The following is a 144,179-nucleotide window of genomic DNA, read 5'->3' on the forward strand; positions in this document are numbered from 1 at the left end:
ATTTATTATCAAAGAACTGAGATCAGTGAATGGTTCATATGGTTTCTGGTACACAGATACAGCAAACTTGGTACAACACAGCATATAAGGAGAAGGTGAAAGACAGGATGTGGTCAGGGGGTACACTGACTTTTAATACACTCTAGTAATATTTCCAGTGGCAAATTTAAGATCATATATATCTATTCTTTTCTTTCCTCTGAAGAATGTTATTGCTTGTTCATGTGGATTCATTCTTTGTGTCCTTAGCAAGAATGTGGAGATTTCCTGGAGACCAGTAATGGGACTGTAGTCCCTCTCGTTAGCACTGCATGTAGCAAGAGGTATTCGGCATTTTGTGGGAAGAAGCTGTGTGCTACTCACCCATTTTACTTCATTAATAGAGTCGTTGTGCCATCTCTTGAGCCTGAGAAGAATATTTAGAGAAGAAATCCAGCCATGTTCTCTCCCAGCACCTGTAGCTCTATAAAATGTTTCACCTTCACTTTCCCTGGTGCAATTCCCCAATTCTCTTCCCTGGCCACCCTTGTAGCATTATTATAAGCCATGCTGTTCAGTAACTATGACTGGTTGTGTCACAAAAAGACATTGATTTGTGCTTTGGTTTTTGTCACTATGTTTGGTGTCATTCTATTATTTTGGAGAAGGGAGTTTTTATAGCTAGTTATTTTCACTTCCCTTTCCCCCCCTCTCCTTACTCCTTCCTTCTCTGTCTCTCCATGACTCTTTAAAACTGTCCTGTGTGAGATTTGAGTCTTACTATCTATCTGAGAGGGATAGACATTGATATTGTCTCTAAAATACATATTAATAAGCAAGTGTCAATCTTATTCAGTTGCAAGTCAGGTGAGTGTAGGCTGTTGATTGCTTGACTACAAATTAATTTATTTCTTGGGATGTCCTACCAAATGAGTGCCTAATATAATTACTGACAGTGTTAACTAGAGTGAAAATCCCTACCCTGAAATTTGCTGGTACCAGAGAAAATCACAATGTGAATGTAACACTGCTCCCCTCCAACACTTGCATTTGTTGGTTACAGCATTCATGCAGAACTTTCACTTGGCTTCAACAGCATAAGCCTAACTCATTTAGTAGGACTAGGAGGGGAGTTGTTAGAATAACACAAGAGCAGTGTGAGCATGTGAAATTCTATTTGTACATGACACAGCCCAAGGGACCCTGAGCTGCCTATTTAGAATCCATTCCCTTCCAGTTTCCACTATGAAGAGAGAGAGACCCCTGAAGAAATGTTCATCAATGGCAACTCAACTTCGATGGCCAAGTACTGTATCATTAATTATATAATTGCATTTGATTAAAAATCCCTACAATAGCAGGTTGCACTTGATCTGGTCTTTTTGATGACACTAGAAAGGGAATAATAGAAAAAAATCACCATGAATTAGTAATCACAAAATTACATAAAGAATGAAGTACTGCAACTTGAAGTAACCAACTCTTGTTCTGTTATAGTGCTATAAAATGTCACTGTTTCAAAGGCCTTAAGTTTAGCTTTTTGACCATTTAGGGGAGTGAGCTGCAGCTGTCTGAGGAAAAATTTAAACAGCTTTTTATCAAGGCCACAATGTCTTTAAATAATGCAGGCATGATTTAAAAGGCATGAAAATTTGCATGTGATATTCTCTTAGCACCCTTTAATATGATTCTGATCTCTGAACCTGTTGTTCAGTTCAAGGTCCCAGGAAGGTTTCCAATGTGGACAAACCCAGCCAGGCAGGATGGAAAGGATGCTGAGCCTGTGGAGATGTCCTGAATTATACTTCCACCCTCCCAGCCACAGAATAGCTTCTGAACCATTTTTAATTACTGAAACAGAAATACCCTTGAAAGCTGTGCTAGGAATTGGGATAGGCCTAGGGTCTCCTATATATTCTTCAATTATTTCTACAGCAAACAATCTTCTGTTCAAGGGGAGGCAACTGGTGGAAAGGAAGAGGATTCTTACCATGACAAAAGGTGTTATTTAGTGTTACTTTAGCAAGATGCAAAGCCAAAGAAAGGCCAAGAACCTTACTCAGTGGGTAAAGCTATTCTGGGTGTTTGGGGTTATGTTCAGGACAAGCAGGGCCGCTGTGCCAAGCCAGGTCTGAAAGTTCTCTTCCCTTGATAGAGGCAGCCTTTGGCTGCATTGCTACTACTAAAAATAAAGATAAACTATCTCTTCTGGTTCTGAGGGCAAATAGTAGAGCTCATATTTGAGAAGTTGAACTCACTTCTTTGAGATGCAGAGGGGTGACGGGTGACTATACTTAAACCACTGCAAGGGAATTGTCCTCTGGTCCTTGCACTTAGAACAGGTACTGGCATGAGCATGTTCACTGTTTGGGGCAGTAAGATGACCCACAGTAGGGTCGTCAGGACTGTCCTGGTGGGATGATTATGTAGATGATCATGTGTTTGGGGCCCTGGTCACGTGTAGGCTACTAATATAGATATATGCTTTTCAGTTACGTATAGAGATGGAAGCCAATGCATGAGTGCAAGGTGATTACTATCCACAACACTCTAATTAGGAAAATATGTTTGAGATCATCCCTGTGCCCTGTAAAGTTAGGGGAAGCATTCTGCCTCTTGCCTCTTGAAAATAAAATGTCTTTTAATGGTCTTATGCTAATTGCATCTTTATATGAATAACATTTGTTAGCAGTAATATATTGGAGTCATAACAGTCAAAAAAAAGAAAGACTACTTCAGTAGTAGTAGTAGTAGTTAGTTGCTACTAACTTGCAGAGTGTTTCTTCCCAAAATTTGTATTTTGAGTTAGATACAGGGAAAGATGAAGGATGAAGAAATCAGGGATAATTGATTCTCTGAAGATTACTGCTGTCTCCCAGGGTGACTGATTTTAATAAAGTTAACATTTCAAGAAAAGACACAAAAAATGTGGTCTCTTGATTAGCAATCTACCAGCCTCCATTCATTTGGCCAGAGCCAAAGAAAAGAAGAAAATCAGTGTTGCTCTTGAATTCTATTTCATGCTTTATGTTAGAGATTTGTGAAACTGTCTCTTGCTGACTTGGAGATAAGCAAAATAACAATGAATTCAGCTTAAGGCAAGCTGCTTTTCAGAAGACCTGTCAGGAGACAGAAAGAGAGTTCAGAGTAATTCATTCTTCTGCTGTGTCTCAAGTGACTAGGAAAGGAATCTGACATATCTGAAAAGCAAATACTATTAACGTACTGCACAGAAAAAAAACATGCACAAAAACCACCAAAGCCCCAGATCCAAAACACACATCACATTTCTCATTTATAGAGAAATACAAACTATAGAATAAACATAGGAACCAGACTGCAGGAGCTAAGTGACAGGAAAAAAGGGCTCCGTGCATATAAAGTGATTTTTAAGAGAATATACAATCTAGAGTAGAGTGAAGAACTGGGGCTAATCCATTCTCTGTACTTGTACAAAATGCCTGCTCAAGAAAACAGTTTCTGGGGGAACAAGTGCAAATAAGCTGTGAACCTAGAAATGAAAATAGAAACCACCAGTTGGAAAATAATGTGGATAGGAACAACTAGATATATGCAGAATCAGCTTGCAGCAACGTATCGACAACTAAGCAATTCAGCTACCAAATAATTTTCCCCCTGTGAAGAAAAAGCCTTTAACCAGTATACAGACTGGATCTAAACCTTGCAATGGAGCAAGGACTTTTACCTTATTAAGACAGTAGGACCAGTGTCATAGATGAAATCGCAGACATAGTTACAGGTAGCAACATGGACTTTTTCTGCTACAGAAAAACATAATAATATGGTGTTTCTTCTGGTTTTGGAAGAAATGTGAAAGATTTATGGCAGCAAGGTGTAAAGTGTATAGCAAAAACCAAGAGGATACTGATAACTTTTTTTTTTTCTGATATTATTATGGATTGTGAGTGTCTATGAAATACTAATAAATAATGAGAGGAAAATACAAAATGAACTCAATGAATGCAATTCACTTCACAAAGAAAGATAATTTCTCTAATAATTCCTGTGGAGATGAATCACCTACAGTGTTACACTACTTGGAGCCATTTCCCATTTGGGTTTTATTTAACAGAAGAAAAAAAAGCTGAGGCATTTTAAAGCACGGTTTTCTACTTCTGCTTGCTCTCAGTAGAACAGAAAACAACAGGGTGGGGAAAAACTTGCCCTTGTGTCTGATGAATCACCCTCTCTCCTTCTCACGGTTTAGGAATGCTAGTTTGCCTTTTTAAAAGGGACCGATATTTAAAGCTTTCTCTGCTAGCAGCACATTAATTTTTGCAACTGAATGCCTGCTCCAGCTGAATGACCTGAGCATTTGCAGGAGCAAGGTCCTTCTGGTCAGAGAAGCCCTTTGGTAAAGAGTTAATGATACACCATTGAGCATCCTGGGTGAATCTTAAAGTAACTGCGCTGCTGGCTACTATAATTCTCTTTCCTCTAGAATGTAAGTAGTAGGTGGCATGAAAGGGCAAACCCCAAACAAACAAATAAAAAAGTTAAAATACAAGCTAAAGTCAAAGGAAGTTGAAGTGAACAGAGGAGTATTCACATGGATACACACAGAACTGGTTACTAATAATTGCAAGTCTTTGCTGTGTTTTTAATACGGAGGAGGAACTGGGACATGTGACAGTGTGAGACTGGTTATGGAATCAATGTTACCAGAAGGGTAACATGGATCTTCTCTTGACCTGGCCTGAGATTTTTCTGGCTCTGTTATTGGTTTTTGTATAACATAGATACAAATAATTAATTTCCTTGATCCACATCTTCCCTGTGGTTCATTAAATCATCTTGTGCCACTCTGCCCAGTTGCAAACACTAAAAAGGAGAATGTCCATGGAAAATGCCTGGGAGGCTTTTCTGCCATGATGAAAAGGAGCTATATTTTTTTCTGCAATTTCAGTCTAATGTCCCAGACTCAGTAATTGCATTCAGTAAAAAGGAGTCAAAGGCTCTAGAAATAATTGCAAATGTTCAAAGTGTTAGAAAGGAAGAAGAAAGAGATTCCAGAAACTATTAGAATATGAAAATTTGGGAAGCAAATTACCTAGGAGAGTGCCAACACCCAACAGACAAAAAACCCAAACCCATTGATTCGAACAATTATAAGCTCTCAGATGTCAAAAGCATCAATTTTTGTCAACAAATTTCTGATTTTGGAGTTATTAATGGCTGGGTTCTAAATAATTAAGATGCTCCCAAATTTCTTGGAACCTCGTAACTTGTCAAGCATAAGAGTAAGGAAGGGGAAAAGAAGGGGAAGAAATAAAATCTTCTTAAGCACCAAAAATGTAAGAAATAATTTACTTCTAATCCTTTTAAAGATGATTTCTAACATACAAGAGAAATAAATTTATGAAAAAAAATTTTTTTTTTCCTCACTGTGATAAGCAGATAAGTTTCTTAGTGTCTTACAAGATAGAAAGAAAACTATCAATACCCAAAGGTCTTTTAGGGAGTATGCAACATCAAGCTTCTGAATTCCACAGCACTGAATGTCACTCTTCAGTACTTCTGTTGAAGACCCACTGTAAGGTACAAATGAGATCAGGGAATATCTTCTCCCCAGAACTGTAAATGTCCATAAAAAGTGTTCTCTTATGAAGATGTTTGAAGGGGTGTTGTATTTGATGTGATCTGATTTTCAGCAGGTGTAACTGTTGATTTCTTGCCATTATAGGATGACTATAAAAAGAGGAGAGCATTTTCTTTTTAGTGACAATGCCTTTTGTAAAGCAGAATCACAGAAATACTGCAGTCAATTCATATGTTGGGTTATTTTGCACTCACACACCTGAGTAAATTACTTCCTTATCTCACAGGGTGTAATGTTCTAGTTTCTAGTCTCTCTTACATTGTTAAATATATTGTTAAAAGCAAAAAAACACTTTGCATTTTTATACAAAAGACTAACTCTGGAGTAAAAGCAATTCAATCCATTCCTACCTTTGTGGAAGCCCACAGTAACAAACTCAAACTTCAAGTGTGGTTCTAATTATAATTAATGATATTTTTCTGAATAACTTATTTTATCAGTAGCAAAAAGCAGAGGAAAAAAGTTATTCTCAAGATTATATGAACATATTCTGATAATAATGTGAATTTTTGGTCATATATTTATTTTGATCATTGTATGAAAAGGCAAATTTAATTATTATTTTAAAAATGTCCTTACATGTGCTAAAACAAGGTCTTGTTTGATTTTATTTTTAAAAGCCAAACCATTGTAAACACAATCCAACCCCCACCAACTTAATATAATATACTAAAACATTACTCTCCTGTGCAAGGAAAAGACAGCAGCAGCAAAATTGAATTCAGATATGCCCAGTGCTTACCCTTTTGACCTTTGGCTTCAAGCCTGTTTCCTTGTATGAATCAAGAGGGAAAGGAGGATAGAGAAAAGGTTGGGAGAGAGGGACGAAGGGAAAAGTGGGAATGACATGCTTTCAGTTAAAAGAAATTTTAGACTGAAAAATGGAAATAATTTCAAAATTATCTGATGAATGGAATTAGATCCTTAATTTTTTTTCCTGGATAGTACTAGACACCACACCATCTTAGTGGCTTTGGTTATAGGAGCAGATTCTCTGGGTTAAGAGTATGGTGAATAATATTTGTTCTAGGGTTACCTAAACAGGAAATACTGTAACTTGAGAGATCTCAGTAAGAGACAAATATTTTTTGTGATCTCTATGTGTCCATTCTTGTGGAAGAGTGTGCTGGGGAGGTCAAAGGGAAGGAGTGGCTGGTACAGAGAGTGCCTTCTCCAGCCCTGCTGCCTTTGGAGTGCTGCAGCCAAGCAAAAGCTTTTAGGAGGAACACTGCTCCTACCCATGGAAGTGATAAACAGTGCGCTCTGATCCAAAAACCTTATTTCCCTTTAACTGACAAAAGAACAACCAAAAAACCCCCCCAAAAGCCCACATAGATGATTCTTCCAGTGGGTGTGGTGTATGTGCACAGAATATGAATGCAACTATAAATACAAAAAGGTTCCAGCCTTTAAAATGGAAAATAAAAGAAATTTTAAAAACTAACCCAAACTAGAAAAATGTAAGAAATCATTTATGTGTGTTGTGCTGTGCATGTATTAGAAAAAAAACAGTAAAACACTGAAGTTCTTATATGAGAGGAAATGTATATGGAATAAGACCAAGTTAATGCTGTACTAAAGAGAACAGTGATTTATTTCCTCGCCTTCACATGCTTTGCATTCCACCTCTTGATTTCGCACTTAGACCAGTTTTGTTCTTAGTTTCTTTGCATTTCATTGTCTTGGTGCTTTTAAGGAGGCATGAAAGGTGAAATAGCTGTAATAATTTACTACAGTAGAAACATCGCATTTATTTTTTGCCAATGAAATTCATCCATCAGACACTGAAGAAGACAACTATTCTGTCCTGTTCTGTGAACACCTAGTGGTAAAAAACATCCAGAGTATAATAAAAAATATAACAGATGAAGTCTTGGCGATTCTTGTTAAACTAAATCAAAATCTGCTATAAAAATAAAATAGGCATCTTTCATTTTCAGTTTTCATCAAGTTTGTACAACAGGTTGTATTAAGCAAATCCTTTGTGTCATTAAATATATGTGGTTTTTTTCTGTGCATAGGGTCTGAAGTATTCATAACTTATCTAAGCACTCAGCTTTTTTCATAATATAAGACTGTTTTACATCTCACCTGAGATTTAAGACCAAAATAAATGTGCAGTCTAGAAATTCATAGTTTTCAGTAAGCCCAAACATTTCAATAGAAGAGTCTAAAAACACTAAATGTATTAATAACATTTAAGGAAATTGAAAAGCACTGTATGGATGCCACACTTGGACATTTCTATTCAAAACGGAGAGGGTGATTAGGCTATGGAATGGACTGCCCGGTGAGGTGGTAGATTCTCCGTCCCTGGAGACATTTAAAAAAAGACTGGATGTGGCACTCAGTGCCATGGTCTAGCAACTGCTCCGGTGGGTCAAGGGTTGGACTAGATGATCTCTGAGGTCCCTTCCAACCCAGCTAATTCTATGATTCTATGATTCTATGAAAACATACAGGTGAACTTATGACCCAGCTGATGCTGGGGAGAAAAGTAGAGGTAAAATCATAACAGCGGCAATTAAAGTTGGGTGAAATCTCACAAATTTCAAAAGAAACATTAAAAAAGAGATGAAACAGCAACTTTCAACAATCATTTTCTGTATTTTGATGCCACCTTCCAAACCTGCACAGCTACATTTCATGTAATGTTTGAAATCCCAAATGGTGGCTATAGGGCTTGGATTATATATTTCTATTACCATACATTTTGTACCGTCACATTATTGGCAAGAGATAAAGTAAGTAAAAGCTATGTACAGGTTTTGAAACATATGGCAATACACTTTTTCTCCTTTCGGCTTTGTTTCCCCAGAATTTTTAGGAAGTTATTTTAGGAATTTACTAAATTTAGATTATAGCAACTATGATGCTAAGCCCAATGCATTACAGACACATTAACCATGCTGATAACAGATACTGAGTTAATGAAAGCAGATAGCTAAGCAGAGTAAAGAAATTTTATAAAGAAAATATTTTTGTGAACTCAGTCATTGTTAAGTACTAAAGATTTTATTATAAATTTCACCATAAGTGAATAAGATATCATGCTTCACTTAATGCTAAGAGATTTTTTAATTATGTTCATTGCAAAATTTTGGTGAATTAATTTTTTTAAAAAATTTTTAAAATGTGAACACATGTGTAATACATGCACTCTTTCCTTTCCTGAAAAGCCATTGTGCATTTCTCCCCTGGAATGTTGATGTCCAATATCTTATGAATTTATTATAATTGCATACAGTGGGAATGTTTTCTACATTAAGCCACATACCCCATGATAATGTGTAAATTTATTTACAAGACATTTCTCATTGTGGGCTAAGTAGATATGCTGAAATCACCAGAATTTAATGCAGCTCAGGTAGAGAAATGAATGCAGTACATCCGTTATCATTGGAGTGTGTTTATAATAAGAATCCCATTTTTTTATTAATAGATCAGCCAAAACTTTAAGGAGTTTTGTGGCCTTTGTACACTAATTCTGCAGTTTGTGGAAAGAAGAAACCAGTGTCATTGGCATAGTGTTGAAAAGGAGCAGCTCAGCATTTAATGTACAGTTAATTCAGTCTTTAAAAAATATTTTCTCTCATTACAATATATCAGTTTTAGTATACCATGGCACAGCAAACAGGAAGGAACATGTAAGAAAAACAGGAAGTAATTTTGTAAATTCTCTAGCAACTTACAGCAATATAAAAATCTTTTCAACCTCTGAAAAAGTGAAAAAAAAACCCCACCCTAAAACCAAAATACAAATCACTCCTTACACAATCACCAATACTTCCTTCCTAAATTTGTTTCCTAGGTAACCACTAGATCACTGCAGGACTAACTTACAGTGTAAAAGGAAACAACAACCTGCAGCATCTTCATGTTAAAATTTATGACAAAGATTTCTGCACCAAGGGTAGGTCACCACATGCATTATGCACAGATCAGTGGCACTTAATGTGTGTCTTGAGGCCTAAGATTTCTTTTTCTTATTTTTATTAATTTTTATTTTTGTTTGTTTTTTTTTGCTCCAAATATTTTTTTTTCTGATTGCTATGCAGTATGAGATACCCATACTGAAACTGTCCTATATAGAGAGTACAGTACCACATAGTTTCATATTTAGGGACTGCGCCTTACTTGTTGGTTTTAAAATCTGAAGTCACAATAGACAGAAAAGGTGGAGAAAGTTCTGGGTTTAATGAATGGGAATCATCATAAGATTCCTCTCATCTAACTTGAACTGAATAAAATTCATCCTGTGACTTCCTCACAGGTTTAAAAATAAACAAACAAATAAATAAATGGAAACTGAAGCAATCTCCACAATGTTTTGTTTTTTTTTACTACAGATGCATGAAAAGCAGCAAACCAGTACTGTATGCATACATTCATGTACAGTCAGTGTAAGAAAGAAGCCTAGGTATCAAAATCCCCTGAAAAGCTGCTTCTTACAGAGTCAAAATATATATATTTAGGACAGCTCACTGCTTAAAAAAGGGTTTTTTGAAAGATAGGAGATAGTTAATTCTCACAGGCTACTTGACATCTCCATGCCTAAGCTCCTCATCTAAGTTCAGGATTCTTACTTCAGTGAATCATCTGGAATTTATAAAAAAACCCACTTAACTGCAGGGGTTTTTCATTTTAGTAATATGAAGTGAATCCTGTATTGTTGCTGGTCAATGGGTTTCTGATTGCAATGCTAGGAAATAGGGCCACCTGACTGTGTAACATAAATGATAGGTGAGTCTGGTTCAATCTGAGACTAAGGCAATTTGGAGCAATTCTGCCCTCAGTTGTTTGGGTTCAGTTTCTCCTGATTCTATTAGGAGTAGTATCTTGAACCTGGTTTAAAAGCATAGATGCTATCAGAAATGCATGAATATAGTCACATGTATAAAAAGCAGACAGAAAAAAATATTGTTTGTTCTTCTAAGACAATGTCAGAAATAGTTTTATCAAGATTTAATACTGATAGACTATCCTGAAACATGCTGAGCTATGAACTGGAAGAACATTTTATCCAATTTAAAAGTGTTGAGGAGAAAATGGGAGTTGAATACGGGTGATTGGCTGAAATGCTCAGCACTCACAAATTGGCCTAACTGTACCTGTCAAAGCTGGGGCAGATAGACACTTTGCAGGACTGAGCTGTGGTGAGAAAAGCTCAGATATAATCCCAGTGAGAAATAGTAAACCCATGCACAGTGAAAAGAACAGTTTTTTGCTTTCTAGTATTTGCTAGGGAAACTAGACAGAATCATGGCATTTCTGCAACTGGATAATGTCTTTGCTCTCTTGAGTATGGCTTTATCTTCTGTCACATTATGAAAAGAGCTGTGTGATAATATTTGCATTTATAGCAAAGTTGCCACATTTTTTTTGCATTCCTCCAGTTCCACTTAAGCACAAGCAGTTCTGAAATGTTGCCAGACATATTTTATGTTCATTCGCAGTTATTGAAATAAATTTTCGCAGTCTCTGTTTTTCTTGAAGTCTTTTGTCCCAGGCCTAGAAGAGATTTATACAATGGATAGTTGGTCTGAAAATTAGGGTTTTAGTGCAGAAAATCAAGGCTTCTACCCCTCTTCAATCTGACTTGTAACAGCAATGTTAATCTGGATCCTCCATTCCAGTAGTTGCCTGATTGTCAGTTTGCTTGTTGTGGTTTAACCCTGGAGGCATCTTGCCCCACCCAGCCACTGGCTCACTCTTTCCCCATGGGATGAGGGAGAGAACTGGTAAGATAAAAGTAAGAAAACTCATGGATGAAATAAAGACAACTAAATAGATAATGCAAAAGCTGCATGCACAGGCAAAGGAAAACAAAGAATTTATTAATTGTTTCCCATCAGCAGGCAGCTGTTCAGCCATCCTCAGGGAAATGGGGACCCATCACATGTAAGAGTCACTTGGGAAGACAAATGCCGTGACTCCAAACATCCACCCCTTCCTTATTCTGCCCCAGCTTTATGTGCTGAGCATGATGTCATACAGTATGGGATGTCCCTTTGGTCAGTGGGGTCCGCTGTCCCAGCCTCCTGTGCACCCGCAGCATATTCACTGGCAGGGCAGTTTGAGAAGCAGCCAAGGCCTTGACTCTGTAAGCACTGCTCAGCTAAAACATCCCTCACTTATCAGCACTGTTCTCAGCACAAATCAAAAACATAGCCCCATAGCAGAAAATTAACTCTTTCCCAGCCAAAACAAGCACAATGTTATTTCTTTCCTTAGGTGACATCACAGTAAATTTTCAAACAAAACTAGGGAATCAAAAGCTCACGAAACATCAAATCTGCTGCATAATTTAAACAAAAATTTTATGTTCTATCTTGTTTTAGTTCACAACACTACAAAATTCACACATTAGTTTATACTAAATTGATCCAATCTCATTTTATGTCTGACTGACTGCAAGTCCTTCCACATTTATGAAAACTGCAATTATAAACAACCCCCCCTGTACATTCGTATTTATTTCAGTAGAAACATGGAGGTACATAGAACCATAGTCTATAAATATTTAAATCTTGAGGTAAGAAAGCAATTTTTTAGGATGGCTGTAATAAGCTAAAGGAGGAGTAATAAAGAAAACTATGAAAGAAACTGTGGGCTAAAAATCAAATCACCAATTTGGTGATAAATGCCTATGGAATACTCCTCCCTAAGAAATGTAATATTTTAACAGAAGAGGAATGATTATGTGCAGACACGAGATGTTGTACATGTCATAGAATATGTCATATGGTGGGAAAAGTGGGAAATTACTTGTTTAATTCATAATATGTTTTTGTGGGGGGTTTTCTGTTTGTTGTTTTTTGCTTTGTGTTTTTTGTTTAGTTGGTTTTTGTTTTTTAAATACAGGCTGGACTTTAAAAAAATACTAGAAATAATTCTATTTTAATAGAATTTAATGATTCTCTGTGGCTGATTATAATATTTTTTTCTATTTCTATGGTACATGTATTCAACAGATCAAATAATGTTTTATGAAATTACTTATGTACAGGACAACAAAATATTAAAAAGAACACAAAGATGCCAGTTTGCAACAACAGCACTTTATTCACATTGTCTCTCTGTATTTTGAACATCACATGCTTCAAGTGTACCACACATATGATGAACAAGTTTCACCAGATTAAATTGCATTTAGAGTGTCATGACTTAATATTGCTGGAAACTTGTGTTAACTTGAACTAAGACTTCAAGAATGCCTTAGTTGATATCTCACTATACAATGTATTTTAAAATTAAGAAAAAACACTCTCTGCTTTTCAGATTTGTCAGAAAATGGAATTTTTGAAAAAAAATGTTGCTATTTTTTTATTCAAAATGTATGTATTTGTGAAATTCTCTTATATATATACCTTACAGCATTTTAACTCTAACTCCATTCACAATTTTCCAATAATTTTGGAGCTGAAATGGACCATCTGCAGATTGATCAGGCAGTTTCCACAGCCTGAAGTTGCTTTGATTCAATCCAGTGACGCTGGACAATACGAACCAGAAATGTGCTCAGAAAATTATCCTATCTTTCCAAGTCTTTTATTTCATTTGTTTTCCTATAGCAATATTGCATTCTAGCTCTAAATATGATTGATTAACAGTATTCCTTTGTGATTACCAGGTTGAAAATGTGACCTGAAGAATTTTGCAATTACTTTCCACTTTCCTTGCCCCCAGCCAGGTGCAGCGAACTGCATGCTTTGCAAGAAGAGTGGGTCAGTTTGATCCTCATTAATTTTCAAATAGTTTTCAACATTGTATGCATTGAGAAGATAGGAAAAATGTGCTATATATCAAATTAGTCAGTAGATGCCAAATCATGCCCCTCTCACCCCCAGCCCATATGCTTGCTACCTTGCTATGCAGATTGTGATTAAATAAAGAACAGAGTCCTGCTGTAAATAGGCAAAGCTGTGACTTCAGTTTTGTTGAATCATCACATCCTTTGTTCTCCTGATTTTTCATATCTTCTCCCTCTGTTTCTAATAAATGATGAATTTCCCAATTGGCCATGTTACTATTCTCAGTGGGCTGTTGTAATAGCAGAAGTTTAAGTAGAGTGCAGTATCTTTCTCCCCACACATAATGATACATTGAAACTTGTCAGGGAATTAGGCAATTATTTAATGTTTTCCTCTTTCCTTTTCTTTTGCACACTTTCTTGATACTGAGTTTAACAGTTTTGTCCTTAAATTATATGCAGTGCACATTTTCATTTCAGGTATTAAAATTTTAAGAGCCCATTAGAGACTTTTTCTGAATACAGTGAAATCCTATCTTGCCATCCACTTACATGAAGCACATGTGGCCACTGATGATCCTGTGGCAGAATTATTATTCCACATTTCACAACTTGTATAACCTTGCATTCAAGGTAAGGCTATTTTTATATAAATCAGTATTTTACCAGAATGAGAACATTATGTAAGATTATTCTAGTAAAGCATACTAGAGAGAGAAAAATATTAAATCAGTGAAATCATCTATCTACTCTTATATTCTATTATGACAGATATTTTACAGCTGATCTCAGAAATCCTGAAAAGAAACTTTACCCTCTTTTCCTCCCTCAAGGAAGCCTAGCTAGCAGCTTTAGTAATTCATTAATATGACATGTCATATGAGTAATTTTTAAACAGTTCTCATCACCAAAACTGGCAGAAATTCCTCCTTAAAATTGACAACACGATCTAATTCAGTTGTAGAGGTATATTCCAGCTTTTAGGATGGCTTCCAAAAGACTGTATTGCCAAAAATAGTCCACAACAACTTGAAATAATTATATTTGCAATTGAAAAAAAATCAAAGTTCAGTAATAATCCTTCCTAATATGTTTGATACGATATTTCATGGAAGATTGGAACATGGAAGATGTGACTGAGCACTGTTTGGAAAAATTTATAATCTAAGAAAAAATCTGCATTAATCTGCAAAACCTTTTGGTATGTTTGTAAGAGAATTAAGGACAGGACTCTGGTCCGTCAGTGTTACTGGGAGATCTCTCACAAATGCAAGTTTCATACACAGACTTTTACTCTGCCCCTTCACACTGCCGTATTTTCAAGGCCTAAATGGATCTCCCAGTTCATATAATTTCCATCTGTTTGACAGCGAAAGGCAAATGAAAAGCTTAGCTTTTTCCACACGGACATGATCTCGGAGTCTTCTCGGTGTTTTCCTTATAGGTTCATCCTCAGTTATTCTGCCAAATACAGAAGGCAAATATATCTTTACAGAGGAAAATGCTTCATGTACAGAGTTTAGAGAAAGGAATATGTTTTGACAAATGAAGAAAAGGGATTATAGAAGAAGCAGAAATAGAAGGGACTGGGAACTATGGAGATGAGCAATAAATTAAATTATAACTTTAAATTAATAGAAAGCTTCAACGCTGATCTCCGGGATGCCTATCTCAAGGAAATTTTTCTCAAGGAAACACAGGATGAGGTTTTAAACAGCTGCTCAGCATCATCTGGAAAATAGCAGACAAATAGCAAATAGCAGACAAACAAAATAGCATCAGGAAATGCAATGTCTCCCCACAGCTATTCTCAGGGTTTTCTATGTCCCCAGGGTCTGCAACTGCCACCTGCATCTGCAGGGAACTGGATCTGCAGGCAGCTGCACAGCACCATCCTGTGCCCAGCTCCAAGGCTTTCTGCACAGGTTGGAGACAAACTCCTCACACTGCCTCACCTTGAACTGAGCATCTCCTCTGACATCTGTCTCATACCTACAATGTTTTTCTGCTCTTTATTTTAGTTACAGGATTTGATTGTTTAAACCAAGGAGATTTGAATCTAGTACCTGTTCTGGAGTATTATTTGTGTTTTATTTCTTTTCTCTCTTAGATCAGACCTGTGGGAAGGTGGAGTGGTATAAATGTGATGATAAGTTTGACTCAGAATGAAAGCATTAATGAAGCTTCTGGACTTTGCAAGATCTTCTTCCTCTTAGTCAGAAATACAGATCTCTTTAAAGTTAAACATTTGAAAGGAAAAATAAATAGGTGGAAACCTATGGGATTTGAAGAATGTCACACTAGTGTCAAGAATTGCATGAAGGTTATTGGGCCATTTGAAAAACTATTTAATGTCTCACTTCCCTTTCACTTTTACCTGTGTCAGTGTTTACTAATAGCCAAGGGCTTTCTGTCATAGTTTGAACATCACTGACTTCCATGGCATTGACTCTATAGCAAAGCTGTTACTATTTATAGGAGTTTTTGATTATATTTTAGAGAACTCAAAGCAAATGTAGCTCTTATGTAATTTAATATGGGGGTCATCTGAACTGCAGTGCCTGCTGTCTCTAAAATGAGATGTAAAGTAGAAAGTATGAGAAAACATCAGGTTCTGTTCAGATGAAAACTGAAAAGATCTTTAAGAATCTGAAAGAAATAGTTCACTTCAGGTATTCTTTACTTACTGTCATGTGTGACCAAATTAAATTTTATCCATTTATCCCTTCATGATAGTGTCACACACAATAAATGCCTAAAATAACTAAAGAAGGCAAAATTTTTAACTTCTGGTCTTCATGCCTGTGAATGCACAAAATATGAAAGTGAGCAGCTTTTATTAAAGAGTTTAAACCTTGAACCTAATCATATAAATTAGGTCAGTTAATAAATAAAATATTGATATCGATGATATTGATACCCATGATATTGATATTGTTAATGGCCCTTGTGGGCTACCAAAGTAAGTTGGTACTTTTTGAAGGATTTTGCTTGGATTTTGATGGGAACTTTTAAAAATAGTCTAAGGAGTCAATCTTCTTGTTGTAAAACAACCAAACATCCAAAAAGCTATGAGGTACCTGCTTGCATATAATTTTGTCTGTCCTTTTCTCTCTTTCGACCCATGTAGCATTCCTGACCAGAAGGATCAGGAGTAACTTCTTTACTTAAAGGGTTGTTAAATTCTGGAACAGGCTCCCCAGGAAGATGGTTGAGTCTCCATAGCTGGATGTGTTCAAAAATCCCCTGGATGTGGTGCTTGGGGACATGGTTTAGTGGTGGGTCATCGGGAATAGGGTAATAGGGTTAGGACAAGACTGGACTCGATCTTCAAGGTTTTTTTAAGCCTGAGCAATTGTATATGATTTTATATATAAAAAATAAATTAGTGAAGTTGAAAACCAACTCTTGATCTTGAATAAAGCAGCAGAGCAATACAAAAATTAATCAAGATCTGCATTACAACACTTGCAGAGCAGGATAGCTCAGCAGAACCTTGTGTGGCATAACTTTTCCAAGCCTGCTTGCAATTCATATTTTAATCTTGAGATATGAGTGCCTGCACATGTTATTAGTTGCTGAATTTCTTGTCAGCTTAGTGTATTGATGTTTTGACTTGACCATGAAATTAAGTATTTAAAATTGTTGCCCGCTGATATTATCTTCAAATGGACAGAAATCCCTGTAGTGTCTTATAAATTCCTTGATCCTGTTAGTAAGAAGTTATTGAGAGAATTGCCCATATCCCCTGCCCCTTGAGGGAATCAGTACAGTTTTTCTATGCAGGCATCTTGTGAGGCTACATTTAATTTTTTATTTCTATTACTTAACCAAGAAGGTAATCTCAGTGGTCTCAGTGTATCTACTAATGCAATCTATCAAGTTGTAGAGATTACACTGCAGGGTCTGTTTTCAGAATTGCCCTGGATCAATAACACAAGATTGTTTAAGCGCACTTGCCTTCTTCCCACCTGAAGCAAATGTTTTGATTATCTCTTCACAGAGATTATGACACAAGGTGCTGACTATGGTTTTAATTTTATTTGATTGATGGATTTGGATTTCAGCTGCAAAATATCTATCTATGGTTATCCACCCACAGTTCAGTTGCCACACTGATATGCTTTTCTCTGTGTATGTGTGTCTCATCTGTAGTGTAGAGATGATATAGTGGAATAATAACTCTCCAGTTTAATATTCTGCTGAGCATCCCTGAGCAGTTCAGTAAAGGCAATGTTGAGAAGTTTGCTCATTACATCTCTGGGAGCTGTTATCTTATTGGCCTTGGAATATGATAGGAGAAAATAGAAGCCTCAGAAACTGAATGAAGAACATAAAAAGTCAAAGCACAGAAGCTCAGTTACTAAGCTGAAAGAAGTTACTTACATATGAAAGAAGCAGGAAAAATAAGCCATTTACCCCAGGCTCCCTGATCTGTGAGGGTGTCATTACATTTCAACAGATGTAGTCTGGAGATTCTAGTATTTTTCATCTTCTATCATTTCCTAGGAAGAATCATTCTGAGAGTGTATGTATCATGTCTTGTTGTCATACTCCCCACAAATGAAATCAGCAAGCTTGCAGGGAAAAAAAATTAAAAAAAAAATAATCTGTCTCTCAGAATTACATCAATTACCAATTACAAGCAAAGAATAATTTAAAATTCCATATTCAGATGTATCCAAAGAAGCTTAAACCTGAAACCACAATATAATTGTGTACTCCAGTTATTTTATAGCCAAAAAACAGGAGGCAGCAAGAAAGGACTGTTACTTTGTTGAAATGCTAGTGTTCCCTGTCCATCCTTACACTCAGATGATGCCCATATGTGATGATGGTGGACATGGGTTAAAACAAAGTCCAGTTTTCCATCATAAACTAGTACACAGTACTTATATTTAAGCAATATTTTCAATTTCCATAATTTAAACTTTTTTCTTTAACTAGTCGTCACAGAAGGTCAAAAAGTTTTTAAATTCTCCATTATATATACACAAAGTATTGCTATTTTCTCCCTGTTCATTTGATATCTAATAGCCTGTCTGCTCAAGCTGTGAAATGAAACCCTAGGTCTCCAATTAAGAGTCAATAACCTAAATCTTGAGAAAGAGAAGAAGCACAAACACTTGCTCAGAGTTTCATTTTTACATTATGCCTTTAATTGTCATGACCTTTCACCATGCACTGCTTTAGCACTGAAATCATGGACTGGAATGAATGCTTTTTATCTTTACATTAGGTTGGCATGAGACTGCCATTTGAGTTGCTCTTTATGACAAATACCAAAAGCCAAATTCTGATCTCGTGTACAGTGAAGTAAATTTAAGGTCTCTCTATTGAATTTCATGTGATATTAAACTACTAATTAGTTCTGTCTGAATCAGTGAATGTTTTAAACGTGTATACAGTGTGAATACCAGAAAGAAGAACAGTTTTTAATGAAATACACTTTTATATAGGCAATATACCTTTAGTATTTAATTGCCTTTTAATCAAAGTAGCAAAGAAAGGCTATTATTAAAAAATACAATGTAACTTCAAAATTTATGGAAGATAGATACTTTTAAATGACCATGTTCATGAAATAAATAAGGACCATCTGATGGATTAAACACACATGAATGAAGTACCACTGAAATAAACACTGGATGAAGTAAACATAACCATAAAATAAACATAGATCATTGACCATGGAGGGGAAAGGTGTCCAAGAAAGCTGATTAATATTCAATGGTTGCCTCCTCCAAAGTCAAGAGTAGTCCATCTCAACAAGAAGGAAGCCGGGGTGGCCTGTGTAGATGAAAATTAAGTTCCTGGCAAAACAAAGCATACAGCAGCACACATTTCAGGGTTCCCCACCATCAGAAAGATACGGAGCTACTGGACAGAGGACAGTGAAGAATCAGTGAGCTGATTACAGGACTTGAGTATCTCTCATATGAGGAAAGGCTGAGAGGGGACTGCTCAGTTTGGAGAAATTTCAGGGGGAAACCAAACAATGTATATAAGCATCTGAAGGGAGCTTCTGCCTGGTATTTATTTAATAAACTGATTAAAAACCATAGAACAAGTTGTTAAGTTGTTCTGTTGAAGACTTTTCCCACCTTCATTCTGCATCTAACTTCTAAGGTCATATTTCCTTTTGAAAACTTGTGTGACAGGTCAGGGTTTGAGTTTTTAATTTGCTTCTTTCTGTCAGCATACCAGCACTTGGACTGAAGACCTTCTGCACCCACTAAGCCAAGCTTAAATTAAGCATCAAAGGCTACAGTGTTAAGATAGACACTCTATGTGGAGCTTGTGCAGAGCTGAACACTAATCAATGTGTTGCCACTAGAGTAAATGGAATGTAGAGTTCTGCTTCCAAACTTAAGGATTTTTTATGGTTGTTTGGGTTTTTTGTTTTTCTTCTGTTTCTTTGTTTGCTTGTTTTGTTTGTTTGGGTCTTTTTAAGATTGTATTATTTGGGATACTTTGAGGTACTGCAAATATTCTAAACTTAGAGTACAAAGAATTATTGGTATTTCAAAACATAATCACTTCTCTCCAAACAGTACCTTACAGACTGTCAGGGGGTACAATGAAAGATCACAGGAAAAGATTGTTGTAATAGTGCAAATGAAAAACTTTTCCAGGGAGATAAAATAAATTATGATTCTTAGACTGTGAGGTAAAAAAATAAATACAAGGAAGAGTAAAAATGGTATTAAACCATATGAAGGAAGACGCATCTTCAGTAGTCATGAACATAAACACATCTTGGAAGGAATGGGATATTTGAAAGCTGGGGCATTATTTTACTTGCATTTTTGGCACTCATAAAGGAAATAGTCTGTTTACAATGTTAAGCTGGCAGAAAACAGATGTGTGCAAAGGAATTAAAGCATTACTTGATTAGACAGAATTGAATGTCCTAATATAACAAAAATACAAACTTCATGTGAATTCCACACATTTGTATAGTAAAAAAAAAAAAAAAATACTGAAAGACAGAGGTCAGAATTAGCTTTTGTATTTGGCAATCCCTAATTCTTTTGTCTAATATCACAAGGTAAGATCAGAGGTCTCTGTCAGTGTCTCAGAGTCTTGCCAGGAGAGTGGACCTGGAACATTTTTATGGAGTGATCTTTCCTTTGAAATATCTTCCCTCTTCCAACAGATATGCGTTTTGGGGATTCCAGAATGAATGCTGTATCTGAACCACTTCTTTTCTCATACTTATGTATTTATCTAATTCCTTCTTAAACACATATTTACTTCTGGCCTGTGCAATGTTTGGTTTCTATGGATATGTTCTAACAGCTAAATAAAAAAGGGTCAGAAAGTGACACTTGAAGCCAAGTGTCATGATTTGTCTTATGTCCTCTTGACCTCATTAATAGCTTGGTCACATCCCTACTAAATAATACTCGGCCTTGTGGACCCAAGTGATCCCCCAGGACCCTTCTTGTGTTATCTTGGTTCAAAATGTCTGATGCAAAGTTTGGGCTGTGCAATACAGCTCAGTACAATAATGTTCTACAATACAAAATGGAGGGTATTCACTGCCTTCCTTCAACTGTGGTGTGACAAAAAGAGCAGGCAAAATGTTTCAAAACACAAACCCCTGATGGGATAGGGTATAGGGTACTTAGAATTCAACTGCATACACCATCACCTATATGGCTTTTTTAAGCACAGTACCTTCAGTATTTAAAAAATTCTAGTTTTTGTAGAGAACTTGCTGCAATAGTCCCACAATTAGGCTAAAGCTGAGGTATAAGCAGCATAAGAACCAATAATCAGTGTCATTGTTACCCAATGGCTGTATTTACACTGATAAATACAATAGTCCAAAGTCCTTTCTCTGACCCTGAAGATCTAGTGCCAATGCCAAAATTCTCTTCATAACCCAGCTAAGCTGTTGTAATTCATCCCACAAGTTGGATTTGGCCCATGTAAAATTGAGTATTCCTTGAATACTATGCAGGAATTGTCTGTGGGCCAGCTGGCACATCTTGAGGCTGGAGAAGATGGCCAGTCACATAGTGCAAACAGTTGCACACCAGTACCTGAGTTCATGACCTGCTCTGCTTTATTAGGCTGAGCCTAGGCATATAGAATTTCCTTTGGTCATGGAACCCACCATGAAATAGTTTTGGTGGTTTTTAGATCTATAAAGTTAGAAGTATACAGTGAATTCTCTATGCATATTGTCCTTAACATTCACAAAACCAAAAAAACTAACCTTTCCCAGCTGGTAATTTCTAAGCTGAAAAGCTTGAGCTATTTAATATTTCCTCTAATAAGCTCATCCTTTTTTTTTTTTTTTTCTGTCTGTACAGTTTTTCCTACAGCCTTTTTTTGAGATAGGATGACCTTGTGGAGACAGAGCTTAAAGTTATTTTTCTTCTATGAGATGATATTGCTTGTTGAAAGCTTTGATTTTTGAAAAGATTAAAGATTTATGGCCTAGATCAAATAAAGCATTTAACTGTATCTTTACACATCTTATTATTGTTTTAAGGTAATCTAGGCAAAGCTCTAATGAAGCTAATCATATAACTAAGGCTAAACAAATACTTCAGCTTTTTATTGCCCTGAGTCTACAAATCCAGATCAAGACCACAATAGCAGCAGCACTGGAGGGAATAAGGAAAAAAGATTACCTATTCTAAGTCATATTTAAAAAATCTTTTCTGATGTCACTATTATACATAGAGAACTGGTCATTTTTTACTTTTCCACCCCCTTTGGTAATTTTTTTGATATATGATATTTAGTTGCCATATTCATTGTTTCATATCAAGCAAACGATCTAATAATTATTAAAATTAGAGAAATACCAGTTGGTTAAAATGGAAGAAGATATCTCTTAATTTTTTAACTAAGTACAAAGAGAGGAGTCAATGAAAGATATTTTTTTTGCTTTATAAAAAAAAATTGTATGCTTAGAACCAAACAAAACCCTGAAACAGAATTCAGAATTTATCCATTCTGTGAAGCTCAATTTCATGTCACAGCCAAGATTAGGTATCACACAAGTCATTGGCTACAACAGCATCATTCATTACCCATGAGTAAGGCCACCTTGTCCATCTGAGCTGACATGTGTTAGCAGATCCACAAAACTATTTATCTGCACAGTCACCTCTGCAGTTACACTGCAGCAATATACTCATCTTCCAACTCTGCTAATAGAGCTGTTCCAACTACAATTACACCTTCTAAGGTCAAAGCTCAGACTGTGCCCAAGGGAGATGCTGAAAGAGAGGAAAGCTGCTTTAAGTCATATAAAGCACATGGTTTTTTTGACTATTTTTTTTAACTATATGTTGCCTAGAGTGGAGCCTGAGACAATCTTGAGCTTTTGTTGAAGATTTGTAGATCAGTTTAGCTGTTAGCTTAGCTGGTTTCATCTGAGAATACTAGAAACACTATTAGGACCAAAAAAGAGAATTAAAAGGGACACCAGACCTGGTGTTAGGGACAACTGAGCAAGGACATGAAGAAGACCTTGGGAGGCAGAGAAGCTGCAGTTAGACAATATGAAGAATGCTGGAAACATCAGAGACAGTGTCATACAGGAGCCTGTTCCTCCATGGTGAATCTGGAAAAGCCTATATATATCTTAGTGAAGTTATTTTTACCTTTCAGGAACATATTTTTGGGGTTTTCCCCATCCCTGGGGCATGCTAACAGTCACCATCTTATGTTTTCTTGTAGAGGTAGAGACAAAGTTGAGCACTGTTACTATTGCTTTAGCTGCTTGCCAGCTGAAACAGAAACAGGAATATTAAATTAGAATGTGAATGTGGGATAATATATGTTTCATAGGTGCTGTAAACTGTGGATTACAAAAACATGAGAGTAATCTAGATTTACTAGATTTACTAGAGATTAATATGCTACCCATATGCAACATCTGTTTAGGTACTTGTTTTCTTTATCTTGTTACAAAAAAAGTCTGTTGAGAAAAGATGACCAGAATACACAGTTATGGACATAACAACAGAAAAAGTGTAAGTACATAGTCATTTGCAAAACAAATCTGTAATGGTCTTTTTCACAGCTACTGAAGCAATCAGGAAGTGACAATATCACAATGAAAATAGAACACACTGACTAGATTTAATGCTTTCATATGTTTTCCTCACTTTTCCTTTATTTTCAGATATCTAGGGTTATACACAAAGACATGAGTTAACCACTAGTGCAAATCCTCCAATACTAGTAATTTCCACAGAATCCTTGTGATCACAGGGAAAAAAATCAAGATTTTCCAAAATGTGTCATAGTTATTGGCAGAATTTGGAGAGGGGAACTTAACTGGAAGTTAAGATCTTCCAACTTAATTGGAAGATCCCAATTTTCTCTGTTGTTGAGGCTGGAATTGGAGAAAGTCTTAGTAAATTGTCCATGAGAAAGCCAGGCTTAGCTGAGAAACTGCTCTCTCATATAGTGGGAAATTTACCTTCCCACCCTCTACTTCCTAAAGATCATGTATTCATCCATGTCAGCTCTCAAGTTTTATGAGCTATCCCATCAAGCCTCTGTGATCCCAATGGGATCATAGCACTTCAGCTGCCTTCAGACGTACAATTTCTCCTGTCTGCTCCCCATGCAGCAGTGTGCAACCACTTCAGAGGCACCCTGTCACATTGAGATATCTCCTGTCCAAACCGCCCTATATCCTTTGCTTGCTAACTCAGCCCATTAATTCCTCAATCAACTGGACCATCATCTCCTTTCCTGATTGCTCCCCACTCATGTAATCTGTAAGTCAAGGCCAGTGAAAAATTTCTAGGCTTAAGACACAATTTTTCATAGAGAAGACAGTAATGATATTATTTCAGTGATTTCCTTCAGGTCCACAATGAATGTAATTTTAATGAGTATGAATGTTGTTCAGAGATAGCTTACAGCATCTTCATAGAGGCTGTTCCCTACAAGAAGTTTTACAGGTTTCTAGGTGACCACAACCCGTTATATTTTCCTTGTTAAACATGGCTAGCACTTACGCTCTTTTCTGAAGCAATTAATGTTGTTCTTGAAGGGACTTTATGTGATAGAGATATGAATGTTAACATGGTCTTTAGCTGGATACAAGCTGGATACATCAGTGACCACAGATGTTAATGAATGAGGTTTTTCAGGGAGCGCTACATATGTATGTGAATAATGGTTTATACCCTAATGAGAATCACTGAAAAGTGGGTTCTAGAGTTCTTGTCTAGAGCTCATCTGCCACCTCCACTTCTCATGGATGTGTTGATATAAGTATAAAATCTGTGACTCTACTAGAGTATCTGAAATATTTTTGATATTTAGCAAAAAAAAAAAAAAGGATGTTGATTTAAAATTTCCTTTAAAGAGATCATATCTTCTTTATATTTAAATGTCATACGGACAGATCCACAGGAGGATAGGATGGATAATCTGGGAAAAATATACTCTACCTAGAAACTGCCTGGATGTAAATGTTAAAAGTTTCATACAATGAAATACAGAATACAATGAAAGAAAAATCTGAAGAAATACGACCTATTATTTGTTGTAAAATACCAGATAACTTTTTCTGTGTCCCTATAAAGTTATTGAGAATGCATGCAGTTGTCAAACTGCCATCATTACAGTTATTTAGCTAAATTAAGCCCTGCCAAAAAAATGCAGTATTTCCAACCTTGTCCTCTCTATAATGGAAGAGATGGTCATAAAAGCCTTTATGCTTTTATCCAAAATGTCTTTTTTAGAAAGTGTAGTCTGAAGAGGTTTCATATACCACACCAGGTGAATGCCAATTCCAAATACGCAGCTTTCACACTGGAGACAAATAGTTCATAGTGTTCATTGCTTGATCAGCATTGAAATTAGGATTCTTGACTTTCATAGGTGTTTGGCCTGAAGGTTTTTTTCTTATATTCTTGGTAAACAGACTGTATAAATAGCAGTACATATAGCACTATTGCTTGCCTTTAGCTGGGACAGTGTCAATAAGGCTGTCCATGGAAAGGAAAATTTTTGTTAGTGTTCTCAGAAGCTTAAGGAATTTGGGTAATCTCCCTGAGCAAAGCCCACTTGTCATTTTACAAGTGTTTATGAATGGACATAGAAAAGCATATTTGATAGCTGGTGACAAAGGCATCTGCAATTTGTAATCCAAGCTGCAGAAAGCACAAGCTCATAGAAAAGTTCTTATGAAAGATTTTATTTATTACTTGAAAATCCCATTCAGTTAAATGCAGGATATCATATCTTTAATGGAAAGATTAAAAATGTTCTGCTACATTTATATTCCTTTCTAGAATGCTCAGCATTTCTGCGTGATCAGCCCTTTTTAAATCCTTGTTCCACCTCTGTAGCATTAATCTTCTTGGAGTAACTGCTCACTTGCTAAACATATCCATCAGTAAAAGATAACTATAATATATGACAAATGCACCTTGAGAAGAATTCATTATAGAGACCAATCTGACATCACAGGATAGTGATGTGTTAGCAGCATCTCTTCTGCCAGAACAGGTTGTGAAATCAGACTTTAAGATAATTGCATGTCTTATCTAAAATTCTTCCACCTAAATTGATACTCTATAGATGACTACAGAACTGTTCCTCCAAAGCCACAAATCTAAATTAACCTCAAGTGCAAGAGAGGCTTAGTGGCTCTGCATCACAAGTTAATATAAATAGAGAAGTTTAAAATCTCTTTAGTACTGATTCTGTTATCTTAATTATTTTTTCTTATCAAAGTAACCATAAAGTTTGCAAACAATACACTGAAGACCCAGAAGGTGTGTCATGCTGCCACCTCAGTTTCTTGTCATTTTGCCTGAGAGAAATCAGGAAGAATTTTTTCTCGAGCTCTCTTGGTTCACAGTGTTATTATAAATCCCTCATTAAAACATTCTCTGTCACACCTATCATGGGGAAACTGAAGTCCACTTGTGCTGACTTTCAGTGATAGAAAATTCTCATCATTCTGGGCCTAACTAATCTCAAAACAGGGCAATCTTAAGTGAAGCCCATAAAAAGCTGAATTCCATTAACACTGCAAAAAATATTTTAAAAGGATGGGTAGGAGACATTTAAAAACTTTTGCTTTCTCTTTCCTTTTCTTCTTTTTAAAATCTGTTCCACATTTCAGGAGGATCTTCAAATAGAGTAACTTGTTTTTTGTTGTTGCAATAGAAAATAATTCATATGTGGGAAACCATAGAGCAGTTGAAATATTTATTTGCAGAATTCCATGCTGCAGAAATGCCAGCAGAGGTAAATCTGAGGAGGAAATTTCTTCATATCAATAGTTCCTTGTCTGTATAATATATTGTTCATCAAGGAGACTTGCTAATCTGAGATGCCACTTTATAGTCTGTCTTAATCCGCATCCAACATAATAATCAGTTGACTTAAAATGTAATGGATTAATTATTTGCTTTGAAATGCATTGATTCTAATATTAATTCAATATTGTGTTATTGTAAGGAAATTCTGCTGTGTTTTTCAGAAGGTTTTTGTTTTTTTCTTAGTCTCCTCAAAGGAGTCAGAGGAATGTTATTAAAAATCACATGAAAATTTATCCTGTTTCAGAGCTTTAAAACTTTTAATTACATCATGTACATTTTCACCAATGACAATTTTTGACTGTGCAGTTGATGTTAGCTTCATTCTCAAAGTGCAATGCAATTCTAATCAATCCTATTTTTCTCATCCCAAAATTTGAAAGGTAAAAATCAATTGTCATTTTTGAATAGCAAGCCTTTGTTTCACCCTTTCACAAGTAGTGTTTTGTACAAATCAGTTTATGTTTGTGAAAGGAAGCATACACCATATACACCTCACACCTTAGGAAGCACATCTGTTGTGAGACAATCTAATACATCGAGCCCAAAAGTGTCTCCTTACCACATTTTCCATTCCTCTTCCCACACAATTACATCACAGCTGAAGGCAAAATTAGTTCAGGAAACTTGGAAAAATTACTTTCCCTGCTCCTCAAAGTCCTTTAAGCCACCTTCTTATTTCTCTGCAAGCATTTCTACTTTGCTATTCATAGCAAGTTTGTGGAGAACAGTTTAAAGGAGTCTTGTATTCTTTCTCCTGATGGGAAATGACTGGAGAATGATGGACACCCTTGCTTGTGTAGAATATCAGTACAAGAGAAGAAATCAATCACCTGTGGGCCTCCAAGTTCAATTCTGTTTTACTCCTCATTCTAGTTCTATGGTAAAGTCACTGTCTGGTCTTTTGCCTTGAGCACAGAAATGGACAATGTTGAGGGAGGACTTTACACTTCATTCGAAAATGAACCCTGTCTGAGAACTGTTCAACAGATGTTATTTTTCTTGTAGTCCTTTCTCCATAGCCTTGTTAACACAAAAGATTGCTTTTGTACCACTGGGACTCAAACTTTATTGAAGAAATACGGGTAAAGTTCTTTCTTTTATCAAATAAAAAAGAAAATAGGCAAAAAATGACCTAACTTATAGCTGTGCAGGGCACCATCAGAAAAGACGACAGGCTTAAATTTTGGATCATCGTAAGAAAATTATGCCCATATGTGTTTGAAAGAGAGATACTAACCTCAGTTTACTGCAGATGTGTTGCTGTTAACAGATGAATAAACTTACTCAAGAAGAAGTAATAGGCAAAAAGAGGAAAAAAACCTGTAGCTATTAAATGTCTTTTTCAGAACACCAAGATTGTAGCAGCTGGGCAGTTTTCTGTGTTTAAAGAATCCTTGTGATACAACTGATATTTCAGTCAGATTCCAAATGCAGAATCTAATACTGTATTTGTGCTTGACCTAAGGAAAGAACAAAATTAAATCATTACTATTTGCAGAACATCTGTAAATTACCTTTGTGCACCACTCAAAATGACCTTCTGTTTTATATTTAAAATAAAAGACTATGACTTTTTGCAGATACTTACCACATTTACATTTCTGAGATTACAGAATTGTCCTGGTTTGGGCCAGGATAAAGGTGGTTTTCTGTTTCTGTACTTTTGCTTTTAGCTAAGTCTCTTGTAAGTAGTTGCACTTGCTAAATTAACAGTAAGTTTCTCAGGCAGTGTGTGTTCCTAGGATTGATAACACTTGATGTTTATAGTTACTGCTAGAGACTGGTATGCAGAGCCAAGGACACTGCTCAGCTCTGAGGGAAAACATTTTACCGTCCGGGAGAGGATAAAGAGGTCCCACCTGAACCCTCCTTTAGGGAGGAACAGACAAGATAGATGCCAGAATTGACCAAACAGAGTATTCCATTCCATATACGTCACACTCAGTATAAATTTGAGGCATCACGTGGGCCGAGCCAGATCTTTTCCTGCTTCCCTTCCTTCACCCGGCATCCTGGAAGGATCCTGTCTGTTCATCTGCCTGTGGTCCTGATCCGTGCCAGCCCATATCTGTGTGTTCCTGCCTCCAGTTCCCGACTGCTGCCGACTCCAGGAGTCCAGCCTGGACTTTCCCAGGGCTGCCCTACAATCTCGGTGGTGACGTGAGAGTTATTGGGAGAAAGGAGGGAGGAATGTTGTTTCCATTTTCCTGTATATTTGTATATATTTAGTAATTTTACCTATTTATCACTACTGTTTCATTAAAGTTGTGTAGTTTAGTTTCCAACCCATAAGTCTCTCTCCCTTATTCTCTCTCCTTTCTCTATCAAGGAGAGACAGATTAATAGAGAGCGTCTGTTATTCGGTTTAATTGCCGGGCCAGTGTTAAACCGTGACAAGAATTAACCACTCAACCATTTACAAACCACCAAGTACATGTTCAGCTGTTCTTTACTGCTCTGTGAAACTCCTGCCTTTTGTGAATGATGCCAGTAGGTAAGCACAGAACTAAGAATTGAAGTAGCAGAAGAATGTCCAGTTTTGACAGACTTTTATCATCAATAAGATAATCATGGTAATATTTCTTCTAAGAGGGATCAAAAGTAGAGGATAATGCATGGGATACTCATCATCAAGAGAATTCACCGAGGAAGATATTAGCAGTTGCTAAAATGAAAAATGTTATTTTGTTATTCAAAATAAGTACCTAATCCATTCTATAAAAACAGAACCATATATTTCCAATGTGCTTTACAGTCAGGAAAATGGAAATCCACTATGGCATTTGTCTTCTGCAGTAAGACTATATGTTACATGAAGATTTGTGATACATCTTTGTGTGTTAAAAAATATGGATGGGCCACACGGGTGCTTCCCATCTCATTCATCTTAAACCTGATCTTAAACCTGGAAATAACCCATTTAAAAGTACCCAGTGTTCTGTCTGCATGAAGGTAGTATCAATCTGTTTAATATTCATAGAACTTCTGTTATTACCTGTTTCGTGATTTACTTAGAATAACTAATGAGAAATAATTTGCCATTCAACATAACTCAGACTATTTTAAACATAACATCTTCTAATAATGCCTCTACAGGCGTAGATTGCAACAGAGGAAGAATTTCCTTGATCCCTTTATTTTAAGAATTGTCAGTAGCACAGACATCTCCCAGCTCTAGCTCACTCCTATTGACCAGTTCCAGCCACTGAAAAATGATCCCATCTTCAGATTTTTCAGCCAAGATAGAGACACCTTTACATATAAAAAATAATTTTGCATATATACAGCAACTTTCATCATTAAATATGATTTTTAAATATGCAGTTTTACATTTACATATTTTACAATTAGCTTCATGATAACTCTAAGGTACACGTAAGAATGATGTTATTTCATGAGAATTCATCTATGGCTTCCAGATTGCTGCTTTTTTCTGCAGGACCTCTTTATGAATAGTCCCAAACACCTGGGTAACCCAGAAAGCTCCAGAAAATTTGGTAGCAGTTTCATCCTTGCCAGTCACTCAGTTATTTTTGTATACACAACTTAGTCTAGAAAATAATTTCTCCAAATACTGACTGCACTTCAGCCATCTTGAACTCCTAAGAGGGAATTTACATAAGAGAACAAAAAAGGACATTTCCTTTATAACACAGAATGAAAGTGTTGTTTCCTAGCTGAAAAGCAAAATCTTGTTTTACTGATTCACTCTTGACTGCAGCAAGGAAACAGCTGAATAAGTTTCCCCCACAGACACACATTCAAGCAGCCACACACACATACTGGTGGTGTTCCCTGTCAGAACAAGCACATTATCATTTAGCATCTGTTTCCTTTTTTCTCATACTTGTTTACCAGATTTTCATTGAGAACCTTCCTTACAGAAGATAATTTTTTTACTATCTCATTCATTCACCATGGAGTTACACCTCCCAGCTGCAGATATATTAATAGCTCTAAGACGTAGGTATATAATTTTTCTGTGTGATTCATTTCCTATCAAATAGTGAGGCTAAAATGCAGTACAAAACTTTTGCAATCATCAAAGCTGTTTACAGTGACAGTTGTATCAAAAATATTCTTTTAAGTTTAGCTGTTTCAGATTCTTTGGCAGCAAAAGGACAATGGTAGAATTTTTTTTTCTTTTAGCATAAAAAGAAAGATATTATTTTAATAAACTATTACTAATCCACATCAATATAACTTCTATTATTCTAATTAGTTAGAATGTAAGAGTTTATTAAAGTAAAAAGGTGTAGATGAAAAAGGCTTGCAGTGGGTTTGTAAAGGTTGGAATTAAATTGCTATTTCTAGGAGTTTCCATGGAAACTACAGTCCTAAGCAAACCTCTGTACAAAAAGAAGAGATTTATTTTTGGTTGCTAAGCATTCTTGAGAAAATCCACACTAGCATCATTATAATATGTAGCCAAACCAACAAGCATAATGGTTGAATGATATATCACATATAACTATCGTCTATTGCTTGCAGAACATTTTAGAAATGAAAGTTTAGGCATCTATGTGACCTTAAGATTTGGAGCTGTGCAATTTTTAGATTCATCATTGCTACTCTGTTCATATTGAATCACAACAGTTGAAAAACAAAAGTACTCTGGGCAAACCTAACAGGCTGTCCATTTTTTACATTCAATACATACTTGATAATCCTAGTAAATAAGTAATTTATTGGGTTTTTAATTGGGTTTGATATAATCAGTTACCCTTAGTGTTATTGAGGGCTTCCTTCTATCCTCTAAGCTTTTGTTTATAGTTGAATATAGGAATTTACATTTACTATAGTCAGTTTTACTATCTTTTCATAGTGAAGGCTAAAAGTAGAGAATGCTTTTCATTTAAACCAAAGTGAAAAGTTTTTGGAGAAAAGATATGGGCTTAGGTTCCAAATTCTTTATGTTCACAGACCAGTTTTGACCCCCTTGCTGTTTCTGCAAGGCAAGCCCAGCATTCATGATTTCTGAACATTTGATAATTACACATTCAAACCCTAAATGTGGAGTGTATAACATTGACAAGGAGGTATGTAAGCCCATAAGGGGGTTTATGTGGCAAAGATGCACAAAATGAAGCAGTAGCCAAAACTGAATAATATCAGCTTATGCTAAGTTAAGAACACAATACCTATTTATTTATCAAGATTTTCTAGAGAAAATAAAATAATCAGTTTTTCCTTTACTCTCTGGTGAAGATGCAAAACTAAAATTTGGGTCCACCTATTTTCAATCAGTTTCAATGCTAATGATGTTTAGAAATTACTTACATTTCATTGGAATAGTGACAGAAATATCTGTAACTGTGAATGAGCAACACAATGTGTTTTGATACAATATTCCAAACATATTTATTACAAGACTTCTTTTCTTACCAAAGCAGTTGTATACTGCAGTGACATCTTAAATATTTAATTAAAAGCCTTGTATTAATAAAAAAAATGATTCAATAAGTCACCAAATGTAAAATTCTGCAACGATGCCTCTATAAATTATTTAGCTACCTTAGTTGGCTTTAATAAATTAAATTCAATTTAATTTGGTCAACATACTTAGAAAAACTAAAAATATAATTCTTTTTCTCAGTGCAACAGATTGGTCTTGTATATTTTACCATGAGCATCTTCAAATTTACTTGATAGTTTCCTCAGAAACACATTTTTCAGGAGGCTAAATAAATTATAAGATGAAATTATGAAACAAAACCAAAAAATAAAGAATATAGATTTATATCTATCTTCTTTTATGTTTCAAATAACAACAATATTTTTTCCCTCTTCCCAAAACTATCTAGACATTTGGTATTTTTTGGCTGCTAACAGACTCACTTAGCGAGTAATTAACTGTAGAAGACCTTGGGATCTACAATTCTGCATCCTGCCAAGTGGTTCCATTTTCCACATTACACACTTTGAACTTTTGATATGCAAAATCTTTTTAAATTAATATCTACAATCTTCCTACTTTGATATATTTTCAAACTACCCATAATCCTATACAGCTCACTAGTCTAAGTGCTTACTCATATTTATTATTTCTATTTTACTCTAGATAAATCAATGAATAAATGCATGCATATATTTAAAAAAAAGGTGAGTTGGTTTTGTTTGTTGCTTTAAAAATCCACAAAATGAGTAGCCATAATAAGTTGTTAAATGGAAATTTTGAATCTTCCTTTGAAGTCAATGAGCTGCTAGAAGCTTCCTTTGTATCTGACAGCACCCATGCCAGCCACCTCCAAAAGGGATCCACTGCTGGCCAAGGCTGAGCCCACCATAGTAGTAGTGGTTGTAGTCTGTCATGCTATTTTTTTTAATGCTTACACTAAACATAAACATACATTGGGGAACACAGTAATCACCTGGTGAGTATCAAGTGACCTTATCAGAAGGGTTTATTTTCAAAAGTAGTATTTGGAAAAAACCCATCAGGTCACAGAGTTCACTTAAATCTTAAAATGTAACCCTTTCAGGTTAGAGTTTTTACATGTAGTAGTTTATGAAATGAAACTGGGCTACCACTGGTGAATGTTTTGAACAAAATGCAACATGCTGCTGATTGCTTAAACCTAGTTCACCTTCCACCACACCTTTGTCTCATAATTGTTCAGTCACCTTTCACAATGAATACATCACATGTGCAAATGGATCATGGACAAGGGCCAAGAGAATCGGGATGAGATAAATGGCTACAGTGACAGCAACTGAGATTTACTTCATTGTTCCAAAAATAAAGAAAATTAAAAATGAAAATGCTTAATTTTTCAGAAACCTAAAACTTTAGTCTCTGAATTAAGAGCCCATATTTAAGAATTTACTATATAGGGATAGTTCCATGATCTAATCATTGCTACATGATTAAATACATGTATTCAATGAAGCAGACAACAAACATTTCCTCCCCTCAAAGCCACTGGTGAAACTATTTCATTAGGACAAGACTTTTCCATGTATTTCTGGCTGCACAAAATAAGTGAGACTTATGTCAGTCCTTCAGGTTTTAAAGTTCTTGTCAGCATTTTAACCCTCTTACCTAATTTGTCCTGCGATACGACAGGATTAAAAAGTTTGGAATTTTTTTCCTAAATATATTCCAGATTTTTGTGATTGTAATTCAGTTGTGTGCAGAGCTTTGCATTTTTGCCTCTGATGTCAAACTTTTGTGGACCAAAACATCAAATGCATCTTTTTGAATCATAGAGTATCTAGAGGCAATAAAGAGTTCTTACTAGGGGGTGGTATACTGGTTATTTTATCCTTAGTTAAGCCACTCTTAAGAACAAAAAAAGGGAATGAATCCATGCCCATATAACACAGTCTATGGCCACTTCCTTTTTTCCCTGTCTGGTGCAATGCAAGAACTTCCTTATTCAAGAACTACTCCCTCTATTAGCGAGGGAAAGTCATTTGATCTTCAATACTTTCTGGGGGCAAAAGCTAAAAAATAGATTTTAGCAAGTCTCTGGAAACTGTCAATTTACGTCTTGCCCATTGCTTTTAGGAAGAAGAAAGAGGCAGACAGGGACAAATCAGTGCTTTAAGTGCAGTTTCCAATTCTGGAAAGAGTTTTTCAAACGGGACTGCTACTAATTCTGACCAATTTGCCCATTAACTCTACTATAAGCATTAGCTTTGCTTTGCTAACAACCAGAAATGAAAAATACACTTTATCAAAATAATTGAAAAATAAATTAGATTTTCCTTTTTATCAGTTAGACTTCCATTACTTTCATTCCCTTTAACTAAAGCAGAAAGAATTACAATCAGTAAGCAGAACTTTCAGCATAGTTTACAGGCAAATTTTGAGTTAAAATTTATAGCTATTTTGCTGTAGTCTGGAATGTATAAACAGTTTTGCATTTGTCTTTGGATTCATAAAGTAGTCATAAAATATTGGGAGGGGTGATTTCATTCATTATTCTGAATCACTAAAGAAAAAACAGCTTGTGTGCACTTAATTCCAAGTCTTAGTAATGACAGAACACACCACTACTTGGGCAACCAGTGACAAAGTAACTGGCTAATTGAAAGAAAAATTTTATGCTTCCACCAAAATCAGAAAATTGGTGATTCTGACCTCAGTTTTCTACTCTGGTTCTCCAACAAGCATTCCCTTCTATGTGAAAAGTAAATGTCTCTCCTGGAAAGAAAATTGGAAATTACTGAGCAGAAGAAAGAAATAGCCTGATCCCATTGACGTATATTTAGTTAATGTTTAAATCAGCTTCAATAAAATTACTATCACACAGTATTTTTGAACTATGTGAGTGGTGTTTAGTGCTTTATACATCCATTGTATCATCAGACCACAGTCAATGAGATCTGAACATATCACACTGACACAGGCATAAGTAGACTCTCTAATTTTGGTAGATCCAAAAGCAAAAATATCGTTTTCTGTGTTTGACCTATTGCTTAAACTCGATTGTTCTAGGCATGAGGCACAAATTCAATAGAGTTCTGTGTGTTTAGATCAATTGCAACACATGCACAGAGCCCAACACTTTTGGGACAGATTTTCCTTACGTGAACAATAGGATTTGCCTGCAGACACAACAGTGATTCATGAGGAGAACCATTCAATCACGAGACAGAACAGCAGGGTAGCTCATTTTTGCAAAAGGTGGTGGCTTCCTACCAAAATCAGAAGGGCAGCAGATCTGGGTTTGTAGTTGTGGTTTTCAAAAGAATTAAGTAGGCTTTTCATAATGGAGAAAGTATGCCTGTGGAAAACAAGTCATTAACAAACAAAACAACAAAACAGCCCATTGTGTAACCTGGCTTTCTTCTCGGGTACATTATGGTAATTTCATACAATATACTTAGGATGCTGAATGGAAAACTGAGCTATGATATCCATGCACAGGGTTTAATAAGAAATTAACAGCAGCCTGACAGGACATATTGTGACAATCACAAGAGGGCAATGACATCTAAGCTAAAAGCAAGTTTGCAAATACTGCTCCAAACGTATGTTTTTAAGATGAGGATATTCAATAACACTGTTGCTATTCAAGGTGGTTCTTTAGCAAACACTTTCTATGTGCAAATTGGAGGTGGGTAAGATCTCTTTAAAGGATATGGATAAAAAGGAGGGAGCTGTTTCATTATTAAGAGGGTTACACTTTAAGAAAATTTGAAGATGAAAACAGAAATGAAAGGCTTAATCTCTTAAGTGTTGCTATCCACTGACATGTTTAACATGTTAGAAGGGTAACTGAGAAGTGCAAAGATGCTAAAAGTCTTAATTTACAACTACTGATTTTCAGAAGTTACAGTGCCTCATAGCTGAGAATATTTATACTTTTTCTAAACTTTTTTTTTTTTTAATTTGGGAACTCATCCAAAAATATTTAAGATTTAAAGAAAAACAACAACGTAATTTTCTTTATAAGTAAAAAAATAACAACAAACAAACAAACAAAAAAAGGATTCTGAGGCCTAAGGATCAAGGAGAGAATTATGAAGTGAAAATCTAATTCAGGAGGAAATCAAGATTTCCAAAATATTAATATATTCAAAAAACCTATTAGAACTTCTTCATAGAAGTAAAAGATATTTTTTTTCAAGTACATCATAAGGCTGATCTGTAACTGGCAAACAATAAGTGAAAGAAGTCAAGGTGAGCTCTGAAACTTTTGATTTTTGGCAGTGACTACTTCTGAGATTGTAGTAGCTAATAAATGTCTGCACAGAACTCACACAGGATCTGTAGTCTGCCTAAAGATTAGTAGTTATAAAATTCAGGAAAAATATAAAAAAACACTTGAATGGGGGAAAGTAGGGTAGATGATCTGTTTTAGGCAGTTCATTTGATATATATTTTAAATTGCAGTATAAACAAAATACAAAAGATGAAACAATAGCTTTCAGGTGTCATATTTGTACGAAATAATAATATTCAGAAAATTTTGTTCTCTTGCAATATGGTTCTTTAAGTGTAATTTTCCCTTAACTACACTATACAAACTTTTTAATTGCATGAATACACCCAACAGTCTATTTTGCTTGCTTATTTAAAAAGGTTAGTATTTTATACTATAATTGTTCTATTTCATGGACTTCCTTTTTATGGTTTTCCTCTGGTTTCTCTTGAGGTGATTACTGTCACATAAGATCACTTGCTTAAGAACTTGAAAATTAAAATTAAGGGAGCTGAGATTGACAGTAACTCATGCCAGTCTTTCTGGAAAACTCTAATGGCCTTGGAAGACACCATTGTTTAGTTTATCTGAGAAAGAAGTGGAAGACAAAGATAGTTAAGACTATATAGAAATGAAATATCTATTTTGAAGGCACTTATTATACATTTTAATATTGACTGGATATTTTAATTTTCCAGTTGTCAAGTCAAATAATAAACTATCTGAGGAAAGAAATTTTTTCTGGAAAAGCAATTGGTGTTTTCTGGCAAAAGAAATGTAACAGATGATCATTCACAAAAAAATCATAACAGAATGAAATGTTCTCTGCTAGTTAAAAGATTCTCTCTTTTCCTAACTTTACTCTGAATTACTATTAATTTGATTTTTAAAACTGCTGCTACTACTTTTTTAGAGTTTTAGATTTTTTTTTTTCTCTCAACATACTGGTAACTTAAAACTTTTTTCTCTTTGTTGCACATTCAAGAGGACACCTAAACTATGTTTTTAATTAACATTTAAAGAGAATATCATAATATATTCAGAAAAAAATATGACAGCTTGAGGCAAACTGCATATTAATGCCATGATTTTATATCATATTTCATTCCCTTAAGCAGTAGATATTGATGAAGTCCTATTAAAAACTACTGGGTAGCTTCTGGTGGTCATCCATTCTGGAGATTTGTATTTCAATGATTTTTTGACTTGAATTTGATTCATCAAGGACAATAAAAGCAGGAGAACATCAAGCATCCAGGATAATAGAAAGCTGTCTATGGTAAAGATGCTAACCCTGAGATTCTACTAGGTGGTTCCTCCCTGGCAGTCAAACTTGTTGACTTTCTGCATGGTGTATTTTGAGACAGTGAATTGTTGAAACACCAGACAGAGAATTATTTGAAAATAATTCAGGAGCTGTTTAGGAACAATACTGTAGTTTATCAGATCAATGCCACAGCTATTAAACGCTTACAAACATTGTCCTTTGTTCTGTCGTAGTGCCATTTGGCTTTCTTTTCATTTTCCTGCATAGTTGATGGTGGCAATGTTTGGTTTTTTTAGGGTAGAATTTATTTATCAACTTTTTCTCTATAGACTTTGTTGTGAATCTGGGCTTCTCTTGACATCTGACTGCTCAGATACTGCTGCTGCTGAAGAATTTCTGGAATTTCAAAGACTGCAGACACCATTTCCAATTCTTCATCTATCACTCCATTTCACACCATGTGCTAATGCTGCCTTTTTCAGTTTTATCTTAAATTTTCCCCAAAGAGGCCATCAGCCAAATGAAACAGAGAAGCAAATGAGCAAGTGGGTGATATGAGCATACACATAGTTTATAAACTATGAAATTCATTATGAAATTCAATCCATTACCCTTACCCTGACACCAAAAGGACAAGAGGCTTAAACCAGTGCAGAATCATAGTAATTATTGTATTTTATTCTTTATTCATTCTCAGCTCAGGGACCAATGGTCCCTCTATTCTATAAAGCTTCTGCAAATAGTTCTCCTTCTTACTTAATAAAAATAGTTTAATAAAAGCCCAGTCTCTCTTCTGCCTTGTTTTTAAGATTTCAGCCTCCTCTTTCATGTGACTTCGTAGAGAAGCAGCAAACCTCCAAAATGTCACCAGGCAAATTTAAAGTGAGACATTTTCTGGAAAAGCAACTCTCTTTCTTATATATCTAATTTTAGAGTGAGTGCATTTTCTTTTGTTGTTTGCTCTTTACAATTACTAGTTGTGACTTTTAGCTCAAATAAGAGATAAAAAGTCCCACTCTTAAAGTTTGCCATCAAACAAAACCACATGCCAAAGCTCTGGTTACAGACAATGGAAACAGAAATGGACATTTCAAAGGTTACCTCAACAGTATAAAACTAGGATGAATGCTTTATGCAAGATACTGTTCTCTCCAATTACTACAGACAAAGAGACAGCACTGTTCCATAAAATCTATTCTGGATACAGGAAAGGTTCCATTTCATTATATAATTTTTATTTTAGGAAAAATAAGAGCAACAGGAATGGTTTGGGATTTTAACCCACCCCAACCAAACAAAAAAACACAAAACAAACAAGCTAGATTTAAAAAAAAAGTGTTCTTTTTCTCTTCCAAGAAAGATAGATTAAGTAACCAGTCTTTACTAGGTGTTAGGCAGTCCCTGCAAGGGAAGGGAATGTGGACCAGCTGTTTTGCCCCAAGCAGCTAGATCTACTTTTGTGTTGTATTTCCTACTGTGGCTCCCCAAGGGGAGTGACCTAGCAGCCAGCAACAACAGTGCAGCTGATGCCTGAAGATTTAAGGAAGACTCCAGAATGGACACCGTGGAATTTTTCTGCTGCTTATCCTTACTCTCATCCCTCCATATTCCTCTCCCCCAGCTGACATGCTGAATTGCCACTGACTTGCAAAGTAGATCTACCTAGGGACAATGCATTTTGCTAGAAATGTGAATAAAGATGTGTTTGCAATACTTCACCTCTACAACACAGGGCATCCTTTATTTACATTGAAAGAAAGGATTTTAGTGGCATGGATAGAAAGAGGCAAGTACATATTAGATGAATCTGTTACCTGTTAACCATGTTACTACATGGTTACTACAGCATTTTTCTTTTAATCCAGACAGATAAAAATTTACACTGTATTTAATGGATATGTGTACTGATTCTCCCAGTGGACTGTTAGGTCTTAGATAGTACAAAGCAGCACTCCTGCTTACTTGGAGCACTATTAGCAAACACTGAGTTTAATTGGAAAACATTTGCCCAGTTCCAAGGGGTTAACTAGTTTTTTTATTTGTTTTTGATTTGGTTTTTTTTTTTAGGGGTGGTGGTGGTGAGAACGGAATTTGAATAGTGGGAGAATTTCTTCACTTTTTCTCTCTTCCTAGTCATAAACTAGGACCTGAAAAATTGTACTGCAGCACAACATATGAATTGAACTAATCCTGAAAGAATTACATGGAAATTTGTGGTGTTAAACCACAATCCACTGGACTTGGAGTATCAGTCTGAGAAATGGCAGGAGCAGAACTTCGTTCCTGGAAGTCATGCACTGTCTTCGGCAAGTCGCTAAAACTGTGTCTGTGTTGCACATTGAAGTTCTTTACTCTTTTTGCTCAGTAGAGACAGGTACTTAAGCTAGTTCAGTCACTGGAACTACTTAAACACCTTTCACCTCTTTTCAGAAATCTTCTTTACAAAACAAAACTTCTTCTGTGACAGGTGCCATAACAGCATGGTGACTCTTCCTACCTGAGAAAGTCCAGTGCTTTTGGGTCATAGATACATACAATGAATATTGCAAGGTCCTGCAATACTACTGAAGGAATAAAGAGGAAAAATGAGAAGTACAATACATTGGATACTGCCCTTTATCATCCCTCCCATTTCTTTTGCATTTATAGAACTAATTTTCTATCAGTAATTTAAAGAACAGACTAAAAGATCCAGCTGCACCATCCCTTCAGGCTGGTTGCCCCTAGCTGATCTGAGTTGTTGCAGTTGAGTTGAAGAGCTGAGTTTTGGAGCTTGTTTTTAATTTCACTCAAAACAGTGTTATTCTACCATGCTTCACAGATTTTTTCCTTATTTGCCTTACTATGATTTCAATGAGAATTTAAAGTCTTTTGTGCTCCCTTTGCTGTACTTACTGAGAATATAATTTCTAATTTGAAAAAAAAAAAAAACGGAAAAAAATAAAGGAAAAAGAAAAGAAGAAACAAAAGAATGTATTTTTAATTCATAATGGGTTTTTTGCTGATTTTTCTCTCCCTAGTTCTTTCTAATTTGTATCCTCCGTCTGGCACAGGGTGCTTACATAACTCACAGGACATATTGGAGAGATTTACAGTTTACTTAAAGATTACCATTTAAGCTGTTGCTTTCAAGTTTTATTAATAATGTATTATGATTTCCATCTTATGCACTACATTTCTTTGGTGAACCTTGCTGAAAGTACATTTGGAGGAGATAAAAAAAGCATGTTAAAAGAAAACATTTTTAAAAAAAGTCATTTGCAAGTGATGGTGTGCATGTGTAAGTAATTGTATTACTAAAAACAACTTCTCAACTTGCAAGATCTCATTTTATGTAAATCCATTTATCTTTATGTGTACCAGAGGAAAGTTTGGCCCAAATATTTCAACGACTCTAAAGCAAACATAGATTGACACAAGTGAAATTTCAGGAATTTTTCTTATCATTGACAACGTTTCTATGCTTCTCTGAACCATGAAGCAGAAGCAAGAAAATAAACATACATTTCTCACATAAAGTTAAACACAGGGTTGGGTGGAAGACAAAGAATTTACAGTATTTCAACTTCAGTTATAGTAAATAACCAACATACTTCAGCTGCTCAGTCCTCCAGAGTAAGTTCTCTATACATGAACGTGTACTAAACAGGTTCATTTTTATTTGTCCTTGGTATTTGTCCTTGGTATTAAATCACAGGGAGGGAAGTAGATAGAGTGGGAAAAAGGTCTCAAAAAATCATCTTGTCATTATAGGAAACAGCAAAGAGCTGGAAGCCAGAACAGCCCCTGCTGCATGTGACTGGGGTCAAGTCACCTGGTGCCTTTTTCATAATTCTTTGGCACTGCTCAGAAGAAGTAGATTAACAGCAGAATCTCACTGAAAATGCAAATCTATTTATGAACAAGTCTTTAATCATGAGCAAATAAAATTAAACCAACCTCCTAGAGAATTTCATTCCAGCTGCACTACCTTTACACAAAGAAGTGAAATCTCAGATAATTAGCATGTCTGTCAATTTTTTTTTTTTTTTTTTAAAAAGAAGAGAATTTGATGTGATTCTTCAGTGTAGCTGTCCTTATACAAACTAACTTCAGTTTACCTGAATTTCTAGTGGACAATTTGATTTAGTAAAAACAACAATTAAGTGCCTTTCATCTCCTATTTAGGATAAATCATCTGTTGTGCTTGTCTGATATTACCAAAGTACCATAATTATAGCTGTGAAATTATTTTTGACACTACTAAAACATGAGTCATCTTGCAGGAAGTGAATTTATTTACTTTGCTATGCGAAGCATGCTAAAGGGAAAAAATCTAACATAAAATGTATTTTTCAGCTAGGTAGCAATAGACAGTTCCAACTGGTCAATACTGAGGGGAGCTTAACTATGAAGAATAATGGTTTATTTACATATTTGCACCTGTATAGGTTGAATGATAGTTCCCTGAACCCAGTGTACACTCCAGGGTTGTGGAAATTGTGTTGCTTGGGTCAGACTGGGGTGGTGAGACTTCCAGCCTGGAGATACCAGTGTGTTAGGCACAGTCGTGCTGGGGAATGAAGAGCAGCTTGGCTTTTGCTTTCAGCTGTTTCGGACAGGCACTGCATCATGTAGTGCTGCTTCACAAAATGGGAAGACACCTGTGCTAAAATTCAAGCCTACTTTTTCTTCACCTCATTATCACCATTATTTTTTATCACCATCATTTTCCCTTTGGTGTTATTTTATTTTACCTCAGTTATGCTCAGGCCTCCATTTCACATTTCAGGATGAATTGAAAAAATATCTTTCCAAAACCAGTTAAAGTTTAGGGACAGAACAAGGAAAAAATAGATATGTAGAGCAACCCAATTCTGAGGACATTAAAAAGACTGTAGACATTTCAGGGTTGTTAACTTTGGATTAACTTTCATCTGGTCCTGTGGACTGAATAATTTTTCTCTGTGTGTCTGGAGTACATTAAGTACAATGCTTTTAATTCAAAAGGAATCCATGCACTCTGAAACTACTTCACAATGCGAATCAAAAACAGAAATAAAAAGGATAGCAGGAACATTAAAATCAAAAGGCTAAGGTGTACATTTAGGAAACAGAACAAAGAATTAAATATCTTAGCTCAATTCCACCAGAATTATGTGACCAGGATTGAAAATTAATCTAAAACAATCCAATAAAAATAAGAAGATACACATTAAAAAAACATAATTATTTAGAAGTACAGTAAATATGTAAAAAAAAAAACAACAATCCCAATGTAACAAGTTAAGGCAGGACAAAAGTTTTGCTTCACTTACAGGTAGGAGTATATGCACAATCAGTCCTGTTTTCTGCTTTGCTGAACAGAACCATAGGCTGGTGGAAAAGTAAAAAGAAGTATTTCCTAAAGTAATGATTCTAGGCTGTATGTTTTATGATTTATTAAAGAAGTGTAATTCTTATGAAAAATTCATACAATATTTCTGTTTTGATGCTATGCTCTGAAAATCTGGACAGCTAGACAGATATTTTCATTATTTTCTTTGGATACCCTGTTTAGATATTTTGCTGTGAACTGACACTGCTCCATGAAATTCAACTACACTGCACCTACTATGAATTTTGCTCCAGTATAAGGATTGAATTTCAGTAAACATTTTCTCCCCATAATGACTGATAAAGCTTAGTTTTATGGATAAGCTCAAAGTTTCAAGCAGCCAAGATTAATGAAAGTGTTGTGAACCTAGTGAGAGAGAACAAGAGTTGAGAAAAATGCACATCTCCCTGACATTAGGGAGTGTCTCCTGATTCTGCCAAATCGAGTAACAACACATCTGAAATATTTTATGAAACCTTACCCAGAGCAGAAAATAACCCCATCTGATTCCACTGACCTTGGATCTTTTTAACTTTTAATTTAAATGGAACATCAAAAGAATATAACTGTAAGATAGATGCCTTTGTTCCATCAGTGTGATGAATTCTGGCTGTACCACAAGCCTTTGGCAAAATGCTAGTCAAGAACTGAAGTATTGTGAGTTTTTGTTATCAGGCAGCATCCACTGTTCAGCTGAGGACAATGTAAGCAAATCTATTAGCAAGGAATTAAGTCCAGTTGCAGGAATAAAATCTGGATTATGGGACCTGTTAAAAAAACTGATCCTGAAATTATTTGAGTTCTATGTGTCTCAAATATATGTTGAAATATGCGTTAACAGAAAGCCTCTCATTTGATGATTTCTGGAAAGATCTCTAAAATAACTAGCTCAGTATCACCAGCACTCTCTCTTTAAACAAAAAGAGAAAAGAAGTGGAGATGCTGCTTCCTTTTAACTTTGAGCTATCTCAAAAAGGTGGATTTATTTTTTTCTAATCTAAAATGATATTGTTATACCTTTATTCTACATCAATCAAACTTCTTGTAAAGCCCGACTACAGAAAGCCTAAGGTGGGTAACAAAAGCTGTACAATATGTAGTAAATCCTCTGCTTCTTAGCTCTGTAAGCTCTGTCTATTGTAAGAATAAATGTGTAAAACAGAACGCACACACCATCTATAATACATCAAAAGTGAATGAAATGAATTCTTATCTACATTTCTAGCAACACTGTCAGATAATAATCCTTACTTCAAAAAGGAAAACAAGAATCTGGTCCATAAATCTTGGCAGTCTGGAAGGGATTGCAGGGTAACAAAACTTACAAACAAAGTGACTACCATCAAATCTTGTGTCCAGAGCCATTCGCGTCCTGCACTCTCACGATGTTAGAGCCCTCAAGGTAAGTGACCTTCCACAGTAAGTCAGTTTGTGAATTTAGACAAACAAAGACTTGGACTTAGCCTTTGCAAAAGATTGCAATATTTGTTCTGCACTCTCGTCAAAGGACTTCTGATTACTGCAGTTGTAAACCCTTTATTCTATATTAAGCCATTTCAGACAAAATTATCTTGTGTGTAATTCCACTGAAGTTAATGAGAACCAGAGAAAGAATTATCCATAATGAGAAATAGCCAATGAATTTCCAGGTAAAATCTATACCTTGAAAGAGCACAGGCTGGGACTATATATATCAACAGTCTCAAGTAAAATGGATCCCAGGGATGCTGCAATTGCAGACTGAAAATTCAGATTCCAAGGAAATCTCAGATGAAATCCAAGTATATAAGGCATGAAAATATCTAATCAGTTGCCTTCCTCTGCCAGCTTATCATATATTTATGAGTTTTGAGCGAGTTCCTTTTCTACTTTAAAAAAAGAAAAAAATTAAGCATAATGTCTATTAGAAATGAGCTATTGAATAAGCATAGAAATTATTTTTTTTCAAAATATCAGCTGATTTGACTCTCCCCTTGGAGTAGTTTTATGGTTTTGATTTCTCCCTCCCCCTAAACTATATATATTCATTGGTTCCAATGGAGTCACCCTTGATTTACAACAGTGTAAGTGGGAGGAAATCTATGCCCAATGGAGTTCTATCTTACATTTCTTCCTTGCACATGCATCATCAGCCTGGGCCAACTAATGACTGCTGGGGCTGATGATCAGTAAATTAAAAATTCTCTAATGAGACTTTGATACGGTACAGTGTAATGGCTCCAAAGGAGACAATACGGTCTACTGGGTCATTGATTTGTTAGCTACAAATTCTCTTTGTGTGCCATAACATTAATCAGCTTTAATAGCTGCAATGGAGGCATATTTATTAATTGCAGCTTCATTGCTAACTCTCTGATTATGTATTTACCTGACCTAGACTCTTCTGTGCATTTTAGAAACTTTAATTATGTTTTACACAATAGTGGCTTCAAGGGAGAATGTAAATAGTACATTGCAGGTGCTATTATTTCTAAACATTATTCCAAATATTATTGAACTGACATTAGGCTAATTCTAAGACACAGACATGAACATCTTTTAAAGTTAACTTCATGACTGTAAATTAAATCCATATGGGCAGACAACTGAGAACTGAGGATAAAATACCCACATGATATGTAGCCTGAGTTCCTGGAAGTTCTGTTTGTTTATGCAAAATGATCTGCATCCTGATACAGATGGTCCACACAACGCACCATATGAGGCCTTCAGATGATCAAAGAGATACATCTTCCATCTGTCTCTGTAAACACTAAAGGCTTTGCTAACTATAATAACCTTCAAGAAAGCACTTCACAGTGCTGACCAGTTCTTCAGAAGAGGCTGCTGAGGTCACATAGCATCAAGAGATGCAGGCATTGCACACGGAGCTACTATAAAATATATGAAAACTTTACCAGAGAAGTAAGGAACTGTTGCTGAATGACTCACAGAGGAAGCTGTCTCATTTGTTTTGTCCCTTTTTATAATCTTTAACAAAAAGAAATTCCAAGAATGTCTTGGGTCTTGAAGTGTGTTACTTTAAAGCTTATGATATTACGGAGGACTATATGGATTGATTTATTACATTTACCACCATCATTTCAACTGGGTACCTTTGTCCTTGAAAAATTCTGTGATGATTGAGAATTTATTACTTTCAGTTCACAGCTAAGTTCTTCCATTTCTGTTTCTGCAAATATTATTTCTCATTATTCTTCTCAAATTTATTATCACTGTTAACATTTCCTGCCTTTTCCCTTCATTTCTATCCTATTCTCACATGTAAATCAATTTAAAAATTAAAGTTATTTGACTGGTCAAGAAAAACTGAGATAGGATTTTTGCAATAAATTTTAATTTTGATTTTACTCTTGGAACACCATAATTTAAATTCTTATTTGTGGATTCTCTCTTACTCAGTATATGTTTTAGGAAATTAAGGGAGACAAAGTAGACTTTCAGTTAACTCCATGCCACAGTGGAGATAGAATACAAATTTCTGCATGGAATATGAATTAAACAAAACCTTGGTTTATCCAAGAATGACCTTCCTGAATATAGTAAAACTCTTTATTAAGATAATAGAGTTTATAAACAACAGGCATTCACATTTCATCTTCTGGACTTTACAAAATTTTGTTTGATGGCATATGGGAGATGAAATAGAAAAAATATGTGGAGTACATGAACATCATGGAGTGACTGTGCATTAGGAAAGATACCAAGAAAGACCAATGGGAGAGATATCAGACTGGAAGGTGATTACTTATGACATTCCAGAATCTCATTCAAAAATTACCTCATTGAATATTTTAAGTGAACATAAAGAAAAACAAAACAAAACAAAAGTGTCAGTGTCTAAGTTGAAAATACATAAATGAGGCATCATCATTATAGAAATTCTAAGAATAACATTCAGAAAGAAATAGATAAACTTGAACTGGAAACTGGAATAATAACACTTCAACGTACAGCCTTATAAAATATAAGGATGAAAATAATAAAGTTCCTTTAAATTAATAAAACATAAACACTTCCATAAACTATAAACTAGTACATGTATAAGAAATACATAAAATGAAACCTTTGCCACATGAGCAAACTGGCCTAAAAATAAAACACAAATAAATAAATTTTTAAACTAAAATTAGTAGTTTCCAACTCTCACTATAAATAAATGCATACAAAAGCTTTTATGTAGAAGCAAGTTATTTTCTAAAAACCCTTCTGGGAAAGAAGAAACAATTCAGTGCACACATTTGTTAGTGGCTTAGCTTGATAGTGCAGAAGGACGTTTTGTATCGCATGTTTCTACTGTCTCTCACTCCATGAGTTTTTGTGTGAAACAGCCACTTGTCAGTTCATTTCCCACATCCATCAGGCATTAGAATCACTGAACTACTGCTTTATTTGTTCTTCCTGAGAGAGAGACAAGGCTAGGTGTCTTCAGCATCTTGCAGTCCATATGGCACTAATAATTACCTCAGGAGCATCCTGATGCTAATTGGACTGTTGTAGAAGAAATAATTCAGCATCATCAAGTCTTCAGGCTCTTGCCTTTTTTGTTAAACAAACATGAACAATGACTGCAGAAATTAACAGATATAAGCATTTGTCAATGTGCATCTTTCAGGAACCATGGCTTTTTATGTCTCTGCAGGACAGAATTTCTGAGAAATATTCGCTATGGTGCCTTTCACTCCAGTAATCAACACAACGCATGACTTTTGGCAGGAATGTCAAATATTTTATCACAAACATTTAATTTGCCTTGTAGTTTCAGTAAAGCATATGTTGTGCTCAGGCAACAGTTTAGAGCTATTTATTGTCTGGGTTTTTTTTTCTCTAAGACCTCTTTTATTAGCAGTGGCTATTTCTCTTATTAAAAAAAGAAGAAGGATTAACAGATGAATGGATTTATACCATATTTTTATCAATGGTATGGAGATCAGTAATTTAACCTTGTTAAAACTATCTCCTTTAGTAAAGACTACCTAAATATAAATATAAAGCAAGCATTTTGCTATTCTAAAATGAAAGCTGAGGATATACTGCAGAAGAGCTTACCAAATGACCTAGTAGACTGTGAAGAATGTCCTACAGATAGGAAAAATATGAGCTTGCTCTTAATCTTGTTAAATATTTATTTATATATTTATGTAAACAGATCTTCTCTATATTTTTAATTTAAAAAAACCAAAAACAAAAACAACCAACATATATCTGATATATCAGGACAAATTTGGGCAATGATACTGGCAGACTGGATTACAGGAGAACTATAATTCTCATTCCAGGTTCAGCTCAAAGTACAGCCTCAGTAAAGCAGAATTATACAGTAATTGAAGAAGAAAGAAAAGCTTTTAACACACGGAAGGTTAAAATGAAGAGTTCTAATAAAGTAGCTAAAACTTGATCAATAGAAGAAGTCAGAAGTAGGAACACTGGAACAAGGAATCTAATAAAGTGAAAAAAAAATCTTCTGCAAGACAGAGGAATTAGTTGTTTAGAGGTCCTTTACAGAGGTATATCCTGAAAACTAAATTTACCTTGTTTGCACTCAGTAGAAAATCAGTAATAGAAACCCTTACATTTCTATTTATATCATCTTCAAAATAAAGCAGAGTCTCAGGTAACTTGAATGATCAAAAAATATGTCAATCTGGTACTGTGGTCCAGAAGTTCAAACCCCAAAGCTGATACAAACACCAAATACTTTTCATTGGATTTGGCTGTTTCATGTCAATCTTTAAAGGATTATAACAGTCTCATAGTCTCAAAAGGTAGGGTCATGGGCATCCTTAACAATTTCAAAAAAATAAGAAACTCTAGGCTCTTTAAAATCCTGAAGAGTGTTGACTCCTTACCTTGGAATAGTCCTGCTGCCATAATCTGTATTTTCAGCAGACATCATTATTTTATATTTTGATTGTCAGGAAAATTCAGTCACTACTAATAGATGACGCATGAATTTACAAAAATAACAAGCTTTATGATTTAAACAAGTTACAAAGATTTATTTTAGGATTAAGAAACAATAATGGCACTGTTAAGAGAGAATTTATACAATTAGTTACTTTGGAGAGAAGAGTCGTTAAGAAAAGAAAAGAAACGAGGGAGTAATTAAGATGTTATCACCGTCCGCAGGCCCTGGCCTCTGGCTGGAGTGGCTCCTGCTGATCTGGGTTCTCCGCTTTTTCGATCCTCCGCTGTGTCTGCCCCATCGCTGGAAACTGAAATGCTGAGAGAAGGGGGGGTCTAGAGAAAAACCTGCCTCTGCTCCTGTTCTCCTGGGTTTTTTTATACAGGAAAAAAAAGAGGGGTCTCTTTTTTGCATAAGTCACTGATACACACAGACTTCCCAGAGATGAGTCATCCTTATCTTTCAGTCTTTTTGATGTCCTGCTAATTTCATTGTCTGTCTCTACCATGCACCAGGAGACGACCTGATAAGCATTCTTGTCTTTTAGGTGTCTGTCCGGCATATGGTGAGGTAAAGATATGTTAATTGACAGCATGTTGCAAAAGAGCAGGAAGAGAAAAAAAAATTGCAAGAGACATATTTTGTATTTTTAAAGTGTTTGCATCATATGGGCTACCTTCACCTAATAGGTAACAGGAAGACAGAAGACATTTCTTGGAATTAATCAGCATCTTGAATACATACATGCTTGAATACATTCATCTAACAGAATCATAGAATGCCAAGTTGGAAAGGACCTCAACCAAATTAGGAATACAGTTTAGGTGGGATGGCCCAGAACCTTGTCAAGCTGAGCCATAAGTGTCCAATGTTGGGGAATCTACTGCTATCCTTTGGAGATTATTTCACTGTCCGTTGGTTCTCACACTGAAAAATTTTCTTCTGATGTCCAATCAGGATCTCCCCAGGAGTAAATTGACCCCTTGTCTTATTCCATGTGACCCCTTGTAAAAAGGGAGTCTTGATCTTCTTGATAGCCACCCTTTATAATAAGGTAATAAGGTCTCCTTTAAGCTTTCATTTCTGAAAACTGAAACAAAGAAACAAAGCAGTTCTCTCAGCCTTTCCTCATACAGCAGGCTTCCTAGTCCTCTGGGTAGTTTCCTGGCCTTTCTGTAGACCATCTCAAACCTGTCCACATCTATCAGGGACCACAAATGAACACCATATTATTCCAGGTGTGCCTGACAAGTGTTCAGCAGAGTGAAACAGGCTGGTGATACCCTCTTTGATGCAATCCAGAATCCTGATAGCTTTCTTTGCCACTGCATCACTCTGTTCACTGATATTGAGCTCACTGTCCACCAGGACCCCTAGTTCCCTTTCCAAAGAGCTGCTTTCTGGCCAGGTGGATCCCAGTGTGAGCTGCATGCAATCCTGGGCTGTCTTTTCCCAGGTGCAAGACCTTACACTTATCCACACTGAACTTCATAAGGTTCCTTTTAGTATCTACTTCCGAATTCAACATGGTGCTGTCTCCAAAATTTATCTGGGTATGCTTGATACCATATATAGGCTGAGGAGCCTATAATTATCTCGGTCCTCCTTTAAACCCTTCTTGTAGATGGGGGTGACACTAGCCTTTTCCCAGGCATCTGGGAGTTCCTCTGGCTTCCACAGCTTCTTGAAGATTATGGAGACTGGTCACACAATATCAGCCAGTTCTCTTAACAGCTTTGGTTGATTTGTATGGGTCAAGTTCCTGTAATAATTCACACACCAATTTTTCCTTCACTGACCATGGGTCAGTGTTTGTATAGATCCTGGATTTGTGATCACACAGCCTGGGGCCCAACAGTGCTGGTAAAGACGGAGATGAAGGAAATGCTCAGGAATGCTGCTAGTTCACTTTTCATGTTTAACAGTGGGACAACGTTCTCCTTCTGAGTCTACATATTGTTTACATATCTGAAGAACCTTTTCTTGTATTTTTGACATCTCTGTTGAATTTCAGCTCAAACTGATCTTTTGCTTTTCCAACTGCATCACTGCGTGGCCTGTAATGTCCTGGTAATTATAAATGGGTGTTATTCCACTTCTCTGTATATGGTACTTTTTCTTTTGGTTTTCCAGAATTTTGAGGTTAAGCCAAGGGGATCTCTTCCTCTTTCTACTTCCCTTGCATTTAAAGGAGAATAATTTGATTTGTATTTCCAGGAATTCAAGTGAAAAAGAAGGCAAAAACCTCCCAATAAAGCCAAAGTGGAATGATTGTGTTCTGAAAACATCAAGTGGCTGGGATTTTTAGATATAAAGACACTTGTTCCTTGCACATCACCAGTGTGGTCCCCTAAGGCTGCATGGTCAAAGAGAATCACTCCTGTAAGCTATCTGAAGTTGGGCAATAAGTTGCAGTCTCCCATGTAATCCCTAACCCTTGCACATTCCTCAGACTCAGTTTCATGCTTGTCTTTGACATCCAAAAGGATAAAATTCTCATCTCACTCACTCCTTTTAGAAGGGAGGAAAAATGAAGGAATGAGGAGGGAAAACAGTGACTGAGGCACAAAGTTCTGACAGGGAGACTGACTCAAGTTTTGCATCAAAACACTCTTCATTTTGGAGGAGGGGTCAACAGCTACAAAAAGAGGTGCCAGGATCAGTCTCAGTGCTCTAAGCTGCCTGCAGCTGTGCTCTCAGATCTGCTACCTCCATGTAGCTGGAAGGTGTTTTTGGACACTTGGCACTGTTACGTTAACAGTTGGACTTTATGATCTTAAAAGCCTTTTCCAACCAGAACAATTCTATGATTCTGTGATTCTTCTGGCTAAATGTGCATTTCTTTGTCTCAAGTTTTTTTTAAATTTATTTTATTTTTTTTAATTTATAAAACTAATCTAGTGTTTCTTTTCTTTACAGGTCATGTGGTAGAGCATCCCAAATGTCTGAAAAGCCCCATTGGGCTCCTGGGCCTATTAGCGCAGCAGTTTCCCAATGAGTTACTATTCCTATTGCCCTTTCTTCACCAGAGACATCCTGGAAGGCAGCCTTGCCTACTTTTACTCAGCCATATATCTTGACTCGTCTTGTGTACTCCCTCTTTTCCAACTGCAATGTGACAAATAGCTTAATTTTGTCCTTCCTAAAGTCAGTCTTCAACAGTTTCTATCACTAGTTACCAGTGGTAGGAAGAAAATATCCAAACAACTTGAAGTGAGTGCATGGAAAAGAAGCTTGTCATATGAAACTGTCTTGTGAAAAACTTTAAAATAAGAACAGCGATAACAGTAAAGGCACTATGTTTTCAGCTTCTGTTCTTGCCACTTTACTGATTTTTCTATCTTTTCCTATATGCTTTTTTTTTTTTTTTTTTTTTTTTTTTTTTGGAGCCTTATCTGATTGTTTTAACCTACTCACCCTCTTTTATGGACTACAGAAAAATCCAGCTGAAAGATATCCTAATTAGCACTGTAGTGAAAAAAAATGATGTAACAAGTGCCAAGTATACCTTAGGATGGTTTAATAATTGATACAAAACTATCATCAGATCTCATACTCATTGTTTTCTCCTGTTCTAAGGATTTACACTTCAGATATTTTTGTTTTCATAACAAGCTTTATAAACCCTTTGGGGGCAAATTTTGTCTTTAGCTTTCACCAATACAAATTGTGATGCCTTGCATCCACTCTAAGAATCAAGCTTCAAATAAGTCAGAAAAGAAGATAGATAATTTTTCTGTATGCCATAAAAACGAGAAATCACTTCTTTAGCAGTCCTAGAGATTGGTAGTATACCTGTGTGCTCTGCATGGCTTAACAGAAGAAAAACATGAAAACACTCAATGAAGAAGTATCAAATAGTGGAATTCAATACATTTTCTTACTGCATCATCAATGTGAACAGACCAATACAATGTGTTTATTCATGCAGAAAACAGACTGTTCAAGAGTCCTCATTTTTTCTTTATGATGTTGGTTTTGGTTTGATTTTTTTTCCTGTAAAGCTGTTATATGTAATTATACAAATGAAAGAAATAGAGAAAAGCAGTTGCAGGCAATCTAGTAGCCATATTCAAATAGGTTAAGGAAGACCAAATAGCATCTTCATGCATTACACAGAGGAGGTTTAGAATTTTTTAAGGTTGCTAAGATATTCTAAGATATTCAGACCCAGAATCATTACCAACCAATCAAAGACCTGACAAAATCAGTAGGAACCTCTGGTCTGTAAATGGAAGGGCATATATTGAAGATCTTGCCTAAAGATCCTCCTTTTCTTACTGAAAATAAGACAGAATAACACCTGCAAGTGTTGGATGCCTGGGGTGTCTGGTACTGAATTACCTCTGCTTATTGACAGTATGATCTCATTTTGAAGGATCACTTGATGCCCACATGCTCTCACCTTTCTGGCTCAGGCACTTATATGTACTTCTCCATGTATGTTCTCACTAAATCCTGAAAGTTACACTGCACAACCAAATAACTGACTCCTGTTACAATTACTGATGAGAAAAGATGTTATCTTTGCCAAGACAACTGGCAAGGTTATTTACTTTCACTTTTATAGTGTCCAAAATGAAATAGTAATAATGGTTTACAAGAAAATAGGCACTTTATTGTCCCATTAAAGAAACAGCAAGAGGACCAAAGAAATCTCGTAAGTTGAAACTTAATTAAATTTTATTGCTTCATTCATAAGCTGTTGAAGGATGCATTAATCTGTCAGTACACTTCTTTAGCAACCAACCATGGCAACTTGCAGTGTGCTGGTGTGTCTGCAGTAGCAGAAGTGAGCTGTTTAGTGGGATGCATGCTGAGGAGGGGAAAAAAAAAAATTGATTCATCTTCAATAGTAAGTGGATTCTGTTACACTTCATTCTTTCATTATTTAAATTATGATCTTCCCCTTTATATGGTGTAACAGCAAGAGTTAAAGTGAATTACTTCCAACCTGACACCAATTCAGTGCTTGTTCTTTGTCATATGATGTGACTGTAGACAGCTCAACTAATGTCACACACATGATATGAATGGAATAATCCTGCAAAAATTATACCTGTTTTATAGTTATGTCATATTTTTCTTTTTCCATAACACTTTGTTGTAGTCACAAACAAACTGTCAAAAAATTTTTACCTGAATTTTTTCTTTCATGAAACCTTTGCTTGCATGGTCTATAACTTGGAAAAAAATTCTGAAAATTGAAAGCTAAGATATACTGATAGAGGTGCAAACAACTGTTTTGTAATTGAATCATTTCAGGGGCTACTGTTTTCTTGGGGTTTTTTTCTTTGCTCATGGATTTTGTTTTTCTTTTCGTTTCAATAAAAAGGCAAGCATTTCTTCAGAAAAAAAAAAGTCAGTTCCTTTCCACTGAGGCAAGCTAAATATGAGCTGCCTGCCTCTGAAGTGCAGCTCTAAGCGATGTCTGTGTGCTTTCAAGTATTTTGTATCAGCTCTTATATTCATCTGTTGCATATCAGCATTTTTCAGAGAAGCTAGTTTAAATATGTTTAAATACAAGTTTAAATACACAAATCAGAATTTCTAGATTATCTTAAGTGCCATAGCAGGGAAAACTTTAGAAGCAGTTGGGACGAACAGTTGGAAACGATGGGAATGTTGGGACAAGTTTACTTAAATTAAAAAAGAGCAAATTTTATAGAACTGGAAGACTTACTAAAAATGAAGAAAGCTTTCCCCAGCCCTTTTTCCATCCAGCTCAGCTGGTGCAGTCTGTTTCTAGATATTGCAGTGATATAGTGTAAACATTCAGAGCAGTGTATCCTTTTTCAGGTATGAAGTTGTGAAAGGTTGCAAGCCCAGCCCTATGACAAAGGGGAGATGTTTCAGGAATGTTTGTGCTGCTCATTCCAGCTTTGCAAGTAGATCCTATCAGAGAACAGAGGACAGGATTTACCATGCTACGTAAGGGGCAAGGAATCTGGAAGGGTTTATCATGGCTGAAACTCAAATTCTAAACAGAGGGCTCACATTTCAGGACATGTTACTGATTTCTGCAGCCTGTCAGCACAATTCTTAGTCTTAATTTGGGCAGGCAAATATATATATATGTATATGTATATATATATATATTTTTTTTAGCAATTAACAAACCAAGCAAATGGAATACTTAGCTGTCAGCAAAACACAAAGAATGACAGGGAATGAAACAAAAATTTTCTGGACATCCATTGCACATGTAAACACATGTATACACATCATAAACTAGTAACTTTGCCTAAAGTTTTCTTTTATGTTGTTCATTCATCCTGCTGCTATGCTATAGCATAGTTTTGCCGTTCACTTGAAGAAGCTAATATATCAGATATATATTTCTATATATATTATATTTGGCAAAAGATGGATAGGGTGAAAAAGAGCAAAAGGAATCATCCAGCAGAAAGAGAGAGGAGGTCAGCATGTGACTGTGGCTGTTTCTACCTATTAGAGTGAGTGTAAGCTTCCCCTGGGTCACAGGGCAGAGGGGACACAGCCTGGGGAGTGCCACTAACCTGACCTGGCCTTAGCCAAATCCGGGCTGTTTCAGGGCATGGACAGTGAAGGAAACCCAGGGGGCCCTGAGTGGAGGTTGTCTATTAGTCTGCTGCAAAAAGGACAAAGAAGCAAAAATTAAATCCTGATTCACTCACCATGATAACGTTCAGAGGGGTGTTATACTCAAGGCTGCAACATGCTGCACACTGGTTGCCATCTTTCCCTGAGGCCTGAGCTTCTCTTCCCTTTGATTTAAGTGATCTTTGTTCTAGGAAACTGCTTTTTATTACCATAGATGTTATAATTTCAATATATATCTTATGAAGGACTTGTATAGAGGAGAAAGCACTAGTTGTATGATAAGAATGTTGGCTCCAGGTCTACTAATACAGTATACTTTTATTTTATTCAGCCTAATGAAAACAGTGGAATTTTTCCAGGATCTTGCAGAGCAGGACTGGACTCTGCTCATGAAAGCCTATGTTTCTTGCATATTAAAATGATAATTTTCCCATTTGATCAGAGGTGGTGATAAGAAATTGTTAAACAAAAGCAGCTACCACAAATAATAGAACAAATTAATGCTTCCATGTGGCACCATATTCTTCTTAAAAGTTAATGTTATCCCATGAAGCTGAAATTCTTGTAACAAAAAGTAAATATGGAACTTCATGCAGCTGATAAAACTTGATTGTGGAAATGTGTCTTTTATATTTCATAATGAAGAGTTTTTCCTCATTATACTTTTTAAGTCCTACACTAGAACAAGGCATGTATTATGTTGCATGAAGAATCAGGATACATAACATCATTATTTTCTAAATGCATCCCATGGATATGGCAAGAGAGATGGCTCTACCCTATCACTTCAGGGATTCAGAGATATGTACAACATTTAGATGGTTTTGTGCTCACTTTTCTTCAATATATATATAAGATTCTTTATTGATGCAATGGTAGATCACAGCAATGGCCATTCATTTTTGTCTGATAAGCCTGTGATTTATTGCGAAGAATCAAATATTTATTAATCATTTGAGCTCAGGATATGAAATAATTTTTCAAGTTGTCCAGTTGAGCCCGTCTGGTTAGATTTTTCCATCAGTTGTAAGGCATGGTATAAACTTGGCCCTCGATGTCCATCTGTCTTATGAAAGAGTTTTAATTTTAGTCTCAACCTCTGTATTCAACGCTTAGACAGTGAGTTATGAATTTTCATTCTCCTCGCTGGACAAGCCCTTCACAAGTTAACTTCTGATATCAGAAGTAAGATCAAGCAGAGTCTTCTTAGTTTTATAAAAAGTCTGTAATTAAAAAAAAAAAAATTAAAAAAAAAAATTAAAAAATCCATGTATTTCTTCCTGAAATGAACCTCTTATCTTGTAAGGGATTCACTTGGATCTCAAGCATGCTTGTGGTTTCTAACAGCATTTTCCTCTACATTTCAAATCTACCACTATTCCATACTGGAACTGAATTTGTATCTGCTGAGCAGGAGCCCTTGCAAGAAAACTCTTGCCATGAATTATTCCTACAGGACAAAAGCAAATACCAATATCAGCCTAGTTTCTGAAGTTACAGTTCTAATGATAAGAAATACCATCAGTAATTAATTCAATGCCAGATAAATATGATAGCTGTAAACAAAATGGAAACAAAATAAATTTTTTGCTTTTAAAGTGATTGAATTAAAAACCCAAGTATTTTCCTGAAGCAGATTTGCATCATGCTACTACAAAGGCAGACACATTCCAGTGACAAGTCTTTGATAAAGCAATAAAATATAATTTCTGTAAAACTTTTGGAGTTCTAGACATGCTGTCATGGGAAACCAAATGTTATTAACATAAATCAATGTGTCTAACTATGTTAAATATTACTTTAGTGTAGGCTTGGATTTCCTAAGCATTTCAACTATATTTTACAAGTATGCTGGCAGAATGACATTTATAATAAAATATTATGTTTTGCTTTGAAAAATATATGATATTAGATAGAAAAATATCTTTTCAAACATTGGGTTATTTATTTTAATTTTTTCCCCCACAGTTCTTTTGGTGTTTGTTTTGTGTTTTTTTTAAACAATGATCAATTGTCTGGTCCAACAAAAAAACATAATATAAAGCACTGTTTAAAATTAAAATTTTAAAATTAAATAGCCACTTAGATCAAATTATAGCAGATCAGAGGTAAAATATTCAACTTTTCACTTTGTACTGTCTTTAAGTCTTTACATTCATAGGAACAACAACTTAGAATACCCATTTTTTATGGCACAGATTACTAACTGATTTATTTTTCATTAATTCCATTGCGTGACAAACTTTAAAAAACTTTAAGAAAATGGATACACATTCAAACTAATTTTTTTCACCTATGGAAAGCAAAATTTGCTTATCTTTTCTGATTCACATTTTCCAGCCTATATCTCATTCTATAGTCTGTGAGATTAGTAATCTCTTCATAATGTAAAACTAGAAGGCAACATAAAATACTGGACTGAAGATAAAACATTTGGAAAACTTGAGTCATATTTCAAGACTTTTAAATTTGAAGAGGCACAATTCTGATCTGCTTTTCAATTTAAATAATAACACAACAAACAATAATTATGCTAAGTATTTATAATCTAGATAATAATAGTAATGCTAAATATTTTCCTTAGTCATTTTTACTGTTGTGTTCTTTTTATCACTCACTGCTGCATAGGCTGATCTCATTCTATCAATGTTAAAATGGCTGCACTGATCTACATCAGCTACAGATCCTGTTTTCAAGAATATATGTTCTATTTGAATTATGAGCATCATTCAGCAAAGACAGTTATTAATGACTGTACCATCATCACCACTGAAACAGAGTTGATAAGCACCATGCTATTCTTACAGAAAAGAGACTACAATTTTTCCAGAGTTTCTGGCCTGTGTTAGCAAATTTCTCCAGTAACAGTGAGTTGATTGTCAGCATTTTTAAGCAGCTCAGGCACAGTGCAGGAGCAGTCCATGAGTTCAGGAATTTCTTAGCTGAGTTCTGTCAGGAGTATGGAGCTCACGCAGTGAACCGACAGGGATTTGCTGTCTTCCCTCTTTCTATCACTTACTGTTACACCCCAGCCAAGGGGATCCTTTCACCATCTTATCAGTAGTGTTTTCTAGTTCTGAAAGTAAGATTATTTTCCTGGACCAAACCAAAAAGCCTCTTTCCTAAATTTGAAGTTTGGCTTTGGTATCTTTTCATGTCACATTCTTGGCACATCCTGTCTGTGTGGCTCCATATTCAGGTAACTCACCCTCACTCTTCCTGTCTCTAAAACAAAAGCTTGGAAACATTTTAGCATACGAGTGTTCTTCTTCCTAAGCCCATTTCTCATAAAGTCTGCTTAACACAGGCATTGTCACACTCTAAAAATCTCCATCAGTAAAGAAGAGCTGACTTTCAGCTTCCTGTAAAGGCTGCCTCCTGACCATGTAGACAGAAGTAAATGCTCACAAACCTCTCTTTAAGTTTTTGATCCATGCATGAAAACAAGTAAGAAGTTTTTGAATCAGAAGTCAATAATTAACTATTGTCTTAGCTTAGTGTTCATGTGTGGAACTGAAAGGCTCTGTCCGCATCTCAAGCAGCTGCAGTGTTTATGGAGGTTTACACTGGCTTGTAAGTCTGTCAAAGAGACAACTATTTCTCATTTGTATCATTTGAACTATGGTTTGGGGTTTTGGCAAGATAATGGATTATCTGATTTGAAAGAATTATGGTGGTTTTTTTTGTTTTTGTTTTGTTTTGTTTTGTTTGTTGTTTGTTTTTTGGTGGTTTTCTTTTTTATATGAGTTTAAGAGATTTACCATGTAATTGTCTTTCCCAGAGTCAGCTAGATTTTTGCCTGCATAGTGATTCTTCAATAGAGTTAAATGTTTCATTGTATGGAGTAATTTTTATTCCAGGTAAACCTGGTTTATTTTCCTGAACAGGCTATGTAGCTTGCACAAAATTTAATAGTGCACTTTTTCCTCTTTGTAGCTACGCAATAGATGCTCTGATAGCATTATAACAACTCATATACTAACCAAAAAAGAAAACTTGTTAGTATGAAAAACTATTTACAGATAACATGCTTGCAATATATGCAAGACACTCTAGAGGAAAAAACCCCAAACAACAAACCACTCTTTTTTAAGTTTCCAATGTGTGCAGATAGAAAAAGAAAAAAAAAATGTGATTTTTGCTATAATGAGATAATCTTGTATGCAATTATTACCTAGACTGCCTGTAAATCTGCACATTTCAAACTGTCAGTGCTCCTGAGTGTCCAAGGAAAAAAATTGTGAAAGCCAAAAAACCCCAATAGGCTGCTGGGACTGACAGTGCTCCAAGCAGGTGGTTGGATTAGATGCTTTCTTGGAGGTGCCTTCCAACCCTCAGTGGTTCGTGACTATGGCTGTGTGCCTCTCAAATCTGGGTATTACCTATATGCAAATTATTCTTCTCAGCAAATCTTTTTATTCTATAGAGAGAGCTGAGATTCTGTATTTTCATAACAACTGAAAATTATTTTCCCTATTTAGAGTTATTGCTTATCATGCTTTCAAGAGAAAACTTGAATTCAAAGATATTTCACCATCTGTGGCCTTTGCCACTGGTTTGCAACAGTCCCAGATCTAACTCATCTTTGGGAAATTAGCACACCCTCAGCATGCATCTCCTTTTGAACATAGAGTGATGCTAATTGTTGTGATCTTATATCTAAACAGCTGGGATTATCCCAAAGCAGTCTGATCTGGGAGTCAATATCTCAAAAGGATTGATGACCCCTAAAATAATGATATTATTGAATTTAAGGTGAAAAATCCAATATTTTCCTGGTGGCCATTTAATCTGGAAAGAAAGCAATCCTGAAACTCCACCCCCTTCTTTAATCATGCAATTACACTTTTAACAAACTGGTGTTTTGAGTTGCATTGTATGGCTTACAACAAAAATAGCATGCAGACAGCCAAGGATATTTCTGTCATCCTTTAAAAGCTCATTCAGATCCACTGTAGGATTATAATATGTTTTGGTAATAATCAGGAAAGTCTTGAGCTAGCTAAGGACTTAAAAATCAATTTAATCCTTCATTGAAACACAGTTTTCTCACCTTTTTCTTACAATTTTAGAATGCTATACAATTGTCTACATGTGACTGAACAAGTCGAAAACTGTTTTTCTCATTAACTTTTTAATTTTGTCCATAAACTGTCTAAGGTGTGGAACAAAAATACTCTCTAATCATGAGCATTGTTACACTTATGAGGCAATTTTGCTGAGACCAGAATATAAAATTATGGAGGCCAGCAGTCATCTAGTATTCTCATAGTTTCTCTCCAGTCAGAGAAATATCATAGATATAAACCAGAAAAAAACCAAGGAGAACAGAACAAAATAAGGTGCTGTCAGTTTTATCTTTGCTTATTTAGGTTTTAAAATACTACCACACTACACACCTACAAACAGAGACATCACTCATTAGGATGATGCACTATAGAATGATGCATAAAACATAAACCCAAATAGAATTATTGTCAAAGACTTCTGAATTTCTTTTCATCTAAATTTACATTTTATAAAAGTCAAATAAATTCATATGGAATGATTTTTTGCACGTATTTTTCAAAATATCAGTTATATTTTGCTATTGTTAGTAAAAAAAAATAAATATGAAAGGTAGGTTACCACTAAATAAAGCTCACTGTGGGTAATTGTGTTCAAATAGCCATGATAAAGGAATGGAGTCCCACCAGTAGTTGACTGAAATATCGAGGTGAGCCCATGAGTGTGTTAATAGGTATGGTTGTGACTCTTTTCAAGAGAAATCAGTAAAATAAGTGGCAGGTAATTCATTCAATTTCACTTTTAGCCTATAAAAGAGAAATAGCTTGCATTATTATGACTATTTGTAGTAAGGTTGTACTATAGCTAAATACACTGACAGTTCTCTGAAACAGAAATCTTTTCTTTAGAAACAAAATTTAGAAAAAATGTATTTTTGTTTAAATCATCTTAGAGACCTTCAGTGCCAATTATTTGAAGTACAGAAATGTTTGGTACAATTAATTGCTCAAACTGAAGGATATGATGTATTCTTTCTAGTATACACTGAATATTCATTCCTTTTCTTTATACTGGCATTCAGAATTCTTAATATTACTTGAAGAAAAATAAAAGGGATTTATTCTTTTTTAATTGGACACAATTATGGAGCTTGCAGCACCATGTCCTCCACATGAAACTACAGGAAAAAATAACAACTCATGGCAGATGAAGTTTATCTAAAAAGCTGTGAAGAACAGTGAAAGGCTGTGTGATTAAATGTGTTCATATCACTGCTGGGTGCCAAGAAAGGTGCTCTGGTGACAAGTCTTGCAAGTGGGAAAACTCTTTCATGACAGCTGATGTACACAGGACTTGTACCTGGCAAAGGAGTCACAAAAGCTCCCACAGGGGACTTAGCCTTGCCCAACACACCCCTTGAGCAGAATGGCTGCTCAGGAACAAGGAGGAGCAGAGATGAAGAAAGGACTAAGAGATACTAGTAGAAAAGAACAAGAACCCTGTGAGCAGAGCTGCAGTATGGCAGTGGAGGGTAAAACGGGTGAAACATGCTCTCCCCTAAACTGAGTTATCAGAGGGAAAGGGGCTGAAAAACAGAACGATAGGGATACACACACATCACTATGAAACATGGGAGACCATTTCACTTTTGTGGCTAGATCTAATGTGTTTCAAGCAATTTTAATTTCTCAAAAGGGAAATAAAATATATCTGCTATTAAATTTATATGAGAATCTAACAAGCTAGCAGAATACCCCCCAGTGATTTGCATAAGACCTTCTTATTATCCATGGATCACTGACATGATAGAGTGTAATGACATCTGAAAGAGTACTTGGAGACCACTATTTTGTGTCAATGAGCAGTTAAGAAGCCCTTAGCTTGTTGGAGCCTCGGTTTATTGTGTCAGTCTGTGGAGAAACAGACAGTAAAGGCAGCAATATCCCAATATGATGAAGCCAACTGGCATCCTAACAGCATGTCTGCTCATATTGTTCTTGGAAGGGCTTTTTATTCATGGCTATCTCTGTGTGAAATAATCCTGGTTTTAATGATATTGCTGTGTGTCCATCTTTTTGAGTATTAATATACATGTTTGAATTTAATCAGCTTTGCATGTAGAACCAGCAAGTTTTTTATCCAGACTTCTCAAAAATAGACCTAACAGCTGTGTATGACCATACATGTTAATGACTACTTCTCTGAGCTTCCAAATTATTGTGAATAATCCAGCATTTTTAAACTGCCACATCCACTAGAGGTAGGTCCACTTACTGTCTCTAATTTGGAAGAGGAAGTGGTAGCATAACCTACCAGCTTCAGATTTTGCTGATGCTTTCACTTGTAGTATTAAAAAATCATATGCAAAGGCTTTTCTCTACCAGCCTGCTAATTCTCTCCTAGATACTGTCCTTAGTCATGAGAACAGAAAATTTGCCTTTAACCATGCCACAGATATGACTGATATTATCAAGTGGGCAATAAAATCACTGTATTTATTTATTTTCCCATACACACCATTATTCACAGAATCACAAAATTGCCATGGTGGCAAAAGACCTCTAAGGTGACTAGGTCCAATCACTCTTGTCCCACTTGATTTTCTAAAATTATAAGCAGTAGCAGGGGAGGAAACTCTATTTGCTCTGTGTTAGTACAACATTCAGTGCCATGAAATATACTGCTTCCTGACTGTGGTTGTTCAGTAGTATCACAGTACATCATCACGACAATAAAGTCTGTCTCACTGAAAGGGCTGCTGATTCAAAAATCTGTAGTGCCTTGACATTGTGGAATCCTGCTTCCAGAATCCTGGCCTGAGATGTCAGATGTGCATTCATATATTGTTCCATTCCAGAGGGCAAAACAGCCCTGATGTGCTGTTTATTTTCATACATGTTCTTTCAGAGTCTTAAATAACAAAAGACAGCATCTAAAATTATTGGTAGTCCCTACAGGTCCCGATTCAAAGCCTTAGGGAGTAAAGTATTTCCATTGATTTAGGAGGTTTGAGATAAACTCTAATATCTGTGGAATGTAGAGATATTAAGCCTGGAGGATATATCTCTTGAAATCATTGCCATTCTTTTGTTAGTAACCGGTTTCACAGAGTATATTGCATGCAACTGCCTTGTAAAAACCTTACTTAATTTATCTGATAATCATTACTGAAGCATGTCAAAGGACAGTTATAAGACATTTAAGTAATGTAAATGAGGTGCTTCTTGTAATCAAAAAAAGAATAAAAGGACTAAAGTATGTCAAGCTGGCTGACAGAATCAGTCAGAACAAAAATCAGTCTTGTAAAAATAGCTGAAAAAATCAGATCCATCATCAGTAAGAGACTTTTTTTTCTTTTCTTTTTTTTTTTTTTTTTTTTAGTGGGATTATTGAGTAGACATGTTTCCCTGTAAAGAAAATATCAACCACCTTAGCCAGGTTTCACTCTCATACCCTGCTCCCTTGCAGACTATTTGTGGCACTAAGTATGTGAGAGATATAGATACAAATATCTAACAGCGTCTGTCTTAAACAGCTTTTCCTCACAGGCTGGTGTAAAAAAATACAGCTCCATTGCATCCCTTCTTTTTTTCACTGATATCAAAAAATGTGCCATGATACCACCAGACACTGGGATGAAATTCAAGATTTTGAAGTACTGGTAGTGATGGCAGGGATCCTTTTCTTCTTTCTCTAAACATTTCGTGTGTTTTATTAGACAATCTAAGTGAATTTTTTTCTCTTGGTGCATTATGAATTGGGATTTTCAGCCTCTAATAGAATCTGTGCTGTGAAATTTTGCCTTATGCTGTGATACATGATTTCTCTCTTTATTATTTATCTCCTTTCCAAACTAATTCATCACTGCCCTCCCCCACCACACACACATCTGGAGATCCACATGCACAACACCTCCCTGTTTTATCAGTGAAGGTCTGAATGACACCTGCTGGGGGAAGAAATTGTGTTGTACACAGTAAAGCCAAGTAATGAAGAGCAGTTCTAAGTTACAGAGGTTACAGAGGAAGCCAAAAAGAAGAGAAGCATCCTAATTTCCTGATAAGGTGATGTTAATACCACCTCATTCTTTCAGTGTTATTGTTGGCACTAGAAACCTGTGGTAGGATATTGGTTCCTGTCTGGATGGTGATGCTAACAGTATTGAAAGGTAGGTACTTTCTCAGAATGTCTTGAGTATAGCCTTAACTCATTCAATTTCATTATTAATTATCTATTTATTGTTGAGAGGAACAAAATCCTGTGACCAGTAATATTACAAATGCTAGCAGACAAGTTAACAGAATTTAGACTCATTATTTGAAATTTTGTTAGAGCCTGACTTATGACTTCTGAACACTTAAGTATGAGTTTTAATGAAGTTAATATAAACATGTCTTTAAAATACTGTGAATATCAGTGAAAATGTACATGATCTGCTGAGTTAGCAGCATCATCAATCAATAAGGTGAACTGACACTTTTGTCTATGAATTATCAGTTTTGGTGCATGACAGTTTCAACAAAATGTAACCACTGAGGTTGTAATAAATAATTTTACATATCTGCAATGGCCTTTGCTTTACTAGTTGGTGCAGACCAGGAAATAAAAGAACCAGTGGGAAGCCAGATATAGTATATGCCAAATAGCTATTTATTTTCTTTCATTTTATATCCAGAGAAAAAAAATAAAAGGAAAAGAAGACACAGGAAACAAAATTTTTTTAGCTTCTTTTCCACCACTGCTCATCAGCTCTGTAGTTTACTCTGTCCCAGTATTATAGATGATTCAACTCCAAGCTTCTTTACCTGAGCATTATGGAGATTAAAAAAAATATATAGAGAGATGAGATATTTAGATGCAAAACCATAAGGACTTTCATCTGTGAAACTACTGAAAGTATTCCCTGGGGAGAAGTGATAAGTTTACTTGACCTTTTTAATATTGAGTATCAAGGCTTCATCAAAAGTAGCTACTAACACCATTTTGTTTGCTGTGTGACATAAGTATGGATAACTGATATTATTTAATGCCATTTAAACAATGCTCCAGACCAATCATGCTATGAAATCAGCAATTTTAAGAATCAGGATTCTTTAAAGACAGTCTCAAATATTTTGTATGTCTCATTTATTCTAAAGCAGTCAAGCCTGTTTATTTTTAATGGTACAACAATCAAATGAAGTTGATTTGTTGAAGCATTGGCCAATTTCATAAACAACACTAAATTGTACTGCAACTTACCCATGTTCAAGGCATTCAGCTCTGGCTCCCCTGTCCAAATAACACCGAGCAACAGATGTTATGAAAACCAACAACCACTGTTTATGCCAAAGGGCAAGCAGAGATGTGATTCAAAAATTAGCTTATTTGGCTAGAAAAATTAGAATGTACTGTTTGACACCATGTCCAGTATCCATTTGCCAGTAGGTTTAAATCAGTATCATCCTTCAGAAATGCTTACTTATCACTAATAAGACAAACATCTTCTAGTCTGGTGAAGCACACCATGTATTCCTCAATTAACAAATGTGAGTCACCATGTATCCTTAGCCTTTTCTTTTTCACTACTGCTGCTACTGCATGTTTCCTTTATTCCAGCTAACTTTGGGTTATATATTCCAGCTAACTTTGGGTTATATTTTCCAGCATATATATATTCCAGCTACCTTTGGCTACCAGGGCTGTGAAAGTGGTGAGATTTTCCTTCTGTGTTTGGATGTCCTGCAAGCAATAGGATTGGACAAGCATAGCAAAAATTGTCCTTGGAGAGAGAGCAATTACATTTTGCATGCATATGTTTTAAGTTTCTGGGTACCATCTCAGAAAGATATCAGCTGTTCAATAGTTCAGTTAATTTTTAATTTGGGCAACAGTTCATAATTATTTTTGGAATCTGCACACTTTACACTCTGCCAATGCACCTAAATTTCTTTCAGAAATTCTTCATTGAGGAATGCATGACCACTGTATTATAAAACAGAGGAGTAGCATATGCTGTCTACAGTTCTCATTTACCCCTGCAGAACAACAGCCAGAAGACTAAGAATTTCCTCTGTACATATTCTTAGAAGTACTAAGGTTTGGGTTTTTTTGGTTTTTTTTGCATTGTACTCTCCTAAGCAAGTTCTTTACAGTTCTGCTATTACAGGACAGAAGCAACAGAAGCCTTCTCAGGCTCTATTTTAAGAAATATTCCTCTTTTACTTGTTTTCTAAAGCCACTAGATACTTGGATGTCACAATATTCAACACATTCTCAGAGGAGTTCTGTGCAAGATGGTGCATCAAATACTCTTTATAATCCCCCTTATGTGATGGTAGATTTATTTTTGCACTAACCCAGGCATTTTCTCAATATATCTGTTACCAGCAGTTCCTTCAGAACTTGTCCTTGGACCAGCAATGATTAGTATCAGGAGATTGTTTCTCTCACTGGAGGCACATAATCTTTCCATTCGCTGTGTTGTTTTTGTTCTATAAGCTTCATGAAGTGTTGTAACACTCTGGCACCTTTGAAATTACAACATCTACTCCAGATTTCAAGGTCAATATTACTTCCATCAAAAACTGCCCTTTGGATTGCATTATCTTGCATAGCACTCACTAACCATTCTCTTAATGCACCATTTAAACTCCCTCCAAACTGGCAATGTTCATTTAATTGCTTTCATCCAGTCACATATTCAGCAGATCTTTCATTTTCTTGATTCTATCTATAAAAGCAGAAATGCTTTGCAATCACTGGTGTCTTTGGGGATAGGTAATTTCACAGAATTTCCAGTGTCTCAGCAAAAGTTTTGTCTTTTGCTTTAATAGCATCTGTAAAGCTGCACTAGATTTAGTTTTGGTGACCATTATACTCAGCAAAACAGCCATCTTTTACATAATGAGATCATAAAGCAATGCCCAAGTCTTCCAGTACAGGTAGCAGAATCCTTCACTGTAGTGTCACATGAATCATCTTGTTCAAAATACACTCTTGACTTCATCCTCCTATCCACTCCAAAGAATATAAACGTTATTAGCACAAATGTTGCGGGCAACTTAGTGTCACATTTCCCCCCTGCACAAGCACTCTCTGTGTCACTGTATTCTGTGGTAGGACTCATGTCCCACACATCACCAACTGTTTGCTATGTGATTGCACAGTACTACATACTGCTAGCTTGCACAAAGCCAAGTCAGTGATGGCCATTCACACTAATGAACTGGGAAGATTTCATTCTCTGGGCCTGAGAGTACAATCAAATTACAGATTCTAATGGAAGACTGGCTGATAATTCATTAATATTCATAATACACACAATTATTTAACATGGTTTTCAGATAACACACTAGGCAGGATGCAGCATCCCACTGAATCAGAAAGCTACTTTAAGTCAGCTGCATGAGCTTGGTGATAAACGTTACAAAGAGGATTTGATCAACATCAGAGTGTAAAGAATTATCCCATTAACCAACAATAGTCATGGCTCAGCCTGTTCAGCTTGCCTACACACAGGCATCAATTGACACGTTAAATTCCTTGCTCTAGGTGAGTCCCTCAGGACAAACACCTATGATTCAGGATCTCCAGGATATTGGAAAGAACTTGTGAAGACCTGCTGGGATAAAGAACTTTCTGTGGTATCAGATGTGTATGGTTAGATGACTGAACTGAGTTCTGGATTTCTACTTTCCAGTAAGGTCTATAGCTCCCTGGATTCCACCAACTGCATTACACAAATCTCCATTGACTACAGTCAGACCCACAATACACCTTAAAATTTAGAGTTCATTGCCTTAACCTGTGAGCTAAATCCCTTTGTGGCCATGTGTTCTCATGCAGTAAGTCAGCTGTTTTGGTCCTTAGTATTTTATGCCCCATCTTTAAAATTAGAATAATACCATTCCTTTACTTCTGAGGTCCATTGTGAAAATGAAGAATAGTCAAATACTATGGTAAAATGTATTTTATCAGAGTACAAGAAGGAAATTAATAATTACCTCTATGGTGCAAGCTTTAATAGTTTTAAGTATATGGGGAATGACACAATGCAACAAGTGAAAAAGAACCTTTCTTCATATGAGTTGAATAATGCAGAAAGAGAATCAAAAAAGAAATATCTGATCAGATGGTTAATGATTTGGTCACAGTTCAGGAACAAAAGAGAGACTCTGCAAGCAGCCTTCATTGTGGTGTATGCTAATTTTACATCTTGCTTTTTCAGCCTTAGTTGCATTTTAAAAGTACATATTTTATATGCAGAATATTTATGGATTTATAAAACCTCCTGTTTTCCCAAAAAAACCCAAAACAAAACTAGGGCAGTGGAATGTCATAAAAATGTTATTTCTTAATCTACTACTAATATCATTACATGGAAATTTTTTCAGTATCAACCTTTTTTTAAAACAATATTCTTTTGGTCTGAAAAATACATTAACTTCTTCATCTTCTATTACCAGCTGCCCTCTGAAAACCAAGACAAATTTTTGTGATTTTAAATGAGGCAGAACAAAGATCTTAATATTTGAAAATAACTGTTTTCTAGTGTGATGTCATCGAGAAAATGTCATAACTGCAGAGACATTGTATGTCTGTCTTGTTTGAATACAATTATGGTATTTCATGGTGCCTACATGGCAAAGATGCCTACATGGTTCTTGCTGAAACACAGACATGAAAGTAACACATATTTCATCAGGGATTAAGAATACCTGAAAAGATTCTTAAGAGGCTTACAAAATATTCAGGGCAAAATGACAGACTAGGATATAGATCTTGATGGCATCCATACTTGGGAATGCAGATTATTTTTCTGCCTTGGGTTCGCTTGGCAGATTGTAATGTTTGTTTGCCATCTAATCTACATAAGACCATTTGTGGCTGGTGAATTTACTATTTGTCACCATCTTCTTATGTTGTCTAGTAAAACCATATACATTTCAGAAGAATATGCAATGTGATATTATGCCAGCGGCATTTTAGAAGGCTTTATAGACTGATACACACAACTATTTTTTGCTCCTGACCACTGAGAGAGTTTACTACATGTCTACTATCTTCTGAGTACTGTAAAAGAGATGAAAATCCTGAAAATCAAAAAACAACCAAGCAACAAACTAAGCACCATGTAAACCTGCAATTTTTACATAATGCTACAAGCAGAAATTATATAAAATATATCAAAGGATAGTTTCAAAAACTAGTGAAATACTGGTTTCAATGTGTATGACTGTGATTTATATCATGAGTATATTTTGTGTATTTGAGAATTATATTTCCTTAGGTGTCATCACAAAGTTTAATTGAGTCAACAGACCCAAGAATGTCCTGAACACACTGTTATTTTTTTCAGTGTCTTAAGTTAGTATCTGAAAGATAAATTGTTCTGGTGACCATAAATGAGGCTCTTGTGTAAACGCCCAATAACCAACTAGAATTTTCGTTCAAACTTCTAACCCACTTACATGTGTATAGCTGGGATTTATGTTACAATATCTCTCTGGGATAACACTGAAGAAACTGTACAGCATGTGGAAATTTTGCTGTTCTCATGACTGATTTATGTCCTTTATCCCTTACAACCTTCTGTATTACTATCTCTACACGACTATTCATGGTATTTTCCTACAGAGGTCTGTAAGAACATGGTTTCAGTAAACTGAGAGCAATGAATTAAGAAACTATGGCTTAAAATAGAAATATTAAATAATCATAAGAACCAAAGAATTTTTTTTAAAAAACTCAATCTTGGAGCAGTTCTGTTTCTCCATGCTGATTATCAGCCACACGAGCTAAAGAAAAAAATGGAAGTCAGTTTTTCAAAATGTGAAGTGTTTGAAATCCAAAGTCTAATCCAAATTTTGTTGATCAGGCTATCTGTACATTCAATAAAGCTACAATGACCTAATGAGACTAATATTAGGTGTTTTGTATAACAGGTTGCTTCAGTCGGAATCTGTAGATTTTTTTTGGCAGAAATATTGTCTACATTTTTTCTTGATCCATTAAACGCCTATATAGAAAGTCAGGAGATATCAAATAGAAGGACTGAGAAAATACTGAACTAAGAAGAGGCAGAAGAAGAGTTCTTACATGCTGACTTTATACACTGGAAAACGTGAAAACTCTCCAACTAGGGTTTTTTTCTGTAATCAAAGTCCAGAAAGCAGGACTCCAATCTTACCATAAGATTCACAGATTGTGCCAGATCTTACCTGAAACATGGCCACACTTTATGCACAGAGATAAGTAAAAAAAAAAACAAAAGCTGAATGCTTAAGAAAGGCAGGCTGGCTGCAGTAAGGTATTAAAATGTTCAATAAGAACTGAAAAAGAAGTTACAGAACAATGTTGACAGAAGGTTGGGCTGAGTTTTATAAAGTTCATTGATGAACACAGCCGGGAAGTAATAATAGCAATGATAATAATGGTGAGTCCCTCTAGGGGCTGTTTAGGCTCTTCTTGCAATCAAAGAGCCTTTGCCTTGAATACAGTGAGAAAATCTGAGACTTGATTGTCAAAAGAAATGTTTTGCTATTTATATTCAGGGACAGAAAGTCATCAGAGCTGGATTCAGTCAAGACATAGGCTCTGCATCACCCCATCATAAAGTGCGGGGTCATAAAGTGATATTCGGAACATGGCTGCCACAGGGACCTTTTTGATATAAAACAGAGAGGTGTAGAATGGATACTCAATATCACTGGAAAGCTCTGCAGGAACATGGCTGGACACAGGACACACAGGAGTCTTAACAACTCTCAGGTGCCATAAATACATGGAACAGACATTTTGTTGCTTAGAGCATGTGGCCTCTGAAATGAAGCAGTTAAGCTTTTCCTCTGCCTCTAAAAATTCTCCTTTAGGACAAAGCTAAGTGGTGACTTTCTCATCTATGATAACCTCATGGTCAGAACACTTCAATACCCACTTCTGTCCACAATGTGAGAGAGGAATTAGATTACCTATTTTCTTAAGGAGTGTTTTAAAAAACAATGTATTGACTACATCAGGTTATTGGTTGTTCTCCAACACTCTCAGTTAAGTTCTTTTCTTACAGCATTGACTATGATTTGAAATCCACTATGCAGAGAGCAAAAGGAGGACCCTGACTCTTCAGTACAGGGATTTGAACAGAAGTAGGATTCCCTATGCTCAGTTTTGCTGCATTCTTTTATTTTTTCATATTTTTAGGTGGGTTTTTAAATATTATTATTGTTGTTTCTAAAATTAAATTATTTCAATACAATGGACTTGGCTTTTGAAGTATACACCTAATGCCCCTACATATGCACATATGCATGTCAGCAAATTGTCATACATGAATACTAGTCCCATACCTTGCAAGAGGTAGTTCTGGGTTCAGAGAAGTGAAACAATAAGCTCAGAAGTACATTGTGCCTAGATAAAAGTTGATTAAACCCTGGAATATGACCCAGACTTCACAGATTTATTCCACTGGCTAGTCTTTCAACCTTGTGGACACCTTCCTCCAGACTTTTCTTTTCCACTCCACAACTTGCCTGGCTATTAAGATCTTCATTTTGAATTTAATCATGAAGTAAACTAAATGCCAGGGTCAGCTGAGGCCATGATTTTCAGTTGTAATAGTACACCCACTCTGCTGTTCAATTTGGAAACTTTCCAAATATAGCTGCAGAGAGAAGTAATGTTTGATCTGAGGTTGGAATACTAAGGAAAAAAGGGGGGGAAAGTGCTTCAAATGTTATGAGCACCAGAAAGAAGTCAGCAGTGTAGGTGACAATAAGCTCCACTCTGCTTCCATTATATGAGATGAGAAAAAGATAAATTTCTTATTGTTTTTTACTATTTTTGTGTGTATTTCTTTGTTATTGATGCCAGACTGTTATGATAGCTGAATAAAATGCGATGAGAAATGTGCTAATTCTAGGGAAAAAAAAGTGTTGGAGAAAAGGCATTCTTTATTTACAATACTGATATGCAGTTAAGAAATAGGAGAAAAAAATGTATTGTGAACTTCTGTAGCTTTGATAAGGAGTGAAGATGTGAATGTAACTCATTAGTCAGAATTCTTCTTACAATTTGTCCCATTTCACATCGATTTTGAAACTTGACAAAAGACTAATTTCTCTAAGAGAAAAAGTTTTATATGAGAAAAAAACCCCTAATAATTATGAAAATATCCACATAGTTTAAAAAAGTTTTTTTGATATCCTTTAAAATGCTTGAAGTTATTTATTTTCTTAAAGATGCCAACAGTTTTTCTGTAGCTGGAAATTGTACCTAAATTCACATGAGTTAAAGTTTGATACTGACACTGTTGATACTAAACACCAGCAAGATGTCAGAGTATAGATTAAAATTCTGATCATTTCAGTACATTTCAGACTGATGTTGCAGCATCAAAAATAGAATATTTATTTATTGATCAGTTGATTCTTCCATCCAGGATGAAGTTCCTTGTGTATTTTGTGGTCTGGACTGTAGCATCGACCATCCACAGATGAATCTCATCCCTTAGAAGTGGAACTAGGAAAACTTGGTGAAAACTCTTTGAATTTAATGGGACAGCCTTGTTAGGAAACTTTCTTTCAGAAAGAGTTTGTTGACTGCTGAAATAATTAAAGTATTACAGAGGAATCACTGGATATGTGTTTAATTGTCTTCAGTTTTATTATTACTAGCGAGATTTGTTTATCTAAGGTCATAGTAATCTGCCAGTTAAACAAGCAGTTTGATGGCTAATAGGTGCAGTACTTAAAAATAGCTCTCTACACATTCAGAACTTAGCAGAATTTCAACATTCATTTCCTCAGGAAAGTTAATAGGAGAAAATATTCTGAATAACTTCCTGAAAATGCCAACAGTTTTCATAACAAATATAAAACCCATAGCTCTGTTCCACAGCACTTGCAAACTTAGTTTAGTGACCCATCTATAATAAGATCCAAAAGTGCTTCCAATTAGCAGTTATACTGTTGCCTTAAGAGACTTTGATTATCCAATTGGTAAATATTAACACACTGAAGTGCCAGGGGCTTCCGTGAGGACTGAAGAGGGACAAGCAGAACAGGCAGATCATCATTAATCTTCTGGGTCACTTACATTACAGTCTGTATTTTCAGCAAAGTTTTCCAGAGCATGGGAAATTATTTTTAAGCTTGTATTTAGCAAATGAATGGACTGTATACTAAATGGGAATTAATAGAAGTAATCAGATGCAGTTCTCGTGAGAAAGCAATTAATTTGTTTGACTTCCAAATAATCCAGCCATGAAGTTCCTTGCTACAAGAACTGAAGACTGAGATTAGGGGGATTTAGTTTCTCTATGTCTAGAGTTGGACTAATAACTAGAGACACACAGGTTTAGATTTCATCTAAGTTAAGAAAAACAGCAATGCGAAAAAATGTCTTCCCTGCCCCCAATAAATATCCTAATACAGTACTTATTCACGACTAGAACAGGGTCTTGGATTACTGTCATTTCCTACCAGTGGCACAAATTCTGAGTATGTAACATCAAATTATTATGTTCTCAATAAAATTTCCACTCTCAATAAATTGGTGTTTCCTGGTGGATCTTTGAAAAATTTCAATCAAACTATATTTTCATACTTTCTTCAGAATTTTTAAGGAGCACAAATCATAGCAACTGTGCATTTCTTCATATGTTAAAAAGCTGCATGACTTCTTTCTGGTAGGTATTGGATTTACTGGCAACTGAGAAATGTTTTCTCTTAAAGACACACACTTACTCTATTTCCTTTAACAAAACAACACTAAACATATTTACTACAAAACATGGAGTTAAACCAAACTGCATAACAATAATACACTTTTCTGCAAAGGGCCTGAAATAGGGCTCTTTGAAAGCTGGGAAAACATTGGCAATCAAAAGCCACACAAAAGTAATCTTATTTTTATTACATACAAGGAATGTTTTCCCAAGAGTGCTGATGTCTGTCAGAAAATAAATAAGAAACTAAGATAAAAGAAAGAAGGAAAAATTGCTTGAGTTAAACTGCTTGGCCAGGTTTCCCTTAGTTACACAGTCCCATGAAGAACTGGGTTTCTTCTGTTCTCAGTTACAAATGATCAAAGTGGGAGCCAGTAGACTTTGTTACAATCTCCACCATTATTGCTCAGGCAGGTACAGAATCTCTGCAGCATCACTCCATATTCACAGTTCTGAGGTTGGCTATAAACCTGAAAGCTACCAGCCATGCTTCTTAAAGAGCTACAGCTTCATGCCTGTTCCCCAGTAATTAGTCCTGAAGATGAGTGAGAATAAAAGAAATAAAAAACAAAGAATTGAGGTTTAAAGTAATAATAATTATAATCCCCTAAAACCAAAGCCCCCACAAATTAAATGGAAGCAGATGGATTTGGTGTTGAGACATTTTTGAAAGGACTAAAAATTAAAGACTGCCTGCCACTATGGTATGGAAGCAGGACTTTTGAAGTCACTGGCCTGACTTTGGAAGAAGAAGAATAAAGGCTTCTCAGCAAGGAAGAAAGTTACAACAGACAAGGTAAATCAAGACCTGCATTCAATTAATTAAACAAGAAAGAAGCTATTGCTATTTGAAACACATCTCTGTTGTTAACTGGTGATAAATAAAGCAGAAAACTAAGCTTAGCTACAAGGCTGTTTCTCTGCCCCTCTGCAGAGCCTACTGCTGGGGCTAAGAGCAGGTGAGGAGTTGTAGCAAGTTTTCATCTAGAAAGGGCTCAAACACAGCAGCATAACTCTTTCACAGCTGCTGAGCAGGAACCCTGCTAACAGGCAGTTGCTTGTTTTGTGCAATTGCCCACCCCATCCCCATGCTGCCTCACTCCATCTGGATGCAATCCCTCCCTTTTGCCTGCCTGCCCTGCTCCCTCTTGGCTCTCCCTTTATTCCAGACATAGAACAGGAGCTACAGCACAGACAGATTTATCTCCGAAGGTTATTCATCCCTCAGGGAAGAGGCTGACAGCATGAGTCCTTCAGGGAATTACTGAGATTGCAAATGTGCAAACAGGCAGCAAGCACCAACCAGCACTCGGTGTGGAAATGCTTGCTACAGCTTTGCAGGCAGGTACCTGGGCTGAGCCCAGGATGGAGATTTGGGTCAGACATGGCCCTGACGGCTAGGAAGGGCAGGACAGTGGCAGAGCTGGAAACCCAGCCAATAAGTTCTATTAGTGCCTTCAGGACCCTGGCATGATGTTACAAAGATTGAAGAGGTAAAATCTTGACCAGACAGCCAGGATCTACAGTTAGGTGAAACTGGTTGTGTTAGAAGGTTTTATGCTTAACATTTCCTATGGCTCTAGCTGGAAATACCTCAAAAGATGCTACTTTAAAGAAGATATTCGGGTCTTTTTGGCTTTTTCAAAACTACAGCAAGAATTGCTTTTCTTTCCCCTGAAATTCAGTACATACCCTCAACTTATAAAAAAAAAACAAACCTCAGAATAATTGCTTCAAGTCCAGTTTGAGCTTAAGGTCAAGCTTTGGTCAGTTCTTATTTTTACCTATGCTAGCTTTCCCATGCTTTGTTTATGGACAGTAATAAATGATTGAAGCATCTTTCTAATTGCAACTTCATATCCATCTGAGGTGAAAGACAGTCTTACTTGGTGATTACCAGACAAGCAGTTAAGGAAAAGATGGATGGTTTCTGTGGTTCCTTAAGGCTTTACTAAATAAGATTGATGTCAGCACTCTACCTTTTTCAAAAAAGCTAGTAGATTCTTCTTTAAATTAAAAAGACTCTATTTGTTTCACACTCACAACATAAAGTTTGTTGTTTCTTCAACTGTTGGACATAAAACATACATTTAAAAAAACAAAACCAAACAAAAACAACATGACAACTCCCCTTATTTTATCTAATGGACTGAAAAAAAGATCTGCTTCTGATAAGAACTTCATTTAGACAACTGATATTGCAAAAGAGTTTGGGTTTTTTTGTTGGTTGGGTTTTGTTTTTCTTGTTCAGATGTATTTAGATAATTTATCTTACCAATCCAAGAATGAACTTAAGTGTTTAGAGATTATATGTATCCCTGTGTAAAAGACTGCTAACTAGAACTTATTAGGAGTTTACAATTAGCAGTATTGAGCCATAACTGTTTAAAAAATAAAACACAACAAACCAACTAAACGAAACCAAACCAAAAAAAACATTAAGCTTTATTCTCTCTTTCCTTTGTAATTTTTAATGGAGGGACTATTTTGTACTTAAGAATTCTATAAAGGTGTTCAGAGCATCTGTGCTGTCTTGAAAAGCAGCCAAAACATCATCAACACATCTCAGTTGCAGTCTCTTTCTTGGCTTTGGTAACAGCAATATACTCTGTCCAGGAGGTGATGTGAACATATTAGTAAACTCTGCATTAAAATCTGTTTACAAAGGCTTAGTGACAGAAGGCAAGGAAGGCCACAAATAAAAAAGTCAGCAAAAACTAGTAAGAATGATGTGAAATCACAAACAGACAAGCTCTGGTTCATACCCGGGCTCCATTTTTAACTTCAAAGGGACAGACTGTTATACCCAGTTGGACTGAGCAATCCAGTTAAGATCTTCCCTCTGCTGCTGGTAGTGGAAAGCCACAACCTGTTATCACACATATCATTGTTTTTGAAAGCAGGGGAGAGGTAAAAAAGGAGTCAGGGAGCAACAGAGCTTCATTTGGTTGAATTAGGTCATAAGATACCAGACAATGTGGAAGGGAAGACATTTCTGACCTTCAGGATTCTCATCTAGTTCCTGGACTTGCAGAGGTGAGATACACATCTAAAATATGGGTACATCCAGTAACAGGATCAGGGAATAGGGAAATGTGAAGCCACGTGATAAAGAAAAATGACAGATGTCTAAATTATAAAACAATCTGTTTATATTAGACTAAAAGCCAGAGAAAATCCTTGATGTTTTCCTGTCTGAGGTTTGTCTGGGTGAAGAGTAACCAGAGTAAAGAAAGGAGGTGTCTGGAAGTCAGAATTCTGGTAGAATTTTGTCATTGCTATCTCTGCTTCCTGCATCATGTCTGATCTTCAGATTGCACAACACCCAACCAGCAACTAAAACCTTTGTCTTCACCTACTTTCCTCTCTTTCTGCTATGGAGAAAATCTTGACAGATTTTCTAAGTCAAAAATTGCAGTAATTGCCAGGCATGAGCTCCCTTTAAAAATAAGAGACAAATTGGCGTCTCAGTGGGTCATGGACAGAGAAAGAAAAACACCGGAAAATATGCATTTTCTGGTCATTAAATTTCCTTGGATGTTTTGGATCAAAAGAAGTACTTTTCTTCAAAAAACATCACATTACTTTTCTTTTGGGGAACATAAATTTTGTTAAAACCTTTCTTTCAACCTAGAGATAATCCAGTAAAAGCATTCTTCTGTACTAGATCCCTAATGTAGTTCAGTATTTGTGGTGAACTTGAGAGCAAAAAGAGAGTTAAATTAAGAAAAAAAAAGAGCTGAAAGTGTAATTTGGAATAGCTAATGTTTTTTAAGTCCTAAAGTCAAGCATCTCCCATTAAATATGAGTAATAGGGAATAAAATTAATAAATGACAAGTGCGTTAATTTTACAGCCAATGTTTTAACCATGGTAATGGCAGCTTTAGCCTTCTGTATTATCACCAAAATTCATACAGCTGTGCAAAATCAAAACTGCCTGTTGTCATTTAGGATAGCTGGTTAGTTGTTCTCAGCTGTGCACATATAATTTCAGAGTTTCAAGTCAGTGTATTTACAGGAAATAACTTTTAATGACCACTGCGCTAATAAAGAATTATTGGATTTGAACTTTGCTGCACCACACCCACTCCCTTCCTCTGCTAATACATTCCTTCCTCCTCTGACATGTCCAGTAAGCTTGCCAAAGAAAAAAAAAAGGAAAAAAAAAAAAATCTTAGGATCTTAGAATTTGAAGCAGTAGGATTTCTCTTCTTACAAAGGATATATAAATCTTTAGGGAATTTGGTTCTAAGAGACCTAGATACCCAGGCTGTAACTCTATCTTGCATTGTAAGAAAGAATCTGGAACACAAAGCCCTTGCACTTAGCTTAAAAATTACTTGTGTTATTTATTTAAGGGACCTAATATCTTATTTTATTTTTACCTCCCTTTCTTTTATTTATTCACAGGTCTTTTTTTATCATCTTCCCATGCGCTCCTTTGTACCTTTCAAGGCTCTGATTTTGCAAAGTAGTCCATTGTGAACTTTTCACTACAAACCTTCATTTACAGCTGTGCAATATCTTCACTTTCCACTACACACAGGAGTTGCAGCAGAAGAGGCATGAGGATGCCCCTTCCCTGGAAAGCCTCCCAGACACAGCTTTCATCATAGGCAATAAATGAGTAGCAATAAAAGTAACATAGATTCACACTCTGTTGCCTCTTAAAAGAATAGAGTGAGAAGACACCACTTAATTACAGCTTTCATGATCAATGATATATTCCTACCAGTGGTTTTGTAGATAAACCTGGCACAGCAGAAAAGACATTACAGGAGTTTTGCAAGATAGCCTCTGATTTTCATCCTACTCAAAACTGGACATACTGCATTTCTCCTTTCTGCAATGTTTGTCAGCTAAATGCCCAGGGAAGAAATCCAACACTTTGCATTGTTGAAAGTCCTCTTCAAAATGATGTGGTTGATTTGCATGTTTTTTTTTATGATGGTTGAATCTTAAGGGCAAATTAACCTCACACACATAGACTATAAAATACAATAAAATACTATATATATACTATATATACTATATATATATATTATATATAAAATACTATAAAATACAACAGGAATCTTTTATCTTGCAAGTATTAGGAAATACCAGGATAATTATGCACTGATAGTTCCACTGAAGTAAGTCATACTTATGATAATACTCACTAAAAGTCTCCTGCCTAAGAAAACCAAAGTAAAACTGACAGAACATCAGAGTAATTAGAGTTAGAATTGCATCATAACCATCTCAGGACTTGACAATTCTACACTGCTGCCTCTATGAGGTCATCCCCCTCCTACAGGTGCAAAGGAAACTTACCATTATGAATTTCAAGCCAAATGCAGAAATCTCCAGTTACCCCAACTGCTGTAGTAGAAGTCACCATGTAGTGTAGAAAATCTGACAAGTATATCATGAGTACAAAATGGTACATAGTGCTACTGGTGAACACAAATTTCAGGATCAAAAAGGTACCAGTAGATGGAATCTGCTTCTAAATCTTAGCTGGAAGAATAGATAAGGAACCTGGAAGCCCATCATGGCCTTTACCATACATCTCTTTTAGAGAAGAGAGTTATCTTAAGGGCATGTTCTGGGCTTTGCTGCTCTCAGCTTACAAACCAGAGTGCAGAATTTAAATAGAAATCACATCCTCCTGATCCTCCCTAAGTAGTTTCCTTTAGCCCCATTACATCAGTTTGCTGATAGGATCAATCTCTGTATAGTTACAGTCAGAAGATGACTAAGATAATAATTTCAAGAAAACTTTGTCATATGCATCTCTATAATTCTACAAAAATGATACAAAATATGTCACAAAAGCCCACACAAACAAAAAAGCAGGCCTGGCCACCTTCCAGCTGAGTCATTCACTTAGAAAAGGAGTAAGATACAGTATGGATGTGCCACATTATATGTACCATGAAAAGTAGTTTATTTAATGGAATGTCTTCTCATTAGCAAGAGCCAAATGGTTGTGCTGTTCTGGCTCCCAGAGTTTATTACTTGCATGCAGACATTTCAAAGTAACATCATTGCTCTGAATGCCCCAGAACTTTATTTGGAGAAACAAAAGTTCCTATTTGGTGTTGCAAGGAAAATGAGCTTTTTCTTATACTAAGATAGATAGCTTGGTATCATGTTTTGGTTGCTGGAAGGCTTTATATCCAGACATGGAAAACCTCCTAGCCTTCTCAAAAGTAAAGAGAACTCAGAACTTCACCAACTTGTTCTTCTGATCAGCTTTCAGAATCTTCCATGGCCGTTCCGCGATATAATGAAAAGTTACAGCTCTGAAAAGGGATAGGAGTGCTCAGAAGACTGAACAAGGAGTTTTTGCTGGGACTCAGGAAAAAAGGGAAAGTTTAACATCTTTGGAAGAAGAGGCAAGAATCTCATTACAGTACAAGGATTTCATCAGGTCACACAGAGAGAAATTAGAAATAGGCAAAAACCCAGCTGGAGCTCAATCTGGCCAGTCAAAAGGGACAACAAAAAAATTTACTACAAATACATTAGCAAGAAAAAGCCAGGGAGAATATCCATCCTTTATTGGATGTGGTGGGGAGGAGCAACATTGCAACCCAGGATGAGGAAAAAGATGAGATACTTAATGCCTTCTCTGCCTCTGTTTTTAATAGTCACACCAGCCACCTCCAGGGTATTCAGCCCTCCAAGCTGGAAGAGACTACTTGTTGAAAAAACAAGATATGCAAAAAAATTCCAAATTTGTTGTGAAAGAGAGAAATCTATAACATTTGCGTTCCAAAGACAGATTGTTTACTTATACTTTCACAGAGGCTACCTTTAGCAAACTGCTCTTACAAAAAACCCACATTAATAGCTCAATGACACCCTTGAAAATACCTTGAGTTTTTAGTTAAATATTAGTATATGGTCTTTTTTACCTATTTTCCTTTACATTTATTTTCTAATGTACTTTAAAAGTAGTCTTTCAATCAAACATTCTCATTTTAGCAGAAGACATGATCAGCACAATGAAACTCTTAAAATCTCAATTTTTCAGTGACATAATATACTGCTGACATACTGAAATTGCATTCTTTCCAAGAAAGCAATGATCTCAACAGTTTCAATGGAAATTGTACACACAGTATCAGATGCAATTGAATTTTAGGTTAAGGTACATTAACTCGGTCATTTCATCATTTGTTCTAAATACCCTGTACTAGGTGTTAATATACATATGTTTGGATGTGGTTCATTCTTAGAGAGGAGAAGATAGAGAAGCTTATATCTTTTATGTATTTTGGGTTTATTTGAATAAGAAAGATTGTTCAGGTGTTCTTTTTGCTTCTCTGGAGCAATTAGATAAATGTTTTAACTCATTCCCACTTTATTTCTGAACCATGCATTTTAGTGTATTTTTCAGTCCACCATTTTTCCCCCTGTCATTAACAATGTATGTAGTTGTCAGTATTTTATTTTTAGGAACTGGCTAACAAATACCTTTGAAAATACCTCTCTTTTTTTCTTCCAGTTTGTAAGTGTACAAAGTGAGATATGTCTCCAGATGCATGGTAATGTTGCCATTCTTGACAGTCCCATTTCTGGTAAGAAAGTGAAAGTGGAAAGAGAAACCAACACTTGTCAAGGTTCACAGCTGGATCCCCCTCTTCATTCCTGGCAAAAACATGCTAAAACAGAGATATTTTGCACAATAGATTAATTTTGTCCATAGATTTCTGGTAACAGCTACTACAGACCTAAATCAGGGCTTGGTAACAATCACAACCTGTCATCAGTACTAGCATATTTTTTAGAGGGAATAAAAAGAAAAGTATTTACTACTGAAAAAATTTCTATGGGGTTATTGTATAAGCAAGAAATGAATTCTATACCTCTGCAGATATATCAACTGAGCATGACTACACGACAACACCATAACAATTCTGGATGTGGAAAGTGGGAGTAAGAGAACTTACACTTGCAGACTTCACAAGCAGAAAGTGAATGTGCCCACATCACCCTAAGTATATTTTAAAGAGCTCTGAGTTCCTACCTCTTCTGCTTCTGTGTTTTCCTACATAAATAGTACCTACTGTTCACTGCAGAAACAAGTCCTTTTGTGTGATGTGAACTTCTGACTGCTATTTATGTAAACTATGAGGCCATCTTTCTCTATTAAAGTTGAGCTACTAGTTATGTCTTTGTTGAGTCCACATATGTGATCTGAAAACAAAACATGCTGAAAACTAAATTGGAAGACAAATGTAATGACAAAGTACCAACTTGTGAATATGCCTGTCATTAAGCACATTTTTTATCTTTCAATATTATTCAAACCTAGAGCAAAATGTCATTTTAAGGCTGTTGTCAATTCAGGTAAAGCTTTAATTAAAACAAAAAAACCTAAAAAAAAAAATATCCAAAACAAACAAAAAATGCAGAAAACCCCAACAAACTGGGTAATTTGTTATGGATTTGAAAGAAATGCAAAACCTAAACTTTAATAATTTAATTACAAATGTTAGTAAGGCGTAAAAGATTATTTCCTCAATTTAAAGTCTACAATAAAGACCTGGGAAAAAAAGTACTTCTTAGATAATTGTAGTAAAGAAAGCAAGTAAACTCACATTTGAATGTAGCAATAAATTCATGGAATTCTGAACGTATTTGCACTGAAAATTCATTTCAGCTGAAAAATTACCATAGTCCTGCAATGGCAATGAAATCATGGCTGGTAATAACCAGTGGAAATTTGCTCCTGCTGGCTGGGATCCCAAAGAATAGAAGAATGAAAGAAGCAAGTCCAGCAGTTGGGATTGCATCGGAGCAGGGATCTATTTGAAAACTGTCTGGTGTTTGACCTGCTAATTAACTCCTATTCTGACAGTTAGAAAGGAAGATGGGACTTCTGTGAGTGTGAAGTCGGCTACTCTATAATATTCATGTTAAGCAGCAAAAAGGAAAATGCCTTCTAGAGTAAGCCAGAATATGCTACTTACTGATTCCCTCCTGCCTTCAGCATAGAAATGAAAATTATATGAGTGAAACAGCTTATGAAAAAAATCCCACACACCCAGTTGATTTTATATATAGCTTTTACTTGAGATCTCATCAACAAGAAGAAAAGCCTATTTTATATTCAGCTACCTCTTCATAAAATGTTTTCGCATCAGTAAAGCAGAATACATTTGGAGACGGTCACATTTCACTTCCTAATGGACCTGATCTGGCATACCAGAGAGAACACTTGAGACCATTCCAGAATGAATTATTTAAGGCAATTTTTATTGGACATAATCCTTAAATCCTTCAGTAGATTACCAAAACAAACAAAAAAAAGAAAGCCCCAAACAAAAGATCCACTTCTTTTTTACATTAATTTAAAACATTTGAGGTTTTTTTTGTTTTGAACCTGATTTTTTGAAGTATCTTAAAATCCTCTTACAGTACATTCTGATCTCAATTCTGCTAATTTAGTTTTTTTCCTTTAAGAACTTAATCCTGTTTCAATGGACACAGAGCTCACATACATGACAGGTTAACTTCTAATATATATTCCTCTGTTAAGTTCTGGAAAGCATTTATCTAATTAACTAAGATTAGGCATTCAAATAAGCCAAAACCTTTAAAAAAACTATTATTAAATTCCAGCCTAGCAAAGTTTCTTTTTTTTTTGCCTTCCAAATGAATTATACAAGTGCAACCAGCTTCAACTGAATTATCTGAATTTGAGTAATGATATACTCTTTGCATATCGAAAGTCTTAGACATCCATGGCAATTTATCACAATGCCCCTTTAACATGAAGGAGAGCTGAATATTTAGAGTAGTAATGTGTCACCATATGATTGCCAAGATAATATGTGCTGTGTATAACACCCAAGAACTACAAATCCTGTTTCACTTATTTTCTATTTGTCCTTGTCTCCTGGAGAATCATTTGGTTCCTAAATTCTCCCTGTGACTTTCAAAAGTAGTCTTAAAGCTGGATGAATTTATGGTTGCTTTATGCCAAATGAGTTCCTTACATGCATGGATGCTGGAATTACAGAGCCTGAGAAAATGATGCACTCTGTATATTGTCACAACCTAATATTCATGGGGAACTGAAGGTATTCAAATCCTCAAACAGCAAATTCTAAAATGAAAACATTTGCTCTGCAAATAACAGTGTTCTGGAGGGTATGGAAAGGACATTCTAGTTTGTAGCTTGGGTAGATTGTGGATGGTTCATATTAACTGCCTCATTGAAAGGATGAAAGGGTACCAGTGGTGTAAACAAAACCTGTGTGAAACAAACAACTGATTCATATTAAGGGAGCTATAAGTAATCGAATGTGCAATGGAACATGCTGTGAAAATGATAAGATTTGCATACTTTTATGAGAGCTTTGGAATTTAACCACAATGGCTCTTCTGATTACATTATAACACTTCAGTACAAACAGTGGAAATATTATCTTTTTATTGCAAAGGACACTTCAAAATCTGTCATTATTTCTCTAATATTAATTAATTTGAAATGCAGCCCTTTCAATAGATGGATCTAAAACAGTTTAGATAAAGCTGATGTCTACTGATGAAGCGTACAAAATACCATCTTAGAGAAGCTGTATTTGTTGCTATCTGAGATGGTAATATTTAATTCCAGCATAAATTTGTGTATATATGACTGCTATATAGATGCTTATATACACATTCTTCCTAAGTACAAGCATGTACTTACACATGCTAATGTCTAAGGTCTAAGGATTTTAAAGCATAAAAGATGAGTTGTAAAGTACTTTCATTTATGGAACAAAGTGGATTGAATAGATTAAAATAAATGCAAAAGTACTTTCATTATGACACAAAGTGGATAGAATAGATTACAATAAATGCAATGGTATATAACAGGTAAAATTAAATGCAACATATCTTGTTCCTTTAGGGGATTTTATCCTTTCTGAGTAAGATTACATCCTGTGAACTATGGTACAAAATTCTCAGTAATCATAAAAGGAAAAAATACCAAGAATGACTGCTGTGATAAACAGTGTTCATCTTGGCTACTGAAAATGTCACGGATCCTGTGAAAAAATATGCCACTGAATTTGATGTTAATGTTACAAAAGACTCTGGCCAGGTGATGAGCACCTTGTAAAGGGACTTCTATTTCGAAGTCTCAGTCACCTTTGAACAACATAACTAATGAATTCACATAGGAGTTAGAGCTAAGGAATTAAGGTTGCAGGAGCAATTTCAACTTTTTCACATCATAATTTTGTTTATTACTTGGCTTTGTCCTTCTAAGACTTTCCAGCTAGCAGTGAAATTTCTGTCTTTCTTATTTTTGTTTCTTCAGTGCAAGGATGGAATTTAGTTTGAGAAATGGTAAATAATAGGAGCTTCTGTCATGCAGACCAAGTATATGAGGTAGGTGTTTCCCTGTACCCATGGATTCACTCCTATCTCAAAACTTGATTTCCCCTTCTTAATTTCCATTGTATGAAGTTAATGACACAGTTTTTGGAGTAATTTTGTTTGGGAAGGACTTCTGCTAGTCATCTCATCTAACCACCTCACAAGTCAAAGATCCAGCTTTACAGTTGGATTAGGTTGCTCCAGGACTTGTTCTGTGTAGTTTTTAGTATCTCAAGGAGTGGAGACTCCATGAGCTCAATGAGCAACCCTTTTGAAAAGTCTTGACAAAATAAAAATTTAAATATCTAGTCTCATCTCTTTGTTCCAGCTTGTGTCGACTGTGTCTTACCCTGTTCCTATGCACTTCCAAAGTGAGCCTGACAGTCTGCTCTACACCTTCCCAGTGAGGGTTTGTATGGTCCGACAGTTCTTTCCAGGCAGAATGGTTCCAGTTCTCCCAGCCTTTCCTCCACTGAGATATGTTCCAAGCCTTCAATGACCTCCACGGCTCCTCACTGGACTTATTCCATTATGTCCAAGGTCAGGCTGGATGGGGATTTGAGCAACCTGATCTAGCTGAAGATGTACCTGTGCATTGCATGGGAATTGGACTAGATGACCTTCAGCTATATGCCTACCAGGAACTCCGTGTCCTTTTATTCACAAGAGCATGGAGCCTCTCCTAATACTCTTTCACAATACTTGTAGAATGGAGGTAAGTTTATAGATATCAGATGCAACAATAGAAGGGATGCTCTAGGGCCATAAAAAGCATTCCACAGTGCAAATAAATAACTACAAGAAACATTTCCATCTGTTACATTTTTATTTAGCTTGCTGAGGAACACAAAATGCAGCTCTTTGTACAAAAGTAATTTCAAATATGTAATTGTGAATTTGCGGGTTTTAGCACTTTCTTTCCCTGTTTGGCAACGCAATACAAAACATAAAATTAATTAAGAGATATTTATGATGTACAAACATCGCAGAGATTCATAGCAAAGGGAAAATTTAAAATTACAGAATTTCTTGGGTATTGAATTATGTACTGTATATAATGTGCAACTTCTGGTGTAGCAATACAGAAGTAGGGAAGAGGAGTGTGCTTCCAAGGGCATAAAAAGAAATGGTTTGCACTAATCTAGATTGCTACTAAAGGCCAGTGTCCCTTCTCATCCTCTCTCCTACCAAAATCAGAAGCACAGAGGAAGCTATGCACATGAAGGGCTTCCTATATGAGAAACAGATGTGAATACCTTTCATGTATTACCAGTTTACCATATACTTTCAAATGTCACAGCATGACTACACTAAAAACTATATTTCTATAGTGTTCCACTGAGTAATAATATCATATAGTTCCTTATAAAGCTTCCAAGTCACTTATTGCTATTTTCAAATTAGGCTATATCTGTCAGTAACATGCTAAGACACCAAAGAAGACAAATCCAATAAATGTTTCATAAAACTATGCAAAGTAACAACTAGACTTAATCTGCCAGGTTCTATGAAAGTTTATGTAGTTGCTCCAGTTACAATTAAGTGTACAGTAAGAGGTCAGCTCTGCAGAAGAGCAGGTGAAACTTTCATCTGCTGTATTACAAACATAACACTTCAACTGGCTACAGATGGGATGATAGTATTGTAAGTTATGAAAAGGTAATATACTAAGAGTATACCACCCTAACTTTGCTAATAGAGTTTTAGAAAGAAAAGTTATCAAGTATCTCCTGTACTGGTAAAAAATTAATGCTTTGACTGGAAACAGTGAACTAAGGACCTACTAAACACCTGAAAATATTCAAAAGGAAAAAAAAAAAATCTATGCTATACTTTCTTAAAAAGAAGTATTCTCAAATAACTTGTTGAGATCTGATTCAACACACTCCAGTGCCAACAATACATTTTTGGAACATGCACCAATGAAAAGTTACACCTTAATAAGAAAGGAACAGAAAAATATTTGGAGTAGTAGTCAGGAACACCATGTCTTTTGTTCCATGCATTTGGGCTCACTTCCCAATTCAGAATCTTCTTGATCCTGCTTGCTGTAATTACAAGGGTAAAACTGTGATCTCATTCCGACAGATATGCTTGCCATGAGCTTTCCTGAAATGTTGGGCTTATATGTATTTGGAAATTTGGCTCTTTTTTATCCAGGACTGTGTTCTCTGTTGCAGAAACATAAAGTACTGAAGATTTTTCATGCACTCTTGGTATTTCACTTTCTTGTAGACACAGAGACGAACAAATAACATAAAACCATAGATACCCTCAGAGGATATTGGTTATGGACATTAAAAAAGCAACTACAACACACTCTGAGAAAGACATGCATACAGACCACATAGAAAGCTGAACTTTGAGGCCAGAAATGAGTTTTCAGTAGAACTGAACTCACGAAGATTTCAAAGACGATTAAATAATAAATCTAAATTAATACCCTGAGAAACATTTCTTCTAGATGTTGTTCCTTGTTGATAAAGTATTAAAATGCAGGGTGATGAAAATGGATTTTCACAGTTATGCTTACAGGAAAGAATCATATGCGTGATGCATCAATTCCTTTATGTCACTCAGCTATTACAGTTTCTATATCAGTCTTGTACTGACACTGCTTTGACCTATAACCAAAGTAGCTTCACAACTCCACTGCAGTAAACTTAACTAAATGTTTGAACTGAGATAATTACATTTCTGCAAAAGAACTGGGTATTCCAGAAAATACATTGAGTTTTAGGATTCCTCAGGCAGATTTCTCTGTGATTGATCCATATATCCAAATTACTTAGCTCCTGAGTTTCAGGGTCTGATCTCTCATGCCAGCTTCACGGAGTATGAAAAGTCTGCCTCTGTCTTTGAAGAAAACCTCCATTACTGTTCTAGTATGTTCTGTCCTTTTAATGTCTGCTCATGAATACACCAAGTCCAACATTCCCTCATCACTTTAACCAGGAGAAAACCCAGTAAATATCTTCATGTGTGTGCACACATTTAGTGTCTCAAGGACAACATTTATCAGCACTTACATGGAACTCAACATATAGTCTTTTAGACTGGAATAGAGCTAGATTATTATCACAGAGAATTACTCTGAAAACTTAAAAAAGTGTTTCTGTGTTTGAGTGTTACAAAATAGCATTCATAAATCCTCATTAAGTCCCTGAATTCTGATTTATATGACTAAATTATCATATATCATAATAATAATTCTTATAAATATAATAATTCTTATAAAGATAGATTTCTAAGCATGCAAAAGTATTTTCTACACATCACTCATTACCTCTCACAAACTGTTTGTTTGACTTTGGTTTTTGTTTTTTGATATTTTTGTTGTTGTTGTTTTGTTTGGTTTTTTGTTTGGTTGGTTTTTCTGTTGGTTTTGTTTGTTTGGTTTTCAAAAGGCTGATTACAGCAAATGCATCCATATTACTGGTATATGATGGAAAAGTTTCAAACACCCAAGCCTAGAAATAATGAAACTAAAATATATGTATAAAATATAGGTGTTTATGAACACATTCCAATGGTCAAATATTTAGACAAAGGCCTATTGAAAAAAACAACAAACCTCTAATAAGTCTGAACCACTGCACATTCATGATCCTAATATTACACAATAAAAATAGTCCTAGAAGAAGCTTCAACCTGGGTGTTCATTCAATTTCTCTATGCAACTTTACTGGATTTTTTCATTTTTAAGAACGACAACAATAACCCCCATGTCGAAAAAACCCCACACATATTTCTGAAAGCAGAATTCACATTCTAACCATTCAAAGGTCTTGGGATCTTAAACCGCAGTAACAGCAATTACAAAGGACTCCACTGTTCCCAGATGGGTCACTGTTATAACTTTCATGTGCCTTAACTGAGTCCTACAGGACATAAAAGTCTCCCCCATTAAATAATTCAGCTCATTGGCTTGACTGTCCATGAATTTCTTAGATAGGCAATTCGTGTTGCTGATCACAAGTGACATTAACACGCTAGCTGTCATGTAATGCATTTAAACTTGCCTTTTACTGTACTATGTAAATGCTTTTTCTTTGAGTATTCTGAGTGCAGCTTAATGGCCAGGCAGGAAATAGGATAATTGGTTAAAGAGATTCACAGTGCATTATTAGTATTTTTATTACTTCTGTAATTCTATAGTTTCTTTGATTTATGAGACAGAGGAAAAATGAAAAAGCATTCTGAGTCTTTGCAGTTGCACTAAACTGCTTTGCATTCAGAACTCAAAGTGCTGAGTAAGATGCTATAATGAACCTTAGGAATAAACATTATTATTTTCTTAGTTTAGCATTTGTAATAGTCTCAGTATCTCCATGGTCATACCATTGCTGCTGCAATTAAACTAAACAACTGGAAAAATATTTCAAGAGCATGTTTTTACCAGCACTTACAGCTGCATCAGGAGTTGGCAAGATTTGTAAATGTTGCAATCATTAAAGCCATATTTGGTTAAGGAAAAGGAAAAACTTAGAAAACTAAAAAAAGGATATTAACAGAAGAAACTAAGTTTTGCATATAAGAAGTTGCTATGCCAAATTGCCTCCCTGAAACTAAATTTGCATTCTTCATTGCTACTATTTATATAATGTCTTTCCTCTGTTTCTTTTCCTGTGGCAGTCTGTGTGGCATACCATAAGTTCTAAGAAGTAACTGTTAGTAAGATCAAAGTTTTTGTACTCAAACAGAATGTCTATAGAAAAATGAGAAGTTCTCAAGGAGCAAATGGAAAATGGAGGACCAGGCATGCAAAGAAATGCATCAGAGGAATGCAAGCTGTGATAAACAGTTGAACAGTAAGAAGATGTAAATTAATCATTTATTTTCCTCATGTATATTTGTATGAGTTTTCTTCTCACCTTTTACAACTGCTTTAGAAACATCCACAAACTGGAAAACAACGCAAGCTACTTACATCTCCTTCCCAGCCTTTTGACAGAGTCAAGACACTTCATTTTATTTCAAATCCAAAATGGAAGAAAATTGAAACTAAGTACTACATTGAATGCCAATAATCAGATAAAGAAATAGACATAAGCAATTTAATGTCACTAGAAAAATATTAACATTGGTTATTAAGTAGGAGGAAATTTTTGTGTGAATCAACAATGGTCTGAATCAGTCTTGCACCAATATTTTTGAGCAGTTACAGGATGCTCTGCTGTGAAAAATGTCAATGTCATTAGACAAAATGACTGGGAAAATGTAGCCTAATAAATCTCAGCATGGCAACTGGAATTCAAAATGTGCTCTCAGTGGCAGAAAGAAAGACAAAAATAGCTCTGGTCAAATAACCTGCTTGTGATAGTAGACTGGAAGCTGCAAGTGGCTTTAAAGGTTTGAAAGGAAGAGTCAGTGCTCCTCATTTTGAAATCTAAAAAGAACTGCAATAGAGAACTGGAAGAACTTTTAGAACAAATAAAAATCACCCAAGTGTTTTCTATTAATATTTTATTTTTGTTACCTTTTCTACTCAATTTAATTTTTCCAAGGAAAACTTTTCAGAATTTCACATTTTGGACAATGCTGATCAGTAGCAGATGCTGAGAACAAAGAAAGAAGGCAGTTAGATTACGTATTTCATCATGGGAATAACTTGCTGGAAAATCACTGATGACTTAGAAACTAGCAGAAATTATTAAGGAAGATGAAATTTAACTTAATGTCTGCCTGTGATTCTTACTGTTTTGGCTTATCTCAGATCAGGTCTGAGTCTATTCACACCACAAATTACCTTATATTTTCTTTTCTGTAATGCACTCAGCAAAGATAACAGTTAATTGTGAAGTCATTTTCAAGTTCTAGCTTACAAATGTCAATCTGTCTTCCTAAAATAACTTCTACAGTGTTAATTGGATATATTATTATTCCTTTCCTGCCAAAAACTGTTCCACATATTTTGCTCTGTGTTTTTTAGCAATAATTAGATTTCAAACCACTACTAGTGTTTCAGAATCTGGTGAACTAGTTCATGTATTATGTCTTTAAAATACTTCATAACAAATGTTTTATATGAATGCAAACTACTGTACTCAATAGCAACTACCAGGTATGAGTGTAAGCACAGCTGACCTCCCTTGTATTTTGTCTTAGCTCCTAAGTCAAGTCTGCTTCTTTTTGTGTATAAAAAGGGTTCTAACAGGCTGCCAGCAACTGCTGTTATCTTTCTAGTTAATATTAAAATGCTTTCACTTAGTCATTTGGTATTAAACATTTTTTTTTGGTTTGGGGGTTTTTGTTGGGCTTTTTTCTGTAGTGGGGAGATTGACACAAACATCCAACTTCTGATTTTGCTTACAAGTCTGTAGCACCCTCCTAGCTCCACTTAATTGAAAACAGAGTTTGCTTGTAAAACATCATGATCTAGAGCTGATCATATAAATATCCAACCTTCTGTTCTGTGCCTTTGTGAAGAGTACTGTTTGTACGTTTACATTTTAAAGACATGATGAAGTGTGCCCCTTTCCCTTGCTACATATCCAAACATCTGCAAAGCCAATATTTAAATGGCTGAGTGAAAAGACTGTAAAACATATTTTGAAATTTAAAAGTTTCAAACACAGTGCACTTGCCTGCCTTGTGAACTTTGAATTGAAGACTATCTCTAAATATATTACATTTTCTTCTTGCTTTTGTTATCCCAAACCAGTAGTGACTATTGCCTCCCCTTTCGCTCCGTTCTTTCTTGTTTTTGTCATTCCTCTCAAGGGTATCATGCCCTGGGTAGTAATAAAATAAAAGGTTCATTCCTCATGCAGCATTCTGCACACTGACTGAATTTGTCTAGGCTCCAGAGGCTGGGAAAGGCAAACGAACGTGAATGATGATAGGTGAAAAGGTCATTGTTTCATTCTTGTATAAAATAATTTTTGGTGCCCATTTCACTTTTCCACTTTTCTTCTTCCTTTCCTTGAGGCTTTTATTTTAAGTCTCTTTTAACTCTCTTTAAATGATTTATGTTCTGTTTCACACTTTGTTACCTTTCTCTGCATTGTAAATGTCAGTGTGCCACATCTGAGAGATGGGAAGTTAACATGCCGTGGGGTTTTATTGACGAGACTGTGTCAGTGCAAAAAGAAAATGTTTTTAGTTGGTAAAGCATTGCATTTATTATCCAAAATCTCCTGACAGTAGTAATGATAACACATGAATGAGATTAAATACTGTCAAGCCCTTTTCAATGTTCTGTAGCAGAAGATGAGTGAGACAGTGAGAAAATTCCAAGATTTCAGAAAATAGTTTCTGTATGAAAGAAATTACACACCATATACTCAGCATGTGTGAACACATGTGATTACCTGGTATACAGATATAATCATGTTTGCATATAGATGAGATAGTAGATATCAGAAGGTAGTATTCTTTTACTCTCCCAGCTGAGAGGCAGCATTTCCTGATGCCTGTTGAAGCTGATTAGGATCTCAGACCTGCACTCTGCCTCTCTATCAGCCAGTAGCCTACAGCTGACCTTGAATAATTCACTTCAGCTTTCCTTCTCCCTGTCTCTTGATATGTAAAATGAAATTATCGATCCTCCTCTCCTTTGCAAAATGCATTTGAGATGCACTAATAAGCCATGAAATAGGTAGGAAAAGCTGTGAAACATCATACACCCATATTTATAATGCCAAGAAATGCATTATGCAAATAAGAGCTGGCAAAACTTTCTAGATCATCTTTCATGGGTACATTCCCTGAGCTACGAAGCTTGATAATTCTTTGTAGTTGCAAGTCAATGTAATGGCTTGTCCCAAATTCACAGAAGGAGCTAAAGAAATCTTTATAAAATCTTCATAAGAGAGTGACAGCAAAAAGAACTATAAATGAACAAACAAAATGTGTTAGTGAGAAAAAAGATTCAATTCCATATTCAAATTAAGTGACCATTCACTCAGTGCAGTCGTAGAATAAAGTACAGTAAACATTTTAATTGCTTCATGGTGGCTACACAGCAGAGCATGCATTCAGCTTCTTATAGACCCTGGAGCTTCTCCAAAAGGAAAATAAAACTAAGTACATCCTTGCAGTTCACGTTTCCATACAATTAATCAACGCCATTTCCATCGCTCTACTAGCTGCTGGATTCAGCAGAACTTAGGTTTTCTTCCTAGATATACACAATTCCTCTTTGATTCTCTGAATTCTGTTGTAGCCCATAAGCTTCCATGGTAGCAAAATGAATATCAATTTCGCATCATAAAATTGATTAATTTCTAAAAACCCAACTGTTAAAATGATTCTTCAGTTGCAACATTACACACTTACTTCCCCCACACACCTCCTCCATTTTTTTCTTCTTCATGGAAAATATCACAGAAAGGATTGGTGTAACTATTGCCTTCTAAATATCATGTAATAGAAAAAAAGTCATTTTAGGTGATCTTTCTTCTAGAAGGAAAGTTAGCCCTTGCTTCAGTCAGTTAACTGCCATTGTGAGTGAGAAAACTGACTGTGAAGTGACCACATCCTGTCATTAAATAGAGCAGAAGTTGCCTAGAGGCCCAGCCTAGATTTAAGGATACAGAATAAAAAAAAAAAATCAGGTCCATGACAGTCTGAATAATTAAATTGTGTCTATGGTTGCAGCTAGAGGCAGGACAAGGCTATTATTTCCTAATAAGAACATCTGATGTTAAGGGCAAGTAATTAGAAAACCTACAGACTGAAGAAAATAGTCAACTGCAAATTCCTAGTGGGTCCAAGTGGTAAGAAAATAATTACTAGAGTTCTAGAATACAATGAAAATAGAAATAGCAAGAGAAAATCACTCCATATTGCAAATTCTGAAACATGGCTCTTTAGCTTTTTTATTTGTCTTTTGTGTGTCATTCCATAAAAAAGCACAATGTAACATACTGTAAAAACAAATATCTCTTCTATGTCTAGGTAGCTATCAACATTTGACCTGATGTCTGGTTTCTACCAGGTAAGGATGCCAGCTTCTCTCAGTGGAACTAAAATACTAGCCCTTTTACAAATAGATGTATTAGAACAAAATCAAGGTGTAAAAAAAGGCCCTTGACACAGGAGCAGATTTTGGGCTTCTGTATCCTGACAATGAACATTGACAAGCCTCTCAGCTTGGCTCACAGACTCCTTGCATTGTGCATATGGACTTGAAGGTCTTTGGATAGGGGCCAAATTTTTGAGTTTGGATTCAGTAGGGGAAGCAAGGCATCATCTACATGTTTCATTTTAATTGATGGTCACAAACTGGAACACAGGAGGTTCAACCAAAACATAAGGAAGAACTTCTTCACTGTAAGAGTCTCAGAGCACTGTTACAGGCTGCCTGGAGAGGTGGTGGAATCTCTGGATACTTTCAAACCCACCAAGTACAACCTACTCTAGGTGACCCTGCTCTGGCAGGGGGGTTAATATCCAGAGGCCTCCCCCAAACCCTAACATTCTGTGGTTTTGTTTGACTTGCATATTTAGGCAGCCTCTTACTCTTGGGCACTGAAGTAACTCTTTAAATATTTAGCAAGAACAACTGGCTGTACATGTATTTTTCCAGTAGAAAATTTGAGTAAGCAGGACATTCTGAGAAATCACAGAGCTTTATCAACTCAGTAGCTCTCCAAGATTTAAAAACAAGGGCAAGTGCTGAGACAGGAATGAATACGGAACCTAAAGCAGTTATATTATAAATTAATTTAAAAAATAATTAAATATAATTAAGAAAAAATACAGATTCTACAGATGAGTTCCCTGGGGTGAATACTGCAGAAAACAAAAGTGAAGTGCAAATGAAATGGTTAGAACAAGAAACAATAACTTTACAGATGATCTAAGGCAGTTAACTGTGGCTGCTCAGACTTGTGTTAATTGTAGTCTCCTAAATGTTGGACCTGATGAAACAAAGTTCAAGAAATTAAATACTGATGATCAATGGCAGCACCTCTCCAGGAGCTTAGTTAGAAAACAATACAAAAAGTTTTTAAATTATCAGTAAGAGATAGAGGGAAATTCCTGTTAAGAATATTCCATTGAAAGAGAGAAATTAAATGCACTTAATATACAAGACACAAGATAATACACAGCAACAAACCTAGGACAAAAAAAACATTCTAGTGCTGCACTTTCACAAATAAACTCCTTTTTGTGGCTTCTATTTTAATGCAAAGACTTTCAAGTACTTTTGCAAGTAGAAACCCTGCCTCAATAGAAGGTTACCACCAGTTATTACACTTTTAGCCTGAGCATCAGAAATGTGCTTGAACATACTTATAGTTGAGCAGAAAAATTGAAGATGTATCATCCACAGCCTAGAAAAGCATTGCAGACAAAGGCCAGGTGTGTCCACTCTTCCTGAAGGGTGGCTAAAGGGAGGATTGCATCTTCCACCACTGCTGAACAGTCAGCTGGGCCTGCAGACAAGAAACTGGCAGGATTTCAGACCTCCTCTTATTCTCAGATCTAAGCAACCCTGTCCCGTGGGCCACCTAGAAGGACTGAAGCACCTACGAATTTTTACTTCAGAAAGCCCAAACACTCATCTCTTCCCTGTGATTTGGTTTTGACCCAGCAGGTAACTAAGAACCACACAGCTACTCGCTTCCCTTTCCCCACTTCAGGATGGTGAGGAGAAAACCCAGCTGAAGCCTCTTGGGTCAAGACAAAGGATAAGAGGGTTTCAGTCATCAATTATGGTTCTGTGCAAAGCAGACTCAACTTGAGGAAAAACAATGTAATTTATCACTAATCAAATCAAAACAGGGAAAAGATAAAACAAATCCCAAAATACCTTCCCCCATCCCTCCCTTCTTCCTGGGCCCAAATTGCTTCATTCCTAGTATAGATCTCCTCCTCCCTCAGTAGCACAGGGGGACACAGAGTGAGTGGGGTTTATGGTCCATTCATCACACATTTCTGCTGCTCTTTCCTCTTCAGGGCTCCTCACAGTCCTCCCCTGCTCCAAAGCAGGGCCACTCCCAGGGGAGAGAGTCCTTCATGAACACCTCAGACATGAGTCCCTCCCACCAGGTGCAGTCCCTCAGGAACAGACTGCTCTTCTCTGGGATACCCACAGAGTCACCTTTGGTCTGCTTTGGGAACAGTCACCTCCTCTCTACAGCTGCAGTTCCCCTTCTACTCCACTGTCTTCCTCCACAGGCTGTTGGTCCAAATCTGCTCCACCATGCTCCTCCGTGGGCTGCAGACACCTCTGCTAAGGCACCAGCACCCTCACCCTCTCCTTCCTCAATGACCTTTGTGTCTCTGCTCCAGTATTCCTCTCACCTTCCCTCTGCCTTGAGGTCTTACAGCAGGTAAGACCTGCTGCTTCTTGAATAGGTTAATTGCTCAGCATTAGCCAAAGGCAGGGAGGGATTTTTGGAGCTGGGGAAAGTAACTTCTCAAAGGACCCACTCCTGGGGCCCCTCCCCACTATTAAAACGTCACCACACTAACCAAACATAACCTGTTAGGTGTCCAATCCAGGCACCATGGGGTACAATTTTGGAGTATCTCTTCACTGGCTCTACTTTAGTGAGAATGACTGGGTGTGAGCTGGTGTTTGAAATCTCATAGTCAATGGAGATCTAACTGATACATAGGCCCAAGGGATTTTTAGATAGTGGAACATCAAGTATTTTCTTTGGGCTAAGCTGAAAAGATCTCTAAAATTACTATTGTTTGTATTGACTAGATGTCTGCACATCAAGCTTACATTCAGGACATGGTGGTTGAGTTCATTTCTGTGAGCTAAACCTCACCTCAGATATCAGGACAGTCACTTGTAATCTACTATGATTACTCACAAATAGGTACTTAATGCAGGACCTAATGACACTATCTGAGATACCATGTTGTGATGGTGCTTAGTATCTGTGGGAGATTGTGCCATTTGCAATAGCTCTGAATGGCAGACAGGAGCACCTGAAATGTCACTAGTAGGTGGGCAGTTGAATGAAGCCTTCAAGTTATATTACATTTATCATATGTAATACAAATAAATAACAGACTGGCAAGCAGTTTGAGCTTAAGTAGCATTTTGGTGGCTTTGAAGAAAGCATGGAAAAAAAAGTTCAAAACAGCCTAATAGTTTCAATCACTTCATATAATACCTTCAATCATATTTTTCTCTATTATTTATTCTCTAGAGTGTTTTATAAGCAATGCACTTTGGGATAGAGTAAATAGCATATATATTCTTTCTATTACTCTTTAAAAATAAAGCAGAAAAATCTCCTACATAGAACATGTGCCCTTAAGTTGACAACATTGCTTACACTTTAGTGAAAACATGACACTTTCTGACATTGTAGAAATAGCAATTACCCAGGGTCAAAACAGAAAACTCAACAAATAGAAAGCCATGACATATTTTAAATATGTTCAAAACATGGTTAAAATTGGTTCAGCAAATACAGTTAGTGAAGATCTGTTAAAGAAATAGACCCAGTCAAAATATCCATCACTTGTGAACTGAACTGGAACATAAGCACTGTGCTAGACCCATGCTGAACAAGTACAGTAGCTATTAACTCCTTTTCACCAGTTTCAGCTTTACTTGTCTTTTATGTCTCTATCCAGTTCTTTGCCTACTGAAGTCAAAGGCAAATTTTATAGCAAGAAAACTATAAAGCTCAGAGATTGTGTAAATTGTTACTTTGTACTTGTGCTCTCTGTTATTCTCAACACAGAAAAAAACAACAAATGAGGTACGACCCTGTTAAATTAGTTGTATTTTATCTGATAATTCCTTTCAGGAGGTTTTGAGTGGGGCAGAGGTGTGTAAATTGATGATAAAGAAACCACACCTTCACAATTATAGCGGTGCCTTACATTATAGCTCAACAAAAAATACTGAGGAGACATCAGAGTTTGTAATGGGAAAATATGTTTACCATTTCTGCAAGGATTAAACCCTGTATACTGCTTAACTGGGGGAATTTACCTATCTTAATCAGCATTTATAAATTTAACAAGTACAATTAGCTCGCTAGCCTTAACCTATTTCTTTAAATCTTAGAAGTGATCCTAAATACTAGTCAATCTTCTAATTAAGGATATGAGAATAAACACTGGGCTTCTTACAAACAGATACAAATGAAAAGTAACTTCATAAAAAGGCATAGCCAAACATACGAAAATATGCCTTCCAACATCATTTGAATATTTAGATAGTTCCAAAAGCAACAAAGACGAAAATCACATAAAAATGTTCAAGAACATTTTGTGGTGGGATGGTTTTTTGGGGGTTTTTGCATAATAACTAATCCAAATAATTTTTATGTCTATGCCATTTCAGAGCAGGGACACTGCACTAGTTTCTGGGAATAACCCAAAAAGCTGTTACTTTTTCTGTATTCCCTTTTAATTGCCTTATAAAGTAAAAATGAACTATTCTAAATAGAAGGCTTTAATGGTAATACACAATATTAAGTTCCAGTCATGTTCACAGTGAAGAAATAGGAATTAAAATGTCGTTACCCACTGTTTCATAAGTCCTTATGCTCATTTATTTGTTGTTGTTGCTAGCAAGTGTTTCTTTTGAATTTTGTGTCCATGGAATTCAGGCAGTCACAGTAATCTCATCCTACCTTTGATTTATGAACCAGTACTGTTTTTCATGGAACAGTTTTGTCAGTTCAAAAAGTGCAGGCACTGAAGAGCCAGACTTTGGAGATGAACAGTGGAAAAAAATCTTATTTCACACACAGCAAGAGAACTAACAATGGGCTAAATTGAACTTGTGCAGGGAACCAATGCTAGCATGTCTGTCTCCTTTTAATCAGTAGCCCCTCTTCTGCCACTTACACTTCATATAAGACTTAGTACTGTGCTACAACATTTGAATATTAAAAATGAAGTATTTTTTAAAAAATGTAGTGGAACAAAGCAATCAGACGCCTCTGATTACCGAGAAGTGGGTGTGAGCCGGTATCAAATCCACCTGTGCCCAATTAGGGCAGGCCCCCTATTGAGCATGTGCAAGATCAGGGGGCCAGTAAAAGGTGAGGCTCACACCCACTGATTAGCTCACTCTTGGGCTAGTCACAAGAGAGGCTGGTAGCTTATTGAGCTATCGGCTGATCTTGCTAGTTCTACTTTGTGGGCAATAGACTTAGAGCACGGCTCACGAGTCTGTATCACGACACCGAGTTAGACTTTGAGGCAACGATCCCTGAAGAAAGATTCGTCTTGCTACAAATAAAGTCTTCATGTGCTTGTGAAGTACTTAGAAGTATTATACATTGCCAAAAATATTTCATTTAGGCCAACGACAGAAGTGCTATCTGCCCTCAGTCAGGAAAAAGGAAGTATGACTTACCAACAGTGTAGTGTCACTCAGAAAAAGGGACAAGACTACATACATGTATGTAAAAATAAAAACAATTACATTTACTCAGGACTGTGTACTACAGCTATATGCTACTTCTCATGCTCTTGGCCAGTGGAGTTTTCCAGAAAAAATACACACTTGCTGTCTCATAAATCTCATAAATGAGATGTTGGTCTTATAAAGAGTTTTTTAAAATATTTACAGACTCCCACAGATTTTTGTCTATTTGGTTTTCCCAGTGGTTTGGTCTCCCTCAGGCAGATGGAGAGCTAAGCAAAACATGGCAGTGTTATCTGGGATTCAGCTTCCTCTCAGATCAGCTTGTAGCTCACATTGTTAACCAGACATCCCAGATTTCCATGTCTGCTCAGGACATCTTTTGTTTTCCTTTTTGGTCCATTATTTTGGGATTCTCTTCACCCAGAGATGGGTTTGTCTATATAATGTCTCCGAGATCTGCTATGCTTACTATGTGAGCCAGTTACTACAGCATTCCAGTCATTTACAGCCATGTATGAAATTTATCCTCACTTTGCCCCAAGAAGAAGGGGAGGGAAGTAAAAGAAGCCATCTCAGCCCTGCCATGCCTGAAACATCTGTGCAATGCACAGCCAGGTGACAGCCTCAGAGAGGTTATATTTAGTCTCCTTGAATCTCAGCAAAATATGGCAGATGCCTGAACAGTAAATAGATTTCTTGTACTTATCATTACTGTTTTGAAAGGTGTCTCCAAGGGGGAAAAAAGTCCCTTTCCATTAACAAATAAATCCTAGGTGTCCATTTTAATTGTTACCTTCTTGTTTTTTACTGGCAATTGTCAGGTTTGATCTCACTTGATTTTCCTAAGCGTGAAGAAGAAATAAAAAGGGCTGCTTAGTATGTAAGCACTAGGAGACCAAGGTGTTGAATTCTGCTCTATATACTGTTACTGTTACTGTTACCAGCTGTTACTAGAAAGGTGGTGCTTATTAGTTCACTTACAACCTTTTATTCTTATCTAATGTTTTATCTCTAGAGTACAGTTCTGCTTCCGAAGAAATTCTGAAAACACTAATCCTTGTCTGTCAGTGGACATAAAGCCACCTGCTCTTGCACAAGGCTTATGAGAAAACCAGAGGGCAATCTTCATTTTTATCCTCAGTAACTCTTTTTTTTAGAAGTTCTTTACGTATAGCAAGTTCCTCAGATGGTTTCTCATTGACTAAGGTAGAAGACAACTCCAGTGTTTTCACAAAAAGAAATAGTTTCCAAATTTCCATGAGGTTTTCCTAAACTTACACTAGAAAGGAGAATTGTCAAAATCAGGCATTTGAACAATCTTTTTTTGCTGGATGTTACAATTCAACTTACCCCCACAACATTAAGATCCACGTTGTCATTTAAAAAGTTTTGCTTTCATTGGATGAACATAGCAACAGTTGGTGCTTCTTCAAAATTACATCCATTTGCATATTAAAACAAAATTCTGAAAGCATTAATCCTTTTCTTCTATTAAATGTCCGTTAAATTGGAATGTTTGATGTAGTTGTTGAAAAAAGAGTAATGGCTAAGATTCACTAGAGCTAATTCTGTTTTTGTGTAGAGTCGAACCCAAAAAAAAAACAAAAATGAAGAAAAAAAACTGTAAAGCTCTACAAAACCCTAAAACCCAAGCAGATTATGAATAAAGGGTTTCATTGATTATTTTATTATTTCACACAAAAACTTGTATACACAAGAACAGGTGTTTTCACAGTAACACACTGTTTTATGAGTTATATAAAATGACTTCAAACTAACTACAGCAACTGTACTGTGTGAGTCAGAAGTATTCTCTGAGGCATGCATATTGCTCTTTAGAAAGCAAACTGTTACAGAAAAAGATTAATTTTCTTTTTTCGAAAGGTCTAATACTCCATTTCCACAATTGTGATCTAAAATTCAGTCCAAAATGTACAGAAGATCTCTTTTTAATTATTACTCTCACAGAAATGACAAAGGTCATTGGTCTGATCACTAAGTCAAATTTTTCTCTCCTAGCATTTTTCATAATGAAGAAACATTACATAAATGTTCACTTAAATAAAATTATTAGTTATGATCAGAAAATAGCTCATGTTGAAACAGCATGAGTGTAAATCCTCTAATCAAACAAAATTATTTTTTTTAATTGTTTATAGCAGTATAAGGTCATATGAAGTCCCTTCCAATAACTCATCTTTCTTTTTCTCTATTTTAGTTCTTTCTTCCTGTCTCTAGAATGGTCATTAGTTATAATTAAATGAAAGCAAAGCAGTTAGCTTGACAAGCTCAGGATTTGGGAATTATTATAGTCATTAAAAGACCTTCTGATAACCATATTAAACTTAATCATCCACATACCGTCAGGCTTCTCTCTGTCATACGCAAAATACATCAAATACAGCAGGGTTCCAAGGGAGGGGAGCAAATGTATCACCTGATTTAACTTCACTGAAGTGAGTGGAAGTAAACTGCAGCTTAGTTTTGTCCTGTGACCTCCCAACACTAAGAAAGTTAAGAATGAAACCAAGCTGCCTGACTTAGAGGGTTCTTATGTTTTTTCTGCCATTATTAGCTTGTTGGTAGCATTAGATGCAACCTTCAAATATACCCTTAGATTTGATACATATGATACATCATGTTCTGATGGAGTTCCTGAGCAAAAAGTGGACAGAAACATAATTACAAGAATTAGCTGCTATTCTAATCCTACCCAAGTCCCTGGACATAATTCATATACCATTTCAGATACCATTTAAGCTTCTCAGCTGAGCCAGGATGAAACATAAATTTCTGAAAATTAAATATTCTTGAGACCGCATTCGTATATGGATAATCGCATTTGTAACATTCCATATTTTTTCTAAGATTTTTATAATGAGAAGGAACTAAGGCTGAGGCCCAAGGAGTAAGTGATCCATGCAGGAACTGCATCTTAACTTCACAAACACAGGGAGAGACAAGAATTGCCCTTCCTAGCACAGCTCTGAACCCTGACACAGAAGGCTGTAATGCCCTTGTAGCAGATCAGTCACACAGCACCACGTAACTTCACACATCACAGTGTAGGCAGCAGAATTTGCTTACCTGCAAGCCACTCTCAACAGTGGTCAAAGGTTACCAGCAAGCTGATTAAAAATGTGCCTGCAAGACATCTTTCAAGATGTCACAACATGTCATTTTGTGCTACAGATTTCAGAATGAAGCAGCTTTCTCCTTTTAAGACTCTGTCATTTGCTCTGTTAGTTTGCTTTAGACTGGAAAAGTACCTGACTCCTTTTGATAGCAGCAACCCAAAACAGCAATTCTGGAATCACAGAAAAAAGGAAAAAAATGTGCTTTTTGTCTACATGTGGAGAATGAAGAGTAGTCATTCTTTGAGACTAAGCAGTATTTTCCCCCTTTTAAAAAAATGTTTAATCAAATGTAAGTAAAAGTAAAGAGCAAATGTAAATGATACCATATTTTCTCTCCGACTACATGGTAGCATACTGCACATTTTTTAAGTACATAATGGAAGAAAATAAGAGAAAGTGATTGTGGCTGTTCAGTCGCAGCTGGATATGTCAGGCTAGATTTTGTGTCACTTTTTCATTTTGTATAAAGTACTTTTTCCATATACACTTTATGAGTGTGATTTCTGCAGTGTCACAGAGAAAATTCTGTTTTTTTTTAAAACTGGATTTCTTTATCATCACTTTTACTCCAAAGACACTTCTTTTTTCTTTTTTTTTCATGCAATATAAAATATTATTTTTCCTTTTCTTCCATCCCCTTGTTCAAAGACCTGATGTTAGAAAAACTTTTTATACAGCATTAAGGATCAAGGTCTCCCTCTGTAAATAGTCATGTCATATCATGAATGTACCATGCTGTTGTCAGAAAAAAGATTTCCCATCAAATTCAGTAGGACCTGAAGGCCTTAAAAAGAAAATTTAGCTGTAGAAGTCTGCCGAAAGGACTTTAAAAAAATGAATGCTTCCTCTCTGCAGGAAGGAGAGATCAGTGGACTCATTAACCCATTAACTGAGGCCTTACATAAAGATCTATGTCCGAGTATGGTAACTCACTTTCTGTATACTATGCTGGCAGGCAGAAGTTTTCAGGGCTGGGTTTCTGGTTTGTCTGCTTTTTAATGATTCAGACTCCACACATGCAAGAGATGTTCAGACCTACATTAGAAGAACACTGAAGGATACCTGTGTAAGTCATGTTAGGGATGAATTAAGGGAGGCACTTACAGCCAGAGCTACAAAGGGACCTTGGTACTAACAGTTTGACTTTCATAATCTAGCTCAAATACCATCTAACCTTCATAGCAAATGTTTCCTTTTTCACAGAGGAGGTGTTTGGATGAAGTAAGTGGATAGAGCCAACATCTTTTATGTAACCATTCATTCCAAATACAAATGAGCACAATGGAATTATTCCTGTAATGGGGTGCAATTCACCAGTACAATTTAGCCAGAAATTAGTTTTGTGTCATTGACATCGGTGCGAAACAGCAGATGACTAATGAAACAAATGACACAAAACTAATGAAAGAGCATGGTAAATTAATATGCAGCCCTTTCTGTTTCTATAAGCAGCTAAAAAATATCTCTAATAGCTTTCATTTGTGATGATCTACTGTCAGTATTTTTGAGAGAATCATTGATCATACTCAGGACAGTAAGAACTGAAACTCACTACTCCCTACAAAAGTCTGCCAAGCTTCCTTTGACAAATTGAACATGCCAGATACCAATTATGCTAAATTTTTGTGGTGATCTATTCTGCTGTTTATTACTGAACTGTCCAGTTTCTTTTTATTAATATTCTCACTTTATTTTGGGATGGTAATATTTTCGTGTTCTTTATCTTTGGCCTTATTTATTTCACTTGAAATACACTAAATTAAACTCCCTAATTCTTTTTTTTTTTTTTTTCTTTTTTTTTTTTTTTTTTTTTTTTTTTTTTTTTTTTTTTTTTCCCCCGGCATAAAATGGATAAGAGATATTATTCAAAGAAGTGCTGATATGCTCTTTCCTCATTTTACACTTGCATTCACAGGGGTTGGGGGGATAAAAAGACCTCCACAGGGAATTTTGTTGCATTCCACCTCACAGCAAATTTCTAAACAGTGGCAGTAACACAAGATACGAGACTAAGTAATCTTCATAGAGTATGATTTTTACCACCATTTGGACAACAGAATAATCTCATAATGTAGCATCTCTTCATGTCTTCCGTTTTATTTTTCAGGAAGATTTTCCACATTTACTTTTAAACCTTAGTATATGTCCCTAGATCACTAGAATTTTGAGTGCATTTAAGTGATTTACAATTAATAAATTTCACCAAAACATTTGTGACCTTGAAATTATGAGCTTTGATAAAGCTTTCTTATGTTGAAATTATACCAGAAAGTTTTTATGGAAAATAGAGAAATAGAGAAATTAATCAAAAAGGAAATATTTTCTTTCCGGAGTTTTACAGGTATTTTACATAGACATCATTCTTAGGGAGAAAGGTAATTTCTCCTAGATAGTTCATCTTGAAACTTCTGTCTTTTTTTAAACTTGAATATTGCATGGATTCTTGTATTTGCTGCCTTTCTTGTGGTATTTCAATACTTCCAAATCCAGCCTGTGACAAAAGAAAGACCTATACAGAGTTGCAAAATCAAAACTAAGTCAGATGAACCATTTTTTTTTAAAAATTGTTTTTAAAAAACTAAGGTCTGGGCTTTGGTCAAGGGTTTTGATTGAAGAATTCAAGTGACTTTGTTCTTTAAATTAACACAGCTAAAATTTACTGCGACACAAATTTACTGAAAATTGTTTTAGTTCTTGCATTTATTTGCAGTACTATCACATCCAACAAATGTGCCAGTATTATCTCTTTGTATTCTTATTTTTTCATAAATCTCTCCTTGTTTCAGATTTAATACTGCTAATCCAGAAACTCAGTAGTCTAATTAATGAAATATATTTAGCAATGTTTAATACTTGGGGATATGAATTTACTGAGATATTATGACATCTGTCAATATGAATTAGGCAGCCTCATAATGTTGTATACTGCAGTTAATACTCAAATAAAAGTTCAAAGGCTTTATTTAGTCTTTTCTAAGTGACAAAACAATATTCTTGGAATTTTAGTCCAAGCATTTTATGCAAAAACCCAGGTGACTGTTCCCAAGGTGTTTGGAAAATAATATTCAAAAAATTAACTGAGCTTAATTACAACACTTTGGGCCAGAAGTATTCACATGAGCTAAATATAATACAGCAACATCTCATCAATTCTTGATACAAGTATTAGAAAGCAAATCAATTCACAGCATAAATGAGAGCAGTGATTGTTTCAGATTTTTTCCATTTTTCTGAAAACATTTTCCTAGATTCCTTCTTCCTTTGAGTAATAAGAGTACCCAGAAAGCAAATACAGATTCTTACCCACCCATCCTCAATGTGTAACACAGCTTGAACAAACAATGTAGTTTATTTCAATGTATGCTAGTGTAAGGGATGATCTGATGCACACAAGTAAGGCCTAGAAGAAAAGTGAGAGTGATGAAGATCTGACCAGATCAAGGCCTGTTTGTGATGCTCATTTTTTGAGAAAAATCTCATAAAAAAGGCTGGCAGGATGTGACAAAAATCACAATGAGCTGTAGTACGTGTTGAACTCTTACCAGAAGTAAACATTAAGCTTCCTTTAGCTGACCATTAACTGATGAGAACAAAGACTAGAGATCTGCCTGAGCAGAAACAGAAAACAACATCCACCAAAGTGACCACTGACTTCTGTGCTTCCCTTCAGTACCAAGGAATAGTAACATAAACCCATAGCTTATAATTTTGCACTCATAGTGAAGGTGTTATGATAATGGTGAAAAAAGAAGATCCCTGTAAGATGCTTTGTGAAAGAGGGATTCAGAAGATGCTAAAGGGAAAACATTCACTTTATCTTTTATATACTTTGAATTTTAACACATTGTTCTCTTTCTGGCACGGGCAATTCCTAATTTCTTAATGATTTTCCAAAACGTTGGCACTACAATATTTTGGGTGCTCTGTGCCTTCATTGCTGTTTGTCTCTGAAGGATAAAACTGTCTAGGGTAGAAATAGCAAAGCTTCCTCTGGAATCAAAAGCTGTCGTACTCATGTTAGCACAGCTATCATTACAAGTTATTGCATGTCCAGGTGTGGCTACTGTTTATCCATTTGTAAATGGGTGGTTCCCTCTGTAATGATATAATAATACAAAAATAAACCTGGGAAATTTATGTACTGATTCTGTCTGATTACAAATGAAGTTATCCTCTGCCCTGTCCTAGCCCTCAAGCTGGCAGTAAATCTGAATAATTTTCAGAAATTATTTTTCTGTGTAATTTCTCAGAAATCTTTCAGCTAATGCCTTATTTCTGGAGATATAAATAAGTGATACAGACTTCCAATCACATGATTTGTGCTATCAGTGATACTGATGTTTGAGATCTTCTCATCTTCAAAGTTAGACCAAGGACATAGATAAACCTGCTTGCTTGTGAGTGTCCAGCAAATTTTTAAAAGGTTTGAAACACATTATATGAGGAAGCCACCTGAATCCAATTTAATAGGATTGACACCAAGCCTTACAAAGGACTGAAATCTAATGTTCAGTCTAAATCTAAGATGTCTAGATCCTACCTGAATAATTCCTACCTGAATCCTACAATTCTTATTTTGACCTAAGTTCAAAACACTCTGTACTTGTATAAAGGTATAAACAACAGATAGGGAATACCTACACTGATATAAAAAAAGCTGATATGAAGATAACTGGGATGACTAAGGTAGATAAGAGATGTCATCAAATATTTCAATTTTGAATATTTCATTTTGCAGTGAAAATATCAATTCTACCTGAAAATATATTGTCCTGTCCTGAAAATTACAGGATGAATTTGAGCTTTATACTAAAACATACATCCAGAACTCAGAATATTGCTTGGTTTCCTTTCTGCTGTCACTTGCAAACTCTACAGAGAATTTTTTTGGTTTGGTTTGGTCCTTTAATATCAAATGCAATGACAGTGATAACAAATCCAGGCGTCTGAAAAATATAAACAAACATAAATGTTTACCTTTAGAAGGCTTCTCATCATATTTTAATAGAAATTAGACTAAATATAACATTATTTGATAACTGCATAATTTTTATGGAGAGAAGTAATAAAACTGATCATTAAATGCTAACTTTACTGTAGATATATAGAGGGCTGAGTAAGTATTTCACTGGGACTTTTTATCCATTTGCTTCTTTGCTTGTTTTCTTAAGGGAAGTAGTTCCAGTCTGAGTAGATCAACCCATTCCTAAAGAAAACCAAGCCTCTACCTTAGGGAATCATGCTCAGAAAGGTTATAGTTTATGGATGGGTACTCTCTACTTAGTAGATGGAATAAAGGCTGAAAGAAAAAAACAACAAAACATTAACAAAAAAAAAAAAAAATCCCATACTTCAAGCTGAGTCTCAAGTTATTCTGTGTGACTTGAATGTAACTAGGAATGGTGTGGAAAAATAAAAAGCATTAGAGCTATCATTAATATTTTAAATTGTGTCAGCATCTATCAGAAAACTGTAAAAATGCTCAAAAGAAGACAACACAGAGCTGAGATAAACCTTTAAAAAGCCAATTTGCAACTGCCCTTCCCCCAGGAAACAAACTGAATTTCATGACAAATGCCTTCCAAGAATAATACTGACTCTTACCTGGAAGGATGCCATATTCATACTCTGGCATATTTAAGACTGAAACACATTTCAAAAGGAGATGCTCAGTGCAATCAGAAAAGGGGAGGTTCTGGCAAAGCAATTTACTACAAATGGATATGCTGGAAAAGATGCTGTATCAGGAGCTCACAGAGGCAATGCAATATTGGTCCCTGATATTTAGCAAGCAGAACAATTTACTGGCAAGTCAGGAGTTTTGAGTACTATTCCAGCATTACTGAGTTGCTGGACTAAACACTCAGGTTGAACTTTTTTTGTGTAATGCTTTCTATAAGGTACTTAAGCCTCTGTCGAGGCCAGCTTCAGCTTACTTAAACCTAATGTTCTCAAGGGAGCATTTGCATATTCCTTGTCTTTTGAGCAGGTTTTAGAAGGTTTAGTATGATATGATTCAGGTTTTTTCATGATGTAAAACTGACTCATCTTGTACCTTGCCACAATAGATGTTTCCTGGCAGGAGATCAGATAGCAAAGGTTTTTTTTCACATGCTCACTTTCCCTTATGGAAGGAATTCATCATTCACTATCCAGTTTTGAGCTGGACTCATCAGCCTGGATGTAGCATGCAGCAATGTGATCATCTGAAGGATAAAATGGGGTCTTTTAAGACATTCTAAGAAATGTGTCATTTCCACTTAGAAACTAGACATCACTTTGAGCACTCTCTTGGGAACTGCCATTTCAGAGTCTGTGCCTCACACTGGAAGTTTGCTGACTCTAAATTCCCCCAGAAAAAAGGCATTAAAGTCCTGTCGGGCAGGACGACAATTTAGTGACAACATATGGCAATCTTATCTGATTGTGACATTTTCCAGGTACAAGTACGATTTCCCTAACTTCATTGATTTCACAAGTTGTAATATATGCAAACAAGGACAAAAATCAGTACTGGAGTGAAAATCATTGTAGAAAATGACTAATGAAATAAATATATACAGATCTCAGTGAGAGGAGAAATCACATATTCATATTTGTAGTACTACACTACCACAGGCGAATGTATTTTCTGTTAGTAGAGCAGATGCCACTTTGCATTTCAGCTCAAAGGAAAATACAGTGAAGGGAGTCACTTTATTTCCACTTTCTGTCAGAAATTTCAGATTCATTCTGCCTTACCTTATTGTTTTTTCTTATTCTGAAATAAGTAGCACTGCTCTTCTTACAAGAGATGCATGCTGTTCAAAGAGTATGGCATTCAAAATATAGTCACTGGATACTGTAAAAGGGTGTGACACAGTCTTACTGGTAGTTGGAGAACTGTGAGACAGAGCTTGCTCTGTATACGGATATGTAGGTAATGAGGATGTAACCAATGCTGGCTGAAAAGCTATCTTCAAGTCTTTACAATTGAGTAGATTACATAAAATTTTTGTTACACTACAAATATTTTCTTAAGTACTTTCCGAGCTTTTAACACTAGAACCTGTTAATCAAGCTAAAAGCATCACTTGGTAATTCTAATAAGCTAAATAACTGAGAATACCAAGGAGAAAAAAACCCAACAAACCTAACATTAATGGCAGTAACAACATTGTTCCTAAGTAACTGAAGCAGAGATTGTTTTGCTAAATTTTCCATGTATATTTTCTCTCTATAAAATGGTAATTTCCCTTTTTCCTTTAAGTAGCAAATGTTCCCTTGAAATAGTCTATGTTTTATTATTGTCTTGTCTGCATCTTGTTGACTTAATTTGTTTTGTCTTATGGCGTTCATCTGTAGGAAGTACACATTGGCCTTTGTTACTAATCAGCCATTTCATGTATAAACTAAGGAATGTATTATTCATATTTCTGCCAGGAATTCTACAGAGTGATTGCATGTATTTTGGGCTTAACTCCAAAATCCTAAATGCATTTAGATCTGGCAAAGTCCGCACAATGTTATCCAAATTCATTCTGCTCTAAGGACGTGTTAAGGTTCCTTGCACCTCCTCAAATAACACTTGAAGTTCTTCCATTTTAAAGCATTAATAAGAATGCAATCAAATTATTAGCAAGAATAATAATGTGGCCTTTAGTTATGCTTTGTGTATCAGAAATAGAAGAATTTCTATTTCAGTATTTCATCTTAGATTAAATTAAAATTTTAATTAGTAACATATGAAAGAAAAAAAGAAAGAATAAATTCCTATATCACTGAGAAAGAGCTCACATTTAGGACAGTGAACTAGGAGGAAAATAGCCCATTTTTATTGCATTCCTGGCTTGTGAATGTGTTTGAATTAGTGTAAATGTGAAATTATGTGGCACACCAGTGAAATATAACATATTAGGAATATCATAGCAAGAAGGAAGCTTGATGAAATTTACAGTTAAATAAAGCCAGTTGTGTTTTCCACATATGGAAAACAAACATTGTTTCAAGTTTGCTTTGTTTCTTAAAAGTCTGCCAAATGTCAAAAGCTTTGGAACAAGTGCTGAAAATTTCGATGATCTTTAAATGAAAGCCATTTAAGAGGCCTAAAGGCAAGGCTGCTTCTTGTTCTGCTTGGGTTTACAAAAGATGGGAGAGGAACTCTTCTATGAGACCAGAAGTTGTGCAGCAGATGACTGCTATATACAAAATTTTCACATGAAGGAAGCACCTTTGACCATGTCACAAGCTCTGTAGAATAAAACTGCATATAGAAGTACGAGTCTCATGGGAAATCTGAACAATAACATCAAAATATATGCCTTAGATTCTGACATTTTTTCTGTATGAAAAAGGAAGTCAATATTCAAGCAGTTCAAACAGATTTTCCCCAGCTTAGTAAAGGCTCTCCCTGGACTATGCTGAAAGAAAGAAGGGAAAGATATTTCTTTGTACACCTAGTCCACTACATTTTTATAATAGTGAGTCTGATGTGCAAACAAAGGCATTTTTCTGTTAATCAATTTAGATTTACAATCTATGCACTATTTGAAGCATTTAAAATCACAGTTCTGTTGCTGTGCAGAGAAGCAAATCGATCTTATTTTGATGACATGGACCTGAGGCACAAAGTGGCTCAGAACCAGATTTGCAATGACATGGAGGCTCCCAAAATGCAGTGAGGTTTTGAAAAGGGTATTTAGACATATTGTCAGGTCTGTGATGCTTTGGACTCTTGATGCCTAAAAATTCCATGCTGTAACTTAAAATGTTTTTGCACTGCCTTCGTCACTTCAAGGATTCATGAAGTGTATGAATAAAATGGTATTTGAGACATGTTAGTTTCCGATGTAGGCATTGTATTTACAGTTAAAATTTAATAATAATTTAGTTTTGCTGATTTAAGAATTCAGATGGTATTTAATGGGTTTTCCTGGTCAATAAGCTCCATTTTTATGGAAGTACACTGAAAATAGTCCCAGGATTATAGTGCATAGTCCCAGGAGCAAACGATATACAAGGCTGGTTCTTTTGGTTCTTTCTCCTAAGTGACTGCAAATGAAGATTTATCAGAAGCTGTTTGTTTTTACTAGAATCTGATATAATCCATTTGCAATTTGGGAAATAAAATATTTTTTCACATCTCTAATAATAATTAGCTTGGCACTCAAGGCAATAAAACAAAATTATTTAGGTAATTGGAAGTGGCTAAGTAACCAATTATTTTAAGATCCTTTGAGGCTTCGGGAGAAAAAATAAAAAAGTACTCCCAAAGTGAATATCCAATGCACAGCTTCTGCAAATGTTTCACATGGAGACAGGATTATGGATGTGTCACTTGCAGTCACTTGCAGTATGTTAAGTCATTTTATATCTGATGATGATACGGTGAAACAGTGTGCTCCTGCAATGCCATGAGAAGAATGCAGAGCAAACATCTGAAACACCTCTGAATGTCCCTCCTAGGTTCTGAGTTCATTGTGACATTCTGCTGAATCCTGAATTGCATTACCTTAAAAAATTATTGGGGGATGCAAGATTCCTCCAAATCCCCTGCTCTACTGGCCTCTACTGGTGTGACAAAGGCCAAATGTTATTTTTCTCTACTATTTCTCTCTTCAGGTTAGCTCAGTCTCCCTGAATAAGGTATAAACATGTAGAAAAACACGCAATGACCATTCACTGATTATTGTTTGGTAAGGGAGTAATGGGAGTTATTAACCGCTTACAGTTCTTACCATGACTCAATGTGCCTCAATGAAGCACATAAAATGTACTTTTTTGAGAACATCCAGTCGTAAATTACACAAATAGTTACTCTCACATGCTCTGCCAATAGTCGAGCACTCTGATCAGTAAAATACTGGTCTTCATTTTGTGTACCCTGGCATTCTTCACAATAATCTTTTTTCTTTGCCAAAGCTCTCTTCTTGGGGTGATCAACAATTACAACAAAAAAGCATTATCATCTTACTGCAAAGGTAGGGTTTTAGCTTCCTGCTGCAGGATAGTGTCAATTGTCAGCATCTTGTTTGGTTTGTTTAGCTGACTTTTATTCTCTGACATTTAGAGATTATGTGTTTTCCTTTTCCTTCTCATTGCCAGAGCCATCTGTGGGTCTTTAAACAGACACATCCATTAGGAATATTAGATAGACAGAGCTGATGTGCAATGGAGCAAAATGACAAACTCCTTTTCTTAATTAATGCTATCACTGCTGCTCGAGTGAGGTTTGCAAGCTTCTGAAGTAGTTTGGAAATGAATGTGTTCCCACATTTCCTTGAGCATTTTCCTACTACATTTAGACTGGTCCTGAAGTTGAACAGTGGAGTGTCCTAGGATACTGGGACCCTGAAAACACATCTCCACTTTCTGCACTAAACATTGAGTGGAACCAATCCTGGAGCTCAGCCATCTGCATTGTTTGACTGTAAGGAGCATCCCTGCTATGCTGTCAGTCTGTCCAGTTAGTGCTCTGCCAAATGATCCCCAGATCCTCCCTGCTGAGGATTTTGAGTGTGATCAATAAAGAGAACTTGTGAGATTCCTCAGTTGTGAAGGTTAAGGGGTGTGTTAGAGCAATTATTGCTTCATTCAGCTTGTCCTTGACTTTCCCTCTGTACAAAATATAATCCAAAAGAATTTCAGTCCAGACACTAAAAACTGATCCCAATATAAACTCAAGACCCAGCTGGAACAGATAACCAGAGTTGTGAACTGGGGATATTTCACAGCTATAAAATATCTCAAAGAGGAGTTTGAATCTTGAATACATGGATCGCAGACATTATATTGGCAACAAAAACATAGCAGAGATGGGAAAGGGTTAATCTTTGCCCCAGTTCCACCTTTATATGGCGCTATTTTCAGTGTGTAGGGATGGAGTTGCCTAAATAATCTGATTGCTCCATATCACCATTATTATTAACTGCTACCATTTCCATCAGAGAAAATTATAACATTTTTCCACATACTTATTTTCCTGAACAATTCAGGAAAATTAGGCTGCACCTTGAATATTGTGTTCAGTTCTAGGCTCCTCACTAAAAGAAGGACATTGAATTACTGGAGTATGTTGAGAGGACAACCAAGCTGGTGAAGGGTCTAGAGCACAAGTCTTAAGAGGTGCAGCTGAGGGATGTGGGGTTCAGTCTGGGAAGGAGGAGGCTGAGGGGAGACCTTATTGATCTCTACAACTGCCTGAAAAGACCTTGTAGTGAGGTGGGTGCTGGTCTCTTCTCATGACTAACCAGTGACAAGACAAGATGGCCCCACGTTGTGCCAGGGGAGGTTTAGATTGGATATTAGGAAAATTTGCCATTTTGCTTGGTGAAGACCTTCTATGTGTTTTGATGCTTTATAAAAGAAACTAATTTCTAATATTTAGTTTTTAAATCTCCCTTATGTTTACTTACTGCTTAATACATGAAGTTAGATCTAGGTGGTATCTGGGCAAACACATCTAGAAAAGTACATTAATCAAAATTGTGAGGTTATTGTTTGTATCACATTAGCTCCTGGAAACTTCACTCATAAATCAGAGCAGTTTTTTTTTCTAGGCATTCAGCCTATTGGTGAGAAGATTTTTGGATTTTTTTTTTCTTTTTTTTTTTTTTTTTTTTTTTGCTAGCAGAAGATGTAAATTGTATTTCTTTGTTTCGGGTCTGCTAAAAAATATGAAGAGAATGAAAATATTTCAGTTGTAATTAAATCAAACACATAATATATCTTACTTCAAAATTAATCCACATGACCTTAAAAATGGCATGCAGGTGTCATATACCCTGGGTAATACCTCTCTGCTGAGATAACTCACTAAGCAGCATGATCCATAGTGGGCTATGATCCTTGTCTTGGTTCAAATGCTCAAGTGTAAGGTGATAAAAATGAATCAGGAAAACCTAGCACTTTTTAAAGACATTAGTGCCCATCATCCAAACTGAAAGGCTTTGCAGTGGTTCAGAAGATATTACAGACACGTCCATGATAGAGAGAAGCTATGTGATTAAGAAAATTATTTGATCTGGAATTGTTATATAATTCCCATAGAGAGAAAACCTATTACTATGCTCTGAAAGCTGTTTTTAATTCTTCATTAAATATATAGAGATACACACAAGCTTTTGTGTCTCTTGAATTTGTCTAGTTTCAGCTTTCCCTAATTGGATCATTATCTACTTGTTCATTAACTGAACAACACCCTGCTGTCAACACTTCGCTCCATACATATATATATATTCAGTGTGTGTTAACAAGGCATTCTTAACCTTTTTTGCTAAAATAAACTATATTAACTTCTTCACATGCTTTCTACTGGTTTTAAGTCTTTTAATCATTACTGTGGGTTTTACCTGAGCCCTTTCCTATTTATCAACACCTGTCACAGTTTAGCAGTTTGGGCAGGCCAAATACCAGAGGACAGAAATATTACCCCCCCCCCCCCCTTCCAAGGGAATATAAAAGGGGAGTAAGGACAAGAGACTTAAAAGCTGGAAATAGCTTACTAGAACAGGAAAGGGCAGTAACGCATGGGATAAGGAATAAATATTCAAAAAGAGGTACAACCCGGTCTCGATGCTGGCAGGGAAGGTGCCTGAGGGCCCCTTGCAGCAGGGCCGACTCAGTAGAGGGCTCTCCGGCTCTGCCCAGCACCGGATGGATGTGGATTCTGAAGAGCAGGGGGTGAGCTGGGGGTAAAGGAGCGCAGGGGAACAGCAGCGAAGCGAGGAGCGGGCAAGATGGAGGGGGGCTGCTGGGCTGCCTGACTTTTATAGAGTATGGGCAGAAAATGAGGGGAAATATTGACCCCTCTGTGTTCCATACCTCTCGGATCCCTCAGGGCCGTGAAGACCCCCTATTGAGGTCCTCGTACTCATACTTCAGTTTCTCCAGTCAAACTATGGCAACACCTTTCTTGAAGCACACACTCTAATTCTAGGCATGCTATTCCTGAGTTGCCAGCATCAGCATCAGTCACACAGTGCTGCTACTATGAGCATTCTTGCATTTTCGTGGATGTGAATTTAGCCATCGCATTGAGGCTGGCAGTCTGAGCAGATGGTGGATCACTCATCTCCATCAGAGACCTCCATGCACATTTTTGATCCATACCAACTGGACTGCTTCCAAATAATTTTTGGGCATGGTTCATGTGCTGAGGATGGGCAAGAGGACATTTCAGATAGGCTTTTTCTTTATATGGATTAAGACAATTTTTTGTCACAACACTTTAGTCCTTTTCAAAGCAGCTACATTTTCAGGACTATTCTATCATATCATATCCTTGTTTCTAGATGCCTAAGCTTGTTAAAATTAAAACTCACATTTTTGGCTGTTGTGGTGTTGACCAATCTAGATTCCCTAACTTCATTAGGTGGGAAATCTTTATGTTCACTTAACAATCTTCCAGCTTTCTGCCATTTGCAGAGTTTACTAGAGCTCAGTTTATGCTTTCTGGATCATTGATAGCAAATAGCATGGAAGTAAGAATCCAATTCTGTGTGAATTTTTCAGAAACACTCATTCACTGATGATTACTAATTTACAATTTGATATAGAGGTCTCTTAATTAACAGGTTTTAATCCATTTAATGTGTTGATATCATATTGTTCAAGTTCTTTAATCAAAACGGCATGTGATGTGAAATCAGAAGTCTAATCATATTACATGAGCACTATTATCTTTATCAGCTACATATTTAATCTCATCAGAAAAAGATACTAAGTTACTGTGACATGATTCATTTTCCTGAGCCCGGCACTAAATATAATTGTCATCAATTATATTTTCTTTCTTTAATTCTTTGTTAATTAAGTTTCATAAATCAAGTTCTGTATCACCCATTCTAATAATAATCACTTAAAAATTGTTTTTACCCTCTTGGATGACTGAAACATGAAAGAATGAAGTATAATCAGAGATAGTGAATGGTATAAGAAAGATGAAGAAAACATTACATGCTTATTTCTTCACAAACGCTGTAACTATGAGCAGTCACCTAAAAATCATCATTTCCTCAGATTTAAATAGCAAAATAATGTTGTTACCACAAATAATCAAAAAGCATAAATTTTGTCCAAATAAAGAGCTTTTAAAACCATTAAAAGCATTTAAAGCAGTCTTATTTTTTTCCTGAACATCATTTTGTGTTTAATTACCAAATATTCAGACAGTCACATAAATTAATTTAGAAAGAAAATTTGTTGTTACGTTCCTATGGAAAGACTTGCCAATATTTTGCAGCAGTTCTGTTATTTCAAGAGACCAGCTGTTTCATTTTGTTATTTGACTAAGTTTCATTTATGCTTCTTTCTGTGAAATACTGGACAAAGACAGGATTCCATTTCTTTGGGCAGAGGCATGGATAAAATATGAATGGATATCAAACTCCAGTACAGCTGCAACTTTACAGATGATGAAATGGCAACCTGGAATGACGAAGAATGATAGAGAAATCCTAATTAATGGTGGAGAAAATGTTAGGGCTGGTAGAAACAACACTGTCAAACGATAAATTCAGCATTTTACACAGTGTTCTCATTTATTACTTTTATGAAAAGTAGAATTTTATTAATGAAAGTAATCTTCTCTTTAAATTTTGACAGATGATTATGCTTCAGAAGGACTTCACATCTGAACAGTAAAATGAGATTCCGTAGACCTGATTCACAAATCATCCAAGTATGTTTGAAGAATATATACCCTTCCCAAACACATTGCAGCTGTAAGTAGAAGTTTAGGTTTTATGTATTAAATAAACAAAAGTAAGATACCTGATCTCTTTCTGCTGATTGCATTGCTTTGTGGAAAACCTGCTTTCAAAAAATATTAAGAAAGTAAGAATATATCTTGCTGAAGAATTCAGATCAGAATTCAGCACAGCATCAGTACTGGAATCATGGTGATTCCACTTTTCTGTTCAAATCCCTTCAAAATACCCTCACCTGTAAATCTCCAAGTATTAGAATTCAGTCCATCAGATATAAAAATTCAGAGCAGTAGCTGCCTAATTACAGTCCCCTGCCATTTATGCAAATCTTTCCACAGACTTCAAACAATTTTTGAGTAATTCCTGACATTACAGATGGTAGCCTGTTTTTAGTAAATGGTAAATCAGGCACAAGTGGACACTTTCTCTTTGAAGGAAACATAAATATGGCCACTGAAATCTGAAAGTGTTAATGCTGTAATGATTTCTGTATACTTGTGATTTTTTTATGATATCAAAAGGAAACCTTGTCAATGTATAATAACTATGCGTTTACTCCTTTTGAAATGCACATAAAAGACACATGGGTCTGTTATCTATAGGATAATAGAAGATGGTTCTACTTGTGCTTTAAATGATGCAATATAAACCACTGATAGTACCTTCCCCTGGTGGTTTGGAATCATCATATGTAAGTCATTATATCACCTTGAAAACATAAAAAGTCATTTTCTAGTGACTGCTTTAACCTGGGTATCTTGACTATTCAGGTAACTGATTAGTGATGACCATTTCTTGATTCTGTGAGAAAGCTGTGTATTACTTGGCTTCAGCAATATTTATCACTGACTTCGATTCTCTAGAGAGAGGTTAAAGGGTTGTAACCAAAATTAAAGTAAGACAATGATTTCTAATTCAAGCTTCCCTGAGCTGATTTACTTAATTAGCCTGTCTCAGAAACAGAGGAGTATGAGGGAAATAACAAAAGAGCTAACTAACAGTGTTTCTTATATTACACACACTTGACTCCTTTAATGGGACTTTTGTAAAAGGACCCTGAAAAAGAAAGACAAGTAAATAACTATTAAAACTTACTTCAGGTGTTTAGGGACGGATATCCACTGTAGCTTTGATGGAAAACCCCAGTAACCTACTGAGTAGCTTGCATCTGAACAAAAGTTCTGTTCAAAAATACAGTTTGATTGGACACCTGCACTCTGATCTGGAAGCGTGAGATTTGATAGCATCTCTCTCTTTTAACATCAGAAATGTGAAAATTAAACAGCTTCAATACTTTCCTGCCAAAATGTATTGGAAATGTACTATAGTTATCACATTAATCTTTTCCAAGAGTTATACTGCAGAAGCAAAACAGGGTTCTAAAACATATTAGATCTTTCCAAGTTACTAAATGCTGTTTTAGAACTTCTTTCATTACTCTTTCCTCCAAAATGATACTTTGAAACTTAAGAGTCATACAGACAAAAGGTTGCCAGGTTGAGTGCAAAAAGGTATGAAAATGCAATGTATTTTGCAGTCATTCCCAGAAGCAGTTGAATCTGCTCCATCTTCTCTTCAGTGTCAGGGATCAAAGAAGAGTCATTTTAAAGGCAATGAACTTTGAGATATTTCTTAGGCTTGATCAATTCTTCAGTACGTACTAAATGTTAACATATTCCGTTGCTAGGAATAGTAGCAATAACATAATCTTATTAGGGGTTCTTCAGACTTGTGCTACATTTAGACATAGAAAAAAAAGCCAGAGTGAGCTCTGTCTCTTTTTATGTATAGTAGAAATTTTAAGAGGTGGGAAAAGGAACATTTAAGTCTCAGAAAAGGTTGTCCTCTCAGTCCAAGCAATGTTCTGTCATATGGCAAATTTCAGACAACCAAACTGCATGCAAAGCATATACATTTCAGTCTCTTAGAAGTGATCAGGGGGCAGTAAACTGCACATTCCTTGTCATAGTGGAGGTTTTTACCTTACAGATTAATAGACAATAAAGACTGTTATTTGCACGTAGAAATATTAATAGTAGTTCTTAACTTGAAAGAAAAGTTTTAGGAATGGAATTTTGCTTGTGACTCGGATGATGTTTTATCCCAACAGCTCTGGAAAAGCATTTATAAAAGCTATAAAATATGTTGGTTTTATTTTTATACTAATTTATGCTTGCATGCAGACTAATTTGTATGATTTTTAATAATGAAATCATTCAAATTTCGATGAGAAGGATTGAATGGTAGCCAGTATCCCAGAAAGATGTTGGTGTAGTCAGCAATGCAAGTCAGAACAGTGGTAAAATGTTTTAACTTTTATTATATTATTCTATCCAGAATTTGCATTTCTCGTGGCTGTGCTGGAGATGATCCCACATATCATAAAGCAGTTAATTAATCTGCATGATAAAAGTTGCTGGAATCATCTTTTTTTTGCTGATCTGCTAAATCTTTAGCTATACTGATAAGTGAGATATCACCACTGGAAATTTTCTGATAGCCTTCACTGTCCTTCAGTCTTGGCTCATCGATTGGGAATCCAGGCAGAGATTCTACTGATATGGTGGACATAAAAAGAGAAAAATATGAAAAAGAAATTGAGATCATACAAATCACACCTTAAAACCCACCAAACAACTATACAGCATTTTAATCTTATTTTAAATTACATTATTCTAAATTGCTTGGATTCATGACAATGCCTGTAGTGTACTCTAAAAGCAATGTGCAAGATAAAAGGTCTTTAGTATATTTGTCATTTAAAAAATTACAGTTTAGATTGCACAGTAAATCAAAATATATTCCCAAATATTACTATACGAAAAATTCTGAGGTTTTCAATGCTTCTTAGCTTTCATTGTGACCACTGGTGTGTATTTTCACATGAGCTAATCCAGTAGCTAAATTAAGTGAAAATGAGATAAAATGTAGCTTTGAACAATAATAATCTCTGGTTTACTGGGAGGTTCTAAACCAACATTTGAAAAATTAACATTGTTTTCTGCTAGAAAGTAAAAGAGCAGCAAACTACGTTAAAAAATCTTGACATCTGTAAGGTAATCAGTTCTCTGACTTGCAAATAATGTAACATTTTACCGCATCTCTTTACATCTCAGTAACAGCCTAGTTGGCTAAAAAATGTGCCACAAGTCAGCAAGAGGATAAAGAAAATGGTAATGGGACAAAAAAAAAAATTTTAAAAAATAATTTCAAAAACCTTACAGGTTTTTAATTTACCTTACTATTTGCTCTTCCTTAGTCATCATCACCATTCCCTAAGTCACCACTATAATCATAATCTTATAATTCCCTCTAGCTGTACAGATTTTTCTAGTTTGGATGTCATTTGCAGTTCTCGCAGTCAGTGTCTCTTTCAGTCTCATTGCAAACATCCAGCTTGCTCAAATCTGAGCTGCTTTTGCCTCAGGAACTGGGAAAAAAAAAAAAAAAAAAAAAAAAAAAAAAAAAAAAAAAAAAAAAAAAAAAAAAAAAAGTGGTATATTAACTCTTTCAAGAGGGAAGTGTTTTCTCAATGAGTATATTTTCTGAAAATTAAGTCATCAAAAATCTCATGCAATGACTTTTACAGTTCATGTATTCTGTGTTCCATATTGAATCCTTTGAATCCTTCAGATGATGTTATATGGGAAAATGTGAGTTTGTAGTGACCTCAAGCCAGAGGCACCATGACCTAACATCATGCTGAACAAAGTTTGGAAAAAAAATTATCGTCTGTCTTCACATGGCTCTATCTCAAATAAGTACCTCCTTCATGCTACCCAACTAGCATTTCCCAGGAACTTCTTCCAGATGTAATAAACCACATGGCTTGCCATTAAGAATTGAAAGAAATTCAGAAGCACAAAAAGAAAAAAAATGTGTTAAAACTGACAATTCAAAATGCTTCGCATCTCAGCTTTGTGAGGCATAGCCTCCTCCAACTTGTACTCTAAAGTTCTTGCTTAACTGGCTAAGGACACTAATTTACTTTAATTTTCTCTAATATTTTTATAAGAGAAAACTGTAATTTAATGTAAACATAGAAAGTAAACCTTTCCACCTAAAAGGAGTTTCCCTCTGCCCAATCATATAACAATTTACTGTCAATAAAATCATTTTGCAACACCTCTAGGTTTAATTTGTCTGAACCTTCCACACACAGATTAACTTTCTTTGGGATTAAAATACTGAAAGACAAGTGGTGAAAAATGCCCAGAGGATACCCTTCATTAAATCTGCTAGTTCAAGGCTATGATAGCTTAAAAATCGGGGAATTATGTGTTTATATTTCTATTACTTTTAACTTCATGTTACTTAAAAAATTAAAAAAACTTTAAAAGCTTAATTTTGCTTCTCATCTCCATCAGGATAAAAGCCATCTGGTGCCTATATACAGCATAAGTTTGATTTTGGCTGATGAATGTAACACACAGCAGAGAAGGTGCAGCTCACCAACTGTCTTGTCTGTAGTAGTGGCCATTAGCAGACACTTGAAGAAGGCGAGCAGAACACTCCCAAAGTATCTTCCCTTCTGCACTTTTGAGACCTGCTGAGTCACAGATGGTGTAATTGCACCTAGTATGCCCCACCCCCCTTTTGTCTTCATTTGAGTGATTTTCCAACCTACATAAACTTTTGACATCAAATCATGTGGAAATAAATTCCTTGGTTTAATCGTGTGTAAAATGTATTGGCTTGTGCTTATTTTAAAATGGATAAATGCGACGCCTTGGTTCTTTCACTGAAGGCAAATAAAACACACACTGCTTGCTCGTAGCTCTCTGTGCACACAGTGAAAAAGTGAGTTACCTCACGTTAAAATCACGTCAGTAACATTACTCCATGTTGCTTCAGTATTTGGCGAATTTACTCTAAACCCACATGGTTTTCTGAAATGATACATATTGAATTACCATGAAGCATTTCTGGCTTCTGTTACCTTCCTCTGCACTCACAAACCAAGTCTATGCCAATATTCCAGATTCCTTATTAAAGATATTTTTACATCACGCAGGATTAGAAGGGCCCTTAGCGTTCCATATATTAAGCAGGTGGCTCTAATTGACGCAGCATGCTGGCTTCTGATGCTCCACAGTTAGCTTAATATCTCACGCAGTGTTTTCAAGCTTGCTTTTTGCAGCTATAATGTGTGAAAATGTACATTCCATTACTGGATGGGAAGCTGACGTGTGGAGATGAAAAGGTCAAGGTCCTTCTACAAATGTCTAACTTGGCAAAAGTTCTCTTTCTGCTGTTTTTGTAGCCCCTCCACTAAGCATCCTACATCCCAATCTGTATGAACAGAAGATCCAGCTCTTCCTAAGGAATTAAAACAGTCATTCCAAGTTAATTGGAGGGGGGTTGCTTTCTTTGTTTGACAGGTTGATTTGGACAAGTGAGCTGCCAGGATATGAAATAACAACCCAGTCCCTCACTATGCAGCTATCAGGAAGAGTGACAGTGTTGCTGGGACTCACAGGTACAAGTGAATATGCTCTCACAAATGTTTTCAGTATTTGCTCTTTTCTTAGGGCATGTTGCAGCCATTTTCTGATGACTGCAATCCTCTGAAACAGAGGTGATTTTTTTCCAAATCCTGAGGCAACTTAGATTTGAAGCAAAACTGGAACTATTTACATTAACCCTCTAGAGCCTCACAATAGCACAATGATTCACTCTAGTTTGGTAGCAACCTGGGCTTACCTTTTCAGTCCTTTCTGTAAAACAAGGAGATATTGGAGTAGGCCTATTTAAACTTGAGTAAATTTGCATTTTCTTCCAATGTACATCCTCATATAAGCACCTTAATCAACAAGTAGTTACAAAGAAAGTGAAGTCAACACAACCATGACTTAATTTTCCTTAGGCCTGTACATGTTTTTAGCATGTACATTTACACCTGTAAATATTCTTTCTATAGGCTTGCAGCAATTGGGAATCTTTTATAGTGGCAATCTAATCCTTTTCAACATGGTACTGCTGTAATTGAAGTGCTATAATTTAAGGCTCTAAAGTAACCTACACCTCTGGAAGTTTAAAGAAGACTGGACAACAAAAACAAAAAGAATCTGTTGTTTACTTAACAGAATATACCATCAATGAGGAATTGCTGCATTCCTCCTTTTTTTTAGTTGTGCTCCTTCCTCAGCACTATTCCTGAAGAACCAGCAGGAACAAACTATAATGACTTGGTTAAGTGCTGAAGAAATAGCTTATAGGCTTTTTTTTTTTCTGAAATCTTGTGGTGCGCAGACTCAGCATGATCAAAACCACTGAATTCTCTGTGACTAACTGGTGTTTTCATTACTGCACTGCACTTTTATAACAATGCTCTCCATCTCTGCCTTCATACATGCCAACTGTCCCATTTTCTGCTAGACAATTCTCATTTTTCTTATCTGGTTTTGGCTGTTCTATACTTTAGCTGTCTTGTCCATTTTATTTGCCCATGCACATTAATGCAGCAGAGGCAGAGGCAGTCACCAACAATACGTCCTACACAAGGATGCAGCAGGACAGTGTTATTGGTGAATTCTACATTTGGAGCAGTATCAGAGCTAAACAGTTTAATCTGTTTAATTTGAAGGTGCAGGGTGTGGCTAAATGTTCAGTCTTCTGGCTGTTAGCACTGTGCTAAAGATAGCTTCAAAGCAAAGTAAAACCTCATGGAACACTCCGTGCACTGCCTCCATTTAACATAAGCTGAAAAGATCTATTTATATATTCATTCAGTGGTACTTCCTTGTTGTATAAAACATCAGAGCTGAATTTAATATACCACATTCTGATGTACAAGTCTCGAGCAAATAAATCCCCTAAAGCACAAGTGAGTACAATCATTTTAGGTGTCCCTTTTTCTTCTTTCGCTAATAAATGCAATGTTAAATAGATCTTGGAGAAAAAAATAAATGAGATGAGAGGCCTGAAGTACTGATCTCATCAGGTACCTCTCAACTCCATTCCTGATGCCAGCTTTTCAAGAATCTAAGCTAGAATTCAGGACTTTTAAGATCATTGCCTGTTAAACAAGTAGCACAGTAAGAGAGCTATGTAATTGCCTTTTTTTGAGGTAGAGAGACAAGTCCAGATTTCCTGGCACAAATATTCCCATTAAGTTTGTGAGGCTTAAGTTTGTGACCCACAACACAATGAAAAGAGGATTTCTGATCTTGCTTTCTTCCTCATGTTTCTTGGTGAGTGGCAAGATCTGACATGAATAACTAGCCTCAAATATCAGTGTGAATTTATTGAATGGAATAATAATAACCATAGCAACAGAAATGACAGAAATAACAAAAATAGTGGCATGGAAAATAATGGCAATAACAACAAAATAACAAAAAAACTACAAACAATAACAACAAAATAAACATAGTAACACAAATGATAATATTAATGCTAATATTAATATTAGTGATAGTAGTAAAAAGAATTAAAAATAATGATAATGTAGTAGAGGACTTTAGTAACTTTGTCAAACAACAAGGAGGCGGGCATCATAACAGTGACACACATGAATGCTTGCCATCCTTAGGGGCAAACTACAGCAAGTCCTATTAATGATTCATAAAGTGGAGTTTTCAGGTAGAGCTGCATATTCCATCTTAGCACACTGACATTAGCATTATCGGTAGATCAACAATATTCAAATAAGTGCTGAGCTCACTCAATCCCAGGCAAAAGTACCAAGGGGATACCAGTTAGATACGTGGCATAAATGAAGGGAAGGAAGGAAGCAAGAATTAAAGCTTCTGGAAGCAATAAAAGAGAGCTAGGCTAGCATGTTCCTCATAAGCAGTGTATATTAGCAGCATACACGACATCTGTCATGCTTATAGCTGGCCAGGAATACCGGGAATATATCAGATGCACAGTACATTAGGGATATACACTGTATGTCCAGCAATGCAAATATTAAGGCAAAATAGAGCCAAGCCACATTTTATTTGACATTGTTATGGTTTTGATGGTCTCCCACCAAAATGCCAGCTGGTTTCCAGTATAACTCTGCCTGTGTTCCTGTCAGGCTGCTGGGACATCATGAATTTACATTTTCAAATCATGCCTGCCAAGCAGATTTCCTTTTAGCCAAGAAGCTCCTCCTGTCCAAGGCTGTGAGTTATGGGAACAAGACACAAAACTTATTTCCAGGGGCTGGGGACTGTCTCCTTCCCAGGCTGCTCCCAGCACAGGGGGCCTGGAGGGGTAGCTCATACCAAGGCACTCCTCTGGGGTTTGAGCAGGCCTGGTGATGCAGCAGGGGTTCACCCTGGATCTCACCAGAAATCTTCCAGGGCTACTGCTCTCCCAGCCCTCATTAGATTATGACTTGATCTCCAGGAGGCTCTCGGGGCTGTTTCTGGTCCCAGGTTTCTCAGAGCAGCTCTTCTGCCTTTTCAGGGGCTTTTGCTTTCAGAAGAAGAGAAAGGAAAAACAGGAGAGAAAGAAAGAAATCAAACTGTTCTTAAACAAAAACTTCTTTGAATTCCTTCTTCTTTAGAAAAACATAAGATTTTACTCTTTACATACAAACTTAGACAGAAGGCTTTTTAAAAATGCAAAAATATCCCGCTTATCTCCAAACCCAATGTTTTACCTGTTCCTGTTATAGTCATATTGAATCATCCTAATGAAAAAGGGATGTGGTAAAGGGGAGGGGTGGCAGGAGGGATGTCTATTATTAGTATCTCTTTCATCTGTCTGTATTTATTCATAATAGAATGGTTCGCATATTGTATTTTATTTTAGTAATAGTAAAAACATATCAGTATTTTATGAATTAGTGGCATTATGGTAAGGGATACTTTTCTTTTGTAAGACTGATAGCTCAGAACACCAGTAGATGAACACAAAAAAATGCAGGATGCTCCCTGCTCTGTAGTTTTGAGTAAAAGCATGTAGCTCTACTTGTCTACTTTGAAGCCAAACTTCAAAGAAGTCATGTGTTAAAATGTGCACAGTATGACTATTTACTATATTAATCAGAGAATATGGAAATATTCACTTACTACAGAAAATACTTATGTCACTTATTTTCTTTTGAAGTCAGCTGCTGATTTTAAATCAGGCAGTTACCATAATTTTTATCAGTCCCATTCTGAATGTATGTGGGTCATTGGGTTTGCATTAAGTGAAAAGATGGGAAGAGTACCTTTGTGGAAACTATGCTTTCATGTAGTGATCTTGAGAGACAGTCACTCCTCCATTACTCATGTTTCCTCATTCCATTGGAGAATGATGACATTTGAAAGTAGGTAGCCAGACTGACATACAAAGAGAAGCACTTGGAGCCTATCTATCTTGCTTGAAGGAAAATTCAGGCGCTTAATTCATTAGAGTTCTTTGAAATCCTAAGATGAAGACACCATAGAATTGCAAAGTACTTTTATTTTTAAGGGAGCAGGGGAAAATGTCACCTCTAAAAATTCAAAATAAACCAGTGAAAATCTTCCCTCAGGAAACTGCACTGGATCAATCTGCTTCATTCATTGTAATTTTTAACCCCAATATGTACCTTAACCTCCGTTTATCCCCTGTTTTTCACCTTCATTTTCTGAAGTTTCTCTATGGAGTCTTTAGTTGGTCACTCTATTTCCTCAATCCAGTCATAGAAGAGTGGGAAAACTTCTTTGGCAGGCATTCATCTAAACCTGCTAATAGAATTCCTCTAGAAGAGAAATCCACAGTTTCTTCAAATTAAATTCACAATAAAGAACAGAATTAGAATGTTTTTTCTCATGTCGCATCTGAGCTTTACTACAAAGAAATTCACTTACTCATTTTTAAGACAGTAAAGAGGAACAATTTGAAAAATATCTGATTATTGCCTTCTAACCATACCTTTTATCAATTTTCAAAATTTTTCAACGTCTTTTACTTAATTTTTCTTTTCCTTTGTGAATCATTCCATGTATGTTAAGGTTTTGAAAGAACATTTGGTTTTTACTGATGTCTTCTAGACTCTCTCTGGGTTATGTGTCTTGTAAAGCTACGTTTTAATGGAATTACAAGAACTGGACAATATTTCTCGACTGAGGTCTCACTTTTTTATTCATCTTTATCTTACAAACTACCATGCTCTGTGACTGACTGTGTCTGAAAGGTAGATTTAACCCTGCCTTGCAGCTGGATGGTGAACAAGGTGTTATCAGAGTAATTCATGGTGGACAGAATCTCTGGAGGTCATGGTGATTAAAGTGTGAGCATCTTAGGTCATGTTTTCCAGGAACTTCTTAGGCAGGTCTCAAATATCTTTGATGGACAATTTTCCAACGTTTTTGGCATCCTTTTCCAAAGTATGGCTACCTATAAGCAAGATATTTTTTTTCCCAACAATCTAACTGGAGTTTACCTGACTGTAACTTATAGATGTTTCTTTTTTCACTGTCCTGACTCGACCTTGGTTCTACCTGGTTAGTACAGATTTGCCTGGCAACCACTGGCTTCTGTTTACTAAGGAACTCTTGTTGGTGAAGACACTAGCTGGGATGTGTTGTTACCTTTGCCTCCAGAGTTACATTTCCTTGCATAGCTGCCTGGTCTTCTCTGACATTCCAGAACAGACATATAAAAGGATCTTGAATTTCTCTGCTACTTTAAGAGGAAATCCTAACAATGTACATTTTGAGCCATTGTTCCTCAGATGTATACTTATTACTTTAGCCTAATAATGAAAAAATCACATGGGACTTACTAAAAATTGGGTAACATAAGTAATAGCACATACCATGTAATACTACGTAGTATGTGCAATATATATACCATAGGTCTTTATTTTTCCTGAAATTTCTTCCTGCATGATTAAATAAATCAAAAATGTTGTTTCTGAAAGTATTTGTAACAGACTGCATCTCAGGAACAACCATTAAAATTTGTGAACATCCTGCAAAATGGTGCCTTTTTTTACAAATGAGATATTGCTTCAGACTTCCATCAGAAATACATTTTAAGCAGACGTGAAGTCAAGTCCATAGCCAAGGTCTTGAAGGAATATGGCTTGATAGGAAGCATCATACCTTCATTCTGTCTCTAACCTAATCTGCCCTTTATTTGCTCTATGTTCTGTTCTCTGTAGTCCCCCACATAAGAATGTCTGGCTATTGAATTCATTGTCAAGGCATGAATTTTTCTCAGTGTTGATACAGATGTTATGATAAGTAGAAAACTAATAGTTTCTCACAAGCTGTTTCTTGAAGATAAGAGAAGTTTTATATTTACGTTATCAGTTCTGAAGAGGTGCAAAGAAAAGTTGGAAAGGTACTGGACCATAAGAACAGGAAAGGGCTGGGGCTTAAGTATTACATCTTAACAGAGATCTTGGGCTGTCATTGGTAACTTCTTGGATTACAACAGGAAAGAAACATCTGTACAGGAATGCTAGCTTGATTCTCACTGCAAAATTTTTGTCTTTTGTGAAAAAGAATGTTTTCCATCAAAATTTGTCAGAGAACCATAGCAAGAGTAAAGTTTCCACCGTGTGGAGGATATAATTGCAGCCTTCTTCACATACACTGCAACAGATTCCATATAAGTAGAAATATTTTTTCTCTTTGTAACGAAGGCAAGCAAATATCTCCAGCTTCCAAAAACATGGCTTTTCAGAAATAATGTCTCCCTGCACTGGGCATAATGTTATGCCTCTGAAGTAAATGGGAGCTTTGTCAAAGGCCTTGAAGCAGAACCAGGCTCATCTTGCAATGTGAGGGCTGGGTGTCAGTGTCCTTGTTCTGTTCAGAAGCAAATTCAAAGACTGTAATTCCATTTTTGGAAAGGTAACTGTCACTTCAGCTTTAATCCACACAGCTGAATGCATCTGAGGCTTTTGGAATTTCATGTCCTGCCATTGCCACTACAGAGAGAGGTTATAATATTTTTAATTTCCATTTCTCACCACATCACAAAGAACATTAAAGGATCCAATTTAAAATCAAGCTTTAGAATTTGCTGCATCTCTTCTGTACCACTTCAAATAAGTAACAGAAATCACAGCCAGCTGACAGCAACCTGTGTCTACCCACGCAAGTCCAGTTGGCAGAATGTTTCAGCAATTCTGTTTACATCCTTTCCTTCACAATACAGTTATTGGAAAATGACTGTGATTTGCTTTTGTTGCAGATATATACTATACACCACAGAGCTTCCACTCCTTTATATTGCCTCATGCTGGGCCTCTGTGGACAAAGACAGCACACATTTTATTTCCTCCCACTTGAACACACTGTTGTAATTAGGTGCAAGTCACAGGAAACCATTGCTTTAGATCTTTATCCTGAAAAATCACAGACTAGAGCTTGAGTTGCAGAGTAAAGTTTTTGTTATTTCAGTCTTATTTCTTTTTTCACTGTTTTTATAACTAAAAATTAAGGAATAAATAAAGGAATTTAAAATGGCAAAGTCTTAGCAATAGGACTCCCTAAATGTTATTTCAAGCAAAATTTAGGGGCTTTTTTAACCCTATCTCTGATCTAGTTGGACAAGAAGACCCAAAAGACCAGGTAGGGAATCTAAAATCACACAGATGAATGAGAATTCTTCCATTGCTGAGACCAAGAAAGGTAGTCAGAGAAAGGCCTTTCCCAACTTGACTTCTCTGCCATTCTCAGAGACAGGGACAGAAGAAAGCATGGGAGGTGTGCATCCTGCAGCTCTGTACAGATTCCAGTCAGCAAAGTTACACTTCAGAAAATTTAAAATGCTGTCAAAATTTAGTTAATACTTGGAAAATAACATAGTGCAAAAGGATGCTACGACATCCAAAGCTCAGTTGACCTGAATTTAGAAGACTCGCTTCTGCATTTTAGATTTCACCCTATTAAGAAATCAAATCATAAATGCTCTATACCTACCATATCCAGACATTATGTTGGCTGATACCTCCAGCTCCTTTTATTCCTTCATGAAGACCAACTAGTCTTTCCCAAGCATTTGTAGACAGTCAGTTGACACAAGTTGCCTTGGAGAAAAGAAAGGAAATTGATGTAAATTATGTGCATCTGGAAAAATTGTCTCTGAGTAGACAGCTGGAGTTTGGTGTTTCAGAGCCTCAAATCTGACTAAATATCTAATGGGACAGAATACTAAGCTTGAGAAAATGTAATTCAGTTACTGTCATTGCCCTGGAATTGCAGAGATCTTTAATCTTTCCAATACAAAATTATTCTTGCAGAGCTCACAGTAGGGGATTGCAGAGAAAATCTGTACAGTATTTACTTTTTAAATGCATATTTTCCCATGTAGTATTAAGAAAAGAGATGGTGAATGTACAGCAACAAACCAGCAGAGGCTTGATTTTATTTCTTTAGCTACAATACATGGGGTGATACAATCTGATATCCTATTCAAATATAACTCTTCTGTCACATATCTACAGCTGCAACCTACTAGAGAAAAAGATTAAGTGGGAGGAAATTCAAGCCACAGTAGGCCTAGCAAGTCACCTGCTAAGGATTTTGGATGAGAGTCAAGGGGTTAGCTGAACTCCCTGTTAAGTAATTCTGTATTCTTTCACTGAAAACATCTGTGCTGAGGAATGGGATGGCAATGCATACATATGGACTTTTTAAGTTTCTTGTGCTTGGCTAAACATATCTGCAGTATGGTGAAGCTTTGCAGATTGTACAGATTTGTTTACCTCTTTCTGAGAAGCCTGGGTGTAATTTTTTTTTTTCTTGATATTCTATCTCATTTAAACTTACAGTTCTTTGAACATAACCACATCAGATAAATGATGAAAATGCAGAATTGAGCTGTGCTCCTATACAATCCTATCTCCACTCTGTTTTCTTGATCTGACACCAAGTTGCAGAGACTTTCCATCTGTAATAGAAGAAAAACTGTAAAAAAATATGTGAGAATGATGTTTTTTCCTGTATGTCACATATTTAATTTTTCTCAATTAATATGTTGGTTTCAATCAATAATTTTTTGTTAGCTAAGGAGCTATGAGAAGGCTTTAGAAGTTAAAAAAACTTTACTGATTTTAAGATAAGATTGCAGGATCTTTCTTTACTTTCCCTTCCTTCTGTCCCAGTTAGTGCTCTAAAATTTTAATTTTTTGGTCTGAGACTTTGCATGTTCCACAGGGAATCCCGAAGCTCTTTTACAGTAGCAATGTCAACTGAACAAGGCCATGAGGACTTTATAGTGATTTCCTTGAAATCACAACAAATATAGTGCTTGAGGAATAACTTTGGGGAATTTATCTACAGTTCATATCCCCACACACTTGCTCTTCTTTGAGAGGACAAGGATAGGAAAACCCTGCCTGGGACCCCACCAGCAACTTCCAGCTTGTTGAAATTGCATCTTTAATGAGGAGCATCTGAGCCTGTGGGAGGAGAAGATGAGTCAAGTGACCTAAATGAACCAATCACAGTATTCCTTCCCATGGTGCTCAGTATAAAATGGCTCCCAAGAGAGCCCCTTGGGCTTTTCTCTGACTGGGGAGCTGCCTGGGGCAAGACCCTGCTGCCTGCTTCCTCCTCCCTTGTTTCCTCACTAGACAGTATTATCAAGGTAAGTTGCTTTCTACCTACTCAAGGTTTTTCACTCTTAAAGTTTCTCTCCTCTATTCCCTTCTTCCCACTGGGAGGGAAGTAGGAATGGCAGAGAGCATCTGTCACTGCTCAGCCACTGTCCAAATCATGGCAATATTACAGGCTAAAAAGTTCTTTCCAGCCTTTGTTTAAAAATATATGTAAAGAAAGGTTAGAAAGAAGAAATATAATTTTCAGTGGAAATGGAGAAGGAAAGAACAATAAGCTAGCGCCCAGGGACAGCAAAGTTTGGTCAGTAAATAGGGTTACTGGTCCAAGGGAAACTGCCAGGATCATTCATATTTCAGTGCAGGATCCAACTGGAAGTACTTTCAGTTCCCTTCAGTGCCCACTAGTTTTGTATTTAGTTTAATTTTTGAGTGTGTGAGGAATAGTCTTTACCTAGGTTCTGAGAAACTGCAATTCTCCTAATCACCTCTGAACACCGTGCCTCTAGGCCGTTTTAGATAGGAAACATCACTTTGTTCCCCAGGAAGGCACAAAAGCCATTAAAGTAGGAGTCACCTCTGGGACAGGATCATCACAGCAATCCTGTTACATCTCATTTCTTCATGTCACAGGCATTATGGCAAAGCCAAAAATTTAGCTATCTTTTTGTGAATAGAAAATGGGAAAAAAGATACAAAGAGTAAATTCCTCCTTGCAAGTGGGACAACTATAACTGCTTCCTCTGGGATAACAGCACAAAGGGGAATACAGTGAAAGTCACTTGTTTCTTCTCTCAGAAGGAACTGAGCAAATAGTAACCTATTGGTTTTAAATAGAAATGTGGATACCATTTGCAAGTATCTTCTGAACAACGTTCAGAGCACTAGAATCCCTTAGCAGCAAAAAAAAATACTCTCTGTTCATTCTTCATATGCTGCCTAATGTCCTGAAGCTGGGATTTCCACTAGAATATAAACCATGGTTATATGGCTAGTGATAGGTAAGATGACTAGAAATTTTCATGAGATAGAGACAAGAAGAAATAGTGCTAGAAAGAGCCTTGGACAGGGAGATGTAAAGGAAGATAATCAGCTTTGCCTGTTTTTTTTTTTCCCCTTTGTACCAGGGATTGCTCTTGAATATATTTTTGTCCAAAGGCCAAGTAATCACCAGGTGTACAATAAAGTAGATCTGAACTTAATGGAGCTTCATCAAAAGAAGACTGATACATCCCTTTCATTTAAATACTATCAAATCAGAGGTCAACAGGACAGGCCTTAACATTAGAAGACTTTAACCTTTGAATGTCTTAACATACACCTTAGTAATTTATTGATATTATTATTGAGAAAGAAATACTAAGATATGCTTCAAAGTGTAACTTAGCCAATATCGGAATGGCTAAAAGAGATCAGGAGATCAATGCAAAAATTGCTTTTGTCAAGAGTAAAAGGTCTTTATGCACGGAGCTTAGCTTTGGATCTTCAAAGAAGGAAAAAAATGCAAGGCTCTATGTGAATATTTGATTTGCATATATCTCATGAACTATGGTGAAAATAGCTGCTTTGCAAGCTGTTCTGTTGCATCTTTTTAAAGATATTAAGGTGCCTGGATGAAAACACAGCCAATAGAATCATACATTTCTGTTCAACTAAAACGATGTTATTGATTCAACTATTGGCATATATCACTGTAGAAGAAAAGAAGGCTGAAAAGCAGACCAGAATTGTCACAACAGGGTCAAATCCTTATGATCTGATAGACATTTAAACATTATTTCAATTTGAATTGCCTCAACACAGTACATTTCTGGTTGTGCACATTGTTGGGATGGCAGTGTCACCCATAAATCTGTTAGAGATGAGGAAATTTAACTGTTTCATATCTATTAAACATGAAGAGAGAATCCTTGTGGGATCTATGCAGCAATGGATCTGCATTTTCAGGTACAATAATATAAGAAGAAATAAGAAACAGTAAAAAGGTCAAAAAGTGAAGGCTTTTGAATTTATTTGAAATCAGGATGTAAGAATGAGCTTTTACCTGAAAATCTTAGGTAAAATAATCTCTTTGGAACATGTTCTAAGCCATTAGCTACATGTAGAATTCCAAAAGGCCATGTTGCAGGCTACTCCATACCAAAAGATCTTGTCATGTCAGTGGAACACTTGAATATGAATCAGAAAATGGCCTAATTAGGAATTAATCAGTTCTTCTAAATAAGAAGAGGAAGCCAATATACATCCCCCTTGGTCAACAATGTAACCAGTATGATACCAGAACTAGGAAGAAAATTAAACCCTTCAACAATGCAAATATCTCAAAGGATCTTTGTTTTAGGACTATGTCTTCTAGTGATATTTTTTTCTTGTTACTGAATAGCATAGAGTGTTCTAGCCAGAAAGTATCTTGGAAAGAGAAATATCCAGTCAGAATCTAGCTCTGCTAAAAATTCTTCATTTTCTTTTGAGTAGGACTGGTTTAGACAGTTCAATAGAAAAAGAAAGAATACATTTTAATACCTCGTGACAGAAAAATAACTCAAAAAAGATGTTATATCATGGTTGTTTTGTAGTTAAAATATAAATTTTCTTTCTAATATGATCAGTTTATTCCTACGGGTTTGTTGTGTGTGGGGGCTTATTTATTTTTTTGTAGTAGTATGGAAATAATTTCTTCGTTCTCAGGAGAATGGGGTCCAGCAAGTACAGCCTTTTGTTGTGTTGCTCTAGAAGCCTATAATTTTCAGGAATATCAGAAGTTCCAATTTATTTTTTCATTTAAACAGCAAGAAAAGCAATCAGAATTTATTAGCATGAAATAGAGTTCTTAGTTTATATGTAGCTATGTAATGGAACTGATCAAATAGACTGAATTATTTATTTAATTCTTATTTATTAGATTACTATGTTTTCCATTCACATAACATTAATTTTCATGCAGTTGTAAAACCTGGAAGTCCTACTGGGTAAAATCCTGTTAATGTAATACATTTCTTAAAAGAACAATGTATTAACTTCATTTTCTGATAGTGTTAGCAGTGTAACAGATTTCCAGTGTTCTTCTAACCCCAGAGGGCATCTAAAGAGCTCCAGGAGACAAAGGTATCTTTCAGTACCTTCTGTTGTTTCTACAAGCATTTAATATTTTATGTGAGATATATGCCCTAATAGCACATGAAACACCATGGCCTGGTGCGATCACGGCAAATACCACATGCATAGTGAAATCTTTTTTTTTTTCCTGTTTTATTTTGCTATTTGGTATGCAAATCCACTCTGTGGTAACCTTACCCATGTGCTGCCTGTTCTGCTCATGCAAATCTTGGTAGATATCCTGGATTCTAATGCCATCTGCATCTGCTTACATTCTTTGCCTTTAAAAAAGAATCAGGAGCTAGCTAAACAGATGGTGAAGCAAAACTATTATCAGAGATTATCAGGAAAATACGCTATTTTAAAGACTTATAAAATGTAATCACCCTTATTTAGGGTAGCATTAATACAATAACATATTGAGCAGTTACTGTTAGAGTACATTGCTTCAGAGTTACAGCACAGTAGGGAGTAGAGATATTTTACTCTATCACACTCTTAGTGACCCTGGTTTATACCAATCCCCCTGTTGAGGGATTGCAGTGATATCCTTCTGATTCTGTTTGATGACAATTCCACCATCTACTTAAGATCTCTTTTGGAGAGAAAACAAAATTATGTTGACAGCAGCTGAGCATTGTTCCTTGGTTTTTACTTCTGTTAAGACTCAAAACATGTTTCCCTACCAGATGCTGAAAGGAAAGGGGTCATCCTTGCAAATACATGGTATAGTTGGCTTGTGATTAAATGCACTGAATGACCTGCACAGGTGAGCAAGTACAGATTACATTTACAGCTGTGAAGAAGCCTTGAAAAAACAAACCTTCTGCAGTAGGAATTATCTTCCTTAATCTTTGATAGCTAAAGTTGATATTTCAACATCTGAATGAGTCAGCTATGGACCTCTGCATAGTCATTGGAAAAAAAAATCGAGATTTATGCATCTGATCTATTTCAGATAAAGATAACTATATTAAAATGAGTCAGCACATGGAAAAGTACTCCATTGCTCTCCACAAACAATACAATGAGCCTCAGTACACTTAATCATGTAATACTGGATGATGTGGTATAAATATATCAGTGTCCCACCTGAAATAGGTCACATTTTGGAATCAAAATGTATATTCCTTTTATATTTTATAGAACTTCATGTTGTGAAAGACGAAGTACGAGCAAGGTATTTGCTGTGGAAGTGGGAAGAGTTGGAGGGAGGTTCCTCATACAGCATAGGTTGCTATATGACTTGGTCATCTTTCCTTTCTAATAGATTACTACATCCACTCAGTTCGCTCCCTGATCACATAGTCAACAAGTCTCAGGGCTTCTGAGACACTGGTGTGTACATGGGGATAAAGGTGTTCAGCTTTTGCAATTTGTCTTCACAGAATCACAGAAGGTTAGGTGTTGGAGGGACCTTGAGAGATTGAGTCCAACCCCCCTGCCAGAGCAAGTTCATCTACTGTAGTCTTGTCTTATAATTGTAATTATTAATATAACAGAAATAAGGTGCATTATTTCGCAGGCAGAATGCTACTGTTTTGTCAAAAAGTGTTGCATATCATGACCAAACAATATTTGTCTAAACTAAAAGTGAAAGAAAAAACACACCCCAAAGTCCATTCTTCTTAAGTTTCCAACTAGTCAAAGATACAATGACAAAATCATTGGACTTTCAACTGTTAAAGAATCCTCACAGTAATTTATCCTAATTAGGAACATTGTAAAATAAATCTAATTTAAGTAATAAAATATATTTTAATAGTTTATCTAATTCTCCTGATCTGTTTCTTTATTATGCTACTGGTATAGACATGTTAACAGAAAAAATTATCACGTCTTTCAGAGCTGTAATTAAATTAATTCCCCCAGTGTATTACTAAACCCATTTTCTCTAATACTTCTTTAGCCTTCTTATATTTAAAAAGCCCTTCTTGTTGTCCTCATTCTGGCAGTGATGGTGCTCTTTGTTCTATATACCTTCAAGAATTTTCTTTTGGCTTCCCACCTCCTTGGTTCTCTGTCCTATGAAGAATAATTATAATTTGCACATCAGAAGTAAATTTGGAATCACCGTATGATCCAGTGTTTGTGAATCTAGAAACCAGTTTCTGTTACAGGCTGTATATCAAACCCTGTCAGTCCTACAGAGCTTGCACTAATTGTACAGTAGATACATGTAAACCAGTTAAAACTTTGTTTAACTTTCACATAACTTGGTGACTTGAATTTTGGAAACTCTTTAATGGCTACAGGTCCTGAGTTTGCATCTATTTCACTAGATTTACATCAACATAAATAAAATAATGCAACCATTGACTAGAGTTGAAGCTAGAGAAAAAATATATTAATATATTGGTCTTCAGTGCTGATTATCTCTCTGCTTTTAACTTTGTGATGTGAGAAGAATCTCTTAGGAGAATAACAAAGGCACTCCAAATTATTACTTTCATCAGTTCATATTCAGTTGTGCAATTTCTTATCCATAAATAAATGAATGGCAGTTCTGCCTCTTCTGAAGGGCAATGCTTCATGTTTATCATTATGCCTGATCTCCCTGCACCTGTGGACAATCTTATCTGTTTTCCTATTTTTCAGAGAACAAATGTATGCCTCACTTTTTTTGCTATATTTACTACCTGCAACGTAGGTTAGGTTATTTCCAGTGGATTTTCAGTCATAGCACTGAGTGATAGAATAAAACTCAATTGTGTCAGGTGTTCAAATGCAGAGCAGTTCTGATCTCCCCAGATCTCAACAGAATTTCAGGGGCAAAGCAGAGAAGTCAGCATTGTATGTGTAGTGGGTTTTAAGTCTGTTATTTTAATAAATGTACTTAGTATATCATGTTTAGTGTTTTTCAGAATTATTATGGCTTTGGCAGAATGGCATCAATGTATTTTAAATTAAAGCCACATTTATTTATAATTATCCTTAAAATGTATTTAATTACTGCTCTATCTTGTTCTATCATCATTCAAGTGCTACCTCAAGAGCTCTAATTCAAAGCTCTTGAGTTACTCATCATCTACGATCATATAGCTTTAGAGAACAGAATCATCCTGTTTATCAAAAAGAAGCCCTTTAAAATTTCTCAGAAAAAAATCATGAAAGCACAGAGGTAAGAGATAGAAAAAGACCTATTAAACATATTCTTACTCTCTGTCACTGCAGCCTTTTCCCCTACTGTTTGTTTTATCATGACTATCTTTAAGTCTCTTAAGGCTTCCTATTCAGTTTTCATTGGGAAACTATTTCCGTGCTAATCTCTGCCTCAGAAAATTTCCATTGATATTCACCTTAGATTTATTACATAAAATGACACATAAATTGTTTTTCAATAAGCAGCTTGCATATGTTCTTTTCTTAAACTTGTCCAAACATTTCTGGAAGAGCTGATTGAGCAGGGAAAAAATATATTCATAAGCATGCTGCTAACACTGATTAAATTAGTTCACATTTGTGTCTCTGCATAAGGGTTTCCATAAAGATGGGGTAGATATTTTGTATTTTGATATTTGTGCTCAGAAGCAAGAACATTAGTTGACAGAAAGAAGGTGTGGGGTACAAGACAGGAAGCCAAGGATCTGTGTGTGATACAGTGTCATTTTCTGCATCAATACTTGTGTGAAGGGGTCAGATAGAAGAGGCAGATCTGTTAGGACGCAAGTCCATATGCATAGCTTACTACAGCTTCATCTGCATGAGGAAAAGGGATATAGTAATAAGGAAAACAAATGAACAGCACTGGGGGAAAAAAGGACACTTTAATGAAGAAACATATCTTTATCTTCAGAAAATGTGAAAATTAAGACAGTTTCAACAAATAATTGCTATTTTATCTCAAGTTAATTCACAACAATTTCCTAACTGAAAGCTACAGTTGTTTTTAGAACTCTAGGCAATGGAATCAGCTAATAAAATCTATAGACTGTTTAACTTGGATAACTTGTCATGATGAGGTATCTGTAGCTTTCTGTTCATAGATACATGAAATACATGTGGATGGCATATATGATCTGATAATTTATTAAAAAAACATACATTCAGGAAAATTGTAGCAAAAAAAGCCATAATTGAGCTATCCATTTTTTCTCATGAGTAAACTGCCCAGCAATGTTGCTATGTATTTCTAAATTGACATGAGATTCACCATGGTTTACCATTAATACACAACTTAAGTACAGATATAACATCTAACTACAAATCCTTATAAATAGGATGCTGATATAAGTTAATATTAATGCTATGTACTGTTATTTCAGCATCATGGCTGTGGCTATTAGAAGCAGGTACTCAACACAGTGCAAAGGAAAACTAACCACAACTTTTTTCAGAAAAGATTTTAACAGGAAGATGATACGATTTATATTGTACTTCATGATATATTTTTAAACTTTGTTAATCTAGAAGACAAAATGGACACCTGTGTCAGAAAGTCTTTGTGTAATTCTAGAGTGAAGGAATGGAACAGGTGTGTTGACTGTACTGAAAAAAGTAGAACATCTGAGGAAATTGCACATACATTCATACTTTGCACTTGATTTTTTGAAATTCAAATTTAGGAATTTCAAAGTTCAACTAACTTTAGTTCTAAAACTGCCATACAGTATAAATAGTATATAGTATATAACTGCTAGTATATATACTAGCAGTTATAAATGCTCAGGAATGTTAATCCTCTGAATTGACTGAAACAATGTTGATGCAAAGTTGATGCAAAGGATTCCAAGTTTCCTATAAACTACATTAAAATATACTTCTTTTGAAGGCAGGGAGAGAGTACAAATGGGAATTATGAAATAATAAATAAGTCTTGGAGTTCCATGTCTAACTATCCATGCTGATCTATGACCAATAGGTGAAGTATAGCTGGTGTAAACTGTAAAACAGATTTGTTAAGTGGTACGTCATTCAGACACTAAGGTTGCTGCAACTACAGAAGTCTTCTGTACAGGTGACTCCCTGTAAACTGATATAAGTTGTAGGCTAAAGAATAATATAAGCACAAAACTCACACAGCTGCCAGTCTCTCAAATGGTAATAGTACCAGGTATCTTAAATTCAGAGTGGACTTGTGTACCTCAAACTTTAACGTACTGTGACTAGACTGTAATGGACTACTTGCTACCTTTTTTGTTGTGCAGAATTCCATCATTTAGTGTGACAAATTGACAGAGATTCCATTGCTGAGCCAAGCACCTAATGTACCATTCAAATTTCTATTCAAATGAGCTGGAAGGGGTGAGGGCTTCTTCCAAGGAAAAGATGCCCAGGAAAAAAATTGTTTTCCTTTAGTACTACAGCTGACCAGAAACCACAGCTATAGCTGCCTAATGAGAGAATTTTACACAGCTTTTAGGGACACACCAACAATACATTGGAAATTCTTACATTACTGACTGATGAGATAGAGATGGAGCAAAAGACTTGAGTTACTTTAAATTTCTATTTCCCTAAAGATGAGCACGTGCAGTGTAAGGCTCACAGGTACAATGAATGTTCTACATTCACATCTTTTCCTGTCTTTGTTGGTGTCAAGCATTCATAAACAGGTCACCTAGGGAATTTCACATATGCACCAGACATCTGGTTCATCTGAAAATAGAGTATTCTGAAAATCGTCTTCACCACGAATTTTACATCAGTCAATTATCTTGCAACTGCTGTCTTAGTAAATGCTCTTAATAAGAGTTAATGCACATTTTCCGCCGTTGGTTTTTTTGTGTTTTGTTTTTTGAGCCTTGATGCAGCTTCAAAATTGAAATTCTTTTACATGGAAGTAGATCTGACTGGAATATTTTTCAAATTGTGCAAGGATTCTTTCTAAAAGGACTAAAACACACACAACCCCCCCAGAAAATACAGAAGAAAACTTCCGTTAGAAAAGAAATATTTTGTATACCTTCATGGCTGAATTGCTGATTGGTTTAGGAGAGAACTTTGTTCACATTCTCTCCTTTATTAAAATAGTTTTTAGCCTGAATTCTCACAGGAAGACCGAAGGCTGGAATCTGGACTTCTTACATCACATAATGGTCCTAAAAAAAAAAAAAAACAAAAACAAACAGAAGAAATCGTACCTAGTCCTGATAAATCCTTGGCATAAATTGAAATAGAGCTTACTATTCCTAGAAGAACAGTACCCACCTAAGCATTATTCTCATATCAATAAAGATAAATTTTACTGTTGTACCTTTTATGCCTCTGAAAAGTGATGTGAACCATTTTCAAAAAAATCTCAGTTGTGTGTAAATGAGAAAAGAAATATTACCATCAAATTTCCCCTGTAAGTATGTGTTTGCTAGCCTGTTCACTACAGTCTATCCTTCATGCCCCTTGGAATGACCCTCCGTCTTCCTTATGTCTTCCAGAAAAAGAAAAATCTATGTAAAGTAGAGAGCTGGGGCACCAAGTTAGTATATATCACAAGTTCGTAGATCAGTTCCAGCAGATGCATATATCTAGCCAGATTAGTCTTTTACTCAGTTTCAAACTGCACAGTGTATCTAAAAATGACTAATAAAGCAGCAAATGAAAATCACTTGAAGAACAAAATACTCTGTAGTGTGCTCTCTGTTGCTTCTGAGCTACACCAGGCAGCAGTCTCTCATCTCTTACTGCACTTTATCTTTCATAATCCTCCTTAGATCAGGTTTTTAAAGGATATTGTGTATTTAGAAGGAAGGCTTATAAAATTTAATAAATGTTGCTGGGCTTTTGTAAATCTAATATTATCTGTTATCTCTACTTCAAAGGGCAGAAAAGCTGATGTTACCAGCTGGAATCTCTGACTTTTAAAACGAAAAAGTATCTGAGTTCACATTCCTTATACAGGTCAGGGAAACGGGATACTATTGTAACTCTGGTTAAAAAACATCAGAGAGGGAACTGAAGAAGCAGCAAGTGAGTTTGTTCTCCATTTTTTGTTAACTGTCAAAGCGATTTGTAACAATTCAGACAATGACAGTCTTCCTCATTAAACCAAGCGGTGGACTAAGCCAAAAATATCCTGCCTTTACCATTTTTCTTCATGCCACTGGTCAATGTTTTCCAAGTCAAAAGATGTAACTAAAACAAGGTTTGCAGGAAGAAGAAATGCCTTTTAGGAAGCTGACTGCAAAGTTACAATACTGTTTCTTTCAAATCATAATGGTGAATACAGCATTTCTATTGCCAGTGTGACAATGAAAGCCACATCACAAAAGACTTCTACCAAAGTTGTTACGCTGCCAGACCAATGACTGCTTTTGAAATAGCAATTTCAGCTCTCTTGTGTATATAGGCTGACTTTTTGGACTACCCAAGAATATAAATATGAAAAACATGCTTACATTATGCTCTTCTAATGTTCCTTCTATATTCCTATTGTGTTGCTGTCAGTAGATAAAGTTCCATGTATCCTAGTGTTTGGATTATAACCATCTATAGCTTCTCTACAGAAGTCAGAGCTCCTGTGAGGTTGTCCTTTAGGCATTCATCTTTTCAAAAAGTGAATAGAAAATAGAGATAATGAAGATTGGATACATTTCCACATTAATCATCAAAAAGTTATGTCTCTAGCCTAAGATATTAATTAAGCTTCTTCTAAACTCTGTGGAGAGAAACGGGCACATCTGGAAGGCAAGTCCACAGACACTATCTAAAAATGCAAATAGCAGATTCTGCCTTTAGAAGTACTTCTGTCTTCTCCCAGTAATTATTGAGAAGCCTAGAAAACAAGCTCAGACTGATTTTTTTTTTTTTTTTAGAGGTTCACTTAGGCAAGATAAATTCTAACCAAAGAATAAGTCAATATAGTTCTATCCTTTCTAATTATTTCTCCGAGTATACCTTTTATAATAATTTCTATAGTCTTAAGCTAATTTTTTTTTGCAGACAAGATTTATATTGAAAAGCCTGCCTCACCATTTACCTTAGGAATCTTTACAGTAATCTAGTGAATATTCAGTCACAAAAAAAAAAAAAAAAAAAATTCAACTTTTGGACTGTTATTTTTACCATAAGTCATTATTTTCCAGCAGTGCACCTGAATTTCCACTGGAAAACTTGGTTTATGCTTTCAAATCTCTGCTCTTAATTTAAGGTACTTAAAGAGCAGATAATAGAATCAACACAAAAAGAGGATATCATCTCTTTGATACTACTGAATGATGTGATTGGCCTTTAGTCTAAGTTTGGACTTTGCAGCTCTGTGTGCTCCCAAGAGGAGGCTGCATCCAATTGTTGACCTTGTATAACCTTTCTTAGCTTGTGAATTGACAAGATCGCAGCACATGATTATATGGTTCCTCTTAATTAATTTGCCATTATATTTCCACAGTGTTGAGAGAGAAAGATTTTTACTGCTTTATTCATTTTCTAATATCTGTCCCTTGGCTGCAGTCCTGAAGTTAATGCTCACTAATAGTGTGTTCTTTGTCTGCCTGGTAACCAGGGTCATCGTTTTTCAAAAGAGGTCTCCAGAATGTAGAAATGATTCCTCAGTCACTGGTTTTCTTTTTAAGAGACCTTTTCTATGTTCCTTTTTCTTTTTTTAGTCTACAGCTGAGATGTTTTGCTCTGCCAGGTTTTTTCTTATTTTCTGCACAGTCTAATTCGTCAGTCATCAGAGAGTGAGCTTTGCATTTCATGATTTTGTAAGACGAAGTCACAGTAGAAACTGGTAAAAAATATCCTATCTAGAGAGTATTTTGATGTGATTTTAGTTTATACCCAAATATTACTTTTAAGTTTTCTTCCTTGAGGATGACATCACTGACAGTTACAAACAAAGCAGGATGAGTGTGATTTTTTAACATAAAAGAAATTATGATCAAAAGTATTATCCAGATGAGGTGCTCTGATTACCTCAATGAAGAAGAGATATAAAGAAATGTTGCTGTTCTTTTTTTTAATTTTAACTTTAAAAAAATTAATTTTACCAAAAAAGGGTAAAGTAAAAAATGAAAA

Source organism: Calypte anna, chromosome 2, assembly GCF_003957555.1.
Source record: "Calypte anna isolate BGI_N300 chromosome 2, bCalAnn1_v1.p, whole genome shotgun sequence".
Taxonomy (NCBI): Eukaryota; Metazoa; Chordata; class Aves; order Apodiformes; family Trochilidae; genus Calypte; species Calypte anna.